The sequence below is a fragment of the Sorex fumeus genome, unplaced genomic scaffold (assembly GCF_029834395.1).
Source record: "Sorex fumeus unplaced genomic scaffold, SorFum_2.1 ptg000063l, whole genome shotgun sequence".
Lineage (NCBI taxonomy): Eukaryota > Metazoa > Chordata > Mammalia > Eulipotyphla > Soricidae > Sorex > Sorex fumeus.
The window spans coordinates 87,379,649-87,523,827 of record NW_026606120.1 but is presented as its reverse complement, the minus strand read 5'-3'; positions in this window follow the sequence as shown (position 1 = coordinate 87,523,827).

The following is a 144,179-nucleotide window of genomic DNA, read 5'->3' as shown; positions in this document are numbered from 1 at the left end:
TGTTCACTCACTAGATTAAAATGGCAGGATCCTCTTTAAGGAGGGCACCATGGTTAATGGGAGGATGTGGATAACTCATTCTGGATGATGATGGCAGAAAGTGTTTCTTTACCAGATTATCACCACCAGAGGAGCTTGGCTTCTTGACTTATACTCATTCCCATAAAGGGGCTGTGTAATGGTCCCAGGCCACTGGAGACTTGGCATGTGAGCATATTTGAGACAAGCCTAAACAGCTTCTGTTGGCTCAACTGACTGGGAAGCACCCTGCAGGCTCAGTGTGAGACCTTCCTGAGCTATGTGCTGGCATATGTTGTGGTCCCTTTTTTACACCTCATCAGGGAGCATCTAAGAAGTCTCTAAGGGCTGGCGGGTAGAGGGGTATGTGTGAATAGGGGAACTTGAGGAACATTTTGTAGGATGGTGGTTTTATTGCAGAGTGATTATTCTTGGCAAATGGTGCCTATTGGGGGTGAGAGTAGAGGCCACTGGTTACATCTCCATCACTTCTGCCACTGCACAGTCCTGTTTATGAGTTTAGGTCACATGAGGTTGGCCAAGAAGACATGCCATGGGTGGAGTGATACTCAGCTAACCACACCTCTGCTATGCTGAGACACCTCCAGGAGAATGTGTGTGGAGAAGGCAGGCAGGGACACCACACCCTGAGTTGGCTTCCCACCCTGCTGTGAGAAAATAAAGAAGAGCTTCTAGAAATAGAGCCTGATTTCCCCAAGGTCTGCCACTGCCATCTTGGTACAGTGCCGTGAGGGTGAGAAATGGATGTGGCATGCAGTCTTGGGGACTTCATTCTCCTGAGATACTTATCGGGAAATTTTCCAAGTGGTTTGGAGATCAGGGAACCTTGAAATCATTGGACAGGTGTGACTTGGCTAATTGTGTGCTGGCTCTCTTCATAAAGATGACTTTCAATTCTTTGGCAGTCTCTTTCTCTCTTCCTCTTTCTGATTCTCTTTTTAGATACAAATTAAAATAATTTGAATCAAAGATATACATCTTACTTTCTATCTCCTAGAAAACCAAATAACACTAAGGGGTCACATTTGCAAGGATCTTATTAGAGATTAGACTGATTGGTCAGTACTTTATGAGCATATATTAAAAATATATGTGTATGTACATATAAAGGATAGATATGTGTTGTATTTTTATAAGTTAAGTGTTACAAATTTTTTTGATGTTGTTGTTAGTTACTTAACCACACCTAGGTTTGATCAGGGCTTATTCCTGACTCTGTGTTCAGGGATCACTTCTGGTGGGGTTTGGGAGACCCCAATGGGTGCTGGAGATCAAACCACAGGTCAGCTCTATGTAAGGCAAGCACCATACCCACTATACTATGGCTCCAGCCCCTGAGTGCTACAATTTTATCCATTCGACAAATGAGGTAACCTGCGCACTTCAATGCACTGGAAGTTGCTTATGGATGATTGTTCAAAAGATTGTCTTTGTCAAAATTATCTCGACTAGGGGCTGGAGCAATAGAACAGCGGGTAGGGCATTTGCCTTGCATGCGGCCGACCCAGGTTCAATTACCAGCATCCCATATGGTCCCCTGAGCACCGCCAGGGGTAATTCCTGAGTCCAAAGCCAGGAGTAACCCCTGTGCATCGCCGGGTGTTACCCAAAAGGAAAAAAAAATTATCTCGACTACGTCATGGTAACCGAAAATCCTCCAAGTCCACTAACAGGCCTTCAAATCTCATGGTTTAGAGTCCTAATGTTTATTCCTTGTCTGTACTGCAGCCTTACTGAACACTCAGAGACCAAGACTGAGAGGAGGGATATAAATCATCTTAAAGTGTCGCAGCCTGGGAACCTGGCATTCCTGGATGCCATGACAGTCAAGAACATTCTGTACACATCTCTCCTGAGATGCTAGATTGTGGAATGACAGATCTCACTTCTACTCACAACCCGTTGGCCACAGCGAGTCACCTGGGCCTGCCTGTGGATGAGCTGGTTGCTGACACTACTTCCCAGGCCCTGGTGGAGACATGGACCCCATTGACTGACTAATAAGGAGGTGACGTTAGTGGCAGACTGGGAGTTGCTAACTACCCTGTGTTGCTGCCCTCTGGAAAGTGCTTCTATATGTTGCGTCAAAGGATCCAAGGGCAGAGGCAAAGACACACTATGGGGACATCCTTCCAGGGGTCCTCTGGTCTCTGCCGTACTCTTGGTCTTCTCCAAACCGAGCCTCAGTGCCCTGTGGCCTGTGCTTCACCTCTGGGATTCATGTGAGCAGCACCCACACAGCCAGGAGGCACTGAGTCACGGGCTGAGTCGCTGCTTGCTCCTTCTGTGCCTGGAAACGAGATTTGTAGGGGAGAGTGTATCTGCCTCCTACACGTCTGGCAGGCCTCTGTGCCTCCATGCATGGCCCTGCATGGCCTGTTGGAGAGTGTCTCTGACACCTCCTAGGAGCATGGAGCACAGGCCTTCACCCACCGTTGACATGACAGGGGGATCTTGAATGGGAAAACTTAGTGAGGGCCATCTTTGTGGGTTTCTTCATCACATTTGGGCGTAGTGAAAGTGTGTTCCTAACTGGGTCTTGTTACAATCTTCTCTTTGGCTTGTTCATTTGCTTGTTCACCATCTCTTTCAGAATAAGATGCAATTTCAGTTGGCCTGGAAGTGAATAGTATGAGAGGCTAAGAAGAGTATAAATGGGTCGTTATTTGCAAGCACAATTTTGGGAGAGAACGCGCTTCTTTCTAGAATAAGTAAAGAATAAAGTGGAAAAAATCAACTTCAGACACATAGGAGAAAAATAAGCCAACACAGAGAAAACAGAACTTCTTCCCGAACTGAGAAAAAAGCAGAGTTCTGAAAATTACCTTCTAGAGGAAATAGTAGAATTAGAAACAAATCAATCCCAAACAGAATTCTTCAGTTTTTAGTATTTTTGTTTTAGCCTGTTCTCTGGCTTTATAAATAGTCTAAATTGTTTTTGTATCCTTTTAGGAGAACAAAATCAATGAAGAGAAACTATAAAAAATATTCAAGAGAAACAGACCGCAAAGATACAGATCTTGAAACGTTAGGAGTGTCTATCTTCACTGTATCACTGTCATCTCATTGTTCATCGAGTTACTTGAGTGGGCACCAGTAATGTCTCTATTCATCCCAGCCCTGTGATTTTAACAGCCTCTCCTTACTCGTCTTTCCCAATGATTGGAGGCTCTTTCAGGGTCAGGGGAATGAGACCCATTATTGTTACTGTTTTTGGCATATCAAATATGTCATAGCCAGCTCGCCAGGCTCTGCCGTGCAGGCAGGATACTCTCGTTAGCTTGCTGGACTCTCTGAGATATACATATATATATACATATATAACTCATATATATCATAGAGGGAAATATATATGTGTATATATATATTTCCCTATATGATTTGTTGCCTATTGCCAACTGTCTGAACCCATTCAAATATGGTGTGGTAATTATGGAAAATGGGTAGGGAGTGTCTTATGATGTGTCCAGGAATATGGTCACTCATATGTGAGGCTCAGCCCAAGCATGTGGAAAGCAGCCTGGAGCGTGGCAGCAGTTGGGTTGTAGAGGTTGGCTGCTGGGGCTGGGTCCCTTGGGGTGGGGAGAGCTCTCACCTGCGCACCTCTAGGGCACCCCCAGTGAAAACAGCCTGGCGTGGAGTCAGGTGGCTTGGTTATGCCCATGTCTCAGATGAAGGCTGAGAAGTGGAGGCAGAGAGGAGTTGGTGGATGGGTTTGCTGGCGCAGATAGAGCAAAATGCTTCATGGCTTCAAGGCTTGAATCACCCATCCCTATCTTAGGGATGATAAAAAATAGAATTGACACTGTAGAAAATGAAATCACTGAGGGAGAACAATTGTGAAAACCTGTGAAACACAGAGAGAAAGTTAAAGAGAGTAAGGAAAGACAGAAAGAAAAATGAGATGGAGGAGAGAGAACAAAGACCAAGAACATATTTTTATTGGTGGTTAGAAAATTTCTGTTCTTCATTGATGATTGACATAAAAAACACATAAGAAAATATTACTGAAATCATGCTCTTAAAGTATCAATCTTTAGCTCATACACTTCAAAATTCTCAGTCCAAATTAGAAATTACATTTTGGAGACCTAAAATTATCATCATTAAGTAAGGACCGTTAAGTACGAGAAACACTAATAAGTAATTAAAAATATGAAATAAAATTTGGAAATATAGTTCTAGTCAGAAGATAAGATGACTTAAATACATGTTATATTATGATTTGATTTTTTTAAAAAAACCCTACATATGGGCTAAAGGGGTACTTAAAAGGGGAATCTAAAATGTTGTAAGGAGCCAAGGATTTAAAAAAATGTATATCATAATAGATTGTAATCAAAACATCATGGTGGTGGCAGATGAACTGATAGGCAAAGACCATACAGAGAAGATGTCTTAGCATTATTTAATGATTCTTTCTCCTCTAATTTTGAATGCCAAATTTAATCATAAACTCACTCTTCTATATATACCAAAGTCTATTTTGGGGAAAAGTGGTTAACTATTCGAAATAAAATTGGCATCATTTCTCAAAGCATATACCACAAAATAAAGACCAAAAGGACTAAATAGTCAAATTCACAAAAAGAAGCCAAAATAAAATATGGATGGATATGTCTCTGCACTTGAGCTTGGTTTCATTTGTCTGTGTATAATAAGACGGGGAAAATTTTCTTCACCACAATTCCACTTATGAATGGAACTCATTTGCTGAAGGAAGTCCATGAGGCAGAAAGGGAGGCAGGGAAGGGACTGAGTGATAAACACTACTTCGTGGGAGAAAATTTAAAAAGTCGTGTTTTTTTTGGGAGGGGGAGGTATACCACCAAGGAAGGGAGAAGGGAAACTAAAAGGGAAAGCTAGAGGAAACAAAACAAAGGAAGACAGTAAGGCACGGTTTGTGATCCGGAAGAGGAAGAAGAGTATAGCTAGGAAGATGCCATTTTGCTACCAGCTCCCCACTGGAAGTTTGGGCAGAGGCCACTGGGATCCTGAGTACCACTTGGGAGATCCCTCTCAGCCTAACCCACTTCCCACCACTGCATTAAAAAAAATAATGCACAACATAAACGATGATTTTTTCTGAATTTACTTCAAATACTCCCAGCTGGTAGGGCTAATGAACTGACAGTTCTTTGAGGAATCATACAAAGTGTTCAACATATGGCCAGGTGCAAGTTCTGTGTCATAAGGGAGCAAAAGCACAAGAGAACTCAAAGCCTCACACAGTCATCTTTGGAATAAGGCTACCACAGCACTGTTCCATTCCTCATCGTTGGTCGGGGATGCTGCTTTCAGACAACACTGCAACACACACTCTAACCTTAAGAAACAAAAACAAAACCTACACCTGCTGATCCAGAAATTCCTCTTCTGAAAGACTGTCTTAAGAAACTAGGTCCACGTACAGAAAAAAAAAAAACCCGCAAAGGTGAACATATTTCCTGAAGTAATCATGTCCTTGGTTCTCCCTCTAGCTAGCTGGGTTAACTTTGTGCAAGATCCAGGAGTCTCACCTAAGTCTTAGTTTCCTCATCTGTAAATTGGGAATGAAAATTAGTATTTCTTATAGGAGTGTGGTGAGGATACAGTTAGGCAATGCAGGAAGACCTGTGTGGATGGTAATATGTGTTAGTTTCCAGAGAGGTCAAGTACTGTAATGCCATTTTTTATTGGGGTAACATTGCTTTAAAAACTACCTTTTATTTATTTATTTTTGGTTCGTTTTTAATGTGGTGTGAAAAATTGAAGCCAGGGCATTGAGTATGCAAAGGATATTCTCTACAACTTAGTCACAGCTTCTTCCTTCAACAACTTTTTGAAAGCGAATAGGAGGGAAATAAATAAATGCTGGTAGCTTCTTATAAAAGAATATTATCAGCGTGATATTAATGAGTTTTGGGTACACTGATAGAGAAAAGTTCTATAAAGAAGAGCACACCTTCTACAAGATCATTGTCGGTGATTTTACTGCCAAGATAGGACCAAGAAGATCAGCCAAAGAACTCCACATCAGGACCCATGGCCTAGAATGGAACGAACAGTGTGAGAGACTGTCTGAGTTCATCATGTCTACCAAGACCATCCATGGTAACTCACAGTTCCAGAAGGCTGAATTTAAACGTTGGACTTGGAAGTTTCCCGGTGGACAATTTCACAATGAAATTGACCACATCATATTCAATCAATGGTTTTGCCTGACTGATGTTGCTGTTGTCCCAAAATTCCAAATGGGATCGGACCACCGTCTCCTCATGCAAAATTCTACTTCATGAAGCAGGGAGAAAGGGCTGCAAAGTTTAAGAAGACAACTCCCAGAATGACCACCAATGGGGAGCTCTTTGGCACTATTGCGGCAACATGGGAAGATGTCGACATTGACAACATTGACGAAGAATACGATTGACTGGATCAGCACCTCCATGATTGTGTGAGGAATTCCGAGAGAGATAGTCACAAAAAGACACCTATCATTAAAAACTCTTGAGCTTATTCTCCAACATGGCTTGGTGCAAGCCTCAGGAAACCGCAAGCGAACGTCCAAGCTCGCAAAGCAGTGCAGAGAAGTGATAAAGAAAGACCTCAAAGAGAGAAGAGCAGCAGTGCTGGCAGATGCGGCAGAAGCAGGGAAAAGCATTTGCAATGCCTGCCTGTCCTTCGCCAACTACAAGACCAAGATGACTGCCCTCTGATGTCCTGATGGATCTATCAGATCTTCCAGAAGGGCAATGGAGAAGATTATCTATGACTTCTACACGGATCTCTTCAATAGCCGTGTCCACCTGCCCACATACCAATTTCTGCAGGATGTATATGTTGTTCCCAATGTTCTCCCTTTTGCACGCCATTTCATCGGTAAAGAAGCAAACAGCACCTGGGCCAGACAAGGTCAGACCCGAACACCTGAAGAACCTGCTGTAAGTACTCATCAATACACTGTCTCGGCTCTTCACACACTACCTGTCTGAATGCAGGTTTCTGTCCCAGTGCAAAACCAGCAGGACTGTTCTACTGTACAAGAAAGGAGACATCCACAACATTGGCAACCATCGCCTGATCTGCCTGTTGTCTGTCGTCTACAAGCTGTTCACTCGAGTCATCCTGAATAGGATTGGCAGAACACTAGATGAAGGACAACCATGCAAAAAAGCCGGGTTCCGAAAAGGATTCAGCATGATGGACCATATCCACATGGTAACCAAGCTTATTGAGGTTTCTCAGGAATTCAAGATGCTGCACTGTCTAACGTTTATTGATTTAAAGAAGGCCTTTGATTCTGTTGAGATGGAAGCGGTCATCAATGCCATAGCCAAACAGGGCATTCAAACTCAATACATCAGGTCCTCTGTGAACTGTATTACGGATTCACTACCAGGATCTCACCATTCTACAAAGAAGTGATCATCCATGTCAAGAGAGGGGTTCAACAGGATGATACCATTTGACCGAAACTCTTCAGTGCCACCCTTGAGAACGTCATGGGATGACTGGAATGGGAAGGAATGGGAGTGAAGATAGACGGTTGGCAACTACACCACCTCTGCTTCGCTGATGATATCGTTCTAATAACACCAAACATTAGCCAAGCAGCACAAATGCTGGCCGACTTTGACCGTGAGTGTGGAAAGCTTGGACTACAGCTGACTCTCATGAAGACAATGTTTATGAGAAACAACCTTGTTCCTGACACTCCATTTGCTCTCAATGGAATGACCATCTCCGAATGCAACAGTTATGTGTACCTAGGCGAGAAGTTGACATGACGAATGACCTGGCACCAGAGTTGCGCAGGAGGAAGAGAGCGGCTAGGACTGCCTTCAAGAGCATCAAAGAAATAGCTAAGAGGATGAAGAACCTCCAGCTCTGGGCATATCTCTTTGATTCCACTGTTCTTCCTGCATTAACATATGCCTCAGAGACCTAGGCCCTATGAAAACAGAATGAGAACACTATTCAGGTCTCCCAAAGAGGAATTGAAAGAACTATGCTTGGAGTATCACGTTTAATTCAAAGGAGAGAAAGAATCCGGAGTTCCGACCTCCATCGATGGTCAAGAATCAGGGACGCTGTCTCGTTTGCCAAGGCATCAAAAATAAGATGGGCTGGACATGTAATGAGATTTGGAGATGACAGTTGGACTAGAGGCACATTACTGACTGGATTCCATGGGATGTCAAAAGACCGTGTGGCCGCCCACCTAAGAGATGGTCAGACTTCTTCGTCAATACCCTGAACGATCCTTTTGAGGCTCTTTGTGTTCCTAGAACAAGCAAACGCCATTGGGCTACACTAGCACGCGACAGGGATGAATGGAGACATTACTGGCGCCTGCTCGAGCAAATTGATGAGTAACGGGATGTCAAGTGATCAAGTGATATAGAAAAAATGTTCATGGTGAAATATAAAGGAGAGTCTAAAAGTGAATAGGAAAGACTATTTCCATGATAAATGGAAAATCCATAAATGTAGAAATTTGTCCATGAAAGGACACAGAATACATACATCATGTATGAAGAGTTCTCTTAGATGGTAGAATAGTTGTCTATACCACTTTAAGAATTATTCTCTACATTCTTTTTTATAGTTAATTCAATTAACAAAACGTTTTCCCAACTGGACAAGGTAGGGGTACATTAAGGGAATAAAAAATCACATAAAATGAGAAAAAAAACCAGACTTATGTTTATCTTTATTAAGAAGAGTGGTGGGGGTTGCAGAAACAGTCTCATCTAAAACTTAATTGTAAAGAGGGAAAACGGGACTGGGAGTCTGTGGACCACCAGGCTCTCATTTACAAACTTCTTGTACTCTGTCTCAGAAATAAGGGGTCCCCAGACTACTCCCATTTTCAGCTCCACCAAAGTCCTATAATTTCTCTGGAGTCCCCCTGAGAAGTGTCCTTTCCCTCAAAACCCCTTCACCTTACTCCTGCACCCAAGTGCACCTGGACCTCTGTTCATGGCCGCAGCCTATTATGAACTCAGTCCCTAAGCTGATTTTCCCAAAGACTGGAACTATGGTTGGACACTGCAGAGCCTGGAAAGCTCCCGTGGCATATTTGATATGCCAAATACAGTAACAATGATGTCTCTCATTCCCCTGACCCTGAAAGAGCCTCCAATGTGGCACCATTGGGAAGGACGAGTAAGGAGAGGTTGTCAAAATCTCAGGGCTAGGACGAATGCAGATGTTACTGGTGCCCACTCAAGCAAATTGATAAATAATTGGATGACAGTGATATGGTGATGGTTGGATATTCTAAACAGCCATCTGCACTGTCCCTATGTGGATGACGACTGATAAATATATATAATACTCCATTCTTCAACTTTACCTACATTTAGAATTGTTTGGAATACTCTAAATTTGCTCAGTTCATAGCACTGAAGTTCAAATAAAATAATCTTTCATATAGGAATAAATCTCTTAACTTGGCCTACCCAGGCCTAGTGGTCTGACCTTGCTAATCTTTCTGAAGTTGGAGCTATTCCAGTTCACCAGTCTGGACATCATTGTAATTTCTACTTGGAAAACTCCCCTTCCTTTCCTTCCAAACCTTTTCAGAGAAACTTCTTAGATGTGCTTTCCCTGTTCCTCCCCAGTTATGAGAAATACTCATTCATATTATAAATGAAAATTGTCCCCTGTACTGTCTTGTTAGAATTAGCCCACAAAACCATGAATCCAATTCAATTCTCTTTTTTTTTTCTTTTTGGGTTACACCCAGCGATGTATAGGGGTTACTCCTGGCTCTGCACTCAAAAATTACTCCTGGTGATGCTCAGGGGGGCATATAGGATGCTGATAAATGAACCAGTGTTGGCCGCATGCGAGGCAAACTCCCTACCCGCTGTACTATCGCTCCAGCCCCTCCAATTCAATTCTTAATGTTCACTGATTATCTAAAAGTAATTTCTAATGAGTTTAACTTCTCCATGAAATCCTTTAACATAAATAGGGTGACATCATTGAAAAAAGAAAACATTTAGTAAGAGATCAAATGTATTTTTTCAAGTGCTTGCTACAATGCAATTCTTAATGTGAAAATTTATGAAAGCACCACTGAAATATTAAAAGTGGAGGAAATGAAAAAGAGAGGGTTCTAAGAACTTGAATAGACAAATACAAAATCACTTGATCCAGTCCTTGACATTTAACACAGGAGAAACTGAAGTCTGGAGAAGACCCCTTGTTGATTGAGCAGAGTCAGGTTGGGAACAGGATCCTGGTAGATCAAAAGAACCTCTCTCTAGTTCTAGAACCTTCAGGAAGTTCTCCTTCCCACTCAGTTTTCATGCCTCAGGTGGTTCTGGGGGAATTCAAAGAATGCATCATTTTCTGGACTAAAGGAAGCTGTCAGAAACTTTTGTTATGAGAATGTTGGTGCCAACAAGAGTCATCTCTACCCCAAGCAATAAGGTACTTTTGACAAGTGAACACAGTAGAAAAGAATGCCAGTCCAGGGCCTGGCCCAGGGATTTGGTTTTCTGTCTCCTCTAAGAAATTGGTTTCACCAAAGCCAAGAAATCAGTTATCAGATGGGAATGGCATTCCGCCGTCATCCAGGTCTTGGGTCACCACAGGCCTGGAGGTGAATATCTATGAGACATATTTCTCTGATTAAACAATCAAGACATCCCTCTGACATACACCTGTGGAGGGAAGGAATGTGTTTCAGGGAATCTTTTTATAGCATGAGACTGGAATGAGGGTTTGAAAGCTGGACCATACATCAGGAAACATAAGTCCCATAGTAAAGAGTCTTGCTTATGTCATTTATGAACTTAAAAGTTCCATAATGAAGAATTTGCATAATTTACAAGCAGGTGCTAGGACTCAGTTTTCGTCACTACTTCAGAGAACTGAGTAAAAATCAAGTGAACTTGAAAAGATGATAAGAACCATCTAGGTACCATTGTAGACTTTGAAAACATGATGGTTTCTGTCTTTTGGAGACTTATTGGACTGCCATTTTTGAAGTATCAGGACATGATATTAAATGGGGCATAATGTACTATAAAGATAATACAGTTTTAAAATAAATAAAACTGTTCATATAGGCATACAGTTTTGCCTGTATGAACAGAATAGGCAAAACAGGGAGTCCTAATATTTGCCAATTATCTCACAAGTACAGTTATTTCTCAAGTCTACCATTTATCTGATTTTAAATTGACATGACATTAAGATTAATGCCAACTACCAAGTTCTTCTTAGTTTTATCTCAACCTGTAATAAACTGTGTCATCCCCAAATCAGATCCATGTGTTGAGATTCGAACTCCCAGTAGAAGGGTATTAAGCAAGTACAAGTGGTTTTTTGTTGTTGTTGTTTGCTTGTTTGTTTGTTTGTTTTTGAGGGGGCACAGATCCTGAGTGTGGAAACCTTAGGAATAGGACTAGGGTCCCTGTTAATGGAGAACTTTCTGTCTTTTTTCCTGTTCTTTAACATGTGATGTTACAATGAGGAAGCTATAAAACAAGAAGTGATCTTCCTTTAGACACCATATCTGCTGCCATGTTGGACTTATCAACTTTTGGAACTTTCAGAAATGGTTGCTGTTTCAGTTGCATCATTTACGGTAACCTGTTAGCATAGCCATGACTTAGCCATGACTCAAGGTAGTAAGAAAAAAAGGAAGAAGAACAAAGGTTCCTTAATAGGTCTATGTATTCCTGCTTTGGTGTAGAGTCTGAAGTCTTTGGACCTTCATTCCAAGTCTTCAAGTCTGGTCTTTCTCTGCCAATAACCAAATAGTGGCAGTTCATAAAAAGGCAATCATTTAACTGGAGGCCACAGTTGCAATAATTTTACGGTGGCACAGTTTCCACCATTTCCCTGGTCCTTCCCTCTCAGACCGTGTGTGGACAACAAGATAAAGATAAAGGTACTTGGAATGGAATGTTGTGACCTCACCCACAATGGTCAGAGAGGGTCCATGCCTACTCCTGCATGCTATACAACCCATCCCACCATTTACACTCTTCCTTCTGCATCAAATTAGAGGAGCTCTCCTGGGGCGATTCTGTTTATTTGCATTACTCATGTGATTTGATTGACATATTTAATCCACAGCATGACCTCATAAGGAAGTTATCAATAGGCCCCTAGTCGACACTCCACAGATATTCTAGAAATAATCCATGAGCCAAAGAAAGCAAAAAGAAGAGAAAGAAGGGAAAAGTATCTATGGCAAATGGTGGAGACCTCCCACCCAAACCCCATGGCTTTTGAGCAGTATAAACTTCATTTCCATTTTTTTTTTTTGGGAGACGCCTTTAACATTCTCTCCAATCAGGGCACTTTATGTCAGAAGAAGTATGTGTGTGTGTAAGGGGGGGGGGCAGTTGAGAGAACCTTCAATACAGGAGGCAGCCTTAAGAGAACCTCTGTCCTTCACAGACAGGACAGAGGTTCCCCTAGCTTAGTCTCATGGGTCACCAGGCAAGAACCATACCCATTTACCCAGGGTGCCCTGTGGAGCTTTGTTGGCTGAACCCTCATCTCTGGGGAGTGTGTTACTCCGTGAAGTGTTTTTTGATATCAAGCTCTCTTTCTGAATGTCTTTTGGTCATACCTGTCTGCCACCATACTCAGAGGGAAGCAGAAAGATTGTGTGGGAAGTGTGACCCAGGACAGCACAGAACCAAGCCTCGCAAGCACCTGCACAAACCCAAGTTGTACATCTTGGTCACTTTGGCCCTTCACTCCCGATGTTGCTGACAGAACACCGGCTATCCTGAACGAGCTTCCATGGTTCACTGAGCAATCTCCATGGGAAGGAGCTGCTCCAGGATCCACCCATTGTGGGCCCACAGGGGCCACCAGAGTTCCTCCCCATCTGGAACTGTTGAGAGAACCTTAGAAGAAGCCCTCAGCAGGCGCTCTGTGAAGGCCCTTCTGGGCCTGTTCCCGCTCTGCCTTCTCTGGGGACCTCTCCCTGCAGTGGGTTCGCCCTGTTCCTGGCTGGGGAGACAGGAACCTCCCTGAGTCAGGGATGAGTGAGTTGCTCTTGCCCCCCCCCCCCCCCCCGCCTTCTCCAGCCCCCCTAAGGGCTTGGAGAAGCCTAAAACCTGCTTTGGCCACAGAGAACTACATCTTGGGCCAAGTCAACGGAGGAGTTTGAGGTGAACGGGCAAAAAAATAATCAAGCTTGTCTTCAGAGTGGGGCTCATTGGAACCCCCCCCCCACCATCTCCCAAACACTTTCCTTTCGGTAGGCACTCTGCCTCTGAGTTGGGGGCGGATTGAGGGGGGCGCAAAAAGCAAAGGCTGGCACCCCAAATTCAGAAGTGGGAGGTCTCAAGCTCAAGGTCTGGGACTCTGATCTGTGAACCACGGTGGGGCTTGGAGCAATCAGTCTCTGCCTGGGTCCAGCACTGAAGTGAAAAGGAAGCCGAGTGCTGGGCCAAAACAGGGCTGGGGGTGGGGGGGTGGGGGCCACATGCCCAGAAGGGCGGTGCTGGGTTCTCCTGCCCCAGCAGACACCCGCCAGAGGAGGAGGGAAGGCGCTTTGCTTCCAAACATTGCAAAGAGTCTCCGAGGAGGAAAAGGTTCTTGCCGAGGAGCCAGGAAGGCAGCATTTGAAGCTGCTGCTGGCAGCGGGGCAGTGCCGGGCCCCGGCCTCCGGCTCTCCCCCTCACTGGCTCCCCGGGAATCCCATGGCCTCTCTGACATCATGGAGGGAAAGTCAGGCCTGGCTTTCCAAGGTTGGGGCTGCCCCGCCCGGTGCAGGCTAGGCCAGCTGGACCCTCCCGAAACGGGATCTCTTTTGTCAGCTGCCTTTTATAGAACTATAAAACCAAAAGTTCAAGCAAGAAGCCTGAGAGCAGTCATCCAAACAGGAGGCTTCCCCTCCCCAGCTCTTCCTGCCTTTCCCCCCAGCGCGCTGCGACCAGCCGCCAAGCAGGGAGGTTGCTGGCTTCCATCTCTCGGCCTCATAAACGTCCTACCAGCCCAGCAGGCAGATTCCCAGGCCTCAGAGGGACTCTGGACATAGGCTTGGGAAGGAGGGGGTGAAGGGAGGGGGAGGGGGGCTGTGAGGATGGGGGCGAAGAAGGAATGTTTGCAGTGTCTGCGGGATTGGAAAACGCCGAAGGGGCAGCAGGATCAAGGAGGGCATGACTTTTGCCAAATAACTGTCACCTTTGCTCGGTTTGAAAGATCTCTCTCGACATCGAAGTCCCTTGGCCCCCGAATCAATGCATAGGATGGTAGAGCTCTGGAGGGCCTTTAACTGAGTTGAGTTTAGAAGGAGGGAAGAAGAGATCTGTGGCTTTTGAAAAAGGAGTTGCATTTCCATCTCGTTTGCTCAGGAAGTGGAACAGGGTGAGCCCCACGTTAAATGCTGGCTGCACAAAGAGCCCCATGGATGAAGACAACTCTTTTCAGCTTCTTCAGAATCTGACTAGGATCTATTGATAAAGGCCCTGGAGATTCTTGGGGGGAGTGATACCCCTTTTCTAGTTCAGGAAACTCTATTTATAATCTATGCAACAAAGAAGATCAATCCTAGCCAGATGGAACTCAACCATAGGTCCAAGATGGTGGCTGAATTGGCACTGGCCCCTTTCTCAGCCTGGACTCACCTTCGAAGTACCTAACTTAACTGCAGCTTAAAGGATTAACGGGAAGTGGACGGAAAGGGGCAAGTAAAACCATGCTTTGCTCACATTAGATCAGCTATCTTGACTTGATAAAGACTACTTTTTTAAAGGTAAAACACATAGGACCTTTCTTCTTTTGCTCTTGAGATAGTAGCATGTTCGTTAAACATTCACATTCCTGTGGGTCTCTGTGATTTTAATCAGGTGGTTATATAACTGGTATTATAAGATTGGAAAGGATCTTAAAGATAACACCTAGGTCAAAGTCTTTATGAATGAAGTTAGAGAGGTTAAGCGACTAGTATATGATGTGTCTATGCCTGTGCTTTCTCACCAGTTAAATATTCTTATTATTATGATTGCCCTTTTGTTCCTGGGGTGGTTGTTGTTTTTCAGTGCCTACACACCAGACACTTTTTGCACTCTGGGGAGTGCTGGGTGAACATAAAGGGACTCTGTTCAGTTCTTGCTTTGCGATGCTTGAGGACTAGCTGGAGAAACTTGCATTAATCACTAATCATGTTTGAGAACGGGTTCTTTTCCCCAAAATGCAGAAGAAAACAGTGAAGGCAGTGCTGGCACTTGAGACATGATGGCGTTGATGCTAAGACCTTTCTGAGTCCAAGTTCCATGAGATGAGGGTCTTTTTTGATGAGACAAAGTGAGCCAGGAGAAGCTCTGGGAAAAGAACTTTCTAGGTGATGGGAGGGCATTACAAAGTCCAAGAGACTGGAGCCATTCTCCCAGAATTAAGTTTTCCCAATTTAATTCTCCCATTTTTCTGAGACACAGGCAGATAAGAATAGCTCCGGCAAAGTCAGCACAGTAACCAGAAAGAGGGGCACAAGATTGACTGTTTACATTGTTTACAATCACTCCATTCCCATCGACTCTCAAGAAGTGCATGGGTGTCTGTGGAACTCTGAAAAAAAAAATGTCCTTGGTGGTGGGGGGGAGGTGGGGGCAACAGTCCTTACTGTAACACGGCCTAGTTTGTTCTACAAACATTTTCTGGAACACACACCCGCCGCCCGCCCCCTCAAGAAGTAGCTGATGATCTAACCAAGAAGATCAGCCTGGCTGTTTCTGCCATATTACTGGATTGTTGAACATTCAACCTCCAAACCTACAGGAATAGTCATTGCCTTTCAGAATTTTCTCTATCTTAATTTTTGTGCCCATTCCCCTCTACCTCCTCACTCAAGAAGAAAAAACAAAAGTAAAGTAAAATCCTAATTACTACAGAATGTACCCTTATTTGGAAATAAGGACTTTGTGGATTTAGTCCAGTTAAGATGAGGTCATGAGGGTGACCTAATCTAAAATGACTGACGTCCTTAGCTAAAAGGGAAACTCGCTACAGATCTAGACACCTCCAGAAAGGAGTGTGTGAAGAGACACTGGAAATCACCTTGTAAACGGGAACCAGATGCAACCACAGGGAGAGGACCCTCTGGGGCTTCCAGAGCTGGGAAGTGGTGAGGAAGTTGACAGGTAGAAGAGAAAGAAAGGATGCAATACGCCTGGCTTCTATGGACTTCTGGACCTCAGAATTACGAGTAAGTATGTCCTATGTCCTTTTGAAGGCACACAATTCATGGCCCCTGGCTAGTCTCCCTCAGAAACAAACACAGACTTTATTCTCCTATCTATCTCTTTATATCCAGAGATCACAAAAGTCGTCCTCCCAGGCTCTGTGCTTCCAAATACTTCACTGTGCAGTGGAATTCAGAGTATTATTCTGGAGAGGCCCCTGGCCTGTCCTTGTCTATGAAGATGGTCTTCAAATATCTAGAGCATCTTAATCTGGTCTTGACTCAAGTTCAAGCCTTCCTCTGCTCTTGACTCTTCTCTCCCTGTGGATGCAAAACTTACAAAGTGTGTGTGTGAGTGTGTGTGTGTGTGTGTGTGTGTGTGTGTGTGTGCGCACACGTGTGACTTTTTAGTTACACATTTTATTTTTCAGGTCATTTCTCTGTCCTCTGTGCTGTTCAGTGTCATCTCCTTTGGACACTTTAGCATCAAGGTCTATGCACTTAACTATCCCCTCCTTTGATGAGTCAGCCCCTGCCCACCCATCTCCACCTCACCTGCAGAATATTTCACACCAAGCTCACTTTGACACCAACACCAACGCCTGTGCATCTTTGGTTATTTTGTTAGTCGTATGAAGAAAATTTCAGACATTTAGTAGCTAATGTCAAGGAGAACACTGTGAAGCATTGCAAGTATAAACTAGGATATTAGTATCATGAAAATGATGATAAATGACTTTTGAATTTTTAAATTGAGATTCTATGTTTACAGTGTTATTAGTAACAAATAATCATGCACATAATTCTAACACTACACTCATTACTCGTGTACCCTTTCAATTTCCCAAGGACCCTTGGATTTTTCCCTCCCAATTCCACCCTCAATAATTGTGTGGAGCAGTTTTCCTATTATGTTGCCTTTGGATTTTTGTTGTGTATCTTTAAATTAGAAGGAAAGGGAGAGATACATAATGATCTTTCTCATATTTGGGACTTAAGGATAACATTTCTTTAACCCTCTTGGTACTTTGACCTCGATGATTCTTTATTTGGTGCCCTTCCCTGCTCTTCAGTCCCCTTAGCCCACCCAGCTCATCCTTGCTTGGCAAACTCTATTTACATTTCCTCTTCCAGCCTATTGACCTGACAGTACCCTTGCCCCTATCCCCCAGGTCTTCCCTGACTCTGACCTGTCTCTGAGGATTTAGATGTGGCTGGAAGGAAGCAGAAAGAAGATGGTTGATTGCATATTCATGTTTAACCACAAAGCTCGGTAGAGTCCTCAACACTTCCTGATGACCCTGTGTCATGGTCTCTTCAACTCACAGCCCTGCTTTTCGTGGCCCCATTTCACAGCTCCTCTTGCCTAGCATCCACCCCCTCACTCTCAGTGATGACCTCATTTTTGATTCGATGAGAAAATAACAGCAGCCACAAGAGAACTTCCTCATCCGCCTACAAATGAGTCAAGTCCCATCTCCTCTACCAATGTCTTCTGCTTTCTCTGTACTGTCTGCTCCCATTTGAGACCTCTTCATGGCTGGTATACCAGCTGCTCCTTTGAGTTGCCCACTTCAAGTCTTTGCTTTACAATGAACTTCCCTTCCCTTTATATTATCTTTCTTCCGTAGTTACTCATTCTTATGCATTGAAATCTCTCTCATTCTGGATAATCTCTCTTTTTCTGTGTTTTTTGAAACAACCACTTACTTCATTGCCTTTTTGTCTCTAACAAAATGCCTTCAAGTCAATGCCTAAATTTCAGGTAGCATTTCCATAAACTCTCTTCACCGTTTGAACCCTATTTAATATTTTCATGCCGGGTTTTTGTTCTTATTTTTTTCCTGCTCTTATCTCATATCTTGGTGAGATTTTAAAGAACAATTCTTAATCCTCATCTGGAGATAATACAACAGTTGAAAGAGCAATTTTTCTTCAGTTGGTTTTTTGACTATGATACTCTTCCTGGTTTTCCTGCCACCTCAAAGTATTCTCTTTCTCTCAATTATCTTTTCTTTGTTTCTCCTTTTCTAGCCTATCATCTAAATTATTCATTTGCTCCAGGGCTTAGCTCTTGACCCTGTTTCTTTTCTGTGTCTATACTACTTAGCAGATCTTATCCAAGAACATGACTTTAAATATCGTCTCTATGTTGATGACTCACAAATTTTTATCTGTAGACTCAATCTCCCCTAAATTCCAGACTTGTGTATTCAACTGCTACTGGACATCTCCACCCTGACATCTAATAGATATGTTAAATATAACATCCAAAATGGAAATCTTGATCTTTTTTCTCACCCCTCCTCTCCAGATATGCTTCTGCCACAGCTTTCCCCATCAGGAAATGGTGCCACTATTCTCCAGCTGCTCAGGTACCAAGGTGACTCTTTGAGCTCCCAAACCCCTCGTGTTGCATAGACAAATCCCACATGTCTTTAGCTTATGTTAATGGAAAGAACTGATCAACACTCTCAAGAAAAATAAAGCACAAAATATATGTCCCTGTGTCATGAATATACCCGAAGAAAGGGAAGGATGGAGGTATGTTTTGTTAATCATGGTTAAAGAGGGACTCCTGAAGAAGAGACTTGAAAGTAAACATCTTTCCTGAAAAACGGGAAGGCAAGCTCTAGCAAGATCTGTGATGAGAACATCCCAGCCGAAGATAGAATGAACAGGAAGGTCAGGAGATGGTCAGGAGGTTCTAGCAAGATCTGAGATGAGAACATTCCAGTAGAAGAAAGAGTGAACAGGAAGGTCAAGAGATGGTCAGGAGCACTGTACACCCAAGGAGGAGGAGCAATGCCAGGATGCCGAGGAGGAGATGGAATGGTAGACAGAGGACAGATTACAGAGAATGGATTGTAAGAGAACAGGGAAAGAAGCGGTAAGCATAGCAAGGAGGGCATTGCCATATTCTAGACGAAGGATCAGTAAGGGGTATTCGTTTCTATAAAGGGGTATCCTATGTGCTGAATGTTTGTGTCCTACCAAAATTCAGACATTGAAATCCCAATCCCTGAAGTTATATGTGGAGTCAGGATCTTTAGAAAACATTTAACTGTGAGGGTAAAGCTCTGGACCCTAAAGCATGAGATTTGTGTCTTTGCTAGAAGAGACTCTCTCTCTCTCTCTCTCTCACTCTCACTCTCTCTCTCCCTCCCAAGAATATAAGAAGACAGGTATCTGTAACTAAGGAGAGCTTTGACCAAGTTCCTACCCACATTGTCTCCTTATCTTGGACCTCCAAGCCCTAATACTCTAAGTATGCTTATCACCTTAACCACGAGTCTATGATGCTCTGTTGTAGCCAGCCCATGAGAATAACATCACTGGCTAAGGAGTCTTCAGAGACAATATTTTAGGTTTTGCAGACTTACACAATCTCTGCCACAACGACTGAATTCTACTTTGGCAGAGCCCATGCAGTTGCAGACAATCTGTAAACAAATGGGAGTGGCTGTGTTCCACTAGCCTGAATTTGGCTGGTGGACATGACTCTATAGACCTTTTCCAACTAGAAATAGTAGCTTGTTCTAGGCCTATAGCAAAAGCACTGTTTTGAAAATACCTCTGGATAGTCTCACTGTTAAAAGAGGGGGCTTGGAGGGTTCAGGATCAAAGATAATCACTTGAGGTTCACTTTTTCACTTCTATTCTTCTTGACATCATTCCAGCAGGTATTTTGTGCTCAACATTTCTCAGATGATGCTGATGTTTTTGTATTCTAAGACATACAGGTAAAATTAGGTTGCTATCATTGGAAAGTTCTGCATTGGGTCTATTTAATGTGTTCACTTGTGTTTCTCACAGAGCTCTCTGATCTTCTCCTAAAACACAGTTCTTTCTCCCAAACCAATATTCTAACTCCATCCTACTCACTTAACAGTGGTGGCAGGCTATGTGTGGTGATGGAACGTATGTGTGGGTGATGGTGTATACATATGGGGTTTGTATGTATGGGGGTGATGGTGATGATGGTGTTTGTGTGGGGGTAATGGAGATATGTGTGTGAGGTGATGATGGTGATAGAGCATGTGTATGTGGGATGTGGTAGTGGTGTGTGTGGGAGGTGATGGTATGTGTGTGTGCGTGTGTGTGTGTGTGTGTGTGGATGATGGTGGTGGTGTGTGGATGATGGTTCAGGGGGCTATACTGGAGATAGTGGTGGTGGTGGTGGTGGTGGTGTGTGTGTGTATGTGTGATAGTATGTGGGGGTGACAGTAGCATGTGGTAAGTTATAGTGAATGCGGGGTGATGGTGGTGTTATTGGGTGTATGGTGGGGTGATAGTGCTGTGGCAGGTGGTGTTTGGGGGACTGGCAGTAGGTGTGGGGAGATGGGGGTGATGGTCTCAGATGAGAAGGAATTATTTTTTTAGTCATTAAACTTGTCTGTACTCACCAGGTCAGTTACTCCAAGCAGGAACTTGTTTTCATCCCAGTTTTTCCACTCCCTGCTTTGCCCATCTTCTCACCACTGGCCTGTACAGACACACCGCTGACCTGTCCTGAGGCACTCATGAGACCCCTCGGGGGTTGCCTTTGGATGCGGCCAGTGGTCTAGGGTTCCCAGTTTCATCCCAGCATCAAGTCATCAAGTCTCTCTGTGAGGTGGAAGATTGGTGGCGGGGGTGGGGAGGGTGGGGGATAGGACAAAAGACTGAAACACACAAAAAAGGCCAAACCTACCCAAACCCCAGGTAACCATGCAGGACCAACTTCAGGAGGTCCGGAGTCTCTGAATGTCTAGAATGTGTCCCAGGACACAGCAGGAGGGACACAGCACACACACTCTCGAGCAGTTGGCCGCAGAGGGAGACGCAACAAGGGTGGCCTCGGTCCCCTACAGCCTTGGTGCCCCCCCCACACCCCCTCCCTGTGCACTCAGGGCCGAGCCGTGGGCTGAGCCGTAAGTGCACACTTACCAGGCTGGGCTGAGTGACAAGAACAACACGAGTCACTCTCTACCCACCCACTGAGAAAACCGAGCGTGTCGCACTTCTCTGTGTCATGGTTTTAAAAATATCTCCACCAATGTGCGGGCCAAGTCTCAGGTGGGGCTCGGGGACTGTTTCATGCCGGGCGGTGCCAGGTGGGAAATGTTTTCTTCGGGAGTCTGAGGTCCCCAGGGATGAACGACTGCTGGCTGTGTCTGCACACCCCAACTCTGTGCTTCCCCTTTCCAAAAAGGGGGGGTGGGAGGCTCGGGCTCAGCTCCTTCTCTGCCATTTCTTTGCCCTTTTCTTTCTCTTTTAATGACCCGTTTCTGACTAAGAGGTGGGGTGTCTGGCACCGTTGCCCCAACTCTCCTCCACCTCTAACCACACCAGGAGAAGCTTGAGGGGAGGGGGGACCTTCTCAGGACTCAGCATGGGGTGCAGCCTCCACGGAAATGTCCACCCCAGGGCCGGCCAGCAGGGAGGCTTCCTAAGCAGGACATTGGAGGGGGGGTTGGTGTATGCCTCCCAAATGTCTGGACAGAGCGACGGGCTCTCCCACAGGGCAGCTCTCCGGGTTCCCCACTCCCTGGCTCCCTGGCTTCGGGAGAGTCTGGCCCAGCCTATGTCTCCTGGAACTTGTCACCGAGGCAGGGGTGTCAAACAACGGGGTGAGCCTTTTCACCCCTCTGTGGTTCTTTCTTATTGACTTTGGAATCCCCAGCACTTACCAGCAGGGCTACTCTGGCAAGTTGTTTAACCTTTAAGCCTAAGTTTCCTGACTGGTAAAAGGATAATAACAGCACGAACTTCTTCACGTCCTGGGCAGTAGCGATGATGTGACTCATGGCCGGCCCTCATGGATGTGACCTGGCCCAGAGCAATACCCCAGAAAAGGGAGCTTCTCTGGTGACAAACATGAGCAATGAAAGCCTCTCCCTTGGGTGACCCCCAGGGAAGTGGGTGAAGGGGTGCCCTGTGCCCCTCCCAAGAACCACCTGCAACCCACCTCCTTTCTCTTGGTAGCCAGCTTGCTCTGCTTCGAGAACTTTCCGGAACAGTCTGAGACACAGCTGACCACTTGAATTTGTTCCTTCTCTGCCTGGAATATTCTGCCCTTACCCATCCTGTCTGATACTGGCTTCCATTTCATCTGATCCCCCATCAAACAAAGGGGGTGCTTCTCCCTCTCCCACCCTTAGCTTACTCACCCTCGAACCCCCTTTCCTGAGTTACTTGCTCCCTCCCCGCACCTGCCCATTATGAGGGATGTCATTTATTGTGCACGATTTATCTAGCCTCCCTATTAGAACGTAAAATCCATGGAAATAACCCTTAGTCTTTTGAGTTGTTAGAGCTTATGACATTTGCAGCCTCAAAAATGGTGCCCAGAGAACAGCAGACAAACACAAGATTAAGATCAATGAAAGGAACAAACAAATAAGACATTTACATAATTCCCAAGAGAAAGACCTGGTGACTCAGAGGTTGCTTTGCTTGGTCACACCCCCAAGAAACTGCTGAGTCAGGTCTGACTCTTGGGTCTTTCCTCTGTCTTTCCTTTTCAGTCCAGTACTAAATCTAGAATTTTCAGAGGCCCGACTCTACTTTCATAATTTGAATATAAGACACCTTTCAATCGATGAATCCCCCATCATTGAATAACTGCCCGTGTAATACATTTGATTAGATAAGACAAAGGAACAACTTAAAGATTTTTACCCCCAATACTCATTTCCTGGCCCTCTCAGAGAGCTGGGCAAGCTACCGAGAGTATCCTGTCCGCATGGCAGAACCTGGCAAGCTACCCTGTGGCGTATTCGATGTGCCAAAAACAGTAACAATAACCGGTCTCATTCCCCTGACCCTGAAAGGTCCCCCAGTACACCAATGGGCTGCACTATCACGCAACAGGGATGAATGGAGACGTTACTGGCACCCGCTCCAGCAAATCAATGAACAACAGGACGACAAGTGATCAAGTGACAAGTGCATCATCTATATCCTAGGGTTTCACAGCTTTGATAAAGCTTCCAATCATTCTGAAGAGGGAATCCTACTCCTGGATACTTCTTCAAGGGCACTTGGACTGAAATGCAAGGAGGCTTCTTAATGACTTGGTCTTTGCTCAATATGCTTTATCCTGGGAGAACTGTCTCCCAATGAGGCGAATGTAGTACCTCCTAAAGAGCCTGTGAAAATATTCTTTTTCGCCTTTGGGGCCTTCTTGTTTCATGGAGCAAATTTTGGGGATTCTTTAGCCTGGGAAACTGCATGAGAGAGACTTTAACCTGTAGAAGTCATCAAGTAAGACTTCGAAGGTCCCAGCAAGTGGATGAAGCTATCTGTTTCAAGCTCTGAAGACACATTAGGTAGGTTATCATTGTTTGTGTCTGATCTTTTGTTTCTACTTGAATGGAGGCTCGCAGAATTTGGCTAAGCATAAAATTCCCACTACCATCACATACTGTAAAGTAAACTCCAAGGCCATCATTGGAAAAACCCAACAGGAAATTGGCTAAATGCTGCCATGTCCACAAGTCAATCCATGCTTTTCCTGTGGATAGCAGAATTCAGCTCTGATTCTCACCAACAGTGAACCTGATTTTGAAGGCATGGAAAGTGGCCCGTTCTCAGAGGTCCCACCTCAGGGGCAGATAATGGCAGGACCTATTCCTATAAAGCCTTTTATATACTGAAAATGGCTTCAAGAGAAGAAGCAATTGCCATTAATTTGTATGGAAAAATTTTTTGAGCCTTCCCAGACGCTGAAAATAATGTGCCAAATCATACCAAATAACTCATAAACCCTAAAATAACACCCATATATAGCTTCTCGGGGTGCTACCGCCTCTAAAAAGTTTGCCACAAAACCCACGCTGAACCTTAGTTTCACTTTTCATTTTTGTTGCCAACACAGAAAGAATCCTCTTGGGCTTTCTTTTGGTAGCAAAAAATCAGCTACTTAAGATCTTTTGTGAAATGAAGCGGCTTTGGCTTCATGCAAATGTTCGGAAAGCCGAAGACCCTAGCATTTGATTTGATTTATATTTTAGTATGGAAGGAAAGTTCATCTAACACTGAGCAGGGCTCCATGTTCTTAGGACTTTGGGGATCTGGTGAAATCAAGATCTGGATTTGCTGGTGGCTCTGCTGGCTCCGGGACACAGTAAGTTGTTTTCTCTTTCTGAAACAGAAGTCTGATTGTTTTTGCTCCGATCTACAGAACCTGGGATTCTCAGCAGCCCGACTCTTTCTAATGACCCGTGGGCATTTTCCTCTGCTTCGGAATGCATGGGCAGTGAGGACCAAGACTGAATCGTCACCCCTGCAGAGAAGCAGAGAATTCCTTGTTATTCATTATAGTTTAAAGAAAATGTTTAGTACAAAAGGAATAAACAAAAATTGAGGATCAAACCCACCCTCCCTAAAAAAAATAAATAAATTCTGGTAGAGACTTCCATAGAAATATATTCCTTAGATTTTCTCCATCCTCATTCATCTCCAACCTATTTGTGCCATGGCATCTTTGCTGAGACTCCCCCAGAGAGGCGTTCCTCCAGCGATGATGGTAGACCAGAAGGTTGCCTTGTAGTGACATCAGATCCATTGGCAAGAACCACAGTGGTACTCCTGATAACATGCCAAGAGTTTCCATCACCAGGCATGAGGTGGGGAGTCCAAATAGCCAATGCTCTCCATGGGGACAAACCATCAGTAATTAAAGACCATCTGTTTAGACCATCCAGGCTCTCTCCTGGCAGAAGCAACTGAGTTTCGACATATTACTCCAATCCACAGCCTCTCTTAGATATTAACATGGATTATTTATGGCTGGACTGATGTGGGTACCCTATATGAGTCTCCTTCTTGGTATAGAGCTTAAAAATTATATATATGTATATTTCATGATGATACCATTAACTTTGGGTCTTGCCAAGCACCAGACCTATAAGCTCTGTAGTGGGGGCTCTGGGTCAGTTTCAACAAAAATACTTTTCATAAACACCCCAAGGTCTCATTTCTCTGTTTCCTAAGGGTTCTACCTAAGTGTAGATGTTAATGGTCTCTTCATGGGGAGTCACTGACATTTTGTTCTTGCTATGCTCGGGACATCTAGGGACTGCTCAGGTATAGAGGGTGCCAAACTGGGAAGAAAAATGGGTGTACTCTGCCTTTCAAGTTGAAATGACATCATATTTTTTTCTGGTGCCAGGAATCAAACTCAGGACCTCACCCATGCAAGGTAAGTGCTCTACCACTGAGCCAACTCTCCTGCTCCCAAGTTGAAATGACCTCTGTTCAAAGCATGTGACAGGCCAGTTTGTTTATTTTGTGGAGGGGGACGAGGGGAAGAAATGTGGGTGGTGACAAATTAAGCATCTTCACAGCAGAATTACTGTGCTGAACACAAGTCTTCATATCCTGAGAACTGGGGCAAATTTCCTGCTCATTTTAGGTCTCAAACTCTTTTTCGCTATGGCTCCAACCATGTGTTTTATATGAAATTATGGTTAATAATTAAATCTTAAAACATTGCTTAATTAAAATATTTTTAAAAATTGAGTAATACTCATCCCTCATACTGAAAATGCCTTCTGAGAAATATAAAAATAACAATTCCTCAAATGAGTTAATTCTATGTCCCTCTGTAGTTCAGATATTCTTACCATGTTCCTACCTCTTACAAAAGGAGATCACAAAGAAAAAATAGAGGTCCATAATCCATGCTTATCTCAAACATTTGAAACACATTTTGATATTTTTGGGTCATTGCTAGATGCTTCATGTTTCAGCTTCCCTCTAGGTTGTTCCCCAATCCACGCAAAAGCTTCCGGTCTATAACTTCAGGTCTCTAGTACCTCTCCGTCACCACTCAGTATCTTATTATGAGTATCTTATTATGAATACTATCACTATCTGGAAGGTGGCTTGAAAACAGCTATGGGCATTGGGGGTGCTCTGACATGAGTAGGGAAGTTAGTAGTAGCCTAGGAAACAAAGGGTCATGCTCTTGGTGTTGGTTCTGTAATGTTGTGGCCAGTACCTCAAAGCAGAAAAATGACTCCCAGTCCCAGGTCACCTAGCCAATAGTCCATTGAACTTTCCTATCAAAGTATCAATAGCCTATCAATAGCCCATTGAACTTTCCTATCATTCTTTCCTGTTTATCATTGTCTGAGTACTAGTTAATTCTATCTCAGACATAAAAGTAGCTCTTTAGGGGACAGTTAAGATAGACAGCATGTAAGGCACTTGCCTTGCATGAGGCTTACTTGGATTCCATCCCTGGCACCTCATATGGTCTCCTGAGCCCTAGTAAGTGTGATCTTTGGGCACAGAACCAGGAGGAAGCCCTGAGCATAGCTGGGTGTGGCCCTAAACCAAACAAACCAACAAAAAATAATTTTTATGTTTTAACATATCATGAGTATTCCACAAATACCACCAAATTAAATGAAAGAAAGATTAGACCATTCCTTTTTTTTTTCTTTTCTTGATTTTTGGATCACACCCAGAGATGCATAAGGGTTACTCCTGGCTCTGCACTCAGGAATTACTCTTGGCAGTGCTCAGGGGACCATATGGGATGCTGTGAATCAAACCCGGGTCAGCCGCTTGCAAGGCAAACACCCTACCTGCTGTATTATTGCTCCAGCCCCAATTAGACCATTACTGATTTGAAAACTTTCCCACAGTTGATGGCCATATTGTAAAATCACACCCAGAATGGAAAACTTACCGTTGTGCCCAAGCTTTTGGTAACACACATTTGTATTGGTACTGCCACCTGGGGTGGGGCAAGAGTCTGGTCCTCTTGGCATTGACTAGCTTGTACCTTCACAGGTGCCTGCATCTGATTGGTTCATTCTGTTGCACTGGAGTGGTATCTATTCTTTATACACTAGGACAGGCAGAATTGGCTACATAGGTGTGGCCTGCAGATGGTTTACTATTTTGTTATCATGGTCTTGACATTTTAAATAATTGTATAAAGAGTTCAGCATTTTCATCTTGCGCTGGGCCATGCAAATTCTATAGCAGTTCCTGAAAACAGGGTTGGGAAACATTTCCTGTTAACACCCAGGAAGTAAGCTTATTAGACTCTGAGGGGCAGGAAGGCATTGAGAATATTATTAGAACAGAGAGATGGAACTGCAAGGCACTTGCATTGCATGTAGCTGCCTGGATTGCAATCCTGGTTTGAATCCCTGACACCACATACAGACCTCCAAGCACTGCCGATGGTCACTTCTGAACACAAAGCCAGAAATAACTCCTGAGCACTGCCAGATGTGCCCTACACATTCCTCCCCAAAGAATCCCCACTTAATTAAAAAAAATTTATTAGTGAAACACCATGAGGTACAATTGTAAACTTACAATTTTTTGTGCTTGGGTTTTAATTATACAATGATCGAGTACCCATCCCTCTACCAGTACCCATTTTCTACCACCACTGATCCCAGTATTTCTCCCACCCACCATCCCTCCATCCCTCTGTGGCAGGGCATTCCTTTTTGTTCTGTCTCTCCTTTTGGGTGATGTAAGAAGCCCCACTTTAAAATTAAAAAAGAATTGTTGGGTTGGAGAGATAGGTCAATGGCTGAGCATTTTCAAAGAGTGTTTTTCATACAAAACACCCAGTTTAGATCTCTACTATGGTGATGTCTTGGCAAAGAGATAGAACAGCAGATGGGGTGTTTACACTGCACCAGGCCTACCTGGGTTCAATCCCCAGCACCCCATATAGTACTCTGAACCAGCCAGGGGTGATTCCCTCATTGCAGTGCTAGGAGTAAACCCTGAGCATGGCTGGAAATGACCCCTCTCCCCTCAACCAACCAATCAAACAAACAAAAAGAGTGACATCCCAGCACAGAGCTGGGAATAACCTAATTTTTCATACCCTAAAAAAGTGTTGTGTTTGGAGAAGTATTGGTATTTTGGTATTTTATTATTGGTATTTTATATACACATGAATAGTTTAGTGGCCCCTGTCCTGAAATATCCATTTTTGTTATAGAATAACCTCCAGTGTCTTATTTATTTATATATTTTTACATTGACTATTAGAACTCGAGGCTTTGTAAGAACTATATTTGTAGGCTGATTCTATAGTCTTTAATTTGCAAGAGGCTAAAACTAACGTCTCAAAACCTAAGTTATCCATAGGGGGCGCTAGCGCTGATGATGTCGTTAGAGAGATTTGTGAAGATGGTCATCTCCTTGGTCTGATTCATCCCTCCCACTGCTGTCAGATTTCTTTTAAAAAATCAGCTTTGATCTTGTCAAGTTCTGTCTCCTATTCTTCATTATCATGATTCGCTACGGGATAAGTTGTGGGTATTTCAGATTTGGGGAGATATTTATCTTTCATTAAAACAAAAAGTCATTAGGTCTTCCAAGTTTTCTCTCCCACCTCTCTCTCTCATGCCATGTCTCATCCATGAGTCTAGAAGGTTCTCGTCAGAGGCCGACTTCTTCAAGAAATCATGGCGGTGGATCCAAAGGGAAACAGCTCTCTGGATCTTTCTGAGCTGACTCTTTATCTCATAGCTTCTCTTTGCTTCAGCCTCTCTGATGTATTGGAAGCACCTTGGAAGCAGAGACTCAATAGACCTTCAGAACGGTGAACAGTGCCTTGTTGATAAAAGTACTAAATAAATATTTGTACAATTGGATTAAATTATAATGCCGACTAAGCCAGGGCTAAGCCTGGAGATGAATTATTGGATAAAGCAACTCCTCTTGGAATTTCTCTTCCCAAGTCCCTCTGCTGATAGATGGTGCTTTTAGACCTGGTAGGGGTCTTTTCAGCCTTCCCTGTATCTCCTTCCTTTCTCAAAACAGAGCCCCTAACTATACTGATTCCATCTCCTCCCTACCTCCCTCTAGAGGATATTCTGGATTAATCCTTATCAATCAGATGTACGCTTGCCCAAGAAAACACAGAACGCCCAGCTAAATTTGAATTTCAGATAAACAATGAATAAGTTTACTCCTGTTGAGTATGTCTCTAATACGGTGTGACTTGACACGGGTAGACCAAAAGCAAACACATTGATCTGTGTTGTGGAAAGAGTTTTTGCTCTCTTGTGAGCTGAATCTGAAGAAGGAGCCATGAGGCCACTCGTAGGTGTCTAACCATCAACAGACTCTTACAGATCCTAAATATGGAAAGGCAGATGAAGTGGGAAAAAGTCTGAATCCTTGCTGGTCTTTTTGACCCACATGGCACCTCTTGCCTTGGGCCTGCTCTATCTTTATATTTTTTAGCTAAAGAAATGAATCACTTACCATTTGATTTAAGCCAAGTGGAGCTAGGTTTTCTGTTCTCTGTAGCACTGTAGCACTGTCCTCCCATTGTTCATCAACTTGCTTGAGTGGGCACCAGTAACGTCTCCATAATGAGACTTGTTACTGTTTTTGGCATATCAAATATGCCAGGGGTATTTGATGCCAGGCTCTGCCGGGCATGTAGGATACTCTGGGTAACTTGCTAGCCTCTCCAAGAGGGATAGTCATCCTTGTGAAAGGCAAATGCCCTACCCACTGTGCTATCTGACGAATGAATATTGCTTAATTAGTTTTATACTGATTCTACAGCAAACAGCTATCCCAAGATTCTCATATCTTATGGACAATTAGATCACAGGTTTTATTCTCATACAGTTCAGTAAACAGGGCAGTTTCCTGTGGGTATACACTGCATCTAACTCAGGGATTCTGAACACAGCAAAGGAGAATGTGTTCACTACTGCGAGACACAGTGGTTTCTAAATTAAAAAAAAAATCTCACCGAGGCTTTCACAATGTGAAAATCTAGTCATAACTTCTAGTGCTCTGACTTTTGGGAACCTTTAGTCCAGTGTCTCTTATTTTTCTCTACTTCCTTCCTACTTCTGAAGTGAAAAAGCTGCTTTATTTGCCTGCTCAGCCTCCATTTACCGTTATTCAAATAAAGGCACTTTCATTTTATTTTGGAAAATTACCCCTTTTGAATTCCCAGACTCCTTGTTTATGATGGAGTTGAAAAACGACACTCTGCCTAGCCCCACCTTATTAGCACCAGTATTTCTTCATCATACAGTGATTGGTTCAAAATGGGCATGTGATTATGGTAGTCCAATGAGAGGGCAGTACTTTCGCTGGTCCCCTTAGGAAGAAGGTTTTGACTCTGTGTGAATTTCAAACTAGCACATCCAGAGCTGCTAAGCTTCCCTGCAACAGCATGGATAGAAGCCAACCCCCCCCAAAAAAGGACAAAGACAACTAAGGGGGAAAGTTGAAACGTTTATTTTGCTTTCACTTGGATGCTCATTTTTCACAGTATCTAGAGCCAACTCCACCTTTGGACTTTTCATATATGCAAAACCCATGAAGAACCTGTATTTGCTCACTGCAATTTCAGAAATAGTTCGGTTACTAATGGCATAAAGATAATGTCTCACAATGCTCTGTAGTGAGGTTAGATAATTTGAAGATATCTTTGGCAGGGAAGAAATCCTAAATTGAGCTCTTATTAAGCTAAGCTATTGACACACTTAATTTTTCTCCAAAAAAGTGTTTATTTGAAAAATAGAGTCTGAAAGGGTGTGAGAAACATAGTTTGTTAGAGGCTGGTCAGGAGTTTCACTCAGTTATTACTTCCAAGCCAGTCCTCACTGTGACAATCTCCAGATTCAGGGTTTTTTTGATGGATGGATCTTATCACGAACAGAGTGCTGAGTCTTTTGCAGGACATATTATCAGAGTAATGTGTGTTCTGAAAACCCCACACATATATACCATTTAAGCCTTTATAATCGGAGGCTGGAGCAATAGTATAGCAGGTAGGAGTTTGCCTTGCATGCGGCCGACTCGGGTTTGATTCCCAGCATCCCATATGGTCCCCTGAACACTGTCAGGAGTAATTCCTGAGTGCAGAGCCAGGAGTAACCTCTGTGCATCACAGGGTGTGGCTCAAAAAGCAAAATAAATAAATAAACCATTACAATCTTACTGAGTAAGAATCATGATTCCATTTAACAGGTGACAAAACGGTCATACGCTGCTTAACCGGGTTTTCTGATTTTATGGATCTAGGAGGTAAGCATGTCTTTGTATCAGATCATCTGACTCCACAGTTCACATTTGTAGGAAATTCAATCAAGTTCTTCTTGGGCTTCTTAACAGCATTCAATTGTGGTTTCTTTAGGGATAAAGGACGTGATGATACTAATCTTCCCAAGACTCCAACAATCAGAAATCAGATTCTACCTTAGGCAAAAGAAATCCCTATGTTTGGGCATCTCATAATCTCCCTCATGTGACTCAGAAATATTCTTAAAGAGATAAGAAATAAACCGAAGGCTGTATTTAAATAGAAGTGACATTCACTTTGCCTAGCTTTTCCTTCCTGGTTTTGTGGATCAGGACAAGTTCTGAGAGGGGTGCCAGGAGTGTGGGGGCAGACCAGGAGGAGGACGAGCCCAGAGCGTTACAGAGAATTTCCCTGCACAGCATCAATATTTACAAACTCTTCTAGGGAACAATCTCCTTGGAATAATTCTTCCCCCTACTCTGATCTCTTGTTAGTTGTTGTTCTCAAGCATTATCAGGAGATCCACCTAAAATGTAACATTTATTGACTACATACCAGACAACAGGACATTTGACGTAGATTTAGCCTTTCAACAGAAGTCATTGACCTAACTTGAGCATTTCTAGAAAATAAAAACTCTCTTTTCTAATTTGCTTCTTTGTGCTAGCAAGGAGGAGGGTCAGTTATGTGGAGTAATAAGTACTGCTAATCTTTCAGGGATTTGCAACAAAGTTCATTGCTGAATATTTATTTGTTTGCTTTTGTTTGGGGGCAAAACTTATCAGTGCTCAGGGATTATTCCTGACCCTGTGCTCAGGCATCAATCCTGGTGGACTCGAGGTACAATATGAGGTTCTGGATCATTCCAGGAATCCCTTGATTGCAGAGTCATGAGTAAGCCCCGAGCCTGGTGTGACCTCCAAAGAAAAAGAAACCAACCAAAATGAAGTGCTGGGGGTATCAAACATGGTGGAGACCATGCAATATCGGCTGTACTATTTCTCCTTCAGATCTGGGCTACTACTAGTTACAGCCCCTATCTTCCATCTAGTACTCAGTTTTCTCTAAGGTTTCAATGCTCTAGTACTTTTTTGTCTTCCTGATGATCAAAGCAGAGGAAGAGAATGTGGTCAACCTCTTACCACTTAAAATCACATAAGTAATTTTTGCCTACAGCTTACGAGCTAGAATTATTTTTCTGGGTCTCCTTACTCAAGGGAAACCCAGGAGATGTCATCTTCCATATACCTGTCCCCCCTGCCCCCAAATAAATAAGAATGTATTGATGATAATACTAGTATCTGCTACTTGCTAAATGAAAAAGAACATGAAAGGGAAACAATCAGATCCCTTAACTTTAGATCAGGAGCATTTTCAAAATATTCTGTTAAATCTAGAGCAAGATTTTTCACTGGGAAACATAGGGGCCATCTATAGATCCCCAACAGACCATGAGTGAAAAATCACATAAATAAATCACTGTATCAGACTATGGGGTAGAACAGGAAGCCATTGAAAGGAAACAGGTCAGAAAGAGGGTGTGGTTGATAAAAGGTTGAGAAACACGGGCCTAGAGAGTTAATATGACATATATTTGAAAACACTTTGAGTAGCCATTTTGAAAAAATAATTTATAGAGTTAAATTTGTAATGACATATAAAAAATTGTATCATATGATATTATATCATGGAGCATGATATAATCATATAATACATCTGATCACCTGATAAATGGAATGAAGTACACATAAGGTATATCTAATATAAATATACAATGTATGCATATATATGATTGAATCACAAAATATTACACAGGTGCATATATTATATACGTAATCACATAATTATAGATAATGTAATACTATATTACATGCTACTATAAAACCACATAATACTCTATCATTTAAAGGAACATTTGTTACATTCACAATGTTGTGCAAATACCATCTCTATCTAGTTTAAAATATTTTCCAACTGTTTTGGTTGTTTGTTTGTTTGGGGGCCATAGATGGTTGTGTTCGGGGCTTATTTCTGACCTTCCGTTTAGCGATCATTCCTGGTGGGCTCTGGAGACCATGTAGGATGCTAGGTATTGAACTAGGTAGCTGTGTGCAAGGCAAATACCTTACTGTTACATTATTGCTCTGCCTGCCCCCGCCCCATTTTCTAAAAAATGAAGTCTGCTAAGCAAGCAATCCAACTCGCCCTTTTATTGACCCATGGGGACCATCAGTTGGCTCTGTCTTTATGTATTTATAGATTCTTGAGGTTCCTTGATTGCAGAGTCATGAGTAAGCCATGGGTTTCCCTTGAGTAAGGAGACCCAGAAAAATAATTCTAGCTCATAAGCTGTAGGCGTAGTAGCCAAGCGGCACAAATGCTGGCCGACTTTGACCGTGAGTGTGGAAAGGTAGGACTACAGCTGAATCTTACGAAGACAATGTTTATGAGAAACAGCCTCATTCCTGACGCCCCATTCGCTCTCAACAGAACGACCATCTCCGAATGCAACAGCTATGTGTACCTAGGTCGAGAGGTCAACATGACAAATGACCTGGCACCCGAGCTGCGCAGGAGGAAGAGAGCAGCTTGGAACGCCTTCAAGAACGTCGAAGAAATAGCGAAGAGGACGAAGAACCTCCGGCTCTGGGCACATCTCTTTGATTCCACTGTTCTTCCTGCATTAACATATGCCTCAGAGACCTGGGCCCTACGCAAACAGGATGAGAACGCTATTCAGGTCTCCCAAAGAAGAATAGAAAGAGCTATGCTTGGAATATCACGTTTCACTCAAATGAGAGAAAGAATCCGGAGTTCTGACATCCGTCGACGATCAAGGATCAGGGACGCTGTCTTATTTGCCAAGGTGTCGAAAATCAGATGGGCTGGTCACGTAATGAGATTTAAAGATGACCACTGGACTAGAGCTGTTACTGATTGGATTCCACGGGATGTCAAAAGACCGCATGGCCGCCCACCTACCAGATGGTCAGACTTCTTCGTCAAGATCATGAACGATCGGTTTGAGGCCCTTCATGTTCCCGGAGCAAACAGATGCCATTGGGCTACACTAGCACGCGACAGGGACAAATGGAGACGTTACTGGCGCCCGCTCGAGCAAATCAACGACTAACGGGAAGTTAAGTGATTAAGTGATTAATCACTTAATCACTTAAGTGATTAAGTGATAAGCTGTAGGCAAAAGTTACTTTATTTTATTACCTTTTGTGTATTCATCAGTTCTTTTACTTATCACATTTTGGAGGATCATCTATCTTTCGGTATGCATCCGTGGTTCATTTTAACTTGTCTGTGTAGGGGATATTATATATACTCCAGTTCCCAATTTACATATCCATTCAGTCACTCTTACATCTTTTAGTTATTACAAATAGTGCTTCTATGAACGTGGTGTGGTGTGGTGTGTGTGTGTGTGTGTGTGTGTGTGTGTGTGTGTGCGCGCGCGCGCATGCGTGTGTGGTGCGCATGTACTTGTTTGAGTACCCGTCTTTCAGTTTTTCCAGTTACATCTTTAGAAATGGAGTTGCAGAGTCATGTGGTAATTCTACATTCAATTTATTAAGCAACCTCTAAACTTTTTCCTACAGTGACTGGAATATTTAACTATTTCCACCTGCAATTTTGAGGATTTCAATTTCTCCACATCCTCAACAAAATTTTACTATTGCATTTTAAAAAATTGAAGCCATCCTGTTGGATATGATATGGTATCTCATTGTGGCTTTGACTGCACTTCCTTAATGGCTGATGATATCAGGCATATTTTCTTTCTTTCTTTTCTTTTGAAGTCTTTTTATGGAGTTTTGGGAAAACGCTTATTCACATTTACATCCTTTGCCTGGTTTGTTGCTATTTGGGTTTTTGAACAATATCCAGCAGTGCTCAGGAATTATTCACAGTTAAGTGCTCAGGGTTTACTCCTGGTGGTGCTCAAGGGACTATGTGGTATGAGGAATCAAACCCATTTCTCCTGCGTGCAAAATATGTATTAAAGCATTTGAGCTATTTCTTTGACCTCTGCTTACTTTCCAGTTGTGCCATCTATAGTTTTGTTGTTAAATTATAAAATGTTTGTATTTATAATTATCCTCCTCCTTATTGGAGATAGGCTTTGCAAACATTACCTTCTATAGTGCAGATTGTCTTTTCACTGTTTCTATAACAGCTCTCGATGTACAAAGGTTTTTCAACAGGATGGCATCCAGTTTCTCAGGTTCTCTTTGTTACTCTTGGCATCTTTTTTTTTTTTTTTTTTTTTTTATTTTTTTTTTTTTATAATTTATTTATTTATTGAATGACTGTGGGAAAAGTTACAGAGCTTTCGGGTTTAGGTCTCAGTCATGTAGATACCGAACACATTTCCCTTTACCAATACTCATTTTTAACCCCGAACCCCAATAGACCCCCACCTCCCACCCCTCCCAATTCTTATGAGGCAGATGAGTTCTAGTTAATACTCTATCTACTTTGACTAGATAGATTATTTCGGTAGAAGATGCACAATTATTGTTTAGAGTTTACGACCCACCCCCCACCCCCAATCAGACATGCTGAAACAGCGTTGTGAAATGATTTGCTTTCTACAACTTGGTTTAAGAAAAAAATGATGTCGCGCGGCCGCTATCGCGGCCGCGCGGTTTTGAATTTCTGCTATTTTACTTATTGACCCTGGAAGAATTTCTATTAAAAGTTAGCTAGTTAAGAGATTGATTTCTGTGCCCTGGAGTCGTGGCCGTGCCGGAGAGCCGCTCGTGGGGGGCAGCTGGCGACCTCGGTGGGGCGTGGGGGACGGCCCACAAAGCCCCCCTTCCCATGAGGTCCCCGCCGCTTCCCCAAGCCCGGCTCAAACCCGCTTTCCACAAGGCTCCCGTGCGGCCGCCATCTTTCTTTCCAGAGAGGAGCGGGCGGGCCGGTCAACGCCCTTCCCCCTCCGGGCAGGCTTGGTGGCGCGGATCAACACAAGTCCATTTGCTTTTCTGCTCCAAGCGGCTGGTTCTCTGTGCTAAGTCCTTGTGCCTCCGGGGCCGTGGCCGTGCCGGAGAGCCGCTCGTGGGGGGCAGCTGGCGACCTCGGTGGGGCGTGGGGGACGGCCCACAAAGCCCCCCTTCCCATGAGGTCCCCGCCGCTTCCCCAAGCCCGGCTCAAACCCGCTTTCCACAAGGCTCCCGTGCGGCCGCCATCTTTCTTTCCAGAGAGGAGCGGGCGGGCCGGTCAACGCCCTTCCCCCTCCGGGCAGGCTTGGTGGCGCGGATCAACACAAGTCCATTTGCTTTTCTGCTCCAAGCGGCTGGTTCTCTGTGCTAAGTCCTTGTGCCTCCGGGGCCGTGGCCGTGCCGGAGAGCCGCTCGTGGGGGGCAGCTGGCGACCTCGGTGGGGCGTGGGGGACGGCCCACAAAGCCCCCCTTCCCATGAGGTCCCCGCCGCTTCCCCGAGCCCGGCTCAAACCCGCTTTCCACAAGGCTCCCGTGCGGCCGCCATCTTTCTTTCCAGAGAGGAGCGGGCGGGCCGGTCAACGCCCTTCCCCCTCCGGGCAGGCTTGGTGGCGCGGATCAACACAAGTCCATTTGCTTTTCTGCTCCAAGCGGCTGGTTCTCTGTGCTAAGTCCTTGTGCCTCCGGGGCCGTGGCCGTGCCGGAGAGCCGCTCGTGGGGGGCAGCTGGCGACCTCGGTGGGGCGTGGGGGACGGCCCACAAAGCCCCCCTTCCCATGAGGTCCCCGCCGCTTCCCCGAGCCCGGCTCAAACCCGCTTTCCACAAGGCTCCCGTGCGGCCGCCATCTTTCTTTCCAGAGAGGAGCGGGCGGGCCGGTCAACGCCCTTCCCCCTCCGGGCAGGCTTGGTGGCGCGGATCAACACAAGTCCATTTGCTTTTCTGCTCCAAGCGGCTGGTTCTCTGTGCTAAGTCCTTGTGCCTCCGGGGCCGTGGCCGTGCCGGAGAGCCGCTCGTGGGGGGCAGCTGGCGACCTCGGTGGGGCGTGGGGGACGGCCCACAAAGCCCCCCTTCCCATGAGGTCCCCGCCGCTTCCCCGAGCCCGGCTCAAACCCGCTTTCCACAAGGCTCCCGTGCGGCCGCCATCTTTCTTTCCAGAGAGGAGCGGGCGGGCCCTACTCTTGGCATCTTACCTGTGAATTATCAACAATTTCAAAGTGATGGTAATTTAACCCTATACTTTCTTTTATGTTTTTAGCCCTTACATTTTTGTCACTAATTCAGTTTTAATTGTATTCAGAATGATATAAGGGTTTAACCTCCTCTATTGAATATGAATTATATGCAGTTTATTTTTTTGAGGGATCACTTCAGGCAATGAATGACCTAGCAGTACTGGCCTGATGGCATGCATCTCACAGTGCTTGGGAGCTACCAGAGCTAAATACACCTTTTGGTCTTGGGGACAAGTTGAGAAGGTCGTTTGTTGAAAAGACTGCCATTTTCTCATTGAGTGAATTTGGTACACTTATTAAGAATTAATTGGCCAGAGGTTGGAGAGATAGCTCAAAGGGATAGAGTGCATGTCTGGCATGAACAAGACCCAGGTTTGATCCCCAACACTACGCTGCCTCTGAGCACTGCTTGGTATAACCCCAGTGGTCCCCACCGTGCTAGAAAGCTCACTTCCCCTCCAAAAAGTTTTTGACTGTAAATGATGAGCATTAATAGTCATTTAAAAAGATATAACCTGGTGGGAATGCCGACTGGTTCAGCCCTTTTGGAAAACAGTTTCTCAAAAAATTAGAAATTGAGCTCCCATTTGACCCAGCAATAACACTTCTGGGAATATATCCCAGAAAGGCAAAAAAGTATAGTAGAAATTACATCTGTACTTGTGTGTTCATTGCTGCACTGTTTACAATAGCCAAAATCTGATCTGGAAAAAACTGGAGTGCCCAAGAACAGATGACTGGTTGAGGAAACTCTGGTACATCTACACAATGGAATACTATGTAGCTGTTAAAAAGATGTCATAAAGTTTGCACATAAGTGCATCAACATAGAAAGTATCATGTTAAGTGAAATGAGTCAGAAAGAGAGGGACAGACATAGAAAGATTGCACTCATCTGTGGAATATAAAGTAACAGAATAGGAGACTAACACCCAAGAATAGTAGAAATAAAGACCAGGAGGTTTGCCCTGTAGCTTGGAAGCCGGTCTCACATGATGGAGGAAAAGGCAGCTCAGACAGAGAAGGGAACACCAAGTAAAGGGTGCTGGGATGACCCGCTTGAGTTGGGAGCTGCCGAAAATAGACTACAGACTGAACACAATGGCCACTCAATACCTCTATTGCAAACCACAATACCCAAAAGGAGAGAGAGAGAACAAAAGGGAATGCCCTGCCACAGAGGTGGGGTGAGAGGGAGGGTGAGAGGGATACTGAGATCATTGGTGGTGGAGAATGGGCACTGGTGGAGGAATGGGTAACGGATCATTGCATGACTGAAATGCAAACACGAACATTTGTAAGTATATAACAGTACCTTATGGTGATTCACTAATAAAAAATTAAACAAACAAATAAAAAACAACAAAAAAAGAAATAAAACGATATAACTAAGTCCTAAATCACAAGAGCATTTTTAGTTCACACCTGCCTCACTCAGTCTTCAGTATAAAGACATATATTTTCTGGGACTTCAGAGAAAGAAAGATGATTGGTGCCTCTAATGAAAAGTTCAACAAGTAACCATCCAAACTGCCATTCAGCCAGTGTTTTTTTTTAATTAATTAATTAATTTATTTATTTACTGAATCACTGTGGGAAAAGTTACAAAGCTTTCAGGATTAAGTCTCGGTCATGCAATCATCAAACCCATTTCCCTTCACCAGTATTTATTTTTCACCACCAAGAACCCCAATATATGCCCCCCCGTCCCAACCCTCCCAATGCCTGTGAGGCAGATGAATTCTACTTAACACTCTATCTACTTTGATTACATTCATTGTTTTGACAAAAGATGCACCATTATTATTTAGAGTTTACACCCCAAAATCAGACCTGCTGAAAAGGCATTGTGAAATAATTTGTTTTCTACAGCTGGTTACAAGAACCAAATGATGTTGTGGTCGCGCGATTTTGGATTTCTGATATTTTACTTATTAAGCCTGAAAGTATTTCTGCTGAGAGTCAGATAATTATAAGATTGGTTTCTGTGGCTCTAGAGCATGGCTGTGCTGGAGAGCCACTAGTGCGGGGCAACTGGAGACCTCGGTAGGGCGTGAAGGACGAGCCCCCCTTCCCATGAGGTTTCAGTTGCCCCGCCACAACTGGCTTATATCTGACAGCCAGTGTTTTTCAATAGTTAACTAAGGGCTGGAGCGATAGCACAGCGGTAGGGCGTTCGCCTTACAAGCGGCCAACATGGCCGACCCGAGTTCAATTCCTCCGCCCCTCTCGGAGAGCCCGGCAAGCTACCGAGAGTATCCGGTATGCCAGACACAGTAACAACAAAGTCTCCAATGGAGACGTTACTGGGCCCGCTCGAGCAAATCGAGCAACTAAGTGACTGTCCTCCTGTTCATTGATTTGCTCGAGCGGGCCCAGTAATGACTCCATTTTGAGACTTGTTACTGTGTTTGGCATATTGAATACGTCATGGGTAGCTTGCCAGGCTTTCCCGTGAGGACAAGATACTATCGGTAGCTTTCCAGGCTCTCCGAGAGGGGTGGAGGAGGCCTAGCTGGCTGAGCGCAAGGCAAATGCCCTACTGCTGTGATAAACTAAGTGAAAGGTTGATTATTGGTATTTGATTCTTCAACATGAATTGTATACTCCATATTTTCTGCATTAAAAGAGCATCAAATAAATTATGGAAGAAAAGTATATACTATAAGTGTGCACAACTTTTAAAAAATTTGGCAGAAGCTGCAGAAGATAACGAGTCTCTCTGTAGACATTGCAAAAGACATAGTACGGAGAGTAGGTAGTGGAACAAGGTGTTGTTAATGAAAAAAAATTTTTTTGGCATGGTATTTAAATTTAATGTTGTTCTTGTGATGATAATAGTGACCTCAGATCCCACAAAAATGACCAGTATTTTACATACATTTATAACTCTTTTGATAGCAATATGCAGATTATAGTTGTGTCTTAACTGCCTATTTGTGGGTCAGGAGTAAATAATCTTTTAGCATATGTCTTCAACTTTTTGGTAAGTTGGAGATGGAGAATGCTAATTGGGGAGTATTTCTTTTTTTAAATTTTAATTTAATTTTTATAAAATTGTTTACAATGATTTATCACGTTCAATATTCTAACACCAATCCCACCACCATTACACCTTCGCATCACCATTATTTTGAGTTTTCCCAACCACCACTCAAGCCTGTCCCAATAGCAGGGCCTAAATCATTTATTTTCTATTGATTGTTATGAATGATTCACTAAAAATGTTCAAAAAAGATTTCCTTAGAAGAAAGTGTCTGAAGATTGTTGTATCTCACCCTGAAGCTATTAAGCCCTTGTATAAGAGATCACTAACATGTTATTACAGGTTGAGCTTTGGGTGCTAATATTTTTCTCAATTGAAATGGTTGCCTTCTACTTTATACCCCATCCAATGTAGTATGCTACTCCTGGCATGAGATGTCATATGACCATGCACTCCAGGAATTCTAAAATTTCAAATACAGCTGGAGTCAGAATTTTAACTGGACGGTGACTTTGGGCTCTGGAGGCGTCTCTGAAGCTTGTTGATCTCCTCCAAGATTTATTTATGAGTCTCTGGATCATAACCAGTTAATGAGGTTATATGGCACCAGAGGCAGTTTGTGGGTGTGACTGTCAGACTCCCGGAAGAACAGGGGGATGAATGGCGGTCACCCATTCTGGATTCTGTGAGATCCTGGAGATTTCAGTCACAAAACCTGCATACCTGAGTTTTTCAACAAATTCATTTCTGAACTAGGTTCTTCCTGAGCCTGTGAAGTTCTGTTGTGAGCATGGTGGGGGTTGGGTTACAGAGGTTTTTGGCTGCTGGGGCTCTGTTTGGGTGCGTGGTGGGCTCACCTGCCCAAATTGAAGAGATATTCTTGAGGACACAAAGCCTGAGGAAATCATGATTGGACAGGGAGAGTTGAATGATAGTAGTTACGATAGAAGCATCCGTTTGTCGCAGGGCTGTCCAAAGCTACTATGCCCTCTCATAGATGCCTCCAACTGAGAAAAAGACATAAGATCTTCGTCTTCTACGGACACCATTCACTGGATGTGGACTGTTCTTGGGATGGCACACGACTGAAGGCAAAGCAAATGGAAATTAGCTTCTCAATTGCCCACAGATTCCCACAGTTGGGAAGGGTAGAATGGGCACATACTCCAGGTCTCCTGACTCCAATCCAGGTTTCTTTCAAGCAATATTATTGCCCCTGAAAGTGTACAGTACCACTTCATCTTAAAATACACTTAAAACCAGTTGAACTTCAATCAGTTAGATTTCATAACTCTTACCTGGGATTCCCCCTTCCTTCTCTTTCCAAAACATAAGATTCAGTTCTCAACTTGCCTGTCTCAAGGAATTCTTCTGAACTACAAACTCCAAAAAAAATGAGGGCACTTTCTCTCACACACAGACATATGCATATATGCATGTTTTAAAAACTGTACCTATTAAGAAAGTAGATGACAGCGATTATTATTAAATTAATGGAATAACTATGCCATTTTCAGACTAACATCTATGTTTTGCTATTTTTAGCAACAATAGAATATTGAAATCTATGCTATTTTAAGACTGTAGACTTGGTAAAAACTAAGTGCTAACAAAGGATGAGATGTGTGAAGATTAGAGGAGACAAATTCACAAAGTAGTTAAGATGTCAGCTTTGAGGCAGAAAAAATGATTGATTTAAAAGGCAAAGGGAAGCACACGTTTACAGAAATGCTTCCTTAATTTCTAAAATGCTGATAAGAGAATCAAGAAAAAATGTATTTCTACCTCTTAGGTACTACAGATCAGTTACTAGAGACTTGAGTTACAGTCCCAAAGAATCAGGCAAGTTTCTGTAGATGCTCGCATTGTTGCTCGCATTGGAATTGGCATTGTTGCTGAATCTTACTGGAGACAGAACACATAAGATCCAGTGCCTAAGGGTGAGAACCAGGAAGGGTTTGGAGCATCACCACTTCCAAGCTGTACAACTGGAGCACGGGTCTCAATAACTTGAAAGGTACAAATATTCTTTCTCTATTAATAGCGTGGTTCATAATTTCATAAGTGTGTTGGATCATGATGTTTACATGATAATAATAATAATAATGAAGTTAAATTTTTATATGTATATATATATAAATCTGGCACTGAATGACTAACTTAGCACTGTTACCTCTTTATATATATAAATATATAAATTATATATGTATCTTTATATTTATATTTTATGTATGGTACTTTGGACCTAAAAAGCCTAAACTATGTTATCATAATATTATAGCATTTCATAGTCAATAGCAGTAGGAAATGACTCTTTTCTGCATTATCCAATCTGCTAGCCCCTGACCACCACCTGTGATGACTGACCATCTAAATTGTGTCCAGTGCCCCTGTAGAACGATTTTAATTTTGTTTTACACTCACTTAACTGTTGATTTAAATCATCACATGGGGCTACTGGTAGCTACTGTCATAGGCTGCATGGTTACTTCAAGCTGAAAGACATTTTAGATATTATCAAATCCCAGGTGATCATTACAGGGGATCTTATACATATTTCAGAGAGATATGAAATGACATGCTCAGAATTTCACAACCATCATGGGGCTGAGCCAACATTTTGATCCTGGCTCCAATGCTGCAAATCCAAGGTATCGCATTGCCACACGGCATAACAAAATTAATCTCTTAAAGACATGGCCAGGTTAACTACTGATACCAGGCCTCAGTTGTCCATACTCCAAAAGCTGTGATTATCCTGAGTACCAGAATCTCATTCACTTCCAAGACCTGTGAACCTTCTTGTTGCTTGGCAGAGAAAAGAGACTAAGACAACTACTTTGACCACTGAATATATTTGTCTTCTTTCTAGGACCCTAATCCTTGAGGGACTCTATCTTTGGACCTGCTCTGGGGCACCCATATTTCAGCATACATATTTATATTCATATCTCTGGAGCTTACACATATCAGTGAAGCTTTCAATATGCTTGTCATCTCCTGATCCTCTGGGCTGATAAGCATAATGCCATCAATAGATTGAACATGTTTTTCAATGGAACATTTCCATGGTCCAGGTCATTCCAGACTTTATTACATCAGAGGAAAAGAAAATGAGCTTGGGCTAGGGGAGAAGTTATTCATGTATTTGGTTGTATCTTCCAAGACAAGCAAACTGTTCCTAGACCTCTTTCCTGAGGTGGCAGGAACAGAAAACCAGGCATGAGTCCTTTGCAATGTTTTCTAGCAAAGCTATTACAGTGACTCGGAAACAGCAGTGGCTGCTCCTACTTGAGTTAGGAGTGGTTGAGCTCTCGTGAGCAATGGTCAGAAAGAAAAAGCTTCCTTCAGACACTCAACAGCTTTTGTGTTCTGTCAAGTCTCACCCTAGTTATCTGCTCCTTGACTGGGAGAGGAAGTGGTTGTGGACCCTGAAGGGGAAACATGTTTTTTTTTCTTTCAGGAAAGAAGCCTTTTCAGTGCTAGAGAAACAACAACACATGGGGATGCATCATGCAGACTCATTGCTTTCGGGGAAATGAGGTGGAGGAATCCCTATTCCAAGAATGAATGTAGGCTTCATTCTTTCTGACCAGGGCCCCAGTCTCAGCATAACCAACCTAATGGAATGGAACGGAGCCAATGAGAACTTGCCTTCTCTGACTTGGGAATATGCTAAGTCTTCTAGAGGGAACGAGAATCTCTGTGCTACCCAAGGCATTTTTCAGGCATCTTCAATTTGATTTTATTTTGTTTTTTTGGGGAACCACACCTAGTGGTGCTCAGGACTTGCACCTGGCTCTGTGCTCAGGGTATTACTCCTGGTGGTGCTTGAGGAACAATATAAGATCCTGAGGGTTGAATATGGGTTGGCCACACGCAGGGCAAACACCCTATACTCTATGTTATCTCTGGGGTTCTTGATTTTAATTTTTATTTTATTTGGAGGAGGGCTGGACACACCCTGTGCTGCTTATGGGGAGACTCTTGAATCTGTGCTCAGTACCTGCTAGACTTTATTGTGGTGACAAGGATCAAACCACGGTTTATAACATGCTAACATGCAAGGAAAGTACTTTACCACCTACATACTCTCGCCAGCCTCACTCCATTTTATATTTATTACTGACTCATCATACTATACTTTTCTTTGGTCAAATGTGCCAATTCAGGATAGCAACAGACAATTGAAACTTGGTTCTGATTATTGCTCTTCCTTCTGCATTTCTAAAGGCCTGATGCATTGCACCCACCTAGTGCATGACTTTTATAGGGAGAAGTTTCACAAGGTCCCTGCTCCACTGTACTTTACCTGGCATAGCAGGAGGGGCCCTCATGGTTAGCTAAATGGCTGAAGAGCAAATTCTTCAAACCAACCATAGCATCTGCTTTTTTTTTCTGCTTTTTGGGTCACATCTGGTGATGCACAGGGGTTACTCCTGGCTCTGCACTCAGAAATTACTCCTGGCGGTGCTCAGGGGACCATACGGGATGCTGGGAATCAAACTCGATCGGTCACATGCAAGGCAAATACCCTACCCTCTGTGCTATCTCTCCAGCCCCCTCATAGCATCTGCTTTAAGGACCCTTCCTCACCTACCATCACAGGCTTAGTTCCCCATGTATCACACTTCAATACAGATATTATTGTGCAAGTTAGCTGTGTTGGAAAGCATCCGGGATTAATCTCTTGCACAGATAGAGAAAGAGAGGAAGCTGTGTGTGTATGTGTATGTGTATGTGTATGTGTATGTGTGTGTGTGTGGGGGGGGGAGGTTGAGCAGAAGGAGAAATAGAGCTGCCATGGAATGCCTGAACTTCAGACACCTTTGGATATGGAATTGCCTTCAAAGTTGTCCATAGTTAGGAGAAGAGTCTGAGATCTCTGTACCTCACTTTGTTCATTGGGCGGGAGCTATCCTGGATTTGTTCATTGGGCAGGAGCTATCCTGGAAGAAAGTTCTGCCATGGATGAACCAATGCTTCAGTGCAGGCAGCTCTTAAAAAGGTGGACCACTGGGACCCATGCCCACTCAACCAGTATCTGGAAAACGAAAACTCTCCCTCCTGAAGATGTGTCTTCCCATCAAAGTCCATGTATCATGACTTAGATGTATATCTTGAAAATTTCATCTTTTGAGTCCTGTGATTGTGTCTCTCTATATGATGTCATTTAGGTAACTCTGGACCAATATTTTGTTTCTGTTCCTATTGAAGTTTCAACTTCAACAGGAAGTGCTCAAGGGACCATATGGGGTACCAGGGATTGAACCTGGGTCAGCAGCATGCAAGGCAAGTGCTTTACCCACTGTACTATTGCTCCAGCCCTAGTCCTGACATGATTTATTTTTTACAAAAAAAACCTAAACTATACAGCTTTTAGAAATCTATCCTTTGAACTGTTACAAACCCTATCAGCAGCAACATGTCTCTTAAGAGGAAAAGAAGAGTGAAAAAGAAAAACAGAGTACTTTCAATAATAAAGAAAAGAAATCCGTTGACAGAACTAGCACAGGATATAGAAAAGCGTTTGCAAACCAAACAAAGGGAGTAAAGGCGTGTGTTTGAGGGTGGGTGGGGATCTAACCAAGCAAACCACTTAAAAGAAGCCTTTTTTTTTATAGCAGCCCCAGGAAACTTATTGAGACCTCATAAAAGAATACAACCAAGGAAACAACACTCTATGCTAAGTGTCTCTTTTGCTGTTTTACAGACTTGGGTAAGATTTTATGAGCTCATTGGCCTTCCCTTTGGATGCCTCTTTGGGCAAAGTCCCTGGTTTGTCAACCAGTAATTTTAACTCTTGGCCAAAGAGTGAGAAGATTCCAAAATAGGGTCAGAGTCATGGAGTCTTTCTGGAAATGGTCTCCAGATGTTGACCACAACAGGCTCATAGTGAGCCTGTGGATTTGTCCAGACAGGAAAGCTACCCTAAATTCCTCTTGGCTAGAAAGAAAAAGTTGGGTGACTCGGGGACCACACCCCTAGAGTGATTTCTCTGTTCCTTCTGTGAATTTCCTGCACCCAAGGGCTTTGGTTGGGGGAATAGCTCTTCATTTCCCAACACTATCAGCTATCATTGACAAACGTGTTACACGCTGGCTTATCTTCAGAATGGAAAATGAAGTTGGACGACCTATAGACCTGAAATCCCCTCTCCTTTCAAGGCAACTTGGCCATGAAACTCTGTTCATTCTAATCAGCAGGACAGGAAGAAAAAGAGAAGCATACGTTATCTCTGTCTTCATAAAATGAGAAAGTAGGGCGCTCTTCAGGAGTAGTTCTTTTGTTTGCCTGAGAGAATATACTTAGTTTCAAAAATTGGTGACTGCTGAGTGAGTGATAATATAGCATGGAGGGCACTTGCCTTGATCCCTGGACTCCTATATGATCCCTAGAGCCCCACCAGGAATGATCCCTGACTGCAAAGCCAAGAATAAACCCTGAGCACATTGCCAGAAATGACCCAAATAAAAAAACCAAAAAACAGGGGGCTAAGGGCTGGAGAGATAGAACAGTGGGGGAAGATACTTGCCTTGCATGCTGCCAGTCTGGGTTCAATCATGGGTACCACATAGGGTTCCTGAGCCAATAATAAGCACGGAGCCATGAGTGAGACTTCAGCACTGTTGGATGTCACCCAAAGGCATGAGTGTGTTGGAGTTCATGTGGCATACATAATCCTCCCTCCCCGCCCGACACAAACACAGCAGTTCCAAAGGACGTTTAATGACAATAATGACGATAGCAATATGGCTTCTCACAATGAAAAGCGTTCCAGTGAAGTGTCCATTGGGAATCTATTTACCCCAAGAAGCAAATGAATTCTCAATATGTTTTGGGGCTCATTCATTAAGTCAATGGCGCATGCTGGTGGATATCTCTTGTTTAAGGCCAAAGATAAAAATCCATCTAATCCTGGCTTCTTGTTCAGTAAGATATCACATAAGTTCCTAGGCCAAAAAGACGGGAACGAAGACTAACTTTAGTGGAGTTCATGCCCAATTCAATCAGCTAATCAGTGGCTGAATAAATAGCAGTACTCCTACATTAAAAAAAAATAAAAATAATTTTTTTAAAAAAGACTAACTTTAGTTTCTTTCTCAGTAAGACACTGAGTTTATTCCTAAATTCAGGAAGTAAAGGCCCTCCCGTTGATCATTGATTTGCTTGAGCGGGCCCAGTAATGTCTCCATTGGAGACTTTGTTGTTATTGTGTTTGGCATATCGAATACGTCACGGGGAGCTTGCCAGGCTCTGCCCTGCGGGCGAGATACTCTCGGTAGCTTGCCAGGCTCTCCGAGAGGGGCGGAGGAATCGAACTCGGGTTGGCCATGTTGGCTGCGTGCAAGGCAAACACCCTACCGCTGTGCTATCGCTCCAGCAATATAATATTTTAGTGACCACAGGCAAAGAGGACTTGGATGTAGCAAAGCTGTATAGGGAATTTTAGGTATTTTCCCCAAGGTTTCCTGCAGAAATTGTCTTCAAGACCTTAAATTAAAAGCATAAAGAAATCATTCTGGGGGAGATATTGGAAATATTTATTTTATCTTTGGAAGTAAAAGACTTAGAGTTGCCTTAATGAACTATTTGGTAGCATAAGACACGTAGAAATGTTGTCTGTTCTCTTCACTGAGGTCAGAGCAGGGGTCTATCCCTCTGTAGAGCAGGGGTCCCTAGCTGGAGGAGAATTGTGGCTCCCTGGGCTTATTTAGCAAAGCCTGAAGATATTTTGAATTGGTGCAGGCAGGGATGGATTATAAATAGATTACTGATCACGAGAGACCAAGGATACTGTTGAACCCGCCACAGCACACCAAATGCTCCCGACCATTAGAGCTAATATCAACAGTTGAAGAAGTTGATGAATCTTGCCCACAGATGAAAAAATTGCCTGAACAATACACTACCCAGTTCTAAGTACAGGAGAATCATCTCCAAGGGTTAGAAATTGGTTCTTTTTGGGAAGGCAGGAGGTGGTGATTGTGCATTGAGAGTTTGTTTACTTTGATCAGCATGTGAAACACAGAAATTTAATTCATGCAGTATATAAATTACTACACTCTATGCCTGTGATAATAGTATTTTCTATTGAGTAGAGATGGGTTGGGGGGGTGTAATGATACTTAAGGGAGATGGGACACTTCTGAAATAGCATGATGGAAGAGGCTCTCATCCCACCCTCTGCAAAGCACTGAAGTAAATCCTTTGTATTGTCAATCAGGGGTGGACTGTGACCATCTTGTCTCTTGTCTCTTTGTCTCTTTGCTCATTCCTTGTAGACAGTCTGCTATAGGTTCCTCTTCTACTGCCTGTTATTCGGATTAAAGACAAAAGGAAAAAGAAAGTTATGGTGGAAAGGAGAGAGAGAGAGAGAACATGAAGGGGCAATGTATGTGGCCACCTCTCAAATCAGGGCCCAGGAGGATAGGGAGCTTCCCAAATCCTGGGTGTGTAGGCACTGCGTTCTGGAGACTTTCTAAGGTTGGAAGGTCAGCAGGCATCCTGATGGCACAGTGCACTGGATATAGCTAATGAAAACCCCACAATAATGCTCACTTCCCATCCTGAGGTTCTTTCAAACTATGAGCATCAACGGAATGAAATAGAAAGTAGCTCAGAGGATGCATCATTTCTTAGCATAAAGGATGACTAAGATGATCTGTCCACCATCCTCTCTGGACTCTGGTGACAGTGTATCAGCCTTTTCCCCCTTTTTTTCTGCATCTTTAAGAGTGTTTTTGTGAGCCAGAGGGAGAATATCCTGCTAAAAACCCTGTGGCTACTTTCATTTTAAGTTGATATAGCATGAACAGGATGCATTTAGAATTCCTGATTGAACCCAACCCATATTTTCTTTGAATAATTAGTTTCTTGAACAAGGTTTGGGGTTTCAAGGGAGCACATCCAGGTGAGTGAGTGACTGGAGGTTAAATCTCAAATCTAAGGAGGTGTTAAAGACGGGTGGCGAAGGAAGACAGAGAGAGGAGACAGAGAGAGAGAGACAGACAGACAGAGACAGATACAGACAGACGCAGAAGCAGACAGAGACAGAGATAGAGAGACAGAGAAAGAGACAGAGAGATGGAGAGGGAGGAGAGAAGTATGAAGAGAAGATTGATTAGGAAAGGAGAAATTTGATTAGGATGGAGAAGGGGTCTATTCCTTATATTCTCTCTACCAACATGAAGCCCAGGATGACTTTAAGCATAATGGGGCCAATTAAGCCACAAAATCCTAGAGAAACAGGGCAGTAAAAAATAATGAAATGCCACATTCAGAATCTATGAAAAAGCTATGATTTACGTTAATCCCAGGGACCAGGAATAATACACCTGTCTTGGAATGGGGTATAACATAATGTTGGCATAGCATTAGGGTCTTAATAATTTTTGACCACATTTTATAGACTTTCCTGTGATTAATGCTAAATAAATTCAACATCGTCTCCACCTGCTGCTGCATTCGGGGCTTTCAAAGCGTGCGTACCCTCTCCTCCCTAACCCAGGCAATCACTGATCTTGCTTAGCCTGAGCTTTTATTTATTTTCCCTTGATAATCCCCCAAGATGATGCCATGCACTGTCTGGGTATACTGTGGGTTTCCATTCTTTTCCTAGAAAAGTGAAGCTAATTGCATTCAGCCCACACATCCCAAGACAATAAGACCTATGCCCCAACATTCCCCCACCCTCCCTACCACCAGCCCAGTGATTGGGAATAATTTTTCTCTTATCCCTCTTTTAATGACAAAAACAAACTAACAACCATACATTCCTTTATACACAAGCATACTTTGCCCTTCTTAAACTTTGTCTCATGCTTCGTGTTCTTGGGTGGAATCTTAGACAGATTTAATCTCTTGAGGGACTAAGTTTTTCTGATGATACTCCTGCCAGGGCTAACCCTTTCAGCCCAGAGATGCCTGGTTTCCAGGACTCTTCATGGCCCCTGGGAGGCTGGACCTCATAGCAAAATTAACACTGGGCGGAGTGTAGAAGAATTGCTTACTGTACTTTTGGAAAAGAACTAGCCCCTGAGTCCTAATTTTTATGTCTCCTGAGTTGTGATGAGTTTAGAAGAGGAGTGTGTGAATTACACGCATCTTCGTTTTGCAAGATTCAGATAACCCCAAAGACACAATTCTAATTTTTGAGTTTTAGCTCTCTCTCTTTCTGTCTCTTGCTCTGTCTCTCTCTGTATCTCTGTCTCTCTGTCTCTCTATGTCTCTTTTCTCTTTTTCTGTCTCTGTCTCTGTCTCTGTCTCTCTCTCTCTCTCTGTCTCTCTCTCTCTCTCTCTCTCTCTCTCTCTCTCTCTCTCTCTGTCTCTCTCTCCCTGTGTGTTTACTTTGGGAAAGGAGTTAGAAGTATTTACTACACAAAACCATCTGTAATGCCTTGTTGCTTCAAATCAATCTCAACATCTTTCAAAATCTCACCTAGTTTCTTGTTGTATTCTTTGGTACTGGAGACAATTCATTCACATGGGAGGAGGAGTTGTTTATTGAATTGTACTATTTTATGTATCTGCCCAATCTGTCTGATCTCCCACTTCTGGATTTTTAAGTCCCCAAGGGTGAAAGGCAAGCAAGGCTTAGAGTTTTATAGCTTCATGAATTCGTTCAGTTGAAAACGATTCTGCCCTCTTGCAGAGGGGGCAGGGAGGAGGGGGAGAGGCAGGGCTGGGTTGGTTAGCCAGCACTAATCGGTTCTTGGCCTCTAGCAATTCTCTGTGGCAGAATAAAGGGAAGAGATAATTATTCCCCTTAATCACTGCATCAATGACCGCATTTAGAACCTCTCCATGAAAGCTGACCAGATTTCCCAGAGAAATATGTTCAACCCTTCACTGATGTGATTTTGAAGTAAATGAATGTTCTGAACACGTCTGCTAGCAGGGTTTTGTTTGCCTGGGACTCTCAGAACCAAGGAAGTTCCAACGGCCTCAGCTGGGTGACCTTTCTCCTATCTGTCACCAGCCTGTTAATGAGCGTGAGCCTTTGCATCTTTGTAATGGGGTCACTGCAGGAATCACCAAGGAATAGGATCCCGAAGCTGGCTGCCTTTCTTGTTCTTTCTCTCTCTCCCTCATTTCTGCCTGCTCCCTTCCATCCCTGGTAGGGGATTCTTATCTGATGTGGCGGATTTGAGACGTTAGGAAGGGATGCGTGAGAAGAAAAAGAGGAGCAGATGAAATACACACAGACCACCATAGCTACCATCTTGCTTAAAGGAATGTGGCTTCAGAGTGGGCACAGGAAAATGCTTGCAGAGAATATTGGTGGCTCTGATAGCTCATAGTTCTTTGGTGAATACATCCACGAAGGTCAATGTCTCTGAATCCTGTCAAAATCCAGTTGTATGTTTATTTATGTGCCTGATGCTTGGAAACTCAATTTTGTCAACGTATGTTGAAAATCTGTGTCTTACAGTTTAGCAAACATTTTTGTTTTTTTCTGGTGATATGTATGTCTTCATCCATTTGGTTCCCAGGGCCCCAGAGCTCTCAGTGAAAGGCTAAGGAATGAAAAAGTAAATGAAACTCCAATCCCCTCTGGCTTCCCTTTATTTTACAGCCAGAGGTGAAAGCAGAAGAGGAGAAAGTGTTGGAGGACTTGGGAGGCTGCTTGGAATGGAATGTTCATTTTGCAAGGTCGTCTTAGCTCTGTGTTCCTGGGAGTTTGATCGATAATTCTGGGCTACTGTCTCTAAGTGTGACTTGGTGAGAATAATAAAATCACTTTGTAGCTTATCATGAGGGCCCATGAGTTCATCTCCAGGTAAAATTCCTAGGGTACACTCCAAAGTGAGCTCCATGGGAACTTTCATTGTTATTATGTGGCCCTAGTAACTTGGTAGTATCTATCCCTCATTAATTAGCCCTTGATAGGCAGCCAGAGACTTAATAAAATATATTGTGTGTACTATTTTAACTATTTGATTTTTAGGCCGCACCCCACAGTGTTCAGGGATTATCCCTGGCTCTTTACTCCGGGGTCATTTTTGGCAGGGCTTAGGGAACAAATGGGATGCTAGGGATGGAATCTTGAATCAGCTGTGTGCAAGGCAAGTGCCCTATCTGCTTCACTATTTCTTTGACTCTGGATTTTATAAAATAAACTTAGTGCATTAACATCAACACGACCTTCATCTTGTACCACTATTTTACTGGTATTCTTTTTTTCTCTTCTTTTCAAAAAATATTGTGCCACACCAGCCAGTGCTCAGGACATAATCCTGGCTCTGTGTTCAGGTATCACTGGTGGGCTCAGGAGAACACCTGGGGTCCCAGGGACTGAATCTGGATCAGCTTTGTGAAAGGCTTGTGCCCTACCACATGCCTCAAGCCCTATTTTTATCTCTTAATATATGCTTTGCTTTTTAAAGAAAGGAGCTGTAATATAAAAACATAATGGGATACTTCTCAGTGAATAGAAAAGATGAATTCGTGTAATTTATTGCCATGTGGGTGGAACTTGAGGGTATCAGGCTAAGTGAAGTTGTCCAGGAGGATGCAGATGCAGAAAGATTCTTTTTATATGTGGGGTATAAAGACACATAGTAAGGGAGCAAAAAATGGTCCAAAGCAACAGAATCTAAGAACTGGTCTGTGGAACAGAGTTTACCATGGCAGTGAGATTTGGGATAACTGGGGGGGTAGGAGGGGCATGGAGAGCATAATGGGGAGGGAGTCAGTCAGTGGTGGAGGAAAGCTGGTGGGGGTGTCAGATACTGGTGGGAGTGGTGGTGTTGGAATGGTATAAGGGTGAAACCCTTTCTTCAACAATTTATAAAATACTGACTAATGGGGCTGGAGTGATAGTACAGTGGGTTGGATGTCTACCTTGCATGCTGCTGAGCTGGGATCAATCCCGGGTATCCTACATGGTCCCTCAAGCATCGCCAGGAGTAATTCCTGAGTGCAGAGCCAGGAATAACTTCTGAGAATTGCTGGGTGTGACCCCAAAAGAAAAATAAAAAGAACCCTGACTAAAATAACATATACATAGCAAATCTCATAAATACACATATATGTGTATACACACATATGTGATTTGCTAAACTTTTGTAAATTTGCTCTTAAAACATAGAAGGATATTATTTTACAAGAAGTCAGTCTTGATAGTTTCGAGATTTTCTGAAGACACCCTAGCCTTTCCCATGACAGAGAAACTACACTAAAGCAAAACAAACAAACAAACAAACAAAAAAACAAAAAAAACCCCCAAAAAACAAAACCCTGCCACTTAACTTCCTTAGGTTCTCCAGAGTTCTTCGAAACCACGTCTTTTTTGAACATGATAAGAATGAGTAATTTGCTCATGAGATGTTTTAAGCTCTTCTCACTTTTAGGAATTCCTGTCATTGGTGTGTACACAATGCAGTATCCAGGGTCTCAAATTCAGTAGAATATTCGAGAGGCAAAATTACCCTTTTGTATTCTCTTTCATGCCTTCTCTTTGGAGCACCAAGACAGATTACCCTCAAGGTTTAGCTTGAGGTCTTTTAGGACGTACATTTCTTGTATCCTCCTTGGCAATATTCTACCTAGTGACTCATCCTCAGTCACATGGAAAGAACTATTAGTTCACTGCATTTCATGTCTTCTTTTTGCTAAGGAGACCACCGAAACCTAGAATTTGTTGTTGCTCAGAGTGTTACATTTCTAATCCCAAGTGAGAGATGAGTTTTGTTCTTTATGCCATTTTTCCACCCAGGATTTATTTTGGTTTAGGTCTGACAATAGCATTTCTATCATGTAACTTGGGGTACTTTAAGTAAACTAAAAATTGTGTTTTTGCACTTTTTTTGTGTCATTACCCAAGCTGAAAAAGGTGCAGAATATTTGTCACAGATCCTGAAGGAACTTGGAAGTTACAAACAATGAAAATGGCCATTAAGAAGGAAATTCCTGAAATAGATTGACCCACAATGGTCAATTTATATAAATAAATGGGGCTATTTTGCTGTCCTCAAGGAGTGCACACCCTGGAAAGTAGTGCAAGAGGTTAAGTCACTTGCCTTGATGTGATTGAGCCTGGTTCAATTCCAGGCACTACTCATGGCCATCCAAGCACTGCTCAGGAGTGACCGTTTAGCACAGAGTCAGGAGTAACCCCTGAACACTGCTGGGTTTAGGCCCTGAATCAAAATAAAATACATAAAAATTAAAAAAGAGGACACAAAACTATATTCATCAATGCTTAACACCAGAGCTGACATTTGATGAGCGTTTGTTATGGTCAGACACTAAGTGTCTTATCCATGGTATTCACATAAAAATTGTGCAGAAACAGTAAAATCAGCCTAATCAGTACTAAATAATTATCAGTAATAAATATCAGTAATAAATAGCAGTACTCCTACATAGAATACATAAATAAATAAATAAAGATAAAGGACCATATGAAGATTTGGTGGTGGTAAAAAAAAATCGTGCAGAAAATGGGTTGGGCTTTTACTCGAGATGAAAAACATTAGGTGGTTTTCTGAATTCACACTTGAAAATATTTTCCTCCCCAAAGCCTATACCTTCATACTAAGCAACGTGTGTGGCAACGAGTCTATAATAAATTTGTTATAAAACCCAAACTTTTTGAAGCACCGCGACTTCAGTGTGTGTTTTATTATGCGGGGTGTGGTGTATGTGTGTGTCTCTGTTGTTAAGTGTTTTCTAAAGTGGAGTAGGGGGTGGTGTCTTGCTGGAATGATGATCAGGGTGGGGGGGGTTGATAGTCTCGCGTACAACTGGGGGTTCTTTCTCTTTGTTCACTTTAAGAAGATTGATTTCCAGGTGGCGGGGGGGGGGGGGGGGGGGAGAATGCTGGGTGATTTTGCTCTTTTTTCTCTTTCTTTTTCTGAAAGGCTGTAGGCCAAATACGTTTTGAAATCTGTAGTGTAGATGCTTAAAATTGGGGAAGATAAATACACCTAAACCATGCGCCTGTTTTCTGGACAGTGGTTTTATGAATGATTTTCACTTCCTTTCTATTTTTTCTGCTTGATTTTCTTTATTTTAGTTATGAAGCCTCCGGCACACACACACCTATAGGTAGAGGATGTTCAAAGTTAAAACTGTAAGTTAAATAAAATAATAAGCAGCCGTTAAAATTGCCAGGTTGAAAGGGCAAAAAATAAATCCCGCTGGATGATTTATGAAGATCTTTCCTGAAGAAAGCACCCTAAGAATGTGGCTTCCTGATTTCAACTGTGCTTTCTTCTCTCTTGGTTTGGGGGTAGGCTGTGGGGATGCAGGCTGACTTTGGGCATCATCCAACCATCATCAGGACTGTCTCATGTGGAATAAAAGGGCAGGGAGTCCAGAGGGCCCGGGACCCCCCAACTGAATGCCCAGCTCCTTGATGACCCTGGTTCAACCTGCCCTGATTTTCCACAGAGAAGCTGAAGTGGAAATTACTCTTTTGGAAAGCGATTTTCAAAGTAGACTTCACTCAAACTCGGCAAATAATTAACTTTTCATGCTCTCATAAAATTGAGACTGTGGCTGGTTCAAAGCCCGGGACCCCGGGCCTTAATTGAATTAACTCGCTTTTCCATCCTTATGAAGGATCAGTCCAAACCATAACATTTCACCAGGGCTGCCCTTCCTGGCGAGAACATAAGCACCCATTGACAGGATGCCTTGCCGACTCAGGGCTGCGGTGTGCACCTTGGGCCTGGGGGGGACATGGCATTCAGGGGAGGGCATAAAACCCGTTCTGTTTCCTACTCTTGAAAGTTCAGTTGGAATGCACCACCACACAACACGGTCCCCGCCAAGGCAAAGAGAGAGCCAGCACTTCGGGCTCCTCAGTCACGCCACACACCTGGCTCTTTCTTGCCTTCCTGTCTTTTCATCCAGAACGTTTGTCCAGAGGAATGAATGATCGTTCTCTCCCCTCTACCTCCAGTAACTTGCTGCCAGCCTCTCACCTCCTCTTAGACATCTTTCTAACTTCCATGGTCCTTGGCTCTTGTTTTTTGATTTTGACCAAGTTTGCTTGACTGAGTTGCCTCTCGTTGGCCTCCCCTTGGGAAACACTGGACCAACTTCTAGGTAAAAAAGAAAAAGTGGCCACGCCCACAGGAAGTCCCCAATTTGGGGAAGGGTGGTCAGTGGTGGAGGTCACTCTATAAAACTGAGTGAGTAGCAATCTGATGGTCCCTGCCATTTGACTGTCAAGCCAGTCTGAGGACAGACTAGCTCAAGAGACTACCACACCAACAAATTAAACAATGCATAAAATTACATGTCCCCTGCAGGCCAAAAGCTGCCTCCTCTTTATTAGATTCTCCAACTGCCTTTGTACATCACTGCTCATGACTCACGTGCTCAATAAATACTTGGATGATGACACATTGTCTGAAAAAGCAAGACTAGGACATCTCCCATGCATGAAACCTGGCACCATTCACATCTAAACAGAAGCTTCAGAACCTTATGACTTCTGGAGAGCTGAGTGATCAAGCTGTGACAAAGATTGAACTTTCCTTTGTAAATCTTCCTTGTCTTATAGGGAGAGAGATTTGGCATTGTATGTCATGTGTTAAAGACCACTCAAATCTGCTCCACCATCCCACATTCTGGCCTGTGGAAGCTTTGAACTGGTCCATGATCCATCCACCCAAGGAAATGGAGAATCAAATATTGAAGCTGACAATTGTGTTTCACCTCTGGGACCAAGCTAGGGAAAATATTCATGGGTGGGATAAATGGGTGGGATAAAAAAAATAAGAAATAGGTCAGAGAGATACACAGGAGTAAAGTAACTGGCTTGCCTATGCTTCAATCCTGAAATACAGAGCGGGTGTGGCCCCTGAACACCACCAGCTATGTCTCCCATTCTTCAGTCCCCCACAAAAAGAAAAAAAAATCTAATTCAAGACCCTAGCTCTATTTTGGGAGGCACTGTACTTCCCAGGGGTTTTTATTGATCTGCAGTTTCTATTTGAGTTTATATTTTAATTGGCCTATTTTTGAAAATCCCTTTTGGAATGACCCTGTTTAGGACGTGAACATTTTGAAGTCCTTCTGTATATTGTTCCAGATAGGATCAAGGGGCTTTGCTTCTGGGGTGATCATAGTGTAAATTGTTGGGTTCAAGTGAACTGCTTCCCTTCAGTGGTCTGGGTTAGCATCCAGAAACTCAGCCAGGATTATTGAGAGAACAGTCCTTTCCTGGCGCTGTCCTGTGACATTTTCCCCAGCCACTGCCCCTTCCACCCCTGTGTACATCTCTCCTTGTTAACTCAAACCCAAACTTCATTGCATATAACTCTGGTTGCATTTTTGTCAAGTTTTCTCCTTGCCCCCCAACTCTCCTTCACACTTCCACTTATACAATAGGGATGACAAAATAGGGATGCTCAAAGTCCATGGGAAGTTTGAAGTACATGTGAGCACTGAGTATGCAGAGTTCGCAACAGGATGGGTGTGAGAGTGAAGAGCACTTTGTTAGAGAGGACCCTTCTGTAGCTGGGTCAGAGTGCCAGGTGGGGTGCAGGTGACACCTGACACCTGGAACTGACATGCCCCATGAGGATCTGGGTATTGTTAGGAAAAATAAAAACGGATCTGTGGGAATCCATTTCTTTCCTCCACTTTAGACCTCAAGGGGGTAGAATGAGGCCTGTGTTGTTGACTGTGTCTGAAAAAAAACCCAACAAAGTCAATTCCAGCTGCCCTAGCTGCAGTAATGAGATGGAGCAAGGCTTGGATGCAGGAACCTACGCACAGAGCATCATGGATGGTGGGGGAACTGAGACACCAGAATGAGGAGGAGGTTGTCCACCACCATAACCCTCCCCCACTGAGTTCTCCCATAGGTTGCATCTCACTTGAGCCAGAAAAGAGCCCTCTGAAGTAGGTTCCCCTTTGGCTCCATCTCTGCAGATGAAGAAAAAGTCACCTGGTTCCTGTCCGGACTCACGTTTAAGCCCCAGCACTCTAGTGCTCCCCTTCTTGGCCAGATGGATTTTAGGAAGTCCAGTGAACCGGTCTTATTTCTCACTTGGCATGTCACTTACTTTTCTTTTGATGTATTCCTTTTCTTTTTCTGCTTTCCAACCAGATCCTGATTCTTTTCCTCAGGAGTAAATATGCTAAGAGTTGCTTGGGAGATGTGAGGGTTCAGATGTTTCTTCCTCTGATCAAGGAAAGAAACAATACAACTAATTTCACCCAAAGGAGAGACGTGATCCTGTGCTACCTGTTCTTGAGAGGATAATGATTTAGAAAACCACCTTGGGGTTCCCATTCTCGCCATCCTAGTGGCTGCTGTTGCCTTCTCCCCAGCCTCCCTTCTTCCTCCTCTGGTTATCTCTGGTTATGATTAAGGTGTATATGATGAGAGTTTGGGGCTTATTTCCAATCAGAGATAGACTTACTTGGGCTACAGACTGATTTTTTTTTTTTTGCTTCATGGGTCACACCTGGTGATGCACAGGGGTTACTCCTGGCTCTGCACTCAGGAATTACTCCTGGCAGTGCTCAGGGAGAACATATGGAATGCTGGGAATCAAACCCAGGTCGATTGTGTGCAAGGCAAATGCCCTACCCGTTGTGCTATCGCTCCAGCCCCAGACTGCAACCAGTTGCATTTTTTTTTTTTTTTAGCATTTCTGTGTTGCTGAAATTGTAGTCAGTGCTTCAGTCTTAGTTCTGATACCTTATCTTGACTTAGCATCTCTGACTGTGGAACCATCCACCAAGGCATTAGTATTATTCAGTCCTCCTACAGACCCTTGTAAAGTGTCATTATTAAAACTGATCAAGGGTTCTTAGGAAGACTGAATAAGATGTTTGTACGTAAAACATCGTTCTGAAAAATTTCTGACCTGTTATCAGCACACGGTGAATGGTATATGCGATTGCCATTGTTTTTGGTATTGCTGTGGGTACTATTTTCAACCACAATTAATGGCACAACAGGGGGCCACGGGGTGGAGAGAAATTCCTGGAGCTTTTGTTTGGGGCCAGGAATTGGAATGATTAACTGCCAGTGACAAATGCTTCATGTGCCCTAGGAGAAGCAAGTCTAACTCATCTGCTGGTTGCTGTGCAGATGGCAAAGACGTGTTTGAGACTGATGGCAAATGACCCAACCCCTTCCCTGAATGTTGATTCCAAGTCAACAAAATAACTGCAGCTCTGCCTTCGAATCCCTTGTTAATCCTCGGCATGTACCCAATTTTAGCTTTTCCTAGGACTTTCATTTTCCAAGATTGATTATTTTCAGCAGATGGATGGGGTGTCTGTGGCAAGGCATTGCTCATTGTACCCACAGCTCATATTTCATTAGATAAATATACTACGTGGTGTAATCCAGGATCTATGAGGTGCATCATACTAGAAGAAGCTTTGAGGACAGAAGTCAATCAAGATCCAGGGAGGGAGAGTTACAGAAGTTGTATTTAGTGTGGAGAATGAGCACATTGCTGGGAGACTTCTATGTTTATTTGCTCAGATACTAGGCATAGAGAGGATCTGGCTTCTCCCTTAGCTTAGGTCTACTCTATCATTGCATCTATATGGGGCTAATCTTGGTAGAAAAATTAAACAGGGTATCACCTTTAAATAGTCATGAATAAGTGGTGGAAAGAGAATGAATCATAACTATAGATACTTTGGGTGTTTTTTTTAAAACAAATTGATGGGTTATTTTGAAATGTCATTTCTCTGATGCCATTTTTGGAGAGTATGTCTAGGATTACTCATAAGAGAAAGTTGGGGTCCCTAGATATCACTCTTAAAGTTGATGGGTTGGCTATTATAGACTGCCCAGAAGTCCCCAGTGATAACATTTTGCCAGATTCAGTGCTTCATCATTTTTGTCAGTGTGAGGAAAAAGACATGGGTGGTTATCCAGGCAGTGTGTCTATGGAATGAGCCCATCTGGGCATCCTGGTAGATGCTAAGCCTGCTGCTAACAAGTTAACTGTAGAGTGTCAACAGCTTCAAATGAATCACAGCGCCATTTATGACAAGTAAAATGACCAAAACTTAGTGTTCTCGACATACAAAAAACTTAAATAAACCCATGAATAAAACCCCAAATAATAGAAATCTAGGCAAAGGAAATGAACAGATCACCCAAGAAGTAGTGTCAGCCAATAATCACCCAATCCATAAATAGTCAATAGACATAGTAAAAGATTTCATTTTAATAACAGTTACAGATAGGAACCTTTAACAACATTCTCTTCTTGCACGTCAGTGAGGATATTTAAAATATTTTTTTCTTTTTTGGGGGGAGGAGGACTCTTCAGCAGTGTGGGAGTCATTAGGGCTGTACCCAGCAGTTCACAGGAGGTCACCCAGTGCTGGGGGGTCAAACCTGGGGCCTTGTGTAGGCCAGGCATGTACTCTAGTTTGTGGATCCAACTTTATACACCCATTTCTTTTTTATTTTTATTTTTATTTTTTTCTTTTTGGGTCACACCCGGCGATGTGCAGGGGTTACTCCTGGAACTGCACTCAGGAGTTACTCCTGGTGGTGCTCAGGGGACCATATGGGATGCTGGGAATCGAACCTGGGTTGGTCATGTGCAAGGCAAACGCCCTATCCTCTGTGCTATCTCTCCAGCCCTTCCAGTTCTTTTTTCTAAAAAAACTTTTTCTTAAGTCATGCTGATGTGAAGAAATGATTAAATATCCCCCTCTCTTTTTATCTATGCCACTTTTAAGGATTTTTGGCCCAATGATGCATTTTATTACTAGGTCATTAAACAGGGCTGGAGCAATAGCACAGCGGTAGGGCATTTGCCTTGCACGCAGCCAACATGGCCGACCTGAGTTTGATTCCTCCGCCCCTCTTAGAGAGCCCGGCAAGCTACCGAGAGTATCTTGCCCACACGGCAGAGCCTGGCAAGCTCCCCGTGACGTATTCGATATGCCAGACACAGTAACAACAAAGTCTCCAATGGAGACGTTACTGGGCCCGCTCGAGCAAATCGTTGATCAACGGGAGGGCCTTTACTTTACTTTACTTTACCCCAGCTAACTTGTTCTTGCTTTCCAGAAACTGACTAGTTCTTTTTTGCACATCCTCTAATGCCTTCCCCTACTTCCAGATGAATGTTAGAATTCTTCTCCCTATATGTGTACCAAGTGTTTTGATAAGATAAGCCTTAAGTATTTGAGCACATTATAGATTGATCTAGAAAGAATGGAAACCCCCTCAGCCCTGTCTTAAGTTTTGAAGATGAGGACCATTGCCTCGTTCTGCATTGTGTCACCTTGTTCAAAATGAGGAATCTATTTGGGATGGGGTCTAGTTGAAAGAATTCCTGTGAGAGGCTGATTTATTATAGTAAATAAATAATCATCCATTCAGGGGCCAGAAAGACAGTACAACAGGTAGGGCATTTGCCCTGTACATAGCTGACCTGGGTTCAATCCCTGGTACTCATATGGTTCCCTGAGCACTGCAAGGAGTAATTTCTGAATGCAGAGTCAGCAACAATCCCTGAGTACCAATGGGTGAGGTTTCAAAACCAAACCAAATAATAATAATAATAATAATTAATAATAATAACAATAATGATAAAAGCACTGTAGCACTGTCCTCCCATTGTTCATCGATTTGCTTGAGCAGGCCCAGTAACGTCTCCATTGTGAGACTTGTTGTTAACTGTGTTTGGCATATTGAATACGTCACAGGTAGCTTGCCAGGCTTTGCTGTGCGGGTGATACTCTCGTTAGCTTGCTGGGGTCTCTGAAAGGGCGGAGAAATCCAACCTGGGGTCAGCCGGGCTGGCTGCATGCAAGGCAAACGTCCTACCACTGTGCTATCGCTCCAGCCCAATAATAATAATAATGATAATAATAAATCTATTAAATTAAGGTCCCAATGAAGGAATAATACAAGCAATAATAATAAGGACCCAAAAAAGAGAGTTAACTGAAATGATATGACTATCAACTTTCTGCCTGTCCACTGGGAATTCTGACTCAGGAGGGTCCTCCTGCTCCTAGCACGTAATATGGAACTTAGCCCTTGCCTCATCTGGTCCCCTACTGGACCCTGAGAGAGGACGCCTTGCTTTGCTCCTTTGGGCCTATACCTGTTTGCTTGAGAGCTTGGCCTCAGCTTTGGGTTCTTTCCTCCCCAAAGTCTATAGATCCCCCTGTAAAATTGAGCTTGGCATCCGGAGCATTCCATGGGTATTTCCCCTGTGAGTAAGCAAACACCTGCCCCTGCTCTTTTCTGAAAGACAATCAAGGCTAATGACTGAGAGAAGCACTGAAGCCTGGCTCCCAAGCCAGGAGGAGGGGAGGGTTCATGCCTGTTCCATCCTGTCTGAACTATATGGCTTTAAGGTCAATGCTTCAGGATTCTCAGCGGTAGGGATTTAACAGTGAGTCCACCTTCCACATAAGAGTCTGAGGTGAGCAAGACCTCATTTTAAGCTGTGGGAGGTTTGGTAGTAGACTGTGGCTTTTGGGAACTCAGTTCTACCAAAACCCATGTCACGGTCAGTTAATTAAGCTAAGCTTGACTTGATGCCTACACCAGGTGTCTACACCTCTAAAGACCCTAAATGTTTCCAAAGTGAAACAATTGGTCTCACTGATTCATTCATTCACTGTACTCTATAAATACTTGTTACGCTAATAATGTATTAGATCTTTCTTGGTTTTGCCCCTCTTTAAGGCAATGCTATATTTATTTGCAATGTTAATTTAGCCTACATTTCTTGGACAGTTCTAGTAAAATGCTGTATTGTGTTTTTGATAACTTGTCTACTCTCTACATTGAAGGCATATTGGAGACTTCGCCCCTCCTCGCATGCTTTTTCTGGATTTCAATTTTTAAAATATAAATCTATGTTAGGAACTTTGGGGAGATAGTGATATTCCTTGCTAGAGGCTTTTAAGCATCTGATATGAAGTGATGTTTCTAAGTCGACAGTTTGAGATTCTATAGCCTTTGTTCTCAGAATGCATAATAGTGGGAGTTGAAGGCAACATTCAAACTGGTTTTCCACCTCTCGTCTATATTAGGTTAAATGCATTTGGCATATGTTTAAGATGACTTTTGACACGGTAAATATAACTTTACCGTTTATAAATATAACCATTTCCCTGACTGTACCAGGGGATTCTGTGACGTCTAGTCCTGCAAATGCATCTAAATCTACCCAGAGATTGTTTGGTGCCTTACCACATATTTTCCCAATCATTTAACTTGGTCAATTTTTAATAATACAAATATATTGTATAAAGTGACGAGGCAATTTAAACAAGGGCACATTATATTTTACAAACCTCAAGTCTGGAAAAGAGAATGTACATAGTTTTCCTTTAGCTTCAAATGTAGACATAGCAAAGGGTTTGGGGCCAGCCACGAGGAAACCAGAGCTATAGTCTCGGTTCTATTGATGAGAAGGGCAGGGCGATCTTTCATTTTCAAATGTTCTACATAGGGGATTCAAAGTGCACAGTTCCCTTTGTCAGCTGCTAAAATTTCACTGACATCTGGGCCTGAGCCCCTCTTGGGTATCACTCAGAGCAGGACCAGGCTGTACCAAGGGACTCTAGTTTTGCATCCTGGGTCCAACCTTGCAGAACCCCAAGATGGAATGAATGTTCCTGTGTAGCTCTGCAGATGAATTCAGAATCTGACTGGAAAGAGGATGTGGGCTCCTGAGAATTGCAAGAAAGACCTAGCAATGAGCCATCTGGGGGGGCTTCTGACCTTGTCACTTGGTGCTTTCCACTGCGACCCCAGATTTTAAAACAGAGGACTCTTCAGATGGACCTCTATCCAATTCAACCGGCTCCCAACTGACACCATCTCTGGTTATTCATTTTGCTTACTCCAAAGACTCCTGTTTCTCCTCTACCTGGAAAAAAGAAAGTTCTTTTAGAACAACACAAAAAAGGAAAAAAAGTTCAATCAACTGCCATTCCCCAACATGTGGATTCCTATGTGATTTTGAGTTTTCAGTGGAAAATGCAATTTTTGCAATAACATATTCAGACCTTGCCCACACCTTATCTACTAAGTTGGGCGCACCACACTTTCAAGACCCCCCCACTTTTATAGTATTTGCCACAATTCAGCTATGATATGCTTTTCAGATCCCTCTTCCCTTTTGAGAAATAAAACTCTGTAAAATGAATTAATGCATCTATCTTGCTTACCAGCTTTATTCCAGAGATCAGCACAATTCTTAGTAGAGTAAAAGCAGAAAATAGCTGAGGTAGAAGTTTGTTGGGGCTTTTGCCAGAGTCCTGTAGACAGTAGTGTTGGATTAAGCAGAGAGATTGTGGGTATCTGATCTTGAGAACGGTCTCATCGGAATAAGGCTTTAGACTGTTCTTGACATATTGACAGCAGAGAAGTGTTGCAGCTTTGTTTAGTTTGTTTGGGGGGGCACATCTAGTGATGCTCAAGGGCTGCTCCCAGCTCTGTGCTCAGGAGACTGTGAAGTGTCAGGGATCAAACCCAAATATCCTGCATGCTAAGCATGTGCTCAGCCCATTAAACATTCTCCCCGGCCCAAGTGCCAGATCTTACTGAATTCCTACTTAAAATTTTTCTTTCTGCTAATGTGATTGTGAATGCAGGAAAGTTTGGAGCTCTTGTACAGTTGAGTACATTAAGGCAAAAAATAGAATTGATGTCTGATTTTCAAATATTCTCAAGTTGCACCAGATTTCAACAAGTGACTGTCAAATTAGATCCTGAGGGTCTCCTAAGAAAATTAAAAGACTTTGGACTTCAGTTTTAATCAAGTATAAGAGAGTAGAATTAGTTCTTGCATTCGTCTTCAGCTCCACTTCATGGGTTTAATCTGGGTAAAATCATTTATTAGGTAAATGGCTTCTGGGGGCTGGATTAAAGTCTCACACATAGTACTAAAGTGAAGTAAACCATCTGGGACTTTCTTGACAGTGATTGATGGAAACACATCACCTCTTTCTAGTACCATAATGCCATTTTCTCTTCTTCCCCTCTCTCTCTTTTCTTCTCCTTCTCCTCTTCACCTCTCCCTCCTCCTCCCACTGGGTTGTCAATTTCTGGCAGTATAGGACAAATAGAATATTTAAAGCTTCACGGATGTTTTTCAATTTAGATTTGACCAAATAGAGCCAGAGAAATAGCACAGGAGTTAATATGCTCACCTTGGACGCGGCCAGTCTCAGTTTGACTTCCAGTATCTGGTCCCCCAGCATAACCAGACGTGACCCCTGAGTACAGTTATGAGTTAGGCTTAAGCCTTGCCAGTGTGTGACTCCCCAACCCCCCACCTCCCCAACTCCATCCTCAAAGCAAAGCAGAACAGAACAAAACAGACTTGACCAAATTGGTGTTGGGGTTTTTTTTGATTGAGGTGAATGCAGTTCAGTTTTCCAAACAAAAAGCATTATAGGCACAGACCCCCATGGAGTCCTTTTAAGTCTTTGTAAAATAACCAGAAAAGGCAGCAAGCAAGGAGATCTTGCCCCCCTTTCACCCCATGTCCGTCTTTTTTGTTGTTGTTGTTGTTCAAGTGACTGCAACCGCCATACTAAACTAATTATATCATTTCCTAATTTGTTTGGAATGTGTATTTGTAGAGTTATCCTTGTATACATATCTATCTATCCTTTCAGGGAAAATGAAGTCAAAATTTACCTTCTTTTTTTTAAGTCACATAATTCCAAATGCAGCAGATATTTTCCAAATGAGTACGAATCTGAGAAGGGTGGGTTGGCGTGCTGTCGGGGGATCTGATTTTATAGCTCGCTTACTGCACTCACTCAGCCTCCATCTCAGTGCTGGGATCATACCTGATAAGGCGCTTGGGCAATTGGTTCTGGTTTCCACTTAAAACTTGCAGTCCCACTTAATTTATTTCGATCGCTGTTCTTCTTAAATAGTACAGACGGGCTCAAGGCAGTTTCCAGGATGAGATTTTTATTTTCCAGCTTCACTTGCTGTCTTTCTGTGGCTTGCAGATGAATTGGGGAGAGGCATCCTGAAATCGAGACTGTTTTATGCCACTGGCAACTGGACTGGTTCCTAGCAGAGCAAAGCTTGCTAGGAACCATTTGTTCAAGGTCTCAGGCCCTTGAGAGGCCAATCTATTGCCTTCCATTGGTCTAGCTAGGATTCTGTTGGAATTCTTTTCAAGGTTCAAGATATTGAGCCATTGATGAATACAACTATTCTAAGAATGAACACTTTTTAAAAAGAACTTCTTTTTTAAAAATTTTTAAATTTTTAAAATTTTTTTGGGATAGGAATCAAGATAGCCCTGCTTATGTTAAACTTAGTCTCTGGGAGTTATTTTTTTAAATTAAAAATATTAAGCCATAGTCGGTGCTTATTTTGTCTCTATTTTGAAATCATGAGTGAGTCAAGAAAAAGTTGAATCCAAATTCCAGTTCTTTGTGAACATGTAGAAATAGTTACTTTTAAAGGAGGTTGGAAGCAATTCAGGAGTTGGAGTTTTCTCTCTTTCTCCCTCCCTCCCTCTCTCCCCCACTTTCTTTGTCCTCTCTCTCTCTTCCTTTCTCTCTCCTTGTCCTTCTTTTCCCTTACAAAAAATATGGCAGGCGGTTTAAAATTATTTTACATGACTGAAACAGATTGAAATTGAGTTAAATTGAACAAATACGATTCTTCTATAGTGAAATGTGAATAGTGAAATGTAAATTTGCCCAAGCAATGATGCCAACTGAAAGCTTTTTTTTTCCTTTTCAGTGGTAGCAATAACTGAGAAGTATATTGGCCCCGTGATCAGGAGGGAACCTTGCCCAACTCCTGGCCTTAATGAACGTTGCTTTAAAAAAAAAGAAAAACACCCAAAGACAAAACAGCAATTTCTCGTGGATTGGCAGTGATTCAGACTCTTAATCAGAGCTGGGTTTCAGTTGACTTCTCCCAGCTATCCCCTCCGTCTTAGTCCGGTTCCTTCTCTTCTTCCTACTTCCCTGGTCCTCTCTCCAGCCTCCCTTCCATTGTTTCGTGGGTGTTTCTAGTAGGGCTGAGATGTTCTTGATATTCCTGAAAGAGAGCATCCTTTTGCTCTGAGAATATCAGACCTAAAGTGTAAGGTTTGACTGACTTTCATTCACGTTGTGTAATTTCACAATTGTTTCCTTACTTCAAAGGTAGTAGGGAAAACACAAAAAATCAGCACTTGAAGGGTTTGAACTTGATCTATATTGCTCTCTCCTCTCCCCATCATCAGTTCAACATACAGGCTGAGAGTTTCATGTTCATCAAAAACATGATGCAGAACCATCAAAAAAAAAATCTCTGCATCCTGATAGGATGAATTAAGAGATTGGTTGACTCCCAGGAAGGGGCCAATACCCATGCTTGCCACCATAACCATAAGATTATATGTTAGGTTTGTTCATTTTCGTTGTAACTGGTTGGTTGTACCTATGACTTGAGTAGTGGTGGTAGAATAGCACAGGTATTTCTTTTGCTCCTAACTATAGTTTAAATTTCAAGAATGACATGGATCTAGGGCCCCTGTTTATTTGATTGAGGAACACAGCATTCCGATTTCCAAAGGCTATACTGGTGATTTCCCCTAGTTGTTTTGGTTGATCCTTCAGCTGTGTTTCCTAGGACTCAGAGCACCACAGTCTAGTGGGCTGTTGTATAAAGATGATGGGGCAGAAATGAATAAATCCATTGTGAATTGAGTGCAGAGTTCTTTGATATTTGAAACTCAAAGAATTTTAGGAGATAGCACAGCCTTGACGAACCTTATCTGCCTGGTGAGAGTTTTATCCTAATCATGACAGGTAGAAAATTTGTGTTTTAAAACAGCAGTTCTGAAAAAATAATCTTGGGAAGTAGTTTGGACTACCTTTCTTGGAACTTTCTCTTGATTTTGGCCTTTTGCTGTATTTTTTCCTTCTTCTAATGACAGCATCATATGCTTCGACACATTCTTTTTACCCCTTGAAATGGGCTTATTGCAGCTGATGAATTGGCCTTCCAAAATGTTAATCCAACCTTCCCCTTACTCCTTCCAATCATCCGTCAGACTGGGTTAGATTTTCCCAGTTGATAACTTCCAGTCCCAGTCCTGTGAATCCAGTCTTCTCAGCTTGTCATCACCTAAAATATTAGTTTTAAATTGGATAATAAAGATACATAACATCTCTATCAAATGCAGATAAAATAGCATGACGCCTAATGTTTTGTAACCTCTACATGAAATGACTTTATGAAACTTTCTAAAAATATTCTCCGCCCCTCACCCACCCAATCTAAATGCTATGAGTCACTGGAGATCACTTGAATCATTCCTAATAAAGTGAATGATGCTTTGTGTTCTCATTTTTTGTTGATCTATTGAGTCGTGAAACTCTTGTCTACTAAATCTGTACTTTATGTCCATGCTTCGTATTCAACAAGAAAAAGTTTCAAAAAAAGAGATTTTTATATTAATTGTTCCCACTTTTCTACTCTGCTGTCTCTGTCAGGGTAGGAGCTGGAGGAAGATTTATTTGATATGTTCTTCAATCTAAGGCATAATCCCTCTGGGAAGCTACTCTTAAAAAGTGTTGCTGCCATTTTGAAAAGTCATTTGCAATATTGGCTAAGAGTTAGAAGGGGTCCACGTAAGGCTAGAATTGGCAGTAAAAAGAAAGCCCTAAAAGGCTGTTAGGAAGAAAAAGTTATAATAAACCACTTAAGGTGCTGTGGAACTGAATAGTTTGGAGACCAGTTTTGGAGTAAGGCTGCCTAGATTTAAATCTTATTAACGCCTTAACAACTCTGTGACTTTAGTCAACTTACTTAACATTTCTGTGTGTCTCTTTCTTTATGTGTGAAAGATAGCTAACCCCTCTACCTTGTGGGGCTGTGTAAAATTTCAGTCTAAAATAAATATATATCGACATACAGTAAGTACCAAGTAAGCATTCAATGTTTGTAGATGGATAGTATTTCTTGATTTCCTCTTACAAGAGTATTCCTCTCAAGTCAAGTACTGATTGCAGGTTGGATTAAATAATCTGGTATGAGTTTATACCTTGAAAAAAATCTTGCTCCAGGAGCCCCCCGCCTCCCGGTTTCTGACCTGTTGGGGGCACTCATCTGGGGTGTTAGCGGGGTTGGAACAATGGCACAGTGATGCTGCAGGAATATCACTAACATTTATTTATCAACTTATATGTGAATATTTTATAACACATTGAGGAAGGCTGGGGTGGGGTGGGGCAAGAGGGAAACTGAGGACCTTAATAGTGGGAAATGTATAGTGGTGAAGGAATGATTGTTGGAACATTATATAACTGAAACTCAATCATGAGTGACTTTACAATTGTGTATCACATGGTGATTCAATTTCAAAAAAAGAATATTTACCTGATATAGTATTTATATAGAAATCCATGGTTTGGCAACAAAGCTAAAAGCAAACCCAGCAATAAATGGGGAGAAGACAAGACATACAGATAATAGGTACCTGATAAAAGTATGTATTGTTACTTATTGTCAGGGAAACGCAAATCAAAGCAACAATGATACCTTGCACAAGTGAGAATGGAAAGAAACAACCAGAGTGGCTGGAGATGTGGTGGAAAGGGAGCTTCAGTCACCATTGGTAGGGATGGAAACTGGTCATGCCCCCAAATGAACTAGAGACTCCAATCCTTGGCATCTATCTAAATAATGCAAAATTTTTATTTAAAAAGATATTTTATAGTTATGTTCATTGCAGTTGTTATGTACAATGTTCAAGATAAGAAAAAACCCAAGTAACCAAGCAAAACCAAGTAAATAAGTATCTATCCTCTTGTGGTATATATATGTATATATAATATTCTTTAGTATATCTATGTATATATAGATATACTAATATTCTTTAGTATATCTATGTATATATAGATATACTAAAGAATATGACTTAACTATGCAAAATGATGAAACTTTGCTTAGTAGAAGGGAGTTAGAGGGAGGGAAAATATTGAATGATTTCATTCACCTATTATATACATATATGTATGTATGTATATATGTATTATGTATTTATACACATATATTATACAAATAAAAGTAGAAGAATGGACACTATATAATGACAACAACCCCTGGGACTTTGAATGCATAACTGATTTTTTAAAAAAAATTATTTATTGAATCACCATGAGAACAGTCACAAAGCCTTTCAGTTTAAGTCTCAGTCAGTCATACAATGATCAAACACCCGTCCCTTCACCAGTGCACATTTTCCACCACCAAGAACCCCAGTACACCCCCCTCCCATCCCTTCCCTTGCCTGTGTGGCAGATTTCCACTTTACTCTCTCTCTACATTGATCACATTCAATATTATGACAAAAGACCATCATTATTATTTGAAATTTTCCCCAACAGTCAGGCCTGCCAAAAAGACATCATTAGATAATTTGTTTTCTATTGCTGATTATGAAGAGCATATTGAGGCAATGCAATTTTGGATTTCTGATATTCTAGTAATAACTTTGGAGGAATTACTGCCAAAAGGGCTGGGTTCTGAGATTCGTTTGTGTGCCTCTGGGATCATGGTCATTCAGGAGCTGGAGGAGGTGTTCATGGGTGGCATATTGGGGGCTTTGTTGGGGCAGGGAGCAGAGCCAGTTTCATCCCCCATCCTATGAGACCCCACGTGCCTCATCACTGCAGTCTCATACCTGGCTGTCCATTAGGCTCTGAAAGATAATGGCCACCATGTTGATGCCGCCAGGGGGAGAAGGTGGAGGGACAAACACCCTTTCCCTCCAGGGACGGCATGGCACCAAAGTTTAATGCACAGTCCTGATGCACTTCGGTTGGGCATTATATTTTGCTCGAATTTTCCCACCACCATTCAAGCCTGTCTTCCAGGGACAGATGCTAGATCATTTACTTTCCATTGCTCACTTTGCATATCAGGAAAGATTGCACGCAGTTTGGAAGAATAGTCCTGGTGCCCACATACCGGAGCCATGCTTTATAGAAGCTCATAGTCACCGGGATTCCATCTGGAGAAGGTGGGGAGACAGCACCTGCCACACCTGGGACCTCCCGACGATATCATCTTGGTACGGGGCCCAGAGAATTCTCTGGGTGTTGTGGAGCCCGCTGGCCAGGTTTCTTCACTCGAATGCATAACTGATGTTATCAAGAGAGGTGGGGAGGTAGAAGAGAGAAAGGGGAACTAGAAATAACACCAGGGCAGTGGTGGAAGGTGGAGGGTTTTGGGCATTCTGATGGTGGTGAAGAGGGGACAGTGATTTTGTATGCTACAAGCATGAACAAAAACATTATTATAACCAAGCTATTTTAACTATAAAAAATGAAATCTACCAAAGAAGAATTGATAGTTTGGGTGATGTTAGTAATTGATCCATCCATTTTATCAGGGAGGTTATTTTTCCTGGTCCCAGTCTTGGATTAAATATGAAAGGAAAATTTTAATCAAAAGTGCCTAATAAGAAATAATGGGTAAGGGGGCTGGAGTGATAGCACAGCGATTAGGGCGTTTGCCTTGCACGTGGCTGACCCGGGTTCGATTCCCAGCATCCCATATGGTCCCCCGAGCACCGCCAGGAGTAATTCCTGAGTGCAAAGTCAGGAAGTAACCCCTGAGCATCACCAGGTGAGACATAATAATAATAATAATAATAATAATAATAATAATAATAATAATAATAACGATAATGGTTAAGAATGAGAGAACACCAATCATAGGGTTGCCTGATAAAATTCAGGAAATCCAGTATATTTTTAAGTAGATGTTTATTCCCAGTAGAGCTGTCATTTGGGGTCATCTGATGGGTATCATTGCTCTCCCCATTCCTCTTGCTCTCTACCACTGCCCTGAGCACTGGCAGGATGAGCAAGACCACATGACTTTTTGGTGGAGACTCGGACAAGTTTTGTTCTTTATCGCAGGAGATGATAAGAAAATCTTTTTAAAAAGATCTCCAAATTTTCAACCAAAGCTTGATATTTAGTTGGTTTATGGATAAAAAATTCTTCTCTATATTACTCATGTCATATTCATAACAATTTTTTGACTTTCACTACTACTATTGAATTTAATTAAAACCTGTAGCACTGTAGCACTGTTCTCCCATTGTTCATCGATTTGTTTGAGTGGGCACCAGTAATATCTAACAACAAATTGTGAGACTTGTTGGGAAAAAATTTTTTTTTGTGGTTGAAGTATTGCATTTAAAAATATTTATTTATTTTTACAAAGCTGTTTATGATTGGATTTCAGTCATACAGTATTCTAACACCCATCCCTCCACCAATGTACATTTCCCAGCACCAGTGTCCCCAGGTTCCCTCCCATCACTCCCACCCCCCACCCCCTGCATGCCTTTATGGCAAGCACTTCTCTCTCTCTCTCTCTCTCTCTCTCTCTCTCTCTCTCTCTCTCTCTCTCTCTCTCTCTCTCCTTTTGGGCACTCAAAACATTTAAATTTTTTTTACTTGCCAGAAGTGGGCAAGGGGAGAGAAGTAGGATGTCAGTGCATTATTTTTTGTTTTGTATTTTGATGCTGGGGATCAAACCCTGGGTCTCACACACATGAGGCAGATGTTTAATCCTGACCTATACTCCCAGCCTAGAGATTGAAAGAAACTTTTTCAATGGAGGTGACATAATTCACAAAATAAAAACATTTATATATTTAAGTGGTGCAATGTTACCATATCAATCCCAGCACCACTAAAGTATCAATATCTCTCCACTCGAATTCATTGGGCTCCCTCCTCCCTTTCATTCAGTAAATATTAGAGCTCCTTTTATAGTCTCAGTGACACTATCAGAATTCAGGGGTTTGCATTAAGCATCCCTTGTCTACACCCTTGCTTTATTTCTTTATAGACAAACTAGAAATGAGATAAGCCAGTATTTGTCTTACTCCCTATTTCACAGCCCCCTCCAATTCTATCTTTGTGTGGCAAAAAGCAAGATTTTACCATTTCTTATGGCTAAGCAGTATTTCACTGTGAGTAAGCACATGCACGCACACACAAAAACACACCCATGCCATCTTTACTCACTCATCTGCCATTGGACACTTAGGATCCTTCTTAGTCTTGGTCATTGTGAAGAGCAAGGCAATGAGCATAGATGTGCATCTATATTTTTGACTTAGTGTTTTTTATGTGTTTAGGTACCTAAAGGGTACTCACCTAAAAGTGGCAGCCAATACCACTTTTAATTAGAATGAAGCAGCTTCCTAAATGAAAACTAGTTCTAAGTTCTCCACTAGTTCCCTGAAGAGACTCCATATGGGGAGGACCAGCAGGATTGGAAAAGAAGCTTCTAGATCCACCCTTCCTAGACTGATGCACACGTACCTACATAGGCACAGATGTACATGGGGGTAGACATTTATGTTTTGTATATGAAATGCTGTCCGTCCTTTATCAAAGTCATGACCGTTCACTTTGAGAACAACATGTGGTAATTGAATGGGACAACTCTTACCTCATTGAAGGTCTTGTACCTGAGTGTGTGTGCTCTTTTGGGATCTAACTGAATCCTCCCAGACTGAGTGGTTTCCTGTCTGGGCTGAACTCGCAAAACAAGGGAGCTGCCGGAGCTGAAAATAGCTCTTGGCCTGATGGCTTAAGCATTGACTGAACACAGAAAGCTTCTGGATTTGAGAGAAGGTTGGAAGAGAATAGCCTTGGATCAATGAAGTATTGAACATATTGACTAATAATGTCAACTTCTAAGAGAAGGTGACCTTCCACTCTCAACTCGGTCACCATCTGTTGCCAGCAACACTAGTGCTGTGACATGAAAAACACATGGTACTGACATCCGGTTGTTGTTCAAGAAATGTCTGTTGAATATATGGCAAACTTGAGCTTACCATTATTGACATCTACTATTAGCTGAAATTGGAAATTAAGAATGAGGAAAATTCCATTGCATGTCTTAAAACTTGGTGGTCTTTGGCTGAAGTAATAGCACAGTGGGTAAGGCATTTGACTTGCACACGGCCAACCCATGCTCGATTTCTAACATCCCATATGGTCCCCCGAGCACCAACAGGATTAATTCCTGAGTGCATGAGCCAGGAGTGTGCATCGCCGGGTGTGACCCAAAAAGAAAAAAACACTTGGTGGTCTTATTCAAACTTGATTCAAACTTCTAAAGAGGGTGAGATTTTGATAACCTATGGCACATTTTTTAGATTTATTCTGCTATTTCTCTAAGTGGCTTAAAAAGGGAAGGCCTTTCCTTCACACATCCGTGTCCTTTATTTGTTATAAAAGTTCTTAGGAAAGTCCCAAGGCCCAATACTCTTCCCTAAAATGTTACCTTATAAAATAAACAGCCAGGTTAAACTAGGTTTTGTGACAAGATAGGGTAGAACTGCCTGATGTCTGTGTTGTGGAGCCTAATTAATTGTCACTTGTAAAGTAATTTGTGGTCTGGACAAGAGATTCCAGAAGTATATATATTTTTTCCCTTCAACAAAAATTTCCACTGAGTAATGACTAACCTTTTCATTTCAGTGGAGTCACTAGGAACTGGTGAGTGAGAAGCCAAGGCCCCACAGCCTAGATTTTTGCTTCTATATTCTTGAGATGTTTCCATTTCCTTTTTAGAAACATCAGGCTACATATTTTTTGGTGTGTCTGGTTTGTCATTTCTTCTTTGACCACTTCTGGGTTAGTTTTTCTTGACTGTGATTTATTTTCAGACCAGATGACAGTGGAAGCAGAAAGGCTAAGAGGCAAGAATAATCATGTATTTCCAAAGAGCTAAGCAAGTGAGCAGTGGATCTAACAGAGGAAATGGTCATTGAAACCAACATATAGTTCAGTCTTCACATATGATCATTTACCAGTAATATTTTTTGTTGCACTATTACACAAACACACACAAACATGCAGAAATCACAAATCACAAATCATCCTGTTATTCGTGGATTGCCTCAAGCAGGCCCCAGTAACGTCTCTTTCATCCTAGCCCTGAGATTATATTCAAGGCTCTTTAGGAGAATGAGTCCCACCATTGTTACTGGTATTTGGCATATTGGGTACGCCACGGGGAGTTTGCCAGACTCTGCCATGTGGGCAGGCTACATGCAGATGTCAGTGAAATCATAGTAAAACTATTTTTCATTCTCTTCCTAGCAGAGAAAAGATAATTATAAACAAGTGCTATAAACAAGGGGACCACTGACATTGCTAGTGTGAAGGTGAAATGGAGCAGTCCCAATAAAAAATAGTTTGATAGTTTCTTACAGACACACCTAGCATCTGATCTTATTTCATTTCCAGGTGTTTGCACAAGAAATGAAAACATATATCACACAAAGACTTATATGTGATAAAAATATTAATCATGCTTCAAGTCGGAAGCAATCTAAAGGGTGGAATAATTCATATAATGGAATACTATTTTTTCTTTTTGAGACATATCTGGAGATGCTCAGGAGTTAAGTAAATCCTGGCTATGCACCCAGGCTATTACTCCTGGTGGTGCTCGAGGGACCATATGGGGTGCCGGGAATCAAACTCAGGTCAGTCGCATGCAAGGCAAATGCCCTACCCGCTGTACTATCACTCTGGCCCCTGGACTACTATTTGACACTAAACGGGAACAAAGTATCAATTCTTGCTGTATCATGCAAGATAGTTTTAAATATGTTACATGAAAGAATTCATATAAAATTATTGTAGAATTATATGCACATTTTATTAATGTAAATTATTAAGAAACAACAATGCCCAGAAAAGTAGATGACCAGTTGTTTGGTTTTGTGAGCAAATATGATTATGCCTCTATTTCTACTGCCCTGGGCAAGGCCTATCAGAGTTTACTAACTATTTTGTTTAGTTTCTAATTTAAGGAGGATATTTGGAAATATTAGTGGGGCAACTCAAATTAATTCTTTTAGCATACCTAGAGTTTAGTGAGACTTGCTGAATGTAATGAAGACTAAGGAAAATAGCAAAATGTATACAGTTTTGTAACAAGCAAACGTTTCTGTGATGAGATGTATTTTCAGTCTATTCCTGATAGACAAGTTTCTTAGGGGGTGTACTCAATCTACAGCCAGAGATTCTCAGCCTGTCAGGAATGGGGGCGGTGCTATTAGCCATTGCCTATAGCCATAACTTCTAAAATTTGTCACAGGGGAGAGGAGGGCATTGAGGGAGATTTCTTCCTTTGGAATAAATGTATTTGTAGAAAATCAAGTTTATTAGGACAACGTGGCTCAAGCAATGCAGAATAAATGTTTCATTTATCTAGGAATTGGTGAAAAAATACAGTGACTTTCCTTTCTAAGTTTTACTATGTGAACTTGACCTATGCTCTCAACAGAATCTTCATGGGTTTTGTGTCTTACATATTAAAATGTGTGAAATAGCTGGAGAGTGATGTCATCTGACCCAAGGGAGATTGTTGGTTTATCAACACACTCTCACCCTGGTGATGTCTTGTGAGAGTTCACTGCTGTCACTGAGGACCTCTTGATGAATAGTTCAAGTGTCTCTCCTGAAGCAGGTGGGAGAAATCGTGAGGATCAGAGAATTTTATTCTCCAGAATGGCCCCTCATAGAAATGGTACCTTCTGTGACCTTGATTTCTGGTCATTGAACTGAATTGTGTGTGCTTGACTTTTGCTCTCTGCCCCCTACAGGTAGTGCCTGCAGTGGTTTGAAAAGTCAATGGGGTTTCCAAAAACTGAAGGAGAGTCTGAAGATATAACCCCAATTTATGGAGAGGTTTGAGTTCTCCCAATGCTCAATCAGTCTTACTTCAAGATAGTGATCATTTCTCAGAGTTTCTTGATGACCTCTTTTGTCTTCATGCATAAGCTTCTAAGTGATTTTTTTCCAAGAAGTTGGTTCAACGCCCTTGAGTGTGTGAAAAATGCTGTTCTTTCCAGTAACAGAGCCAGAAGTTACCCTTCTAACTGTAGTTTTAATTAAAGAGGAATTTCTATATGCCAGACCTTCAATCTTCACTGAAAAGATTAGTTTTCCTATACCGAAAACTCTCTTTTTTCTAGACTCACTCTACTCATTGTTGTCAATCTCTGAACAGGAGTACCTAGAGTTCTCTTAACCAACAGGTTCTTGGGTTAGAAATCTGTAGCTGCTAACATATTACATCTTAGCAGGAATATACATATCTAGTGGCTTGTAAAGAGTTTTAGAGAGGTCTATAGTCGAACAATGGGCTTACGGATATTATGTTCTTTAAAGTCAACAAAATCTGAAACCCAAATGGACTAGTGCTCATTTAAAAATAATGAGTTGCAACATTGTTTAACTAGGAAGTCTTCCTGTTAGAACCATGTTTTATTCAACCACAACATGAGCCTGTTTACACAAGAATTGCCATTCTTGAATACAACAAGGATGCTTGGGTATTGCACAGAAGAATAAAGGTTTAGTGTATTTGCAAAGACAAAAAAAATAGTCCATACAAGAAGCAAATATTTCCTTAACTGGAAAAGAATCCCGAAGGGAATACATTTAGGATTAAGGAAAGGAGACAGAACGCAGATGAGATGAATTCAGGGAGACTTTGCTTTGACAGGTACCAAAGACAGAGCAAGGCAATCCTGACTCTATTATATCCTTTTTTTGCAAATCTGATTCCTGACACCATTTTCTTCCCATTTTTTATTTAGGCACCATGATTCACATGCTGTTCATGACAGAGTATTAGGCATACAATGTTTCAACTCCACACCCACCACCAGTGTCATCATTCCTCCATTAAAGTCTCAAGGTCCTTTCCTGCCAACCTGCCACCCCGCCTTTTAGAAAATTCACTTAAAATTTTTAATTATTATTGTTTGGGTCACATATTTACAATAGTATTGATGCTTATGGTTTTGAGGTACAGAGTTACCTCATTTCTCCATTGCCAACATGTCCAAGATGCTAAACAACCTTGTATTATTTCTGGTGCACCTCATCTTCCCCACAATCACTGCCACATCCATTTTCCCCTTTACTTGGTATTTCTTAATTCTGTGTTTTAGGGCCATGGCCATCATCTGATACTTTCCATTCTCTTGCTATATTTCAAATTACACCACAAATAAGTGGGATCATCTGGTATTTGTCCTTCTTCCTTGGACTTACTTCACTGACTATGATACATTTCAATTTCATCCAAGTCGCAGCAAACTGCATACATTCATATTTCTTATGGCTGTGTAATATTCCCTTGTCATGACACCATTTTTGAGACCCAACTAGATCTGAAAGTAAAGTCAATTGCTTGTGAGCTACGAAAGTGGGTGAGACCAAGTGTCTATCCTAAAGGAACTTCTAGTTTCTAGAGGAGGTTTTAAGGTCCCTCAGGGGAGTCAGAGGGGAGCCATTTGCTAGGGACTGAATTGGGTCTGCCCACCTAGATTTGCATGTTGAATTCCTAACTTTCAGGATTTAAGACTACAAATGCATGTGTAGAATGAAAAGGCCTTTAACCCAGCAATTAAAATAAAATCAGATCACAAGAGTGGACTCTGATAGAACATGGCCAGCATTTCAGAATGAGATCCAGAAACATTTATGCACAATGTAAAAGAAAGAGGGCAGGGATACTCACAAAGAAGAAGGGAGGTGTCCAGAGAAACCCACTATTCCAACCCCTTGGTCTAAAATGTCTATTTGCAAATCCAGAGGGCTTCTTAGAGGAAAAAAACAAGGAAACTTGAAAGATATGTAGGAACAGCCAGAAGAACCTTTCTAAGCCACCTTCTACATCAGGGAAAGAGAAGGAGAATTTACACAATTTTGTAGAATCAGTGGGCAACTGCAATCCACATTAGCTACAGAGCTATTTTGGCTTTTGTTCAAATCTTTATCTTTATTGATTGCAGTACAGTACTACAATTTTCAGACTGCTAATGATGCTTCCATGTGTGTGTAATTTCAACACCACACCCATCATCTGAGTACTCATTTCCCTATCCCAATGTCCAAAGACCCCTGCATTTCAATTTGGCAATTTTTTCTCTTCAGTTTTAGAGCTATAGTCACTGGTACTCAGAAGGTACAACCTGCACATTATTGGGGTTTATTAGGGTAGGTGCACCCAATGGTGATAGAGGTAAAGCCCAGTTGCCCATGTACCAAGCCTGTGTTCTAGCCCAGGAATCTCTCTCCCTGCCTATACAATGTATCCTTAATTTATTTTATTTATTATTTGAAATGTTGGAAATTGAGCCCAGGACTTCACATATGGAAGCTTCTAATATATTTTGTTGTTGTTTCTTTTCTTTTTCTTTTTTTGAAGGGGGGAGATTCTCCCAAGTGGTTGTCAGAAGACTTGGGGTCCCCCGGGCGATATAAAGTCAACCCAACTAGTGATTCAAAACAAGGACCTGAGGATGAGATGCTTCTCAGGTCCCGAGGTGCTTGGTATATGGGAACCATTCCAGCCATGCTGGGGTCTTTCAGGGTCACACCTAATAATGTTTCAGGAACTGAGTATGAACCCCAACTGCCACACAACCTCCAGACCTGACTCCAATGATTTTTAAAAGGGCAATTATAAAAAAGGAAAGAAGATGATGCTGAAAAGGTAGTTTGATGATTTGTGATTGGCCTTGGTTTCCAGAGTAAGATATGTGGGACTGATATAGTTGGCAGACTATATAAGGATTCAATTAACAACTTGGGTAAATATTTTTATTATAATTCTTTTTTTAATTTTAAAATTTTGATAAATACAGCTGACCTGTTGTCAGTAAACTGAGTCACGTAACAGATCATAAACATGATGAATGATATATTAGCTTTATCAATTCAATATTGGACCCTAACCATATCTACATGGGGCTCTGCAGACTTAACAGTTCATTGGAAAGAGCAAATTCAATGGCAGAGCGTGAAGCTGTGTGTATGTGCCAGGAATTCTATGGTTGGGGGGGTGGGTGTAATTGAAATAGAATCGTCAACCCTGGCCTCATTGAGGAATAGTGGTGGAGCAGATTTTGAGAAGGAAGTTAGGGTTGATGTTCTAGGGCTGAAGCAGTTTCAGGAAGAAGAAACAGTTACTGAAAAGGTGGGACTATGTCTTGTGAGAACAAGCTGAGATATGTTGAGGGGAGATAGTCCAAATGCCATTGGCAAGATAAATGGGTGCTGTGTGAATGCTATTAGTAGAATAAGGAAATCTGTAATATTAGGTGGCTGAACTCTTTCCTTCCAGTGCTTTTACAGTTCTGAGCTCTACCTTCTGCCCTTAAAACAACCCCGTGAAGATGAGGGACAGAGTGAAGGATGCTTGTTTTATGGATGGTGAAACGGAGTCCCGAGACTTTATGTGGTTTGCCCAAGGTCAGACGGTGAACTGGAGAGTCTCTGCGTGGGGATGCAGAACAACGCTTCTCTGTGGCTCTCAGGGCCCTTTGGCAGGAGGAGATAATGAAGTTCTCAGACAAAGAGTGGGAGGTTGAAAGTTTAAAAAAAAATAGGCTTGTGACATCAGGACCTCAGGCAATGTCACCCCCATTCCATTCCTTGTGTTGGTTGCATGAGGTTCATGAAACTCAAGACACCACCCCCTCATCCCCTCTTGGGAGCCTCCAGTTCACTGCTGACCCTGCAAATGGAAACAGCTGTTCTTCAAACACAACAGCCTGGCTTTCTGGTGTTGACAGGTGTTGCAGGAAAGATTGTATTTCTCTCCTCGTTGGACCCTGTTGTTTCCTTGGATGAAGGACAAACAGTTACTTAGATACTTAGATACTAAAGATGGCAAAGTCCATCCTTATTGGAGGGAGGAACTTCTCTATGAGAAATCTTTTGGCAGTACTTAGGGAAGAGACCATCATGAAGACATGGAATGGCAGAGGACACAGAGGGCACATGCACACATGCTCATAGATGTACACCAACACACATGCACATAGTTACGCTTATGAATACACACAGACACAAAACCACACAGACACACAAGCACATGCACACTTGTGTACACGTATGCATACACAAACACACATGTGCACAGAGAAGCACATACACACATGTGCACATAGACATCAAAACATACACTTGTGCCGGCGTGAGCACACAAAGACACTCATGCACACAGACACACATGTGCATGCACTATACAGATGTACACAGTCATGCACACACAGAGGCATACACATATGCACATGTAAGCACACAGGCACACACACATATGTGTAAGCACACACATGGACACAGCTTCCCCGGAGAAATGCATCTGGTTTCCACAATGGAAAGGCCTCCGGCTCTGGATTCCCCTTCAGAACCATCCGCAGAACTGGGTGACCTTTCAGAGCTGGGTCTGTTGCTTCTATCATTTAAGTCAGCAAAATGGTGGTTGCAGGAGCTACAAAATGAATGAAAGAACAAACTGTCCCTTCTTGGGCTGCATTCCTTGAGCTGCCTCCTTAACCATGATTTTATTATTACTTGTAAGGATCTTTGGTGGAAAGAAACAAAATAATTTGATTTTGCTGTTTCCAAGATGGCTGGGAAGAAAGGCACAAAGGAAATTGAGAGAGGGGGAGAATACAATAAAAAGGGTGGGGGGAACTGCATTCTAGACTCACTATCAAACTGGTGTGAAAGAATCCTTCATTGTTTCTTTCTCCCTCTCTCTCTCATTTTTCAAAAATTTTTCCTCAACTCGATATTGGAACCAAGGGTACCACCAAACTTCTATCCCAGACTTTTCTGGTGTGGGATGTTTCCAAGGAGAAATAAAACAACTGCCCACAAGGGTGGTCTTTACTCCTGCTTCACCAAGACAGACATAGAGTCCCAGACTCAGCTCCCATCCTGTGCCGAGAGGCTGAGAGGTGGTCCAAGTCAGATCACAGGAAGAGGCTGAGTTTGAGCCCCTCCTGGCTGAGTTCTAAAGACAGCACCACCCCCACCCCCATCCTTCTACCAAGGACCAGGGGTGAGATTTAAGAAAAGTCAGAAAGTGATGGCTGTCTAGGTGACAATGGCTCAGAAATCTGCCCAGCATCTAAGGGTGGAAGAAATGGATGTTTGGAGGAAAGACCTGTTTCCATGGTGTTGAAGAGGTTCTGGGGATGTTGGGGTTTTGTGACATGTTTCCTATCTAATCCATACAGGACATATCAGCCTCCATGGCATGGGGCGTAGGGGGGATTACTGCCTCCCTTCCCCATATCCTCGTGGCTGATACTGATTGTCATTCACTGTCTCTCCCTCCTGACTCGCTCCCACGGGGTCTCTGCATTCCCAGGGTTACCCACACCTCTCATTCTTGCTCCTGGAGTGTCTGTGAAAGTGGCCCCAGGTCAGAGTGGGTTGAAAATAAGGAGTGATATCAGAGGGTAGAACAGGGCTCATGGCTGAAACAGGAAGAGGAGTGTGGGCTCAAAGAAGGGACTGTGTCTTCACCAAAACTCCTTGGAGGCTTTGGGGAAAAGCCTGCAGGGCCCTTCCGTGGGCAGGACCGTGTGTGTGCTGAGCCCAGGAATGCTCTGAGAGTGTGTTGGCTGGGGGTGGCAGGCTTGGGTCACCAGATTTAGAAAGCAAAAGAAAGCATTTTCAGTTCATCAAAATTTCACAATGCAACATGATTGATTTTCTCTATATGTGTGTTTGCATGCATGTGCATGTGTGTTTGCGCGTGTAAGTAGCTCTTGCAATATTGGGGACCTATTTTTTGTTTTCTAGAACAGATATGATGTCAGAAGACATAGTTGCTACTTCTTTTTTTTTATAATTTATTTATTTATTGAATCACTGTGGGAAAAGTTACAGAGCTTTCGGGTTTAGGTCTCAGTCATGTAAATATCAAACACATTTCCCTTTACCAATACTTATTTTTAACCCCGAATCCCAATAGACCCCCACCTCCCACCCCTCCCAATTCTTGTGAGGCAGATGAGTTCTAGTTAATACTCTATCTACTTTGACTAGATAGATTGTTTCGATAGAAGATGCACAATTATTGTTTAGAGTTTACGACTCACCCCCCACAATCAGACATGCTGAAACAGCGTTGTGAAATGATTTGCTTTCTACAACTTGGTTTAAGAATAAAATGATGTCGCGTGGCCCGGTTTTGAATTTCTGCTATTTTACTTATTGACCCTGGAAGAATTTCTATTAAAAGTTAGATAGTTAAGAGATTGGTTTCTGTGCCCTGGAGTCGTGGCCGTGCCGGAGAGCCGCTCGTGGGGGGCAGCTGGTGACCTCGGTGGGGCGTGGGGGACGGCCCACAAAGCCCCCCTTCCCATGAGGTCCCTGCTGCTCCCGCCAACCCCGGCTCAAACCCGCTGTCCACAAGACTCCCGTGCGGCCGCCATCTTTCTTTCCAGAGAGGAGTGGGCGGGATAGTTGCTACTTCTGAGACTGTTGTTGAAATTTAGGAGAAACTGGTCCTCCTGTATTTTAGCTGGACACCCTGATTCAGGCCCCATGCTTTGATAAAAAAAATGAAAGAACAGAAATGAAAAGCTTCGCTTGAGATCCTTCCCCGGTAGGCTTGATGAGAAATATATGTCTCAATCAAATCTGCACTTCCAGTGGCTTCAAATTTAGAGCGGCATAGTCCTTCCTCGTTCCCACCTCAAGGCTCGAACCTGGGGAGCTGAAATGATAGCACAGCGGGTAGGGTGTTTGCCTTGCACATGGCTGACCCAGGTTCGATTCCCAGCATCCCATATGGTCCCCTGAGCACCGCCAGGAGTAATTCCTGGGTGCAAAACCAGGAATAACCCCTGTGCATTGCTTGGTGTGATGCAAAAAGCAATAAATAAAAAAAATAAAATAATCCCATCAAAAATGGTTAGATCTGGACTGCATACAAGGTGGCTGCTGCCTCAGAGCCTAATGGAAAGCCAGGTATGAGCCGGCGGTGACGGGACAACTGCAGTCTCATGGGAAGGGGGGCAGTACTGGCTGTCTTTCATGCCCTACCGAGGTCACAAGTTGCCCCCCATGAGCAGCTCTCCGGCACGGCCATAACACCAGACACACAGAAACCAATCTCGTAATTATCTGACTCTTTGCAGAAATCCAAAATCACACGGTCACTATTGCGGCTGCACAACATTATAAGATTCTCATAACCAGCTATAGAAAACAAAGTATTTCACAATGCCTTTTCAGCAATTCTGATTGTGGGGGGGGGGGATCTAAACAATAATGGTGCATCTTTTGTCGAAATAATGAATGTAATCAACGTAGAGAAGAGTTAAGTAGAAATCATCGCCTCGGGGCTGGAGCAATAGCACAGCGGGTAGGGTGTTTGCCTTGCACGTGGCCGACCCAGGTTCGATTCCCAGCATCCCATATGGTCTCCGGAGCACTGCCAGGAGTGATTCCTGAGTGCATGAACCAGGAGTAACTCCTGTGCATCGCCGGGTGTGTCCCAAAATGCAAAGAAACAAAAAAGAAATCATCTGCCTCACAGGCATTGGGAGGGGTGGGAGGGGGGTATATTGGGGTTCTTGGTGATGAAAAATGAGTACTGGTAAACTGTATGACCAAGACTTAAACCTGAAAGCTTTGTAACTTTTCCCACAGTGATTCAATAAATAAATATAAGAAGAAAAAAATAAAATTATGAAAAAAAAGTAAGGTGGTGTTCGTGCCAAATTCAGTCAGCTAATCAGTGGCTGAATAAATAGCAGTACTCCTACATAAAAAAATAAGGAAGAGTCCCTCAGAAAATTCTTTGGGCATGCCTTAAAAAGCTAGAAATTGAGCTTTCATATGACCCAGTAATACCACTTCTGGGAATACACCCTGGGGGCCCTAAAGCACACAGCAGAAATGCCATCTTCACATCTATGTTCGTTCACAACAACCAGAATCTGGAAACAACCCGAGTGCCCAAGAACAGATGACTAGTTAAATAAATTATGGCACATCTACATAGTGGAATATTGTGCAGCTGTTAGGGAAAAAAAGCTATTAAATTTGCTTATAAATAGATGGATATGGAGAGAATCTCACTGAATGAAATGAGTAAGAAGGAGAGGAACAGATATAGATTGTACTCATTTTACGGATATTAAAAAAAACATAATTTGAGACTAATACCCAATTCTTGAGGACAGTAGAAACAAAAGCAGAGAGAGTGGTCCATGGGGAAGCCTGCCTAAAGTGCTGGGTGAGAAGGCAGTTGGGATAGAGAGAGGACTATTATGATAAATATGGTTGGAAATGATCACTCTGGATAAGATCTGTGTGTTGAAAGTAATAAAGGAATGAACAGTGATAACTTTTCAGTATCTGTACTGCAAATTATAATGATATCTAAAAGGGGAGAGAGAGAGAAAGGGAGGGAGGAAAAGGGAGAGGGAGAGGGAGAGAGGGGAGAGAGAGAGAGAGAGAGAGAGAGAGAGAGAGAGAGAGAGAGAGAGAGAGAGTGCCTGCCATAGAGACAGCAGACTACAGGTTGGTGGGTCGCCAGAGGGAAACTGGGGACATCACATCAGTGGCAGGAAATGTATACTGGTGTGGGGATTGGGGGAGATGAATTGGGCTTGTCCCAGTGGTGGCTTTTGCAGTGGTATTGAATGTAATGTTAGGTTCAGTTTCTGCAGTTGATAGATTCCAGCTTCTTTCTCCCCTGGAGTCCTGGAGCATGGATAGATGCAAGAAGGCTTCCTTACATTGTATTAGATAGAGAGGGGCATGGGATGGAAATCTCCAGTTCCTGGAAGGACGGCACGGATGGTCGTGTCTACCCGAATTCTGGCTCTCCATCCTCCTGCATGCATGGACTTGTTGAGGAGTGTAAGCTAAGTCTGTGATGATACTGACTTTCCATGAGAAAGACTCAAATATTTTGCCCCACTCATTATCAATGGTTGCCACCTCCATGGCTCCCTCATGCTCTTCCTGTAAAACAATCTCCCCAAAGGAAATGCTCTTTATCGTATTTTGTCTAACACTGGTTTTGTTTTTGTTTTTCCGGCAGCTTTGGTCAGTGGACAGAATCATTATCCAGACAAGCATAAATGTGTGTAAAGAGTTCTCATTTAAATTCATGGAAGCATTTCACATCTAATTAGGTAAGCTTCCACCGTTTCCACTCTCCACAGTGGGAACCTTGGCTACCTTTTGGTGCTCATTAGAACCAAGGCATGGGTTCAATCTTTGTTCCCTATTTGGATTTCATGGGGGAAATTTTTTGATCCGGGGCCACAGGGCGAACCCTGAATCCCGGTCAAGGCTCTTGGCCACACATCAGAGGCAGAACATGCATGACTCAGAACATCAGTGCTGCAGGAAAGCAGCAAAAAAGCAAACTTACATTCACAGTGGAGGTGGCAGGAAGTAGGACACAGGCCGAAGTGAGACCCAGTCCTAACTCAACTCTCACGGCACCATGATCGCCTCACCAGCCTCATTTCCAACACAACCAAAGTCTGGGAGTATCCTCTGGCTTGGCCACTTATTTCTTTTTTTATTTATTTTTATTTTTTATTGAATAACCAATGAGATACTGTTACAAAGCTTTCATGTTTGAGTTTCAGTCACACAATGTTCAAACCTTATGCCTCCACCAGTGCACATCTTCCACCACCAGTGTCCCCATATCCTCCCCCAATCCCAACCCTGCCCCTGGCTCTATTACAGAAAATTTCCCCCATACTCTCTCTCTACTTTGGGGCATTATGGTTTGTAATACAGATACTGAGAAGTTATCAAGTTTGGTCCTTTATCTACTTTCAGCACACACCTCCCATCCCAGATGATCCTTCCAACCATCATTGACTTAGTGATCCCTTCTCTATTTCAGTTGCCTTCTCCCCCAGCTCATGAGGCAAGCTTCCAACTGTGGGTCAATATTCCTGGCCCTTGTCTCTACTGCCCTTGGATGTCAGTCTCATATTATGTTATTTTATATTCCCAAAATGGGCCACTCATTTCTTATGTTTCATCTCATGCTTGATTAGGAATTCTGACATCTTGTTCCTGAGCCTTGGATAGGGTGCACCCATCACCCATTCCTTTATTTACTTGATCGATTGGTTGATTCAGCAACTATCTATTATGGCCTGTGTCTGGTTTGAGAGGCTATCTCACAGCTGACAATAGCAGAAACCTCCCGTTTATCCAAATGCATACATAACAGATCCAGGAACCCAACCAAGGATATTCAAGTCAGTAGAAATATCAGATTCACGAAGAGAGTAAGGAGAATATGTGGAAGGATGGGCTACAGTTTGGGGGGGAATAGAGTGCTTGAGTTAAGTGCCAGGATCTGATCTCAAATCTAGAAATGTCTTACCTCATCAGACTAACTTAACTATCCTGTGTCCTGGTGATCGCTTCTATCAAATAGGCTAGTAATGATGCTATCTCGTTCATTTCTCATGAAATCTAATGTGCAAACATATATCGAGATATTTGAATGGCACCTAGTCCCCTAAGTATCAGCTGTTTCTGGTTTCCTTTGTTATAATTCCACCCCTTTAGGGAGACCCACTGTACTGAGGCTGTAATCCCAATAAAACCAGAAGTGACTGGTTCTTTCTTAAAATGAAATTAGTTTTAGGTGTTTAGAGATGAAGATATTACTTCTAAGATGTCATCTCACTCCAATGCAGGGGAAGACAGGGTTTAACTTTGGAAACATTCTTTGGGAAGTCAGGGGAGGTAGCTCAAATCATCTGAAAAAAAAAAATAAGATTGTTAAAGGCGAATAATGCTATCAACTGGGTACAATGGTTGGCATTCATTGTTGACCTATATATTTGGCAATTTCACAGTTTAAATTTATTGTACAAGGAAATATCAGGTTACATTTCTTATTTTCTAATTTAATTTAACATCTTGTAGAATCCACCTGACTCATTTCTATTTGTTTTCACTAAATAAGTGACCACTGACCCTTCTCAGAGCTCTCTCTGCCATGGCTAATAAGTCAGGTCCCTTTATATCAGTGAAATCACTTCAAAAACATTCTCTAAGTTCGTACAATACATTTCCTCAAGTTACGCTTATGGCTGTTTTCACTCAGGGTGCCCCAGAGAGGGGTGGGTGAGAGCCCTTCCCACCCCAAGGGACCCAGCCCCAGCAGCTGACTTCCACTACCCAACTGATGCCATGCTCCAGGCTGCTTTCCGCACTGCCGCTTCTTGGCTGCGGGACACATCATAAGATACTTCCTACCTATTCTCCATAACTACCACACCATGTTTGATTGGGTTCAGATATTAGGCAACAAATCATAGAGAGAAATATAGATGTGTATATATACATATGTATTTGGGCTGGAGTGAAATTTGCCTTGCATGCAGCCAGTCCAGCCGAGCTGGGTTCGATTCCTGTGCCCCTCTCGGAGAGCCTGGCAAGCTACTGAGAGTATTCAATATGTCAAACACAGTAACAAGAAGATTAGTCACAATGGAGACATTATTGAGCCCACTCGAGCAAATCGATGAACAACGGGAGGACAGTGTTTGTTTGTTTGTACATATATATGTATACACACACACACACACACACACATATATATATATATATATATGGGCTGGAGTGATACCACAGCGGTAGGGCATTTGCCTTGCATGCAGCCAAGATGGCTGACCCCAGTTCGATTCCTCCACCCCTCTCGGAGAGCCCGGCAAGCTGCCGAGAGTATCTCGCCCACACGGCAGAGCCTGGCAAGCTACCCATGATGTATTCAATATGCCAAACACAGTCACAATAAAGTCTCCAATGGAGACGTTACTGGGCCCACTCAAGCAAATTGATGAACAACAGGCTCCCTGTGGTGTACTCGATATACCAAAACCAGTTACTCTAACAGGTCTCATTCCCCTGACCCTGAAAGAGCCTCCAATCATTGGGAAAGATGAGTAAGGAGAGGCTGCTAAAATCTCAGGGCTGGGATGAATAGTGACATTACTGGCTCCCGCTCGAGTAATCAATGAACAATGGGACGACAGTGATACAGTGATACACTTAAGTTCTATCAGGCTTCCATTGAAGCAAGTGGTGTACTAAAACCATCAGAAATGAAGCATTACTGATTTTGTTGACCATAGGAAGAAAGATTTGTATAAAATTTTGGTCTTGTTGGTAAAGAATATGTGCATACATGCAGAAAGCAAAATTTTGTTTTCTCTCAGTGTCATCATCAACATTCCTTTCCAGCCTCCTTAATCTCAACACTTAAACCTTTTATTTCTTGTAATCCTTACCAAACTCGTTCAAATTATGAAGGATCTAGACATGTTATACTAGTCTGGAATTCACCATTTGAGCTAGATGACCAAGAAAATGTGAAAGACTTTCTACAGATTCTTCGCTACATGGACATAACTTATTCTTTATAAGTTTATCGACATACTTATTCTTATTTGACATACTTAGTTATTCTTTCTTGACTTCACCGCATTTCAGTTCATATCTGTGAGTATGAGGTGCAAAGGATCCCATCCTGACTGTTTCTAGCTCTTGGTCTCTCTGCTTCTGAGTTTCTCTTTCTCTTTGCCCTGGGTTTTCTGTCCTCTTCAGAATTCCTGAACAGAAACACACACACACACACACACACACACACACACACACACACACACACACACACACACGCTAGAGACCGGAGGATGGGCAGTGATTGTGTAAGTACCCCAGAGCTCCAGCGGCAGGAAGCAGGAGCAATTTATTAACCATGTGTTTTCCATCCTAGAGGTTAGATGGGTTACCTGCCAGCCCCTAATTAGCAAGTGCGCAACATCTTTGTTACCTCGGGCTAGTGAGCTGACGACTTGAAGACTTTATTCTTCTAGTGATTGATTGGGACAAGAGGGTCCCAGGAACAGTGGGGAGAGGAGACAGCTGTAGCTGTTTCTCCTCTGCAGGGCACACTGACATTCCTAGACCCGCACACACTCAGCGGTTGTCTCTAATGCAGTCAGAGCAGAAACTACAAACTCCACAGGTTCTCTATTCACTCACCCTTCAAATCACGAAAATTAAAAATTTATCTTCCTTCAATTTGGGAAAGATCATAATCTAGGTCTTTTTTTTTTTTGGCAAGATGCTCTTTCTCTATTGGGCATTTTAGATCTTATTTTAAAGATTCTTAGGAAGAACTCTCTTTCTATAGTTTGAATAACCAACAGCTGAAAAGAAGTGTATTTAGCAGAAAATTTTATTGAATTCTTAGGTTGGGCCAAAGGACTAGAATAAGCATCAACCTTTTTGCTTTTGCTTAGTTGGTTGAAATCTGTATATAGACATCACACTTCCAGTAGTGAAAATGCTCCCAAAAGATTAGGTACAGTGTGAATTTTCAAACATTAAATTCTTTTAGATAATGACTAGCGATCTCCCCAGTTTATTTTTTTGTGTGTGTGTTTATGTACTGAATTTTAGTGAGTTAATGGTCTCTATATGAATTGTTCAAGGTTTGCTTCATCTTGGTACACTAATATTAGTCCGTCCTTCCTTCCTTCCTTCCTTCCTTCCTTCCTTCCTTCCTTCCTTCCTTCCTTCCTTCTTTCTCCTTCCTTCCTTCCTTCCTTCCTTCCTTCCTTCCTTCCTTCCTTTCTTTCTTTCTTTCTTTCTTTCTTTCTTTCTTTCTTTCTTTCTTTCTTTCTCTCCTTCCTTCCTTCCTTCCTTCCTTTCTTTCTTTCTTTCTTTCTTTCTTTCTTTCTTTCTTTCTTTCTTTCTTTCCCCTACTCTTTGGATACAGTCTAACCCATGCAAACCAGCTGAGCCACGACCCAATTCTGGGCTGAGAAATTCTTTATAAAGGAGCCATCCTGGACTTGGGGGTGATTAGCAGTGTCCTTGGCTTCTAGCAGCTACAGGTAGATGGTAGTATGCTCCTACTCTAGTTTTGTCAACCAAAGGTGTCTCTATATTCCCAAGTGTTCCTGGAAATGACAAAAATTACACCAGATGAGACCTACAGCAGTGGAATGAAGTGTGAAAATTAATAACAGTAAGAGGAGTCAGGTAAAACATTATTTCAGTATCTCAGTGAGTGAACTAGCTCAGAAAACCAAAACAGCTCTGCATAACGCTTAAATTTGTATAAACACAGTGCAGGGAGATAATACAATGGTAAGGGTGCATGCTAGGCCTAAATTCAATCCAGATCTTATTTCTGGCACTGCAAGATCCCCTCATGCATAACTGGGTACAACTCTGGAGACCTCTAAGAGTAGTGGGTGTGACTCCGAAGGCCCTCAGCATTGCTGACGTGGTGTGGGTATGCCAACAACCCAGGCCCAAACAGCTCAGCATTTTCAGGACCTCATATTGATCTGATGAACCAGTAGGCTAAGAATCACTGGTGAGCGTTCCAGAACTCCCAAGTGCTGTTTGGAAGCCGCCGTTCTGTCTCATAAGTATATACACCCATCTGGGTTCAGTATTTACCGTTGATAATAACAAATGTGTCTTTATTATGATCAGACTGCATCACCTTTCAGTCTCACATACTTTCACTTGTATTCCAACAAATTACAGCAATTGGTCTGGAACATTGGATTGTCCAATAGAAATAAAAGAAGCTTCTACTACATATGTCATCAGTTTTATATCACTCGCAGCGTCACAGTCCAGTACTGAGGAATAATCATTTTGTTGTTGTTGTTTTGTACTCTGCCACTCCATAAAGCTGTTGGAGAGGATTTCCCAGGGAATGAAGGTTGGTGCCAAGGGCCCTGTTCAAAGTTTCGATCCCAACCCCCATCCTTCAGCATTTCCCCTTAACCAACCAGCCCTTCTAGCTCCTTTGAATGTAACACTGCAATAGATTGTAAAGTCATTTAATGAGCAAACTCATCAAGATATGCTTTTAAACAGCCATGGAGACTGTAGCCTTGCACACAACCAACCCGAGTCTGATGCCCAGCACCACATGGGTTCTTGAGCACTGCCATGAGTTATCCTTGAGCCGAGATCCAAGAGTAAACCATGAGCACTGCAGGTATGGCGCGAGCACACACACACACACACACACACACACACACACACACACACACACACACCAAAACATTTAGAATTACAGAAATTATAGAAGACATTCATGTTGCTTACCAAAACCTAGCTCTTGCCTTCATTTTTACAGTTCTCTGATATTGCAGAGCTACCACTCCCCCCCACCCCCACCCAAATGAATATTCCATTATTATCAGACGCCTTATAGTGAAGGTTTGAATATGTGTATTATAGTCAGTTAACAATGGAGTTTCCTCAGTAGTTTCCAGTCTGATGGAGCTAATGGCAGAAGACCAGTTAATAAAAGCAACACATTCCAATTGTTTGATATAAGAGGTTGCTAGGAGTGTGACTTATTTTTAAAGGCCATTTAATTACATACCCTGATGTCTTCACTCAGTCTTTCTTGAAAATATATTTTCCCAATTTTAGCATATACCCCTTCTCGACTCTCAATTAGCTATTGCATTGGGCCTTTGCTTCCAAGCCCCATAAGTAATAGTAACTTAATTTTCCAAGCCATAAATCAGGTAGACTTATACCCCATAGCACATGTTCCATTTGTTTTTAATCAAGGGCAATCTGGTATTCAGAGGTCGGAAGCTTTAATTCAGAGGACTCCTATGCCTTTTTGCAGGGAGAAATCTTTTGGTTTTCTAGAATTCCTTTGTAAATGTTTAAGTATTCTTTGGCAAAAGTTGGAGTATCTATGTAGCATTTCTTATGGAAACCTTTTTTAATTCAGCAATTTAGATACAAACGCCCTCAACTTCTGCTTTAAAATTAAAATAAATACTTAACAGCATTCCTAACCTTATATAGTTCCCTGGTTTTCAATGTGGTCCTTTCAAAAGAAACATAGGCGTTGGAATAAGATATAAGGGAAGAGAATTAGAGACACTAGTTTTCTATCAATTATTTCAATAAACTAGTTATAATAGTAACATTGAAATAATTATAAAATAGTAATCTCACATCATTGAGATACAAAAAGGCCTTAAGAACAAACTCTATAAAACCTCTTAAAGTTATACAGATTCAGATATTTTTGCTTGTTTTAGGGCCATATCCTGAGGTGCTCAGGTCTTATTCCTGGTTCTGCACTCAGGGGTCACTCCTGGTGGTACTTTGGGGACTATATGCGATGCCAGGGATTAAACCTGGGTAAGCCATTGGCAAGGTAACTGCTTTACCCACTTTCTGGCTACAACATTCAAATTTATTAGTATCACTTGATCACTTGACATCTCGTTACTCATCGATTCACTCCAGCAGGCACCAGTAATGTCTCCATTCGTCCCTGTTGTGTGCTGGTGCAGCCCAATGGCATCTACTCACTCCAGGAAAACAAAGAGCCTCAAACCTCAGGGTCTTGACGAAGAAGTGTGGCCATCTCATAGGTGAGTGACCACGTGATCTTTTGATGTCCCATGGAATCCAGTCGGTAATGACTCTAGTCCAGCGGTCCTCTCCAAATCGCATTATATGTCCAACCCATCTGATTTTTGACACCTTGGCAAACGAGACAGTGTCCCTAATTCTTGATCGTCGACAGAGGTCAGAACAACGGATTCCTTCTCTCACTTGAGTGAAGCATGATGCTTCAAGCATAGCTCTTTTGATTCCTCTTTAGGAGCCCCGAATAGCGTTCTCATTCTGTTCTCGTGGGGCCCAGGTCTCTGAGGCATATGTTAGTGCAGGAAGAACAGTGGGATCAAGAGATGTGCCCACAGCTGGAGGTTCTTCATCCTCTTAGCTATTTCTTCCATGCTATTTCTTCTTGAAGGCGTCCCAAGCCTCTCTCTTCCTCCTGCGCAACTCAGGTGCCAGGTCATTCGTCATGTTGACTGCTCGACCTAGGTACACATAACTGTTGCATTTGGAGATATTCGTTCAATTGAGAGTGAATGGAATGTCATGAATGAGACCGTTCTCATAAACATTGTCTTCGTGAGATTCAGCTGTAGTCCAACCTTTCCACACTCATGGTCGAAGTCGGCTAGCATTTGTGCTGCTTGGCTAATGTTTGGTGTTATTAGAACGATGTCATCAGCAAAGCGGAGGTGGTGTAGTTGCCGACCGTCTATCTTCACTCCCATTCCTTCCCATGCCAGTCGTCGCATGATGTTCTCGAGAGTGGCACTGAAGAGTTTCGGTGAAATGGTATCAACCTGCCGAACCCCTCTCTTTTTACATCGATGATCACTTCTTTGTACAATGGTGAGATCCTGGTCGAGAATCCGTAATATAGTGCACGGAGAATCCTGATGTATTGAGTTTGAATGCCCTGTTTGGCTAGGGCTTCAATGACTGCTTCCATCTCAACAGAATCAAAGGCCTTCTTTAAATCAATAAATGTTAGACAGAGAGGCATCTTGAACTCTGGAGATACCTCAACGAGCTTGGTTATTGTGTGGATATGGTCAATTGTGCTGAATCCTTTTCGGAACCCGACTTGCTCACATGGTTATCCTTCATCTAGTGTTTTGCCAATCCTATTCAGGATGACTCGAGTGAACAGCTTGTAGATGACAGACAACAGGCAGATAAGACAATAGTTGCCAATGTCGTAGATGTCTCCCTTCTGGTACAGTAGTACAGTCCTGATGGTTTTCCATTGGGATGGAACCTTGCATTCAGACAGGTAGCTTATGAAGAGCTGAGCCAGTGTATTGATGAGTACTGATGGAATATTTTTCAGGTTTTCGGGTCTGACCTTGTCTGAGCCGGGTGCTGTTCACTTCTTTACCAACAAAATGGCGTGCTGGATTTTGGAAGGGAGAACATTGGGAACAACATATCCATCGTGTGGAATTTGTTAAGTGGGCAGGTGACATGGCTATTGAAGAGAGCCGAGTAGAAGTCATGGATAATCTTCTCCATTGCCCTTCTGGAAGATGTGATAGATTCATCAGGACGTCGGAGGGCAGTCATCTTGCTCTTATAGTTGGCAAAGGACAGGCGGGCACTGTGAATGCTTTTTACAGCTTCCACTGCATCTACCAGCACTGCTGCTCTTCTCTCTTTGAGGTCTTCCTTTATTGCTTCTCTGCACTGCTTTGTGAGCTCAAACATTTGCTTGTGGTTGCCTGAGGCTTGCGCCAAGTCACACTGGCGAATGAGCTCGAGAGTTTTCAAAGACAGGCATCTTTTTGTGGCTATCTCTCTCCCAGCATTCTTCGCACAATCATGGAGGTGCTGAATCAGTCGATTGTATTCTTCGTCAGTGTCGTCAATGACAGCATCTTCCCATGTTGCTGCAATAGTGCCAAAGAGCTCCCAGTTGGTGGTCGTTCTGGGAGTTCTCTAAGAAGAACTTTGCAGTCCTTTCTCTCTGCTCTGTGAAGTAGAATTTTGCATGAAGGAGATGGTTGTCTTATTCCATTTGGACTTTTGGGACAACAATGACATCGGTCAGGCAAAACCATCGATTGAATATGATGTAGTCAATTTCATTATGGAACAGTCCACTGGGAGATTCCCATGTCCAATGTTTAGATTCGGCCTTCTGGAACTGCGAACTGGAACTCTACCCCTCTCAGAGAGCCTGTCCAGCTACCGAGAGTATCCCACCCTCATGGCAGAGCCTGGAAAGCTATCCATGGCATATTGAATATGCCAAAAATAGTAAATACAATGGGTCTCATTCCCCAGACCCTGAAAGAGCCACCAATATAGCAGCGTTAAGAAGGATGAGGAAGGAGAGGCTGATAAAATCTCAAAGCCGAATTAGGCTGCCAAAACGAAGAAGTACAAAAATGACTGTCTGTGCTCTGAATGCACGTATGCTAGCATCGGATGCATCCATCAAGGACTTGATGGTGCAAGTGTGAAAGATCAAGTACAACATCACTGGTCTGACCGAGATGAGAAAGCATCAACCACATCATGCCATTTTCGACCCTGGAGAAGAACTGTTCCTCGAAACATGCGACAAAAGAGGCATCACTGGTGTCGGTGTTCTTGTCAACATGAACTTGGCAATGAGCATTGATTCATTTGAATGCCTAAAAACCCGAATTGGATGATTACACTTGAATAGATGTGGTTCACTGCTGGCAGTTTCTGTCTTCGTTGTCTATGCACCAACATCCAATTATGATGAAGAAGAAATTGAGAAGTTCTACATGGAGCTGGAGAAGTTCCATAAAGAAGACAACACCTTCCACAAGATCACTGTTGGTGATTTTAATGCCAATATAGGACCGAGAAGATCAGCCGAAGATCTCCATATCGGGACCCATGGCCTAGATTGGAGCAAACAGGGTAAGAGACTATCTGAGTTCATCATGTTGATCAAGACCATCCATGGTAACTCATAGTTCCAGAAGGCTGAATCTAAACGTTGGACATGGGAGTCTCACGGAGGACAGTCCACAACAAAATTAGTATACAATTTTATAAATAAAATAGTGTTTAGAGATAATTTCTCTAATCTCCTTTCTTGAAGAGGAAACAGGAAAATGCTGTCCATGTCAGATAATGGAGACAGACCCCTCAGAGCTGATGTTTAATCAAGATTTGTTAATTCTGTGTCTATGGACTTTGGATTAAAGTAGATTCAATTAGTATTGGGTTTGGGTTATGTAGTACAGCAGGTAGGGCTTTTGCCTTGTACACAGCCGACTCAGGTTCAATCCCTGACACACTAAAATGTTCCCTGATCCTATCAGCAGGGGTCTCTGAATCTGAGCCTGGAGTAAGCCCTGAGGACTGCCATGTGTCGCCCCCAAACCAAGGTAAAGGTAAGGTAAAGGCCCTCCCGTTGATCGTCGATTTGCTCGAGCGGGCCCAGTAACGTCTCCATTGGAGACTTTGTTGTTACTGTGTCTGGCATATCGAATACTCTCGGTAGCTTGCCGGGCTCTCCGAGAGGGGCGGAGGAATCGAACTCGGGTCGGCCATGTTGGCCGCTTGTAAGGCAAACGCCCTACCCGCTGTGCTATCGCTCCAGCCCCCAAACCAAACCAATGTATATAGTATATATGTATTAATAAAATTAATTAGTAACTTGACATTTAGATGACGTCTTTGCCTAACATAAACATTCTAAATATTAAAGTATCTAGAATTTGCTTAGCTATAAACTAACTTTTATGGCCTTCCTAGTGATTGTATGAAAATTTTGTAGTATTTTGAATCTCAGAAAAATTCTAAAAGCTCTCAGAGAGGGAAATAAAATATGACAGACCATATTGACATGAAAATTCTCATTACCATAGGCTACAAGGATACACTGAATATTTGAAATGCTAAAGAAAAAAATAAAAGCCCATAATAATATCTTTTGTTAATTCTAAACCTACTTGAGGATGAGTTTGAAACATAGTTTTCTTTTTATTTAATTTTTTGAATTAAAGTACTGGTGGATAGGGCGTTTGCCTTGCATGTGGCTGACCCGGCCTTCCCGAGTTCAATTCCTCTGCCCCTTCTCGGAGAGCCCAGCAAGTTACCGAGAGTATCTAGCCTTCACGGCAAAGCCTAGCAAGCTACCCATGACGTAATCGATATGCAAAACACAGTAACAAGTGTCACAATAGAGACGTTATTGGGCCCATTCGACCAAATCGATGAACAATGGGAGGACAGTGACAGTGATTTACAAATTATTCATAGTTGAGTCTTAGACATACAATATTACAGCACCAATCCCACCAGCAGTGTCAACCTCCCTCCACTAATGTTCCCAGGTTCCTCCTTCCCTCTAGCCTGCCCCAGAGACAGGCACCTTACTAAGTTCGGTTGTTAAAGTGCAGGTCTCTTCGTTTCAGTGTTTGGATATTTGGCTCCATCATTCCTTAACTCCACCTTCATACCTGAATCCCCATTGATTTTCACCTGTCTCTTCTCCCCCTCCCCTCTATTCTTTCTTTCCTTCTTCTTGTACTCTGGGACCGAGGTTGATCTGGACATCTGCCCTATAAAACATAGCATTCCCTCATCCAGCTACTCTAAGAAACATAGTTTGCTACCTAAAAAGCTCCATTAAACATTGTGGAACTAAATTTCCAAAATGTATCAAGGAGGAGTTTAGAGGGGGAGAGAATGTGGAGTACAGATAAGCAGAACTAGTAAAGGAATAATAAAAAAAAGAAATAATAAAGAAAATGATTCAGGGATCTAATGTTAGTGAGAGTATGAGTATATGGAAATAGTATGTTAGTAAATGAATTTGGGGGGCAACTTTGGAGAACAGATCAACGTGTCAAATGTGCATTTCCTGTGATCTCGATATATTCTTAAGTATCACCTTTAATTGGAGGCTCTTTCAGGGTCAGGGGAATGAGGTCCGTTATTGTTACTGTTTTTGGCATATCGAATATGCCATGGGGAGCTAGCTGGACTCAGCCATGCAGGCGGGATACCCTCAGTAGCTTGCCGGGCTCTCCGAGAAGGACGGAGGTTTTTGGGTAAAGACGAGTAAGGAAAGGCTGCTAAGATCTCAGGGCTGGGATGAATGAAGATGTTACTGGTGCATGCTCGAGTAAATTGATGAACAATGTCATGACAGTGATACAGTGATACAGTGATCACCTTTAAGAACAATTGCTCTTGCACTGGTAGTGGGATGGGTGCTGGAACATTGAGTACTTATAATAGCTGTATTGTAGGAACCACTTTGTAAACCACAGTGTTGAAATGAAAAATTTAAAAAAACACAATAAATTTTTAAAAATTGCGTCTGATGGTGCATCTCCCTGAGGCTTTCATAGCAGAAATTGCTTCAGATAGTGCGTATGTGGGGGAGAGGTGGCGGGGGGGGGGCTATGGGGGGGGGAATGGGGAGAGGGAAGAATTTACCTAAACAACTTTCAGCCCCAGGAAAGACCTAAAACTACCTGCATCTGTCTGATCTATGGAATTCAAAATAGCAATTAGTGAAGCAAAAAAGCGAAACAGGAAACATAAGATAAATATAGACAGAGAGGCCTGACCCAAGAAGACTTACAGGGTGCTTTTTAAAAAAAAAAAAAGGTTCATGTTTATGTCAGCTAGAAATGTAAAGTATCAAATTTTATGGGAATTTTAGAGTTTACATGGATTGTGTCATTCCACGTATGTATATAAATGTACTAAATTGTGTGTGATTTTGTCACTGTTTTCTACTGTCCGTGCCAAACATGCTATGTATTCTGTTCCCTGAGTGAATTGATTATTTATTCTTTGTTGATATGATAATTGATAAATATTTGTAGCACATTTTTCCTATACCATGTCTTATATGAGGATCTCAAAGTGCGGTCCCTGGTTTCCTGGAGATGAGTGAACATTCTAGGAGCCAAACTACGGTTTCATGGCATTGAACACCAGGGTTCATATGACAGAAGAAGTGAGCAGAAGCTACAACCGGGGAAGAAGAAACGATTCTCCTACCCCAGCTACTTAGAAGACTTTGATAGGTCTTACAGAGCATTATTGAAGGGACACCTTTTGCCAACACCAGAAGGAAGTAGATGAAGAAGATTCCAGATGCAAAAGGCAATGCACGGAACTGTCATTGGGGGTGTCCCAAGAGCACCGACAAGGACATGGAATAATGATGTTTATTTCACCATAGAGAAGAGAGAGCCAGTAGAGGGAGAACCACGAATGCTGATTTTCGCAAAGATGATGGGTTCACTTGGAAGAGGAAAGCACCAAGGAAGGCAAACCCTGGCGGAGCCCTTTGTTTAGGAGACAGTATTCAAGCTTATTCATCTTTTTGCTTTTGGAGTCAACTGTCTTCTTATTTTTATTTTTTCCCCTTGCCCCAGGAGTGGAGCGAAAACACAGTAGGTAGGGCGGTAGCGTAGCATGCGGTTGACCCAGTTTCGCTTCCTCCATCCCTCTTGGAGTGCCCAGCAAGCTACCGAGAGTTTCCTGCCCACATGGCAGAGCCTGGCAAGCTTCCCCTGGCATATTCAATATGCCAAAAACAGTAACAACAAGTCTCACAATGGAGACGTTACTGGTGCCCGCTTGAGCAAATCGATCAACAACGGGAGGACAGTGCTACAGTGCTACAGTGCCCCAGATTCCCTGGAGGCTATGTGTTCCTTAGACTAGAGAAATTATAAAATGGGCAGCCTCTGAGGTCTTTGCCTGGGGCCCAACGACCCCTCTAACGTCTGCCTGAAAGGTACAATTGTAAAAGTGGACACTAGCGCATTGGCTCAGGCACCATGGGGCGCCCAGCCTGTCCAGCTGTCCTGGGCCCCTTGAGGCTAGCCTTCCTGCCTCTGGGAAATCTCCTCCCCCACACAGATGACTTCAGCCAAGGAGCGGACTTCTGTCCCTGGTTTTGTTCGCGTCCAAGGTCTCACCACAAGCTGGTGGGGGCCAGTCCCACACAGGGAGAGACGTGTCTGTGGGCATGGCCCTCTCCACAGCGCTGGTCCAAGTGGGCGGCAGTGGCGGGTGGGGGTGGAGGGACCGCGGGAGAGTGTGGAGTCTTGAAAGGGTCTGAGGTTTGGTTGGTATTAACACCCCCGACTTTGGCTGCTTCGTGAAACCTCAGCAGGGTGAATTAGAAGGCTGGAAAGGTTATGCAGCATGTGGCCCCTTTGGGGGACTGTGTTTCCCATTCACCCCCAGATCTCTGAGTCTCTTCAGGACAGTTTCTCTGTGGTCCCCATGTGCTAGGAGAGGAAAAAACATGGCAATGAAGCCATTCTTTACTGCGGTAGGTATAGGGAATCTGTTGAATCATTTCAGAAATATTTCCAGGCAAATATTTTATTATTTATTTCGTTTTCTTGATTTTTTTTTTAGGGCCAGGGCCAGAACCCAGAGCCTTACACATGCAAAAATAAAAGCCCTGCCACCCAGTTACATCGCTGGTCCAATATAGATATTTTAAATAATAATTTAAACATTTTACAATGTCCTCTTAATATGATAATGGAAGTTTTTAAAAAGTCATTTCAGGCAAAAATGTAAGATTGAGGCAAGTTATGCAGATATTCACCCAAAGGACACCATCACAGAGCTGAAATTATTGGGAGATTGTGGAGTGTGAGGTGTTGCACTTGCATGTCCACACACACACACACACACACACACACACACACACCCTACGTTACCCAATTTTGTAGGGGAGTCCTATTAACTGTTGTCATGAATTCATTCCTGTTGGTTCTCAAAGGAAAATACCTTCTAATTTTTTTTTAAAGGGCTGGAGCGATAGCACAGCGGGTAGGGCGTTCGCCTTACAAGCGGCCAACATGGCCGACCCGAGTTCGATTCCTCCGCCCCTCTCGGAGAGCCCAGCAAGCTACCGAGAGTATTCGATATGCCAGACACAGTAACAACAAAGTCTCCAATGGAGACGTTACTGGGCCTGCTCAAGCAAATCGACGATCAACGGGAGGGCCTTTACCTTTTACCTTTTAAAAATTAAATCACTGTGAGAGAGACCATTACAAAGCTGTTCATGATTAGGTTTCAGTTATACAGTGTTCCAACACCCATCCCTCCACCATTGTGTATTTCCCAGCACCAGTGTCCTCAGTTTCCCTCCCATCATCATTGTACCCTCCACCAGTCTGCCTCTATGGCAGGTACTCTGTCTCTCTGTCTCTGTCTCTGTCTCTGTTTCTCTCTCTCTCTCTCTCTCTCTCTCTCTCTCTCTCTCTCTCTGGGCATTGTGGTTTGCAATACAGATACTGAAAGGTTATCAGATATATCCGTTTGCCTACTTTTAACACTCAGTTCTTGTCCAGCATGATCATTTCCAGCAATTATCGTCACACTTACAGAATGTAAAGACAGCTCAACTGGACATCAAAGGCAATAGAAAAAGGGCTCTCAGTGGCTCCAGATTCCGGCTTGCATTTGTAGAGATTGCTTTCCCTGTCTCTGTCATCTGCGTGAGGGTCACTTTCTTCGTTGAATACCCATAGTTATTATTTTGGGGTGGAGGGTGATGGGGACACACTGGGTGATGCTCAAGGCTTACTCCTAGATCACTTCTGGCAGGGTTGGGAAACATGTCAGGCTTGGAAATGCCAGGGATAGAACCTGAGTTGGCCGGGTGCAAAGCAAGCATCCTAACCACTGTGTGATGTCTCTGGAACGGTACCCATGGCATTAAGTAATGCTGCTTTGGGGTGTGGATTACCCACGGTATTAAGTAATGCTGCTTTTGGATACTTCCAAGTCTCTACTCCTTAGAAACTTTCATCAGAAAATCCCTCAGATATTCGTCAACCATTGTCAAATTACCCCTTCTTCACTTTGAGTGCTAGGCTGATGAGAAGCAATAGTTTATTTCTATTTCCCAAGAAAACTATGAAGGATAATCTGATAAAGTTCAGTTTCCATCCCAGTTGGGGACCTCTACCCCTTCTGATCTAGGTGCGGAAGTCTTGTGTTTGCTGCAACCATCTTCAAGAAGAAGAAATCACATTTAGCTTGGTCCTGACTCTGCCTTTCAACCATATTGTTTTTTCACCTCTTCTTAGAAGAATTGATATTTGGGGAGTCAAGTGGGAGGACAAGAAGGTACAACCCTGTTAGGAGGCATAACCCTTAGGATGGGAAAGTAAAGCAAAGCAAAAAAAACCTACCAAATTGATTCTGTTTATTCTTGTTTGTTCCCCAGGAGGAGAAGGCAGGGGTGCAGGGGTGCATTGAGCTGTCTGCCAGGTCCTAAAAGGGACCCCAAACATATGGAAAATATGGAGACTAGGGTATAAGTAATAAAAATAAAAATAAAATAAATAAAATAAATTGGGAATGCCAGTTTCTGGTAATGATTTGTTTTCACAGTAACGGAGAACTCCCTTAAATCTGCGATTAATCACACATTTATGGTGAAGGAAAGCTGGGAGAATTAGGGGGCTCCGTGGGACGGGGGTTATTAGTGCAGCTGCTTTACATTGATGAGATCTGAGTTCAAATCACAACCAATGTTACAAGTGAAAATGTCATTTTGAAAGTTAATTAGCTGCGCGCAATAAATACTGGTTCCTTGATTGATGTACCTAAAAAATCACTACCCGGGAAAATTTTTTTTTATATATGGCCCGTTAGGTGAGTCAAGCCAATTAAAAAGTCAGACATTATTTAAACAATTTTCTTCATAGGCCAACCACCTGCAAGTAAACAGAATTTATTAAAAGAAGGTGGAGTTTCCAGTGGCCTGGCCATGTGGAAGAACATCTGAATGTATTAATAACTGTAGAATTTGAGAACGAGAAAGAAAATCATTAAGAGCCATCCAAGTCTTTAAAGAAACTTGGAAGATTAGGTGACAGGTCAAATCACCCCGTTACCTAGCTAGGGAAGCCAGCCTGCATTTTAGGGGTTGTGACCCTCCTCAGAATTTCTCTCAGAGACTCAGCCTGCGTTTACCATAATTTCTCCCATCCTCTCCCACCACCCATCCACACTGTGGTATGCTTTGTGCTGCTGAAGACTCTTCTGGCTTTTTCTATTAAGGAAATGCAACACTGACCTTCCTTGTGCTCCCTCTTTTCTTTCTTTCTTTCTTTCTTTCTTTCTTTCTTTCTTTCTTTCTTTCTTCCTTCCTTTCTTCCTTTCTTCCTTTCTCCTTTCTTTTTCTTTTCTTTCTCTTTCTTCTCTCTTTCTTCCTTCTTTCTTCTCTTTCTTCCTTCTTTCTTTCCCTTCCTTCCTTCCTTCCTTCCTTCCTTCCTTCCTTCCTTCCTTCCTTCCTTCCTTCTCTCCCTCCCTTTCTCTCTCTCTCTTTCTCTCTCTCTCTTTCTCTCTCTCTCTCTCATGCACCCGTTGAATAAAGTTATCAGTCATAGAAGCTCCTAGACTAGGGAACCGGAAGTTGAGTGCAGAGCCGAGAGGGAAGGTTGGGTGGCCTTGGAGCATGCCTTTGATTCCATGTGGTTTTGTGACCAGGTGGATAAGAAGGCAATCTTCCTGGCTGACATGGTGATCACTGCTTCTGTTACCCATACTCTGTTTCAAATTACAGTTTTCAAGAAACAATTCAGGACAGTAAGGAAGACTTCCTCAGTCACTCTGAGAAAGCAGACACCTATTTTGCATAAACAGTGAAAAGAATCTTGTTAGGACCAGTAAGTTCAAAGTAAATGGTAGAGAGGTCAGAGTTATGTACAGCGGGAAGGGTGCTTGCCTTGCATGGGGCCGAGCTGGGTTGGATCCCTGGCGTTCTGTATGGTCCCCCAAGCCCCACTAGGAGTGATTCCTGAATGCAGAGCCAGGAGTAAACCCTGTGCACCTCTGAGTGTGGCTCCCTGAAAAAAACAAAAACCAAGCAAACAAAAAGAAAGAAAATGGTAGAGGAATCCGAGGTCACTTCCTTTACATGTTTGCAATTTTAGCTGTTCCTGGTCTTGAAGAGTGCCTTGCACTCTTTGGGGGAACCTTCCCCAAAACCTTTTAGGGTTTCCAGGGTCACTCCTAGTGGTACTTGACCAACAAGGCTGATAGATTAGGCCCATAGATATGGTGACTCTTAGGCTCTTTAGTGCCAAGTATTAACAAGGGCTGCTCTGGTGATGCTCAGGGTTCCCCAGGGCTTCGCCCAGTAGGGCTCAGAGCAGGCATGTGATACAGGGATTCAAAATCAAGTTGCCCCCAAGCTCCTATACAGCTCCCTGCCTTCTGAAAAAACTTTTAATTATCAGTGTCATTTTATTTGATGGCAACATGTCTTTCCTAGGACTATTTAAAGATAATTTATGATGAGCTGAGGGAGAAAATTGGAGAATATTATAGTAAGCCTCTCTCTGTATCATTGTGCACCCATTCTTCATATTATATATCTGTAAGTATTATTCATACCATACATACATACATATCATGAACATACATGATATATCATGCGTAACATAAATCCATAAGTATCATGCATACATATCTGCATATATATCATCATGAACAAAAGGGAATGTTAGCACCTGGACATTGAAAACCACTCTGGTGAGGTCTGGAGTGGAAATGAGAGCAATTTAAGTGGAAACTGGAGGAAAAGTCATTTATGTCATAAATGGCAGAGGGATTTACCAAAATATGTCCTAGGGTTTTGTGGGAGGCAGAACTAGAGGGATGAAGTAGGCTACTAAAATGAAGATTTTCCTTTCTTTTCTTATTTTATTTATTTCTTTTCTTAACCTATTTCTTTTCTTGTTAGGTCAATGGGAAGGTCATACCTGGTAGTTATCAGAGGGTACCCCTGGTGATGCTCAGGAGTTACTCCTGGCTCTGCACTCAGTAATCACTTTTTGCATGCCCTGGCATATGCGATGACAGTGATCGAACTCAGGTCACCTGTTTGCAAGGCAAATACCCTACCCGATGTACTATCACTCCAGCCCCTAAACTAAAGAGAATCCTAAGTAAGATATTGAAGGAATTTCTTGGTTGCTCCTTACTTTGGTTGCTCCTTACATGACTTACATGATGCTTGAGTGAAATATGATACAACAGAAAGCGAACTTGAAGACTTTGTCATGCCAAAGAGGCAGAAGTTGAAGATCTGGAACATTCTAAGTCTACCCATATAGCAACAAATGTTGAAGCATATTCAGATATTTTCTGAAGGAGAATTGCAGAGGTGTGGGTCACTGATTTAACTGGCACCTCAGTAGTAGCTAGGAATAGAGATGGATGGGATTATACCAGAAGAAGAGTAACCAGTTTGAACTGAGGGGCACAGAAAGGTTGGAAAGAAGGCTGGGAGGCTGTCAGACTTGGTGATCCCCTGGGACAGTACTGTAGATTTCTGCAGCTGTCCACAGGCAAATCCATCTAGAAACGGAATGATTCTGCCATTGGCTCAGAGATCCTGGGGCTGCCACTCCATGCAGAGAACAAGGCCTCTTTCTTCCCACTTGTAGATTGTGGGGGGTCCTCTCTTTTATCTCAGGGATTCAGGGATCACCCACAGAGTAAACTGTGGGGTACCATTGCTAGCCGTAGTGGTGCCAGCAGAACAGAGAGTTTATTCAGTGTGATGCGCTCTGCTAGGTCTGTTCCACTGGTATTTTTCAATGCACTGAACCTACTAAATGGACTAGTTGAGGAGGTAGGTTGGTGCTAGAGCACATAGTATGCTTATATGCTGCTCTGGAGTGTTCAAATCCCAAGTCCCCTTACCCAACCAAATACAAAGGATACACTTTGGAGGCTGCTAGAGTGGAATGAATACATTTTACTCGTAAATAATGGGCATTCATTTGCAGGAGGGGTCAGAGGCAGACAATATGGACAATTTTTGCTCCCTCCACCCATTTGAAAGGTTACATCAAGGTTGCGGGTCATATTTGGTGGTTACCAGGGGGTTTTCCCTTTCTGTGCTCAGGAGTTATTCCTGGAAGTGCTCTGGGAACCAAATGCAGTGCTCAGGATTTGAACTGAACCAGGATAGGCTGCTTGAAAGGCAAGTGCCCTCTGTTAACTCTCAGACCCACTCTTGAGTCTCCTTAAATTGAAATGTTGGCACCCACCCACTCAATATGAGTCTCTGTAGATGGGGCCCCTGAAGAAGAAACGGTGCTTGAGTGAGGCCAGAAATGTGGAAACCTGGTCACAGAGGATTTTCTTTGATTCCTTGGAGAGAGACATCAAGAGACTTCTCTCTCTGTTTCCATCTTGGTCTCCTGCACATCTACAGTGGAGGGGAAGTGTGTGTGATATGCAGTGAGGAGGAGGCAATTTCCAAGGCAGGAGGGGTATACTCACACCAGACACTAAACTGACTGTTAGTTTGGACTATCTTGGGCATCTATACTCCAAAAGTTGAAGGAAGAAATATTCTGTTGTTACAACCACCTCATTTATGCTATTTTGTTGGCAGCCTAAAGAGACTATGCCAAGCCTGGCAGAAAGAATGAACTAGTCTTTGAAAAGTCTACAAGGAGAGTTAAACTCCAAAGTATGAATTATTTTTTCCTTTTTAATAATCTTATTTATTGAATCACCATGAGAGCAGTTACAAAGATTTCAGGTTTAAGTCTCGGTCATACAATGAAGCACCTGTACCTTTACCAGTGCCCATTTTCCACCACCAAAAACTTTAGTATATCCCCCATCCTGCGCCCTCCCCCTACTGTGGGGCAGATGATTTCCAAATTACTTTCTCTATTTTGATTACATTCAATATTTTGACACCAGACTCACCGTTATTATTTGGGATTTTATCCCAATACTCAGACCTGCTGAAAAGGCAACAGTAGACAATTTGTTTTCTATTGCTGGTTATGAATAACATCGGATGTCCTGCTGCCGCAGTAGTGGCAGCAGGATTTTGGAATTCCAAAATTTTAACACTTAAATCTGGAGGGATTTCTGCCAAAGCCTGCTGGGTTCCAAGATTTGTTCCTGAGTCTCTTGGATCATGACCATTAAGCAGCTTGATCAGGAGCCAGAAAGGCCATTCGTGGGCAGCGACTCAGGGTTTCATTGGGGTGGGGGAGAAAAGGGCTGGCTCCACCCCTATCCCATGAGGTCCTGCATGTCTCGTCACTGAGGGCCCAAACCTGACTGTCCAACGGTCTCTAGAGGATGGTGGCCACCACGCCACCAAGGGGGAGCAGGCAGAGGGACAGCACCCTTTCCCCCCTGGGGTGGTTCGGCGCCAGTAATCCATTGCGAGGACCAGATGCATCTTGCCAAAAGCCTCTGGGTTCTGAGATTTGTCTCTGAGTCTCTGGGATCATGGCCATTAAGCAGTTCAATCAGGAACCAAAGAGGCCTTGCCTCCAATTATATAGCTGAGCTGGAGGTGGTTTGTCTCCCCACATACCTAACTTTTGGCCGTTGACTTTCTTGGTAAGCTTTGCCCCAAGTTTTTGGGGTCTGGCCAAAGGCACAGCAGCAATTTTGGGGTATCTGGAAGTCTGAAGGTGCCATCAGGCTGCTGATACACTCGCCTCACAGGTACAGATTGACCTGCTGGCAGCACCATATCCCTGCAAAGTATGGATTTTAAGTTCATACTTTGTACATGTGATCAATTAATTGTAAATTTTACTGGGGGCAAAGGATAGGATTTTATTATTTTTATCTATTCATTTTTTTGGTTTTGTGTTTTTAAGATTTATGATTTGTCTTCTAAATCTTAAAATCACATCATAAATCTTAAAATAATAAAACAAAAACAAACAAACACTGTCCTCCCATTGTTCATCGATTTGCTCGAGCGGGCCTAGTAATGTCTCCATTTTGAGACTTGTTGTTACTGTGTTTGGCATATTGAATACGTCACGGGTTGCTTGCCAGGATTTGCTGTGTGGGCGAGATACTCTTGGGAGTTTGCCGGGCTCTCTGAGAGGGGCGGAAGAATTAAACCCAGGCTGCTTAAAATAATAAAATCTTAAAATTATAAAATCAAACAAATCATAGGAATCTATCTATCTATCTATCTATCTATCTATCTATCTATTTATCTATCTATCTATCTATCTATCTGTGAGCCCGGCAATCTACCAGAGCCTGGCAAGCTTCCCATGGCATATTCGATATGCCAAAAACAGCATCAATAACAGGTCTCATTCCCCTGAAACTGAAAGAGCCTCCAATCATTGGGAAAGACAAGTAAGGAGAGGCTGCTAAAATCTCAGGGCTTGCAGGAATAGAGACATTACTGGCGCCCGCTCAAATAAATCAATGCACAATGTAATGACAGTGATCAGTGATACAGTGTTTTTAAGTGCTGGAGCGATAGCACAGTGGGTAGGGCGTTTGCCTTGCAAGCAACCGACCCGGGTTTGATCTCTCCGTCCCTCCCCGAGAGCCTGGCAAGCTACCAAAAGTATCCCGCCCACACGGCAGAGCCTAGCAAGCCCCCCCATCACGTATTTGATATGCCAAAAACAGTAATAACACGTCTCACAATGGTGACGTTACTGGTGCCCACTAGAGCAAATTGATGAACAATGGGAGGACAGTACTACAGTGCTACTTTGTACATGGATACAAAATCCTATCAGACCAGAATTCCCCATTTCTGCTCTCAAGCACATGTGATGAGAACCTGTGCTCTATTTTTCTCATTGTTTTTTTCTGCATTTCTGTGCAATGCCTGTGGAGTGAGCAAGTCTTATAAAGCATGTGTTGCATTAATAACATAGACTATTTGAATGGGAAGTCCATACTGCTTTTCTTTAGACGCTATTTTAAAAGAATCCCTAGATTTAAAACATGTCATGGAAAAGAAAACATGTGTTAATAATTACCAAAGATATTAGTAAATTTGTGAGGTTATAATTAACCTTTCTTAATAACAGATGTGATGAAAACACTGGAGACATATCTGACTTTTTTCAAAGGAATGAATGTGTTTTTCCTGTGTTGAAAGTGTTATCCAATTTATACACAAAACCTTTTTGATTGTAGTTTTTCAGACCAGTGCAAAAGCCTAAGATGAACTGCCCTTCAATTTTCTTTCCACTCCTACCTTGTGCCACAAACAGAGACCTCTCCAGAGTTACACACACGCACACACACACACACACAGATAATTTAGTGTTTTTAATTTTGGATTAGGAAGAAAGGTGTTCAGAGGGTCAGGGAACAGGATGGAGAAAAAGAGATGGAGCATCTCCCACTGAACCCGTCTTGCTAACTCATACCTACGTTGCTGGACTAGACAGAAATAGCTAGCTTAATCTGATTTTAGATTCTTCCCTATATTCGAACATTTAGCCTATGGGACTTTATTTCTACTCTGGCAAGACTCAAGGTGTTGGCAGACCGCGCTCCTTCTTGGAGATTGAGAGTAGAAGTTTCTTGTGTGTTCATTTTTGGGAGAATCCAGCTCCTTGTGTTTCTAAGAGTGAGGTCCCTTTCTTCTTACCAGTCAATACCTGGTGACCCAGAATCTGGGGTGCTTCCAACTCTGACAGTGCTAGGAGGCTCTCAGATGGGGGAACTTTTCTTGTCTTGTCTTCTTTTATTTTTTGGGGGGCATAGGAAGGCACACTCAGTAGTGCTGTGCTGAGGATTTCTTGGTGGGACTCAGGGAACTACAGGCAGTGCTGGAAATTGAGTCCGAGTCAGCTGCATGCAAGAGAAGTGCTTTCCCGAACGTGTTCTATCCCTCATGCCTTCTTATCTTTCATTCCCTCTGTCTCTGGCTTTTCTGCTTTTCTCTTCCACTTTTGGGAATACTTTTGATTGGTTCTACCCAAATAATGAGAGATAGTCTGTCTATTTTAAGATCCATTGTCTTAATTCCCTTTGCTAGATCCCACCCCCCCTCCATTCTACTGCACCTTTACAGGTTTTAGATAATAGGGGGAGGTTTCTTGGGGGAGGAGGTTATTATTCTGTCCGACAGAGATGAATAGTCATGCGCATTTTATTTCTTGTGTTTAGTAATTATTCATAAAATATTTAATATTTCATGTGGTTCTGCTCAATTATGGATTATGATTTGCTATAAGCACAACTCAGTCCAGAAAAGATTTATGGTCATAGGAAATAAAATGGGCTTTATCAATTTAAATAATTTTTTTTGTAGAGAAGCATCAAAAATGATCAATGAAATTGTAGATAAGTACAATGTAGTGCATTAGGATAATAACTAATAAAGGAAGGGGAATGAAATTTAAAATTCAAAGAAGAAAGGATACTTAGCTAGTTATAGTATTCAAGAATTTAAAATGAACATTTATTTGTCTTTAGATGAAAGATGAATATAAAATCATTCTCAGATATAGATTATAATTAATAAAGGGTAAAAGGGTAATATAGTTTAAATTTGCAATGTTGCAATGCTCCAAAGTTAGAATAAGCATTCATTTAAAATATAAAAGTTTAAATTTAGGAAATTATTTCATTGGCAAGTGAGCAAAGAATTGCAAACTTACAGCTTTAAAGCACTTGTTTTCATTTACCTTCAGTAACACTTAATATACCTTAACAGTTCAAAACTGAAACTTTTTTTTGCTATTTTGGTGACAGATATAAAATATTGATTTAATTTATATTTCTTCTCTTATTCCTGATCACAGTCCTTATGCTTCTCTGTTAAATTAGCTTGGCTGTCTCTGTGTGGTTGTATGCATTCTTTGTATACTTTTTTTCTTGCTGTATGTCACAATTATCTTTTCCAATGCATCCTTGTTTAAATTTTTGTTTAACTTTAAATATTTAAAATTCAGAGGGATCATACAGGGATTAAGACACTTGACTTGCACAAAGTTAGATTTTCCACACAGTTTATGTTCCCCTCAGTAACATCAGGAGTGTTACCTGAGCCCAGAGCCAGAAGTAAGCCCTGAGCACCACTGGGTGTAACCCCCAAACAAAGCAAAAATAGAACACGTCGAAGTTATCCTAATTTACACTTTCTGTTTCTAATCCACAAAAATTTTAATGTTATTTTAAGATAATTACATTTACCATTTATTGAAAAGTATATGAGCATATAAGTCTCTTACATCTGTATATTCACATTGAGACATCTCAAATTGTGGAGAGGGTCTAACTTTGTTTCTCAGCCTCAATTTTCAGGGGCATTTAGCTATATTTGGTGATCTATCATACCCTCCCTGTTTAAAATGTGTCAAATACAATGTGGGTCGAGTTACAATGATCTTATTGCGTCTCATGGATGTTTTTAGACACTTTGTCACAAGTGTGTCTACAAACAACAGATGCTAAAGGACACCCTTTCCAGGATGATGGTGTTGGCAAACATACTGTTGGACACCAGAAAGAAGGTTCCAGAGAATCCTCACAGTGCTCTGGAGGCAATTCCGTGTGGTGAGAGGTGCTCATCTCTATTTTGTAAATGAAGAAACCCCACTTATGAAAATGAAATCACTCAGGCCAGGAGCTCCAGAAAAGTAATCAGGATGCTTTCTCTAACTAGGAACTAAAGACCACAGCCTGGGAAATGAATCCCCTTCAGAGACATCCCAATATTCTATTACCTCAGAAGATGGAACTGCCATCTAGCTCCCAGTTGTCTGCCATGACAGAAGCCATTTCCCCAATCTCTCTTTTTTAAAAAAACTTTTAATGAAACACCGTGAGATACAATTACAGATTTACATACACACTTTCTTGATTACGTTTCAGTCATACAATGGTCAAGTACCCATCCCTTCACCAGTGCCCATTCTCCACTACCAATGTTTCCAGTAACCATCCTGCCACCCCCACCTCATCCCCCTCTTTCTACCTGCCTCTGTGGCAGGTACATTCCTTTTAACTCTCTCTCTCTCTCTCTCTCTCTCTCTCTCTCTCTCTCTCTCTCTCTCTCCTTTTGGGTGTTATAGTTTGCAATAGCACTGTAGCACTGTCCTCCCATTGTTCATTGATTTGCTCGAGCGGGCACCAGTAATGTTTCCATTGTGAGACTTGTTGTTACTGTTTTTGGCATTTCGAATTTGCCACAGGTAGTGTGCATCTCCCAACCTGAGCGAGCCCTCCGAGCATCCTATGCTTGGTGGTCCCTTCTTAAACTCTTATTTGCTGTCTCTTCTACTCGAGCCTAGTCTTACTTTTCCATGTCCTCCTCATACAGTCCCTAATCATGATCAGGTTCCCCATAATCACCTCCACTTTGGGAATCCAGCCTTTTCCCTGTGTTGCCTCAGACAAATTCCATTCTCACGTTCTAAGTTCAACCCTGCCCGCTTTTAAAATTTAAAACAATCCTGCCCTATGCTATGGATTTCTATCTATCCTTCAGAAGAATTTACTCTAACTTACCAGCTGCTTTTCCAAATGCCACTGTGTGACTATGACGGGTATGATTTGCTTCTTTCCCCAGAGGAACTGGGGATTGTTGCTGCTGAAACATTACTGATTCTATGTATTTATATAAATGTATATTGTTTTCCCAATATTTTATGTCATCCTTTTGAAATATTTGTACCTTATTGTTTTTGGTTTGCCTAGAATTTTCAAGGAGGACCGATATAATAAAATAATAGTAGCATACCTTCTTGTTTCCACTTTTGTTTGTTTTGCTCTTACTTTTCTGGATCCTTTAGTTAACCTGAGTGCTACTTATTGATTTGGAATAGGTATAATTTTTCAGGTTATGAAGCCATTCTTTTCTGAATAGTGAAATTAAAGCAATATATAAGGTATTTTATGTATAGTGGTGTCTGAATAGTGAAAAGAAAGCAATATGTAAGGTTGCATTTTATATACAATGGTGTCTTCAAGATTTTACTTTTTTTGTTTTATCTATAGATTTAAGCACTTTAGCAAATATTTTAATCTTAAACTACCTTAATGTTTTTGGAATAAGCACTTAATGAGAGACATAATTTTTAAGGCCACTAATTTTCAACCGTTTATACATTTATGGCTTGAATTTTTATTTGGTTGGTATGTATTTGGTTCAACTGTGTATACATTTATAGCTTAAATTTTTATTTGGTTGATATAATGTGTATACAATTATAGCTTAATTTTTTTATTTCCCCTATTGAAAATCTTGGAAGGAAAGTATTAAATTTCCTTTGGAGCAAAAGTTTACTTCGTTTCTTTTAAAATTCACTCCTTTTCACAAAAAACCTACGTCTCACTACTCCTGTGTGTCCCCAAACTATTTCCCTATAGGCCAGATTGCAGTAATTGTACTTTTTGTCCTGTATTGAAATTTTGTATTTAAATAAATTGCTGATAATTAAAAATTGATTTTAAAGAGTGCCTTCTGGGGCCAGAGAGATAATTCAACAGGGCTTTCTTAGCATGTGGGAGGACAAGATTCCATCTCTAATACCCGAACTTTAAGAACATTTTGAAGACATCTCCAAACAAAGACAGAGCCAAGATTAGTCTCTGAGAACCATTAGATGTGACCCAGATACTAAAGATCAATAAGGGGCCAGAGCAATAGCACGTGGCCTAACCAGGTTTGATCCCTGGAATCCCATATGTCCCTCCAGCACTGCCAGGAGTAATTCCTGGGTGCAGAGCCAGAAGTAACCCCTGAGCATCATCCAGTGTGACCCCAAAAGCCAAAACACAAAGCAAAAAAGAAAAGATTAATAAAAGGCTTCTGACCAACTAATACTGTCAAGTGTTTGCTCTCACTTCTTCCAGAGGAAAATCCCTTTCCTCATTTCTGTTTTCTGGAAACTAAGCATCCCTGTGAGATGTTTGAGGTGTTACATACAAATAAGTAATGTTTTGTTTGCTTTTTTGTGGGGAGGGCAACTATACTAAAAATGCTAAGCAGTTTAAGGATATGAAAGAATAGATTTAAAACAAGAAGGCTGACAATTCAAATGGAAATTCAAAGTAAACTCCTAGTCCTAGATACTCTCTGTCTTTACTAAAAATGCTTCCTAATATCAGACCAATTGTCTAGCTCACTTGTCTCCATTCAAATTCCTGATCAAGACCTATTTCCTGAGCAATTTCTTTCTACTCAGTTTACTCCCATAACGTTAAGTATCATTAGACCCACTAGCTTAGAAGTTATTCTGCCCAATCTTCAATACATCTCAAATCTATCCAGTTTTCTCCTTTCCCACTGCTCAGACCTGGGTCATTTTTCCCAGGGATTATAATAATTGCCTCTATTCTGCCTTAACTGCCTGAAATCTCGTCCCTTTCCCTCTACCTCTTACAATTTATTTTCTACATTGCACAAGTAATCTTTCTTAAATACATGCCTGAGCATGTCATTCCCTGCCGAAAATCCTCCAATTACACTCAATTGCATTCATGGGCCAATCCAAAACTCTTTAGCCATAGCCACTTTAAATCCCTTCTGAACTAAGGTGAGGATGTAAATACAAACATGAACTCAGGCTTGAGGAGCTCTGCAGACGAATAGGAGGAGGAGTTGTGGGTAGCCTAACCTCTCCCCAGTGCTCTGCCCTGTACCCTGCACCTCTCATGCATTCTCCCTTCTGGGTACTCTCATCTGCCTCCAGGCCTGTGAGTTTTCTGCCCTCCTTCTCCTTCTTCCCCAAACCTACCTCCTCTGGATCTGCCTCAGACCTCAGACTTAGCTGGGATGTAGTGTGCATGTGGGTGGGTGGCTCCCCAGGAGAAGGTTTGGAACGCTCTTCCAGATTCAGCTACTTGGTCAAACATTTCTCCATCAAATGCTTCACACTACTCATCCTGGTGTACTTGTGTCCTGCTGGACCTTTTCCTAATGACATGAGGAAGTAGCACAGCACTGGGTCTCGACTATTCAGACCATTCAGTTTTGAAATCCACGTGTCTTATTTGTTTGGCTATCCACACGAGCTCTCCACCCGAAATCATTCTTTCTTGGTCCTGGGCAAACCCCTCTGGCCCAATTCAAACTTTAGTGCAAGAGAACTTTCTTGATCACTTGGCTTGATGATCATTTGCCTGCAACAATGTACTCTGACCCCTGTACTATCTCACTGATCCCCTACAGAGACTTTTCATGGGCTTGACTCATTTATTTCTTGAAAATGGTCTCAGGAAGGGTTACCATAGGCATTTGTTCCTCTACAAAGTATGCGGCATGGTCCTTGGGCATTGTCCTTTGCTGAAATAGCTGTATCATGAGAGATAGGCTCAATGAGTTTTGTGCCATGGTTTGTCTCTTCTTAGTTTTCTGGATGTGGTTTACTTCCTCCCAAGATCCTCAGTGACCTGAGCAACCCCAACTGCTTCATCCCACTTGGTTTCCTTCCATTTGGCTGTATGTAAGGATCCTAGTTCTACTTTGTTGTATAAATCCTTAAGACCTCCATTACCTTGGAAATGATTAGAGTGGGAGAATAGCAAAGTGGCTAACACCAGTGAAAATTTAATAAACTTCATGCACATAATTAGATTAGTTTTTTACTTGAAGACCTCCCTGATGGAACTCCTAATAACACAGATAGACTGGTGGAAATTGTATAGATGTTCGAGCTCCACATCTTTATTAAACATATTGGGGTTTCTGGATCTTTTACTGAAGCATTGATTTATCACATGTAACTGATTTCCTTTTCTTCTTTTCTTTCTTTTTTAAAGGGATCAGCCCCAGTGGTTCAATGGCTATTCCCGTACAGAATCAAACTCAGGGCCACATCTGTGCCAAGCAAGAGCACCATTCCTCTGAGTCATTTTCCTGGCTGGCATTGGTTTCTCAGGAGGTAGAAACCATTCAAACTAGGCCCACATAGTGCTCACTGCTATTCAAAACATCATACTAGACCTCTCCTAGACTGTGCTCACTGACATTTTAAAGAGGTGCTGGCACACAAGGATCAAATCTGGGAGGGGAAGCACAGCAGAAAATTATTTAGGCATTGGGACATAGAGGCAATGGGACTGTTATTTCCTGGTTGTCAGGGGAAATCTCTCAGAACCCTGCTGTAGGATCTACCAGTGATCCTTGACTTCTGGTGGATGGCAAGGCAAGATCACCGAAAACTTTCTAATCTTTGGCAATCTGTTGCTTCAGACAGTAAAATTCATCCTCCGGGTGATTTTTAAATTTTGCCTTTATCACGTGTGTTTCAGTCTGCCACTTCCCTTCTCAAGGATTCTTCGCTGTAGCTGGTGGTGATGTGAGATTTTCCATACCGATAGCAGCTCTGGCAAGTTTCCTGGCCACTTCTCTTGGATGCCAAGACCCCGAGGGCTCAACTCCATCCAATTGTCTTTCTTCTCTGGAATGATGAAGGGAGAGGCTTCCTAGAATCCTGTGGCTATGTTGAGAGAACAGGACTCTTGCTGGGGCCTTTGTTTCAGCTTGAACTACACCACAAATTAATTGGGTTGATGCAGGTAATTAAGATAGTCACTTGGATTGTGTGCCTTTCTTCTGAATAATTTCTTTAAGTTGCCAGATCTAAGCTCCCTGTATTGAAATGTTAATTATCCATAGCCTTTAACAGATTTTTTTCCCTCTGTGGATGGTATTTACAACTAAAGAAAATGTTTAGACTGATTAGCACTCAAGCTATAGTCTCACCTGCAGTGGTCAACAAGAGCACAACATTTAGCATAGCACTCTAACATATCTCTAGCAATTCTGTCCTTCTGTAGCTCCTTATTGCTACATTGACAAGGATGTTTGGCCTCTCTACAATTCTCTGATCTTCTAGCAGAAAGAGAGATAGTCTGAGGAATTTTCTAGATCTGCAAACAGCAAAGGTTCAACTTTTAGTAGAAGCAAACGGTTTCTGTGAACAGGAGTCACTTGTATTCAGACTGATAGGAAACATTGAAAAATAGAATGAGGTCATCAGGACCCTTTGGCTTTCCCTGCCAGTGGCTAAGATTCTTTAGCATGACTGTATTTATACATAGAAGTTGAACAAACCACAATAGTGTGTTTACAACTAAGAGGGCTCCCAAATGAAGATACCACTCTTCATCAGGTAGAGATCTCTTGTGCCTCTCACCAATATTCCTTCTGGATGGATAGACTTGGTCTTAAGCCTAGTTCTGATGCTTCTGGTCATAGATTGGTTGCCTGTTTCTTTTCATTGATCTCTTGGGTGTAGATGTCAACTGTGGATCTACAGCAGTTTCTTGAATAATATTGATTTCTTCATTATCATTTTGTTATAAGTTGGTGAGGAAAATAATGTCCAGTAGGTTTGCTGTCTCTCCCTCTTCCTCATGCCTAGTAGGGTTTCTCCAGAGACACCAATATCCTTGTGAGGTTCCCTGGTGCTCTCCTTAGTTCCAGTCTGAGTAGCTATATGTGAATGTGTGTGTGTGTGTGTGTGTGTGTGTGTTTGTAGGTGCAACCCACAATGGAAGGGTTTCATTTTCAGCATTGTTACCCCCATTAGTGTCCAGACCAATGAATACAGGCCTCAGTTATTTGTGCCCTTGACTTGAAAGAAATGATTTGGAGAACAAAAGAATGAATAACATTCTAATGGTGAATATTAGAAAACTTTGGGATCTTTATTTAGAAACTTGATGTTTCAGTCACCCCAAAATATGCTGGAGCAACTTAACTCCTATTCATAGCAACTAAGATCTAACAAAATTGGTTTTGCCATATATCATTTCACTTAGAGTCAGTTTTTAAAAACCGGCCAAGAACACTAAGTGAGGACTTACTCTACCACATCTGAGCATCAATTTTGGTAATAGTAGCTCAAAACAAGACCTTAGATTTCTTCCTCTGATGAGTAGGTTCTTTTTTTGGTATACTAACACATTTATTCCCACTCCCAGAATTCAAATCACTCTTAGTTGGAGAAGAGTAGTAATGTGAGCTTTTAAAAATGACAATTGTTGAGCTATATTTAAATACAAATAAGTATCTATATTTTTTCCAGTGTAGCATTTATTAATCTTTGTTTAAAAGTTTCCTTTTAAAGAGATCAGGGATTGGAGCCGGAGTGATAGCACAGCGGGTAGGGTGTTTGCCTTGCAAGCGGCCAACCCAGGTTCTATTCTCAGCATCCCATATGGTCCCCTGAACACCGCCAGGAGTGATTCCTGAGTGCATGAGCCAGGAGTAATCCCTGTGCATCGCCGGGTGTGACCCAAAAAGCCAAAATAAATAAATAAATAAAATAAAGAGATCACGGATTAGAAATGTCTGCTGTTAAGCATTTCAAAAATAATTGACCATAATCTAATAGGAGCAGAGTAATGAGAAAAAAATAAATCAGGTCATTATATCATCAGAATAAGTGTTTGCTTGACACAGGGAGTCAAGATCCAGATGCATGACCAAGGGGACAGTTGCTCTTGATAGCTCCATCAAGGTGGGGGGTGGGGGTGGGGGTTATGTAGGGTCATGATGTGCAAATGGATCTCTTGTTTCTTTCATTGTCACCAATGGCTGAGGTAGGCTATTTAATGTCACCTAGGAGCCTTGTTCAATCATCTTAGAGAAAAAAAATCTGGAGCCTGATTCAGAACAAATCCTACATGAGTGTTGCCTAAATGTTACATTGGCAGACATGAATGGAGAGCTCAAAAGGAGGAAATACATGCTTTCAATTCAGGTTTGGGTTCCACCACCACTAAAACATGGTTCCTAGATTACAATGGGGATGTGACCCATTAATCAACACTGAGCTTAGAGTAGCTCCTGAGTACCACTGGTTGTGCTACCCCTAAACATTGCTACCAAAAGAACAATGTTTGGGGCTGGAGAACTAGTATACTGGGTAAGGGGCTGCCTTGCACATTACCAACTTGGGTTCGTTCTCTGGCACCCCGTATGGTCCTCTGAGCCCTACTAGGAGTGATCTCAGAGTCAGGAGTAAGCACTGGACACAGCTGGGTGTGTCCCCACACCACCACCAAAAAAAATAAGAGTAAACAATGTTTAATTTACAGGTTTGGGAAATTTGATAAATTCCTATCAAACTTTAGGAAGTTTAGGAAGCTTGGTAACGTCTTATTCCAAATTTACAAGGTTTGATAAACACATAAATGTTGCCCAAATCAATATGTTGAACATTTTCATCTATCCAAAAAGTTTTCTTGTGACTCTTCCCAGAAAATCTTGTTGTAATTACCGATTTTATCTATCAAAGTTTTGTATGTTTCAGAAACTTTTATAAACAACTTTATATTGTATGTACTCACTCATCTTACTTATTTCACTTAACATAAAAACTCTGGAGTCCTTTATTCTATGTGATAATAGGTTATTCATTTTTAATTGTTGAGTTTATTTCATTTATAAACACACAACAATTTATTTATTCATTTACCATGGATGGACACTTGTATTGTTTCTGATTTGGGGCTATTATGAAAAACACTCCAATGAACATTTTCACATAAATATTTCTGTAAACTATCTTTTCACTTTTTCTTGGATAAATATCTATGAATACAATCCCTAGATTGCAGAGTATATATAAAATTCTACGTGCAAGATGCACTCCGTCTGTTTTTGCAAAGTGACTGACAATGTCTATTGCCAAAATATGAGAAAAGCAGAGGATCCAAAAATCCTTTTTATTGGTGTTTCCTTATCTTTCTGTTTTGGGGGACTCCCAGACAGCTATCTCTCATGGTGAATCTCAGTCAACTGGGCCAGTGGTTCAGTGTGAGTGCCTATGGATTCAGTGCTGGTGGGGCTCTGTGGTGCTGGGGATTATCCAGGCCACCCCCGAAGTATCAAGGTGCCACGTAGTGCTGAGGATCAAACCAACTTTAGCTGCATGCAAGACATAAGTCCCAATCCTTGTACTCTCTCTGAAGTCCTATTTCTTTCTCATTTACTCATTCTGAGCATAAAGGAGACTTCAGTGTTTTTAATTTGCATTTACATGTTGTCTCTAGTAAGCACCTTGTATTGGCTGACCCATGACTAAAATACATTCTTTTATGAAGCAATTGTTCAAATACTCTTCCGCTTTGTAATGGGGATGTCCAATGAATGTGTTCTGAGACTGGTCTCTGTCAGACATGTAGAATACAACAATGTTCTCTCAAAGGGATTCCCATAAATTCTCTCCATTCCCTGACCTTTGTTCAGTCCCAAAGATTCTTCCTCGAATGTGGACTTGGGTTAAGTTTGGTGCTTACTTCATGCAGGTAAATGTTTGATATTCCTCGGAATATTGAATGCCTCCATTCTCAGTCTCACAAATTCAAGCTGTTTTAGTATTTCCAGATCTAATCTTTGTCTTTTCAGCTCCAGAGGTGACTATGCTCTACAAATTCTCCCCCCACAGTACCAAGATGCAGCACTTGCCTTCAGGAAGAAAGCCGGGGCCATCACACTCCTGATTTCTTTGTTTGCCTTCTCACAGGAAATGTTGTCCCGTTCAACAAGCGGCCAGAGTCTGAAAATTGATGTTTCTGGTGTCTTGTCTGTTTTTCTACTTATAGGAGAGGAGCAATAGAAGCTAGGCTGGCACTTCTGGCTCCCTCCTTCACTGCTGCAGGCAGAAACTTCTAGAAGTTGTTTGAAGACAAAGAGAATAATGGAAAAGTAAAAGATGAAAGGAATTCATAAATATAGTTGAATGTAGCACTAATACTTTCAAAAGCTACTTAGCCAAAGATTGTTCAAAAGGATTTCTCTTTCTCACTTTATTCACCAGCTCTACTGAAAGACCTACCTGAACTCCACTGTTTTCCATATTTTGATTTTTTATATGCTTAGTGGTGCTCAGGGATTACTCCTGGCTCTGTGCTCAGGGATCACTCTTGGTGGGCTCAGGGCACCACCTGGAATGCTGGGGATTGAAACATTAAAACTGGTTCAGTGACATGCAATGTACATGCTTTACCAGCTATACTATCTTCTTTATGGCTCGTTCTCCCATTTTTGAACTCCAAAACTCCTTATAAAGTAAAAAAGAATTGCAAAATTAAATCTCTTAAGTCCTACAATTGAATTGGGATAATATGCATCATCCCATTGGCATGCCACTTTTCCCTGTTGCTCAGAATGTTCCTTATTCTGTCATGTCTTTCCATTTTTCTACTTTGCTACAGTTCTACCTATTCTATATTCAGAAGCTGAAGAACCAATAAGGGCCAGATGTTTAATCATGAAAGACAACTCTGTGATAAGATAATAACTCTGCTAAGTGATTTATCTTATTTAAAACTCATAATCACTCTGAGATATAAGTATGATTTTGTGACCTTGAACAACCTACTTAATCATAAGTCTCAGCTTTCTTATCAGTAGAATGAGAACATAAACAGATAAGCAAAGGTGTGAGCCCCCTCTACCAAAGGTCAGAACACGAATTGTTTGCTTACAATTTAGCAAGGATTCTCTTGAACTGATGAGCTAAACATTGACCATTTGGCTTGAATATGTATAATACACAATTGATGCATTTCTCTTAAAGCCCTACAAACACAGCGATAACATGACTTCAAAGAAATGTTAATGATAGTAAGAGCATGAAAAAATACAACAGAAATTTCTTCAATTAGACAACGGAAAGTGGATAACTAGTTTGGTAAATATTTGAACAGCAGGGAGCTAACACCACATACCTGTAGATAAAGATACTAATTTAAAATATCCTGGTCTGTGTCATTAAAACACAGATTTCACACAGGTGGCATCAGAGAAGGTAGGAGGGAAGAACGACATGTGAAAAACTAAAATAAGGTTCCTAACTTTCAGTCACTGGATTCCTAACCCTACCTAACAGGAAGCATGGGAATTAATTTCTGGAGAAAGTAATACCAATAAGAACTGAGAGCCTAGTTCTTCTACATAAAAAATGTGGGATATGGGAACTTTCACATGTTGAAGTGACTTATCACTGGAATGGAGGAAGCTAAGTGTGTATGCTCAATTCCTCTCCCATCTTCAGATGAGTCATTGCATTGTTCCCTGGAAAAATAAACAGCCCCAGCAAAAGAGCTAAATGTACTGACATGTGAGGATTTCCCAAACATTATGGTTATGTTCCCTCCTAATTTTTCTACAGTGAAGTCCTTCCAAAGTCTTGCTCAGAGATAAAGGACTTGATATGGAAAATTTCCAGGCATTGCATGAAAGTTTGCAATAGGAAAGATGGAGGAGGGAGAGTTAAGTGGGGAAACATGGGAGAGGAAGAAAGAGGAGTGGAAAGGAGAGAAGTATGGTGGAGAGGAACAGAATCAATGTACAGAGCAAAATAAAACTTCAGGAATTATAACATACCTAGGAAAGCAAGTGATTTTTTTTATCTACAAAATAAACTTATAAGGGCCACTGTGATAGTACAGCAGGTTGGGGACTTTCCTTGCATACAGCCAACCCAGGTTCTATCCCTAGTCCCCAAGCCCTACAGGCATGATCCTTGAGCACAGAGCCAGGAGTAATTCCTGAGCACTGCCAGGTGTGGTCCAAAGTCTCCTATCCCCAAAAACTTATACATATCAGAGGACTGTATACATGTCATATAATCAGAATTCTTGGTATTCATATGTAGTCACTTATAGATACATATATAAACATAAGAATATGTGTGCACATACACACATGTTGTATATAAAAATATAAACACATGAAATATATCAATCTACATATCTATTTATATTTACATATGATAGCCAGGATATATCATCCAGTGGAATTTTTGGTAGATGTAAGTCAGGCAATCTGGGCGGAAATGTCAAATTCTTTTTAAAAAATGTGAGAAAAAAAGAAATACTGAAGAGACAAATCTAGCACTCAGACCTCTAGGTGATGCTGACATCCCTGGGGCATTTTTTTGAACCTAAAAAGGATTCCCCTCCCTTCCAGCTGGATCCTCGCAGCCTTTATTTCTGATCTCTGCCATCTATCATATCCACATCAAGATCTCAGACCACTGCTTACTCCTTCAACTTTCCAGGTCAACATTCATGCCTTGCAGCCATAATTCTACTTACCATCGCCAAACCATCCTGCTGTATGTGTCACTCCTCTACTCAACTCACACTCACACTTATACCCTCTGTCACTGGCTGAACGCTGGCAGTTCAAGGAAAGAGTAATATTCACCCAATCCCTTAGAGACCCCCTAGTGGTGCTAAGTTCTAAGATAAGATTCACCCTCAGACCAGAACAAACAATGGGGAAGATGTGTAGAGTTCCACTAAGCTCAATGAGTGACAACAAGTAGTGCAGGGAAGGCTCTACCAGTACCAAAAATTGCTGCAAACTCATAGAGAATGATTTAAGTGACACAACATTGAGAATGTTTCATGAACTCAGAGAAATGACAGTCCTGATAACCAGAAAAGCACAAGCAAGTATGACAGTGAAAATGAGAAAACTACAATCAGAAGTGACAAAAAAAGAAGAGTATACTAGGTGACGTTAACAAAACAAAAACAAAAACAAACAAAAATAACGTACCAAAATCTCAATTGAAGATCTGGGCAGCAAAGTAACAATAGCTCAGGAAAATATTGAGGAACTCCAAGAAGAAATGCAAGAAACCTCTAGAAAATTGAAAAACAGAGGATCGGGGAAAGAGTGAAAAGAAATAAACAGCACTATAAGATGGATTCAAGAGGACCAATATAAAAATCACTGGAGTCTCTGAGGAAAGGAATGCAAATTCGATGAAGAAACACTAATTAAAGAACTCATAGAAAAGAATTTTCCAGGTGTTGAAGAGCATACCTGGTTCAGAAACAGAAAGGGCTCCAATGAAAATAAACACGAATAGAAAAGTCCAAGACGCACTGTACTCAGATTGATAAAAACTGAAGACAGAGACAGAATAATGAAAGCAGCAAGAGCAAAGAAGGAAGTTACATGCATCTGAACTCTCAAAATTCACAGCAGATCCACCAAATAAGACTTTACAAGCCAGAGGAAAATATTGGGATGCACAAAACAATGCAAAAACCAAACAAACAAACTTCAATGAAATAATCATCTCAAGAGAAATAATCTATCATACTACATTATCATTCAGAATGGAAGGAATGATATTTCATGGACAGGTATCAGCTTTCATAGCCTTGAAAGCAGTTTTGCAAGAAGTATTAAGGGACCTCCTTTAAGAGACAAGATGAACTTCTCAACTTTTTGCAACTTACTCATAATGCTTATGTTACGGTTTAATAGGTTAAGAAAGCTCTATTTATCCCTAAGGGTTTTATCCACTTTCAGTAATGGATTAATGCTTATTTTTTATTGAATATTATTTCTATTTCTGTTCATCTGATTTATTTTCATCTACAGAGATTTTTGATTTTACATATTAACATACTTAGGCATTATTTATGTTATAATATTTACTAACATAAAGCCAACATTCCCATTTTAGGGTAAAACACACTTTCATATTTCTATTCAATGTTCTTTAAATTTTAAAAATTATCTCATTTTGTGAGGTCAGATCATCCATGTCAAGGAGGGGTTCGGCAGGGTGATACCATTTCACGGAACTCTTCAGTGTCACCCTCGATAATGTCATGCGACCACTGGAATGGGAAGCAATGGGAGTGAATATAGATGGTCGGCAACTACACCACCTCTGCTTCGCTGATGACATCATTCTAATAACACCATTCATTAGCCAAGCGGCACAAATGCTGGCCGACTTCGACCGTGAGTGTGGAAAGGTCGGACTGCAGCTGAATCTCACGAAGACAATGTTTTTGAGAAACGGACTCATTCCTGACATTTCATTTGCTTTCAGTGGAATGAACATCTCTGAATGCAGTAGTTATGTGTACCCAGGTCACAAAGACAACATGATGAATGACCTGGCACTTGAGTTGCACAGGAGGAAGAGAGTGACTTGGAACACCTTCAAGAGCGTCGAAGAAAAAGCTAAGAGGATGAAGAACTTCTGGCTCTGGGCACATGTCTTCGACTCCACCATTCTTCTTGCATTAACATAAGCCTCAGAGACCTGGGCCCTATGAAAACAGGATGAGAACGCTATTCAGGGCTCCCAAAGAGGAATTGAAAGAGCTATGCTTTGAGTATCACGCTTCACTCAAGTGAGAGAAAGAATCCGGAGTTCTGATCTCTGTTGATGATCGAGAACCCTGGATGCTGTCTCTTTTGCCAAGGCGTGGAAAATCAGATGGGCTGGACATGTAATGCGATTTGGAGAGGACTGCTGATCTAGAGCTGTTACTGACTGGATTCCACGTGACATCAAAAGATTGCTATAATCTTTAAAATTATATATGTGCAAAAATAAATACACAGAGTTTTGATTATTTTTAGACAACCTATTGGTTACAGTTATGTGGAACTTCAGGAATATAACTTTACTGACCTGTGTGTGTCGGCGTCACCAACTCAACAATCAAATCAGATCTCTCTCAGATGTGGGATATTGAGAAGCACAATAAGGAAACAACTAATGGACAAAGGAGTCAGAACTCAAGATTCTGTATAGAGAACTGAACTTACCTGAACATGGGGGAGAGAAGAGGCCCTTGGGACACTGGTAGAGGGAAGTGGGAAGTCTGGTGATGAGTGTGGTGTTGGAATAATCTAAGTCATGATGCCTCAATCACATAGTAAACAAAGGAAGAAAAAAAAAGAAAGAATAGTTTGTTGATCTATCAAGGAAGCAACAACGTGTTTTAAAAATTTACCCACCAGAATATTGCCCCTCTCGGAGAGCCCGGCAAGCTACCGAGAGTATTCGATATGCCAGACACAGTAACAACAAAGTCTCCAATGGAGACGTTACTGGGCCCGCTCGAGCAAATCGACGATCAACGGGAGGGCCTTTACCTTACCTTACCTTACCTTACCCACCAGAATATTAAAGAAGAAATACATTTTCAAAGATATAGCTGTAGTTACTCTGGTTACCTCTAAAGGCAAGAAACTTGAAAATAGAGGCTTCGTAGGCAAGGTTCCCTGATAATTGCTTAATGCTTAGGGAGAATGAACTGAATCTTTGTTGGGGAAGCCAGGAAGTAAGGCTTGGTGGGGATTCTAGAAGGCAAAGACATTTGTGTCTTGTAATTTCTCCTGGCAGCAAAGGAAAGACCACCTAGACTTTCTTAGCGACTTGCTCAGATGTTGGGCAGAAGGAGAAAAGGGAAGATGGGTGTAAAAGTTATCAGCAATTATACATCACAAATGGACTCAAATTCTCTTTTATAGGAATTAATATGCCTACAGCTGATGCAGGAATTTATAATCTAATAGAGCCACTTGAATGCCCAGCACCACCTGTGCTAGTTCTAGTGCTATTGCTACAATTGCCACCACCATATCTGGAGGAGACAAAACCATATGGCAGAAGACCCTCCAAGTACACACACCCTCCACATCATCTCATTCCCTTTTTGTGCCCCTGTTGTAAGGACATGTTTTCTTTGGGCATGTCCTGGTCAAAGTGTCATTCTCAGAGCTTTGCTTGATGATCTAAAGATATGTAGAGAAGAAATAATCAGAGAAATAAGCCAAGAAAATATCCCAAGACACAGGTGTTTAGAAATGTGGTGCTCCTAGAGCTGTGAAGCTTTGCAAGCAAGAGTAACTGAGTTTAGGGCTAATCTTGCCCTCCTCATTACCTGGATACCTAGAAGCTGTGGTTTTCTCTTTTAGCTGAAAATAAGAATGGCTGTTGGTCTAGGAGAGTTATTGCTATTGTGTATCCTAACCTCCGTGGCTGTTTCTTTGCTTAGCTCTTGATACTTTTCTCAAACATACTGATTAGCTAAATCTTACCACTCTCTGCCTTGTGTATCTCTACACAGCATACTTTGCACAGTAGCCCCATCCATGCTGCTACCAGAAAACTTGTGTCTCCTAATTTCCATCTTGGGTTTCCTAAACTCTCTCTTACTACCAGGGGAAGTCAAGGGGTTCACCTTATTTCCAACAGGTCCCTTCCCTTGGGGTTCGAAGTACTGGTTTTCTGGTGACAGGAGTCATCTGAAGCAATGCTTTGTGCATATTAGCTCAATGTAACAACTTTGTTTCAGATGAGAGATTGTTATGGGTCCTTGACTACCTCTTGTCTAGAAGCTGAGAAACACATACCTAGAACACTTGAAGAACATTTAAATGACCTTTCAAAAAAATGTCATGGTCTCACTGTTAACAAAATCTAGACTTGTCCAGCAGCGCTGTCAACTGCATTGGACTTTTCATATGAGAAAGAGCCTCAGCTCTCTCCTACTCATTTTTAGCTGGAGGAGTCTCTGGTTGCTAACTTTCAGGTTATTCTGGAGGAATTTCTCATTCTACTTAGAATGGATCATATGATCTTGAGGAGAAAGGATACAGGCTACCTGGATGCTTTTCAAGAAAAGAGCTTAACCCTGTTAGTCTGTAGCTCCTTCCTCAGTAAGATGAAATTGACACAGTCAACTGACTCTTCCATAGTTGAACATTCACGGAGTCTTTGTTCTGAAAATTGGAAGAAGACCCAATTTTTCATAACTTTCAGGAACTGATTTCAGGGTAGGGAGATAGCTCAGTGGCAGAGCACTTACCTTGCATGAATGAGCCCTGGGGTTTGATCCTTGGCACCAGCAAAATAAATAAATAAATAAAAATAGATAACATAATAAACACAGAAACCGTGAGTGCATTGATTCTTAAGCTCAGCAATAAAGGTAATAAAGGAGTGAGTGAGAGTCCTGTGATTTTTTTTCCCTTGCAGGGTCTTGTTGTCCAAACCCACTGACTGTTGATGCAGTTGACATATCTTAAATCATTTCCTAGTGGCTAATAGCTGGCTCCTGAAGAGCCTTCTAGCTCAGCAATCCATTTCCCACCAGCCACCAAGGCACATAACTTGGCACACCGAGAGGGCAGCCCGCAGGGAAGAGATTAGTCCTGCCCAGTGATGCCTGCGTGATTGGCTTGTCTGAATGTCTCAGATCCCGGCCAGAGGCACGGAAGTGAGCTGCTTCCTGACTCCCTCAAGCCAGTGATTGAGGCATGACAGAAGATCATCTGCTTTCGCAGCTAATTAATGAGAGGGGCAATGCCTGACATTTGGAAAATTCTTCCCTGTGCAAGGCTGGCGTGAGAATCTGAGTAACATCCTTACGCCTGCCATCCCATCCTTGGGGCTCCCTCCTTCTGTCCTGGCCACAGCACTCGGCATGAAATCTGCAGCTGCAGAAACTGAAATCGCACATAAAATGGAAGGATTTATTTTGAGGTATTGAAAGGTTTATGACTGAAAACGTTAAAATGTGCCGAATCGGCACTTGGAGGACGCTTGCTTTCGGCCTCACCCCATTTGGCTCTGCAGTTCTGTTCTCTGAATTCCTGTCTCCACTGGGGAAAACAGTGACGTGGATGGAACTGTCCAGACTTCCCCTCCTTTTGGTCTTGGTGGCTTCACATTTCAGCCTAAGTAGCCCCTGAAAGTCATTGTTAGGGTCTTAAGAGCTGCACTCAAGAAATGCCAAACAATAATTCTATTCTACTCTGGTGCACCCCATCACACCCCCCCCACACACACACATTGCACGCTGAACTTCAGAAACATCCATCTGTTTTCAGGACATAGTTTAGAGTGCAGCATTAAGCCTGCTCCCTGCATCTTAACTGCTCAGATGGGAATCTGTCGGAAGCTGACTTAGGCCCTCCCTTTGTGCAGACAGTTGAAATCTGAGTTATCACTCCTGTACTTCATCCAGTGTTGAGCATTTCTTCCTTTGGGTTCCGTAGATCCTACAGAGTCACCCTCTAGTGCTTGGGCTAATAATATGATTTTTAAATTTTTTGCTTTCTAACTCTTGGAAGGTTAGCAGATGATTGGGATCTGAATTCAGTAACAATCATGACTAGAAGGATCTGTGAAATGACATTCATACTTCGGCCAGAAGGCAGCGTTGCCTATTACTAAGACTAGTATCAGAAATTGGACAGCTTCTGATAACGGTGTTATCTCCTCAACTTTCTCAACCATTTTGGAGAGTGACAAGGTGAGATTGCCTTAATCATATATGATCTCTAATGGCAAATAGAGCCAATCTATAAATAAATCAACACCCATGTCTTATTGTATAGGGTCTTTGTAGGAAATCAGTGTGATCATACATAGAGCCTTTGAAAACTAGGGACTTCAAATATCCAGTCTCCAAATATCCAACTAATATATCCAATCAATATATTCAATCAAATATCCAATATCCGGCCAGAACGTCAATTCAGTGCCTATTTCTGCTTCTCCTGCTTCAACCTATCTCCCCCTCAAATCCTGGTCCCTTTCTCCTGCTCTTTCCAACATATGAGATTTTTTTAAAAAAGAGGTTATCTTTGTAAGAAGGCCACTAAAAAACCCATTTCTATGGCAACTCAGCCTTTCCTGAGCCCAGAGCCAGGGATCTGATGTTGGAAGTGTGATTACTTTGGAGCAATTCTGACCAACCCTATAGAATTGTTGCAGGGGGGTACTTGAAAAAAAAGTCCCTTTCTTTACTCTGAAACAAACAAAAACAAACAAACAAACAAAATCCTCTTTGGTGCTACAGTTCTGGAACGGGCTTATGTTTCCCCTTGAAATGTGGCTTATGCTACTCTGCAGAGTTAAGTTGTTGCTAAAAAGTCCAGACATCACTTTTACCATTTGTAGGCATAAATGTCTGGTTCTGTAAGAGCTTGGTGTTTTCTGCAACCTCCCTTGTCTTGTGAGAGGAGGAATCCTTCTTACCTCTCTGCCCATTGCTAGTTCCAACAGCTGTAACTGTTTCATTTTTAATTTGCTCCTTGCAGCCTGTCTCTGCTTAATCCATTAAGACAATTTTGAATGTTCCCCGGCTCATGTATTTATAAAGGGGACAAAAACTGCAGGGAAAAGACTTTGAAAAATGGTATCTAAATTGTAGCCAAATGTACTCAGACCTATCCTAGGTTAAATTGCAAATAATTCTCTTTCAAACATCACAAACACTCTCTCCTAACTGAACCCAACAAATTGGACGGAGGCTTTGAATTGCTCTGGAAACATGATTCATTCTCTCTTTTTGGGGTCTGCCTGTCTTGCTCTCTCCTTTTTTTTATTGGAGAAATGTTTTCTGGTGGTTTGTTAGCCACATTGCATTATCTCTAGGCTTCTTCCTGGAGCGTCCATGAATAATTGGCTGGTCTGTGGGGAGGGCCATTTTGGAGGCCAGCTCCCGTCACCCTCACTGCGCAGGGAGATGGGAGAAGGGGGGAGATGGGGGCGGCTGCTTTAAATCAATCAGTTGACACTAATCTAATGTCTAATTAGCTCTGGGTGGGCGTGTGCTTTGATTATAGGAAGTGCCTCAGGCAGTGGCTGGCTTTTGAAGGGCTGTTCCACACATATCAATCACCCTTTGACAAGGAGATCTGGAAGAAAAAAAAAATGGGGGGGGGGGCGTGTTCTCTCCATCATCTGTTGATTATCTGTTTCCAATGGTCCAAACTAACGCTTTGAAGCCCATCCATTTGCTAGTAGCAAAGAGTGCCTGACCAGAGAGTCCAACTTTCTTAAATTTGCTGAAATTGGTCACTTCTCAGGCCACTGAATAGCTACTCATCTCTGATAGCAGGTATATATCCACTGCTTTCTAAAGTAAAGGCAGAAGCTCTATTTTTCAGTAGTCAGCTGAACTTACGAAAGCCCTATTCATTATTATGAAACTTTTTCTATAGACAGTTTACACGAAATGGTGTGTGGACAAGAGGTACAATATTTCACCGAGACAAAAAATTGCTTTCTTGAAAATGATATGCCTGCAGTTGTTTTCCGATTGTCTTATTCTTCCTCTCTGAACTTTCTGAATCAGTTCTTGTTGAAGGAGAGGGAGGGGTTACAATTTTTCTCAGAAGTGGCCTTAGCATATTAAAATGCCTTCTTTTCTAGGACCTTTGTCATTTCTAGTTGTTTCTCCACATGGTCCAGTTATTGGTTGATGAGTACCTTCCAGTGTTTAAACAAAGGAAAACTATTTTATCTTTGGGGTGAATTTCACTGTCTTTCATTGGATCCTGAGATTGAAAGAGGTATTTTTAAATTCTTTTTTATTCAGATCTATTTGATTTGCTTTTCTGTATGGTTTTGCTTTTCTAATGATTCCAAGCTGTTGAATCTGTTGGCTAGGAGGAAGCAAAGTGAGAGTTCAAGAGATTCCTGTACAAAGGAGGAGATAAAATACAGATGAGGCCCTAGAAAGGATCTGTTAAGTTTAAATCCTGGTCTGACTACTTACTAGCTGTGTGACCTGGGCAAAACACTTAACCTTGGTGATCCTCCCTGACAACAAGGAAATCGTGATGTTGCCAACTTTATAGGTTGATTATAAAAGTTGAATATTAGGAGACATGCACATTTTCTAGACACTAGATCAGCATTCAACAAAAATGCTAGTCTAGTATTGGTGTAGTTAAGTGAGCATTTTCCCAACCACTTTGGTTAAATTTAGGAAAGCACAAAAGGTAAGCCTTTCTTTAAGGGCAGAAACTGCAAAACAGAGATCTTTGAGGATGTTATGAGGATCAGACATGAATCTCATTGTCTTGTATTTGCAAGCATGGTGGGTCGACAAGAACACTGGATTATTGCTTGCAAAATTAAAACATTTCTTTTTTTTCTTTTATTTAATTTTTAATTTTAATTATTTTTATTAGTGAAACACCATGAGGTACAGTTGTAGACTTACAAACTTTCGTGCTTGGGTTTCAGTTATACAATGATCAAGCACCCATCCTTCCACCAGTGCCCATTCTCCAACACCAATGATCCCAGTAGCCCTCCCACCCCCCACCCCATCCCCCCACCCCACCCCACCTCTGTGGTAGGGCTTTCTCTTTTGCTCACTCTTTCCTTTAGGGTGTTGTAGTTTGCAATAGAGGTCTTGAGTGGCCATTGTGTTCAGTTTATAGTCTACTTTCAGCACGCATCTCGCAATAAAACATTTCTTAATGCTATCCATTCACTTTAAAGATGTCCCCTTCTTAGAAACTTTTGTAAGACTGACTAAAAAAACTATGTAAGACTGAAACTGATATGCAAAAAAATTCCACTTTGACAACCTTATTAGGAAATTCATATTGGAATATTCGTGGGAAGACTTCTATTCTTGCCAAATTTAAGAATATGCTCCTTTCTCTCTCCCTCTCCCCAACTCTGTCTTTTCTGTGGCCTTCCTGTCTTGAATATAAAACAATAGAAATGTATGAGTGAAGTATGATTTAATCTTTCACCTCCTAGAAATCAATATCTTCAGCTTTTGTCAAACAGGAAATAAGCATGAATTTCTATAAGTGTTGATATGAAAACATTTGGTATTCAATTTTTGGGGGAAATTTTATTTTTCAAAACATAGAAAATATGAAAATCACAAAACCAATTCAGTCTGATTTCTTTCACAAAGTATTATGTTAGCCGAATCTATTGTGATTAAAATCAGATAAGGCAATTGTCAGACATAGAAATGCAGGTTATACATTTCCAGGTTGTAATGGAGACTGTTGAATCTTCATTACTTGAACACACTTTTCAAAGAGCAGTTAAAGGCAATAAAAGCCCATGTAATTTGCAGAGACAAGCTATTGTATGTCTTTCAATTACTTACAGTAACGTAAAATAGGATACTAAGAGATTGCCAATAAGAGATCCCATTCCTTTTATCTGCTTTAAGTAATAGTAGAAAGGATGATAATGATTATATCTGGCATATTATATAGTGAACATTTTAACATTTGAAGTTTCATATTCCAGGTTTTGCACATGTAATTGATTTTTAAATACATGCGACCTATAAAAAAGATATTAAAATGAAATATAAATGGGATATCAGATTTTTGTCACGCATAGCAAGTTTTGAGTTCAGCATCTCAGACAGTGATATTCCATTTTCAATGTTGTGTTGACAAGTCATCAAAAGACAAACAAATAGTGCCTAGAACTTTCAAAAAGCAAAAGACAAGAGCAACCCTCACTTTGTGAAAGTCCACCTCATCATTTGTTTTAGGGCAATGTTGATATAAAGGTCCAAGCTCAAATTAAGATGATGTCTTAAGAAGCAACACTTCCAGATGATGTCCCCCCACCCCTTGAGGGATGTACACATTATAGTGAGGGAGATCTATAATTCTCAGCTACTGCAGGGCCATGCTTTTAAACTCTGGTGGGAGAGATTTTATCTAGACTGAAGAAAATACTGTCTACATGAGGGCTATGTGTCATGGGAAAGCATTATTACAACAGGGGCTGTCGAACTTCCTGCCCTGGGAATTTTATAATAAGAGCCAGGCTGGTGTCATTTCACACAAGACCTGCCCGGAGGTAGGGGAATGGATAAAATGACCTTTCCTGCCTCCTCCAAGGGCTATGACTGGTTCTTAATGAAAACCTGGTACCAAGGACTTGTTTGGTATGGAACAATGCTTTTAAGGCCAAAGTTTAATTCTATAACAGCAATCGGATACTGTAGATAGATGGATTGCACTCTTCTGAGATGGATAAAATGACTTGGTCTTTGGGGCGCATCCCAAAGGGCGCTTTAAGAAATATTCTCTGGGAACTGCATCCTCTTCTGGCAAAGGCATTGCTTGATGATTTAATGGGGCTTTTCTCGTTCCAGGCCTGATGATGTATATTATTACCACCACTGAGGGCTATAGAGTCTAATATTTGAGTATCCACATGGTAATGAACACCATGAACCGATTTGGCCATCAAACTTGAAAATGAGGTCCCCCTCCATGACAATTCCACTGCTTCAGACTGCAATGAGAGCTTCCCCTCTCCTTTAAAATTGAGTGAGTCCTTCACTGCAGGATCATGGAAATCTGTATGCAGAGTTCTTCAGTTTCAGTTCCCAATCCTGAAAGTTGGCTGGTGAAATTTATTGCCATAGCGGTCTTCTCTCTTGGAGTTAAAAAATTTCCTTGTGAATGCTCTGCCACAGAGGTGGGATGGGGTAGAGGGAACTGGGTGGGGATGGTGGGAGGGATGCTGGGACCATTGGTAGTAGAAAATGAGCTCTGGTGGAAGGATGGGTACTCGATCAGTGTATGACTGAAACACAAGCACGAAAGTTTGTAAGTCTGTAACTGTACCTCACAGTGATTCAATAATAAAAAAAATTTTTAAAGTCCCTTGTGCCTTTGATCTCAAATTCTGCTATGAAAGTAATAGACGGGATCTACTTGAGGCTATCAAATAGGACGAGTTTTTAAATGAAGATGTGTGTGTGTGTGTGTGTGTGTGTGTGTGTGTGTGTGTGTGTGTGTAGTTGATTCCCACTGATGAAATTCAATGGGCATTCCAAAGAAGTGCATTTTTTTGTGGTATTGTCTTTTACTATTCTTACCTGTTGTAACACCACAAAGATACTATTGACCGGAGTGCAGATTTCAGGAGGGAAAGAGGCCCAGGGAAGCTTTCCAGCCTCCTTTGGGTACGCATTTCTGTTGAATGCTGCCTACTTCGACCTATTTCTGCGAGCTACTGAAACAGAATAAGGTGGCACACAATGGAACCGGCAGGAAGGGAGGGGCAGTGGGGCCATCCCCCTGCAGGTGCAAGTGACATGGCTGCCACTTTCCCACACGTTTCACTGGGTCTCAAGTGGCCGGCTGCACTCCAAAGATGAAATAGCTGTGCGGATCGAGTGTCTTGACAATTAGAAGCTGGGAGCAACTGGAGCAACAAGAAGATGGGGGGTGGAGGGAATGGGGTGTGGGGATCAGAGCGGGGCAGGGAGAGCTGCAAGTGAGCGGGCTTGTTTGGTGCCCTGGTATCTTTGTGATCCCTGTTTCCAGGGCTTGGATGTGAAATCCTATCTGTGTCACTGGGCTTCCAATAATCATGCTCTACTGAGGTCCCGAGATGCTATCTCGGTGATGAAGGCAGAGAGAAGTCCCATTGTTCCGCCCCGGCGCATCTGTGCCAAGGGGCCCATGGTAAGTGTCTTCAGGTGGGACTGCAGAGTTCCGAGGGAGGCAGACCCCGGGAGAAACCAGGGGCAGGGTCCCTGGCAACCTTCCCTTCTGTGCCAACACCTCCGCCCTCTTTCTCATAGATCATTCGCCTGTAATGGGCCGATAGTGCCTGCCCGAGCTTTCAATTGTGATTCTCACTTGGAACAATTTGAGATCAGACAAGGAGAAGACATGTTTGTGGTTAAGGAATTCTTTTCAGGGGCCTGTCAAAGTGTTTCCATATGAGGCTAATGCCATTTTCCTAAGAAGCAAATGTGAGAGACACTATAAATATTATTTCGTTTCCTTTGGTCTATTAAAAAAATTTTTTTTGATTGTGGAAAGAAGGCACTCACGTGGAGACTTTTTTTTTCTTGAGAGTAAGTAAAATGGACAATTATCTAAGCAACTGTTATTTTCTTCTTGCCAGGATTGGGTCTCTACTCTTTCACAGTTGAGGTTTATATATGGTCATCTTTGAATGATCTCTATTTTAATTCATTTTTCAGTTTACTCCATAAGGAAATGCATTGAGAGATGCACTCAACATTTCCTCTTCAGACTTGTTAAATCCCTGCAAACTCTTGTTCCAAACACCTCAAATGCTTTCTTTTGACATGGTTAGGGTATGCATAACCCAGGGTCTTTCTTCCTCCGCACCATTTGGTGATTCAGTCTCATTTTCCAAGACCAGGACACAACTTCCCTTCTGATGTCAAACCTTCTCCAACCCCTACAGGCATAATATAAGTGCCCTTCTCTTTGTTGTCCTGAAACTTTCTGTGTTCTAATGTGATGCACTAATGCATGGTAATTATTTGCGAATCTGGCTGTGTCTCCTGCCTGGGTGAGGAATCTGTCTGGAGCAGGGGATTTTTCTTCTTATTTAATTCCATCACTGTCTGAAGTAGTGCTCCATAAATACTGATTGATGAGTCCAGGGATGAATGGGGCTTTCAGAGCTGAGGATGAGCTGCCCTGAAAGATAGAAGTTTCACTCTCTTTCATGATTAGCCATGGCTGAATATTGGTGTTCAGGGAGGAAGACTGGTTTTTATACTAGGAATTCCATAGTAGGAATTTCTATACTAGAAATTCTCCAGTTAGGAATTCTCTAATAATTCCTTTTTTTGTCACAAATATGTGGTAGGATACATATAATGGATGCCATATATATAGTCGGAAGGTATAGAGTGATCAGATTTCTTTCTCTATGTTTAGTTCTATAGAAATAATAATGAAGATGGAATGATAGGTCATAATAATGATATCAGTAACTGACATTGATGAAGTGTTTCACATGTACCAGACACTATGGTAAGCACATTTTTATGTAAAATCTTATCTCTGGCAACTGAGATCATAATGAGTTTTAAACTACTGGCATGTTCTTTGTGGGAAACCTGAGTGACTTACATAGGACACTGTTAATGTAGGAAGACTCATTCTAGAGCAATCTAACTTTGATAAGAGATTCAGCATTTTATGCAAAACCTGATCGGAACTGTTGTAGGAATCTTCACCAGAGCAATATAGTACAGCAGGTAGGGCATTTGCCATGCACTCAATGGACCCAAATTCAATCCCTGGAATCTAATATAGTCCCCTAAGTACTGCCAGGAATAATTTCTGAGCCCAGAATTAGGAATAGCCTCTGAGCATCACTGGATGTGCCCCCCAAACAAAATAAAACAAAGCTGTTATAGGAATCCAGTCCAAAATTTCTTTGTATACTAAACTTTGAAAGATAATGAGTTTCTCATTCCCCTGTTAGCCATCCACCAAACTTCCAGAGGATAAAAATTGCTTCATGCATACTTTGGACCTGCCTGGTTCTCCAGGCCAGTGAAGCTAGTGAGCTGGATGTCTGGCTGGTATCTAGACTGAGAAGAAACTTGTGGGATGATGTGGTTTTTCAGAAAATGTTTCCCCAAAACCACACTCACCCCAAATTGCTGTATGAATAAAATACATGGGTTTCTTTGTGTTTTGAATAATTCCAGTGGTGGTCTCACGCTTCTCTTTCTCATAGTGTGAATCAGCTAAAATAACTTTGTACAAACAACAGAAAGTATAAAAAAGCATTTACATCTTGTCACTGTATGACCTATTAGAAATACCCTTGGAGTCGTGTAAATGACTCCAAGTGATGACTTTGGTATTAACCAGACATTGCTGACCCCAGGATGTCGAATATGTAAGTATGTTTACAGTTTCTACTTTCATCTGTAGCTGATGCTTTAAGCATGACTTTTTTGGGGGACAGCGGGGTGGAATCGGACCTCACCCGTCAGTGCTCAGGGCTATTCCTGGCTCTTTCCTCAGGTGGTAACCTCTGGTGGTGTTCAGAGGACCTTATATAGTGCCAGAGAATGAAGTAAGGTTGTCTGCATTCTATTTTCTTAATTTACCATCAATTTTCTTTTAGGATGACACAGAAAATGGTATGAGAATGACCAAGTCATACCCTATCCAATTTGGTCTCAAATATTTCATTCCTTTTAACAGGAATGAAATCTAGCAGACTTAAGAGACTAATCAGATATGACAGAGTTTAAACATGACAGGTGAAGAGGAATTGCAGTATTGTTAGAAAATGTTTGTACGAAAAGTCATTCTCAATACTTTCAAATATGTACTGAAAGACAAATACCGAGAATGTCTTTTTAATGGAATGAAACTTATCTTTATCTGATGTAGCTCAAGACTTTTTCCTGGCTAAGTTCTTTCAAAGTTACTTGCTGATGTCAATCTATGTTGAATAACAGACATTTTTTTGTTTATTTGGAGGACTCATGTGAAATAGGAGATGCATATTGTTTTAAGTCCTCGAATTTTGGAGCAGTTTACTGGACAGCATTACCAGGGCAACAGATAACTGAGATAAGTTAAACGTTAAAGATATGACTAAAGCTATGGTAGAAGTCAGGAATTATGCAAGCCAAATAAAAGATCTAAATTTATATGCAGATATTGTCAAAGATATTCTTGTTTTCTGGTGTTGCTTGGTTCAATGTGCCAGTGATTTGGATATCCAGATAATGAGATGATCCTTTAAAAAAAGTCTCTTAAAGCATTAATTAGGTGGATGAAAGGTAACAGGAGCCTATTAGCGGTGTATATGGATATATATATACACACATATATACACCCATATACATATATCCATATACATCACTAATACACCTATACATATATATACCCATATACATCACTAATACACCTATACATATATATATGTATGTATGTATATCTTGCAGAGCCCACAATACTGCAAGCAGAAAATCTAAACTACAAAACCAAGCTTGAAAATATTCCTATCAAGGAGCTGAGATGGTGGGTGGAAGGGAACTTGGGGACAGTGGCGAAGGAAAGTTCATCCCGGTGGTGGGATTGGAGCTAGAACACTGTGTGCCTAAATCTCAATGATAAATAACCATGGAAATCACAATGCTATAACATTTAAAAATCAGTTCAAAAGCTGCTTCATAATCACTTAGTCCAACTGCTCATTTTATATTTAAGGAATCAAATCAGTCATGTTACATGAAACCTTCACAGTGATTCCTCAATGTGGAGCTACACCTTTACATTACTTATTTTTAATATTGGCTGCCTTGATTCTACTCCATGCCATGCCATCTGTAAAAGAATAATTATGCAAACATTTTGCAGAGGTCATAAAAATTGACATCATATTTTGAAAATATAATCCCAAGCTTTCCATGCTGATAACCACAATCAGTCACTTTTATTTGTCTGTTGTGGTCACAGTGCCAGGGGCTGCTCTTGTCTTTGCAATGTCCTTAGAACCTCATACTTGCGGCATGCTGGGATCCTGGGTAGGAGAAGAGGAGGGATACATTTAGTGGGTTGCACACTTGTTTGGGGGCTCTGAGCCCTGCAATTGGAGGGCTTCTCGTAGCTCAACTCACAGTCTCACACAGACCAGGCAGGTAATATATTCCTGAGGCACCCCCACTCTCACCCCACCAAAACCCTGGGCCCTCTGCTCTGCTAACAATAAAACATCCTTAGTCTTGGGTGTTTCACCTACGCCATAGTCAAGAACCAATGTCTATCTTTCCTTGTTGACTCAGGGATCGAACAGTGATCATCAACAAGATGCAGGCTAATTATTTGATATAGATACCAACCTGTTCCTTTTAGACTGTGGCTTATTTATCTAGCCACTTTGATGCTTTCTTTACCTTGCAACATCCTCTTTTAAGTGTTCAGTTTCTTGCAGTGTTCAGTGACTCCACGCCAGGCCTGTGAAACACTGTTCTGAGTACTTTCCTCTAGGGAGTAAACTGTCATTTTTCACCACATTAAATTTTATAAGTTTCAAGCAAATGGAAAATGGATTTTATTATTCTCTCTCTCTCTCTCTCTCTCTCTCTCTCTCTCTCTCTCTCTCTCTCTCTTGCCACGAATGTTTTATGACTGCAAAAACAGAATTTGTGGTTTCAACTGTTCAAGTTTGATGCAGAAAGCTATGGAACCTCTTATGTAACCTGATGGCCTGAATAATTATCAAAATATTTTGCTTTCCACCCTTTCTAAGCTTTAGTAGCAGAAGAAAAAAACAGTGTATGCAACCTTTTGACCACAAAATAATAATGAGAAAGCCCCTTTTACAAGGCCTGCTCTTATACCTACACTTGAGATGCTGTAATTAGGAGAAAGCCTGGGCTCTGGCACCCTCTGGCCACATTCCAGCTTTTCCTGGGGACTACCTTTTTCAGAGAAGGAAGCACATGAGAGAAAAAAAGTCAGGGTGGAAGGAAAGAATGAAATGAAATGGAAAACACTTAGCAGCAATCTGGGGTCATCTAATATCTTGTCATCCCTGAATCTAGAAACCATGGGATAGGACCTGAGCCATAGTACAGTGGGGGCAGCGTTTGCCTTAAAGGTAGGTGACTAGGATTTGATTCTTGGTATCCCATTTAACCCTCCCGAGCACTTCTAGGAGTGATCTCTGAGTGTAGAGTCAGGAGGGACCCCTGAACATTGCCAGGTGTGACCCCAAAGCAAAAACAAAACCAAAAAACAGTCATGGACTATAGAAAGCGTATGAGTGTGTTTCTTTCTTTTTTGGGGGGAGGTCACACCCGGTGATGCATAGGGGTTACTCCTGACTTTGTACTCAGGAATTACCCCTGGCAGTGCTCAGGGGACCATATGGGATGCTGGGAATCAAATCCGGGTCAGCCGTGTGCAGGCAAACACTCTGCCTGCTGTGCTATTGCTCCTGCCCCTAGTGTGTATTTCTTTTCACTTCCACAAACCATTATTTCTCAGTGTTGACCGAAGACCAGGCTGTCCTCAACTCATGCACTATAGGGTCATCCCAGACATCTCTTCAATACAGGTGAGCCTCACTAAGAATTCTGGGTTCCCAAACATCACACTGGTTACTCAGATTCTGACAATATGTATGATACAGAGACTATATTTTTATTAAATTTAGAAGCTTAAAAAGTTCCACTGAAAATTAATTTTAAATATGCAGTAGCTATCAACCTGTATTCTTCATGTTTCTTGGCAGAAATTTCAGAGTCATGTATATGAACTATAAGGAGTCCATTTGTAAAGTCTGTATGTCTCAAAACTCAACATCTACTCCCTAAATGGAATGAATGAGTAACCTTCATTTTTCCATTTTTTTAAAACTGGTTTTATTTATTTTTTGCTTTTTGGGGGTCATACCCATGATTCACAGGTGTTACTCCTGGCTCTGCACTCAGGAATTACTCCTAACAGTGCTCAGGTAACCATATGGGATGCTGAGAATTGAACCTGGGTCAGTCAGGTGCAAGGCACACGCCCTCCCCTCTGTGCTATTGCTCCAGCCCCCATTTTTTCCATTTTGATTTGAACTATTGCCCCTTGGTTACATACACACCAACAAAAGTGTCTTTATGAGCATGAGAAAGAAAGCTAATCTAGTTAATTTTATAAGGTAAAGGTAAAGACCCTCCCGTTGATCGTCGATTTGCTCGAGCGGGCCCAGTAACGTCTCCATTGGAGACTTTGTTGTTACTGTGTCTGGCATATCGAATACTCTCGGTAGCTTGCCGGGCTCTCTGAGAGGGACGGAGGAATCGAACTCGGGTCGGCCATGTTGGCTGCGTGTAAGGCGAACGCCCTACCCGCTGTGCTATCGCTTCAACCAAAAGGCAAGAATAACATTGGATATTCACTTCCTCAGCACATCTAATAATAAGTTATGTAGAAGTATAAAAGCCATTTACAAACCTTTGTGCTGCATTTATCAGTGGATTGTAAGGCCCAGGTGGACAGGTCACCCTGTCCTGAGACTTTAATCTCAGTCTATCACCATGCTGGAGAGCCGTAGAAACTCAGACAATGTTTGCTGAATTATTGACTTAATATTCCAGGCTCTCCTTCTAATAAAGGACAATCAAATAGCCAAAAGTGACTGCCCCCCATTTTTTTAACTCAGAGGCTTGGGGATAATAATGAGCTGTCCGCTTTCAAATATGCCTTATGTGCACTGTTGTGTGTGTGTGAAGGAAATTGGTTTTCAGTAGTGTAAATGGTGTCAAACTTTAATTCCAAAGATTTTACTTCATGTTATTCAGACTCTCCAAGTCTGCTTCTGATGGGGTGTGTATGTTCGGCGTAGAATGATTTCTTGGGGTAAAGGATAGGGGAGGGACTGACCCTTTAGAAAGAGGTGATATGGGGCAAGCAGATATACTATATTTGGAAGAGAAATAAGTACACAGAATTATTTTAGGAATCAGCTAAATCCACTGAATTTGACCTCGCCTTAAACATGAAAGAACAAAAATAATATTAGAATAAATAATAACTAAATTATATATTTTTCACTAAAATGATTTTTAGCTAATCATTATTCAAGATCTTGCAAATGTAGTTCTTTTTAAGGCCTCTGTGGGGTTTTAATGGATGTACTCAGGCTTCTGAGTTTGACAGGCATGCTATGGAATAGCAGCTTCATTAATTTGTGAGCTAGCTAAGCTTGAACAAGGTAATTAATATTTCCATGCTTCAAAGTCCACACCTATGAAATGACAAGAATATTTTCCACTTGGAATTGGGGTGATAATGATAGAGAATTGAAGACTCTGGATTCAGATCCATTGGTTCCTGTCTCTGTTATTTACCAATCAGGGACATAGGACAAGTTTTACCAACTTCCCAGTGGGCAGTTTTGAGTTCCTGTATAAATAATGCTTAGCGTTTCCTAATATATGGTACATGTAGAATCGGCTACATCTGTTAAATGGAGGTGTTTATGATATACCTACCAAACCTTTTAGAAGAGACAAATCCATCTGCAGAAGGTCGACATTTTTTTTGTTTTGTTTCACTCGTGTTTTTAAAGAAATGCTTTGCCATACCCAGAAAATTATTCTAATAAAGTTACTTGTTGGTTTTTGTGATATTTTATCAGTGATAAAGCTTCATAAGTGATCTCATTATGGTGGAATCAGGTACAGATACAGTGGGGTAGATTCCATCTCTTGTTATTGGATTAACCCTGTGCCCATCAAATGTAAATTCCAGTGATTAGCCATCTATGTTGCTCGGTTAATAAAAGCCCTTTTATTTGGCACATATTGAGTTTGGGGGCTGATGAGGTTTCCTTTTCAAATCAACTCTTTTGGAAATCCTTTCTAATGGAACTTTGTTCCTATGGTCAGAGAACAATGCAACCCAATAAGCCACCAGCTGGAGTAAGGGGATGGCAATGCTAAAAGGCATATCTCATTCTGGGGGGAAATTAACCTCCCAATTTTGCTCCGTAATTGATTCCATCTGACTGAAGAGGTTCAGCCTCTACGGTGACTGTCATTTGGATCCAAAGCCTATAATTACAGTGTAGGCAACCCTGTTATCAGAGCCTGGGAGGGTTTTTCTGCTCTTCCTATCCTGGGTGATCACAGGTGAAGCAGACCGGGGAGGGAGGAAGGAGAGGGGAAAGTAGGCTTTCGCCCTGGACTAAAAGCCCCAGAGACAACCTCAACCATGACGCGAGGGGAGGTCAGAGGTGCACTGGGGTTTTCATGATATGAGCATGACAGGGCTGGGCTTCCTGCTTGCTACAAATTCTTTTCTCCAGGGAGATGCTTTGCCTGAAGAGATCTAATAAAGCCCCAGGACTGTAAGGATTAACGGGGAGTTGAGAGAACCATGACAATGCCATCTGTAATATGCCATTAGCAGCTGTGCTGAAAACTTAATTATGTTCTGAAAGGATCCACAAATCCAAGTGTGTGAGCCCTGAGTTTTACTGATCACAGTAAATGATTATGATTTATTTAGTCCTCACCCTCCCTAAATACACGAAGCAGATATTATTGAAATTTCAAGCAGACTTTGACTATCATGATTAGATTTGGTGGAATATTATTACTATTTGTCAGTATAGGTTTAAGTCCTTGGCTTATTACAGGTTGAGATGAGGCTCAATAAAGCAAAATCCCTGTTGGGACAGGGTTCTAGTTGACGAGGCATGCCTTGAAGCAATTTTTCTAGAACTTGAGTACTGACATTTGAACCTTGGAATGATAATAGTGCCAATGTAAAGATTCAGGAACTAGAACACATAAAAACTGTATAAACTTCCATATCATTCATTTTGGAGCTATACCTTAAGATTTGGCAAGAGAATGAACACTATTATTTTGACCCCTATATAAAAAGTAGTCCAGGAGAAATTAAAATGATGGCCTCGTTAACTTCATAAAACTCTTCAGCTTAAGGACCAATCTGTGAGTACTG